Genomic DNA, 144179 nt, shown 5'->3' with positions numbered 1-144179 from the left:
ATTGAATTTCAAACACAGTTTCAACTACAAAGACCAGAGAGCTTTTTTGAAAGCCTTGTGAAGAAGGGTAGTGATTGTTAGATGGGTAACAATAACAAATCAGACATTGAATATCTCTTTAAGCATGGTCAAGTTAATCATAACGCTGTGGATTATGTATTAAACCCATAGACACATCAAAGAAATCTGAATTGAGCTGTAGGACAGGAATGAAACCATGAGGCCATTGGTGATTTTAAAACAGCTAGAGTTCAATGGCCGTGATGGGAGAAAACTGAGGATGGATCAACAATTTTGTAGTGACTCCACAATAATGACCTAAATGACAGAGTGAAAAGATTACGGACAAAACATATTCCAAAACATGCATCTTGTATGCAACAAGTCAGTAAAGTAATACTGCACAAAATAACACAGCAAAGAAATACACTTTTTGGCCTAAGTGCAAAGCCTTATGTTTGGGGCAAATCCGACACAACACATCACAAAGTAACTGCTTCCTTATTTTCAAGCATGGTGGTGGCAGCATCATGGTATGGTTATGCTTGACATCGGCAAATACTGGGATGTTTTTCAGGATAAAAAGAAACGGGATAGAGCTAAGTACAAGTAAAATCCTAGAGGAAAACCTGCTTCAGTCTGCTTTACACCAGAGACTACCTGCAACAAAAAGCCAAATCTACACTGTAGTTGCTTACCAAGAAGACAGTGAATATTCCTGAGTGGCCAAGTTACAGTTTTTACTTAAATCTGCTTGAAAATCTATGGCAAGACTTGAAAAATGCTGTCTAGCCATGATCCCCAAAATCTTGACAGAGCTTGAAGAATATTGAAAATAATGGAGGTCTGCAAAGCTCTTATAGACTCAAAGCTGTAATCTATTCCGAAGGTGTTTGGAACATGTATTGACTCAGGGAGCGGAATACTTATGCAACGACTATATTTTAGTTATTACATTTTTATTAATCTTTTTTAAAATATATAATTTTTCTTCCACTTTGACAGATTATTTTGTGTAGATTGTTGACAAAAAAAAGACAATTAAAAACATTTTAATCCCACTTTGTAACACAATAAAATGTGAAGAAATCCAAGGGGTCTGAATACTTTAGCACGGGACTGTACATATATTCCTTGGTCAAATTATATGTAACCTATACATAATTGACTATGAAATGTGGATCTGCTTACCCTGGATACTGCAGGTTTACTGTGCGTGTGAGTAAAATGTACATCTTTAAAAAAAAACATAATATAAATTATAATTCTATACACATCAAGGACATTTTACATACCATTTGAGGTGTTTCTCTACATTAATGGTGTACGTTCACCTGCAACTACATGTGACAGATTCATTTGCAGTCACACATCACATATAATGACACCAGCACCAAACCAACCAATCCGCCCAACCAACCACTCTACACTAAAATCAAACTATACACATTCAATCTTCACATTATATATGTGACGAAGTGTGAAAGAAGGAGTCAGGCGCAGGAGGTAAAATACCGAAGTCCAGAGTTTAATCAGTTTGCATAAATCAAACGCCCCAAGCGTCAAACGAAACTATACAAGGGAAAACATCCACCTTGGCAATAACACAGTGGAATGTAGCTCAACCGAACTACACGCTCTCACAAAAAACAATCACTCACAAAGACAAGGCAAAGAGAGGGAATACTTATACACATACTAATTAGGAGAATGAGCACCAGGTGTGTGTGATTGACAAGACATGACAAGTGGAGTGATGAGAAAGTAAATCGGCAGTAGCTAGTACTCCGGTGACGACGAACGCCGAAGCCTGCCCGAACCAGGAGGGGGGGCAGCCTCGGCGGAAGTCGTGACAGTACCACCCCCCTGACGCACGGCTCCAGCAGTGCGTCGACCCCGGCCTCGGGGACGGCCAGGAGGACGCGGAGCAGGGCGAGTCATATGGTGACGGTGGAAATCCCTCAACAGGGAGGGATCGAGGATGTCCCGCCTTGGGACCCAGCACCGTTCCTCCGGACCGTACCCCTCCCACTCCACGAGATACTGAAGGCCACCCCGACGCCTCGAATCCAGGATGGAACGGACCGAGTACGCCGGGGCCCCCTCAATGTCCAGAGGAGGTGGAGGACCCTCCCGTACCTCAGACTCCTGGAGCGGACCAGCTACCACCGGCCTGAGGAGAGACACATGAAACGAGGGGTTAATACGGTAATCAGGGAGTGTAACAACCTGAATGTCACCTCGTTTATTCTCCTCAGGACTTTAAATGGCCCCACAAACCGCAGGCTCAGCTTCCGGCAGGGCAGGCAGAGGGGCAGATTCCGGGTCGAGAGCCAGACCCGATCCCCCGGTACGAACACCGGGGCCTCCCTGCGGTGGAAGTCAGCGTTGGCCTTCTGACGACGCACGGCACGCTGGAGGCGAACGTGGGCAGCGTCCCAAGTCTCCTACGCGCGCCGAAACAAGTCATCCACCGCGGGAGCCTCGGTCTGGCTCTGGTGCCACGGTGCCATGACCGGTTGGTAACCCAAAACACATTGGAAGGGTGTTAGGTTAGTGGAGGAGTGGCGGAGAGAGTCCTGAGCATATTCTGCCCATGGCAGGAACACCGACCACTCCCCCGGCCGGTCCTGACAGTAGGTCCGCAGGAACCTACCCACATCTTGATTCACCCTTTCCACCTGCCCATTGCTCTCGGGGTGAAAACCAGTGGTCAGGCTGACTGAGACCCCCAGACATTCCATGAATGCCTTCCAGACTCTAGACGTGAACTGGGGACCTCGTCGGACACTATATCCGTGGGGAGACCGGGCAGAGGAAGGAGGCAGAAGGACTTTGAAAAGCGGTCCACAACGACCAGGATAGTCGTGTTACCTTAGGAGGGGGGAAGATCAGTGAGAAAATCAATACTCAGGTGAGACCATGGTTGTTGTGGAACTGGTAAAGGTTGTAGCTTACCCGCTGGGAGGTGCCTAGGTGCCTTACTCTGGGCGCACACTGAGCATGAGGAAACATACACCCTCACGTCCTTAGCCAAGGTAGGCCACCAATACTTCTCGGTCAGGCAGCGCATTGTACGACCGATACCTGGATGACCAGAGGAGGGTGACGTGTGTGCCCAGTAGATCAGATGATCACGGATAAGCGCAGGCACGTACTGCAGCCCAGCTGGACACTGCGGTGGAGATGGATCTGTGCATAATGCCTGCACTATATCTGCGTCCATCGCCCATACTACCAGCGCCACAATGCATGTGGCCGGGAGTATGGGGGTGTTGTCTCTGGGCCTCTCCTCTGTGTCATACAGCCGAGACAGTGCGCCTGCCTTCACGTTCTTCGTACTTGGAATGTATGAGAGTGTGAAATCAAACCGGGTGTAGAAGAGGGCCCACCTGGCCTGGCGAGGATTCAGCCTCCTCGCTGCCCGAATGTACTCCAGGTTACGGTGGTCTGTCCAGACGAGGAAAGAGTGTTTCGCCCCTTCCAGCCAATGTCTCCACACCGTCAAAGCTCGGACAACAGCCAGCAGCTCCCGATCACCAACGCCATAGTTCTGCTCCTAGGGTGGCGTGCCTGAGCGTTGGAATAAGACAGCTCCTATCCCTACCTCGGACGCATCCACCTCCACTACGAATGGTAGTGATGGATTGGGGTGAGCCAGTACCGGGGCTAAGGTGAACAGACCCCACAATCTACTGAAGGTCAAATCAGCGTCAGCAGACCAGCGGAGCCGGGACGGCCCACCCTTCAACAAGGAGGTAACAGGAGCTGCGACCTTGCCAAAGCCCCAAATAAACCTTTGATAGTAGTTGGCAAAGCCAAGGAAGCGCTGCACCTCCTTTACCGTGGTTGGAGTTGGCCAATTACGTACGGCTGAAATGCGGTCTCCCTCCATCTCCACACCTGTGGTGGTAATGCGATATCCGAGGAAGGAGATTGACTGCTGGAAAAACTCACACTTCTCTGCCTTGGCATAAAGATCATATTCCAGCAGTCGGACCAGTACTTGGCAAACCAGGGACACATGCTCGGCGCGCGTAGCGGAATACACCAGGATGTCATCGATGTAGACCACCACAGCGCGACCAAGCATGTCCCGAAACACCTCGTTCACAAAGGACTGGAAAACGGATGGAGCATTCATCAAACCGTAGGGCATCACCAGGTATTCATAATGCCCCGAGGTTGTGCATGAATGCTGTTTTCCACTCATCCCCTTCCCAAATACGCACCAGGTTGTAGGCACTCCTGAGGTCTAATTTGGTGAAAAAACGGGCCCCATGCATTGACTCAATCACTGAAGGAATGAGGGGAAGATGATAACTAAATCGTACCATCATATTATTCAGTGGTCGATAATCAATGCACGGGCGTAAACTGCCATTTTTCTTCTTCACAAAGAAGAAACTTGAGGAGGCAGGTGAAGTGGAGGGACGTATAAACACCTGGCGCAGGGACTCGGTGACGTATATTTCAATAGCCTCCGTTTCAGCCTGCGACGGGGATACACATGACTCCTGGGAGGTACAGCGTCTACCCGAAGGTTTATCGCGCAATCCCCCTCCTGATGAGGTGGTAATTTAGTCGCTTGCGTCTTGGAAAACGTGAGCGCCAGATCATGGTATTCGGGGGGAATGCGCACGGTGGGGGTACTTTCCACCGTGGTCGCACCAACGGAAACACCTAGACACCTACCCGGACACTCACGCAACCACCCCGTAAGAACCCTCTGCGGCCATGAGAAACTGGGGTTGTGAAGGGCAAACCACGGGATACCCAAAACAGGGGTAAGCAGGAGACTCAATAATCATAAAGGTGATCTGCTCAGCATGCGTCTCCTGCGTAACCATGGTGACTGGTACCGTAACTTCCTTAACCAACCTGGACCCTAATGGTCGACTATCAAGTGCTCTGATGGGGAGTGGAATGGTTAGGTGAACCAATGAAATGCCTTGACGGTGTGCAAATGCCCTGTCCATAAAATTCCCAGCTGCACCTGAATCGACTAGCGCCTTACACTGGGAACCTACCAAGTGATTGGGAAAGTAGATAGATAAAGTACAATGGTGCCGCAAAGGGCTCTGAAAACGTTTGGGGGTTCGTTACCTGGGGTGATGCGTGAGTACCCTGCCTACCGCCTCCAGACCAAAAAGTATGTTGACTGCGACGTGAGGTGGATTGTCCCTTCATACCACCAGAGTGGCACTGTCCTCCTGCGCTCTCTCGACCGGCGGCTTCCCCAGCTCCATCTGCTTGGGGTCAGAGTCTTCCAGATTGGGAACGGGCAGACCCCTACCAGGACGTCCTCTGGCTGCTAGCAGATTGTCCAGCCGGATGGCCATGTCCACCAGTTGGGAGAACGATAGCATGGCATCCCGGCAGGCTAGCTCCCGTTGGACGTCCTCCCTTAGGTGGCACCGGAAATGGTCGATCAGGGCCCGCTCGTTCCATTCAGACCCCGCTGCCAGCATCCGGAACTCCAGCGCGTAGTCCTGAGCGGTCCTCGTCCCCTGCCTCAGATGAACCAGTCGTTCGCCCGCCTCTCGACCCTAAAGGCGGGTGATCAAAAACGGCCCGAAAGAGGCGAGCAAACTCCCCATAGTTCTCCAACGCGGTACCTCCCTCGTTCCACAACGCATTGGCCCAGTCCAGGGCACTCCCACAAAGGCAGGAAACAAGGACGGATACCTTCTCCCGCTCCCGGGGCTCCGGCCTGATGGTGGAGAAATACAAGTTTGAGTAGGAATACTCCAGTTGGAGTAGGAATCCCTTACATCGCGCTGCCGTCCCATCAAACGCCGGTGGCCGGAATATCTGGATCCCTCCAGGGGCTGGGGTGTAGGTGGCTGGATCCGGTTGACCAGCTGGTCTCAATAGATCGGATCCTCTCCTCTCCAGGCGTTCTACCACCTGAAGAACCCGATCCATCGCTTCCCCCAAGCTGGCCAACATTGAGGAATGCTCCTGGACCCTTGTCACAACTCCAGGTATGCGGTCTTCTCCTGCTGACTCCATATCAGATCAGGTGAGTGATTCTGTGACGAGGTGTGAAAGAAGGATTCAGGCGTAGGAGTAAAATACTGAAGTCCAGAGTTTAATCCGTTTGCATAAATCAAACGCCCTAAGCGTCAAACAAATCTATACAAGGGAAAACATCCACCTTGGCAATAACACAGTGGAATGTAGCTCAACCAAACTACACGCTCTCACAACAAACAATCACTCACAAAGACAAGGGGAACAGAGGGAACACTTATACACATACTAATTAGGGGAATGAGCACCAGGTGTGTGTGATTGACAAGACATGACAAGTGGAGTGATGAGAATGGAATCGGCAGTAGCTAGTACTCCGGTGACGACGAACGCCGAAACCTGCCCGAACCAGGAGGGGGGGCAACCTCGGCGGAAGTCGTGACAATATACCTGTTTAACTACTTTTCTTGCAAAAAATACTTGTCCAACATGACATCTGTATGTGTGTGTTAGTGTGAATTTGAGTGAGACAAAAATAGCACAACACTTTAAAGACAGACTAATAAATTAACATTGTGTGTGTTAACAACTGGATATGTTATGGCATTACTTTCGATTGCAAAGATTTTTGTGTTTCTCATGAGGGCATAATGCATTGCATGTTGAAAAGTGCTGATATAGTCTCACGACAAATTACACAACACCCTCTCACACTTAGAATGTCTGTTCTCAAACTGAGCTTCATTCCATCTCTCTTCGTCTGTTAATGTCCACTGAAAAATAGCTGGTTAAAGTTTTCTCCAGGAAAACAGGCAAGTGTCCACATAAATATCCTGCTATTCATTGATTTCGTTGTCCATTTATTTTTGTTTATGTTCTTAAAACTGCATTGTCTTCCTAATTTAACACAATGTGTTAAATTCGCAATTTATGATGATTCTGTTGGGTCCCGCATTTTTTTGGCAGGTTTCAGAAATAACACATTTTGGTGAGGCATCTCAACTCATAAAACATCTACTGTAGGTGTTTACATATCCTGAACAAGTGTGAAGATATGAGGACAAAACTAAAATACATTTTCAAATATTACATCATCTAGATGTGTAAGACAAGGATGCCCTTTGTCACTATATCTAGTATAGCGATTGAAATACTTGCTGGGTCATCCTTCAATTGCGGTGGCATTTGCATCCTTCACCTTTGCAAGCATGAAGAACACTTTAATATTATAAATAGTTACACATCATACATGTATTTGTTAATATTGACCTGCTATCAATGATAAAACATAAGTCCTTTATACTGCAAAATGGTGTCACGACTTCCTCCGAAGCTGCCTCCTCTCCTCGTCGGGCAGGCTTCGGCGTTCGTCGTCACCGGCCTTCTAGCCACTGCCGCTCCTCTTCTCATCATTCCATTGGTTTTGTCTTGTTTTTTACACACACCTGGTTCATATCCCCTCATCAGTCCCTGTATAAGTATTCCCTCTGCCCCCCATGTCTTTGTGTGTGATTGTTTCCATGTGGAGGTGTCGATAGCTCGGTGGAGCATTATGTACTTTATCGCCGGGATATTCACCCGTGTGTTTTGTTTTTCCCAGTGCGCCGTTAAGTCGCACTGTAGTTGTTTTACGAATTGCTGCGAACTGCTGTATTGGCTGAATAAACCATTATTCTGTGATTTACACCACCTGCGCATGACTCAGTCCAAATCACCCGCTACAAAATGGTATGTTTATATATTGTTGTAGTGATATGTTTTGGGGATTTAGAGATCTATTATTTTGAATGCTAGGAAGTAAACAAGTATTTAATATATTGTAAAGATTTTTTTTAAATCTTAAAAACCTTATTTGTTTTATATAATGTTTCCCTAAGTTTTATGTCATTGGTGCTACTGCCTTGAAAATCACTCATTACAAAGATATACAAGGACCTTGAGCATTTTCTCCATTGGCAAACTGTCATCAGGGGAGGGGTCTATATTGAAGAAAATGATTAGCTGATCACACCCTTTTAGTATGTCATAAATTTCAGGATTCCATTGATAATGTGGTGTGTCATTTGTGTTACTACATTTAAATGAAGGGAAATTACTTTGTGAGCTAAATTATTAATCATATCATTTGAGTTCTTTTTTAAAGGGTTACTGACCTTAGATTTGAGAATTTGTGGCCTCCATTTAAGAAAATCCTCAATTATCTAGAATGTGTCGTTTGTGGTACCGACACTGGTGATACTACTCCTACTGTTGGCACAATGTTATTATGGTAAAAATGATTTGAAGTCATTAAGATGCCATATTAGTTGATTTATAATGGGAAATACGAAATACATTTAAATGAAAAAAAGAATTCCAAAATGCCATGCCCAAATGCCACCACAATTCAAAAATGACCCTGCTATAAAGGTAACATCACATTTTACCATCAAATGGGAAGCTAACCAAAAACATAGGGGCTTTATATAATTCCCTTTTTAAACTGTACCTTTACAGTACATGTATTTCAATAATGACCGGGTACACATGTTTCTCACTGTTAGAATACAGTGACCTGTTGTATTGGGTTTGTCCCAAACACAGCACTTTGTATTCAGGACAAAAAGTTAATTGCTTTTCCAATTTCTTTGCAGTATTACTTTAGTGCCTTGTTGCAAACAGATTACATATTTTGGAATATGTTTATTCTGTACAGGCTTCCTTCTTTTCACTCTGTCAATGGGGTTAGTATTGTGGAGTAACTACAATGTTGTTGATCCATCCTCAGTTTTCTCCTATCACAGCCATTAAACTCTAACTATTTTAAAGCCCTGAGCGGTTTCCTTCCTCTCTGGCAACTGAGTTAGGAAGGACGCCTATATCATTGTAGTGACTGGGTGTATTGATACACCATCCAAAGTGTAAATAATAACTTCCCCATGCTCAAAATGATATTCAATATCTGTTTTTGTCTTTTTACCAATAGGTGCCCTTCTTTGCGAGGCATTGGAAAACCTCCCTGGTCTTTGTGGTTGAATCTGTGTTTGAAATGCACTGCTCGACTGAGGGACCTTACCGATAATTGTATGTGCGGGGTACAGAGATGAGGTAGTCATTCAAAAATCATGTTAACACTTTTATTGCAAACAGAGTGAATCCATGCAACTTATGTGACTTGTTTCCTCCTGAACTTATTTAGGCTTGCCATAAAAAAGGGGTTGAATACTTATTGACTTAAGACATTTCAGCATTTAATGTTTTATATTTATATTTTGTTAAAAAAAAAAACTAATTCCACTGATATTATGTGGTATTGTGTGTAGGCCAGTGACAAAAAAATCTAAATGCAATAAATGTTCAATTTAGGCTGTAACAACAAAATGTGGATAAAGTCAAGGGGTGTGAATACTTTCTGAAGGCACTGTATGTTTTTTTTTTAGATGAATTCAAATAGCCCTGTTTAAATACAACAATGATTAACAGTTATGGAAATGCACTGAGAAATGTTGTAGAATTCCCCTCTTAGCAAATTCACAGACATATGGTGTTTGTAGCACTAGTAATAAATGATGGAAATAACCATCTGGATCAAGCAAAATCCAATTGGACAATCACATCAGCATTTGCCTCTTCCCCACTGAAAAAGTAAATATAGAAAAATGAATGTCAGATTATTTTAATATATATATATATTCACGTGTGGATACAGTTATGTACATATTCAATATTCACCATTTCCCTAACAAGCAATCATTTGCAGGAGCTAGCTAGTTAAATCTAGCAAGCTTGTATGGGTTCCTAGATTGACATTGCAGCCTATAGAAGCCTCATAGAGGCACTTTCAATATTTGTCAGTTTGTTCTAAGTGTGTTCTATTGAGCACAACAATATGATATAAGCCTTCATTCTCTACTGAAACAAAGTTTATACATTCTCATACTTTAGACACATTACAATTATGAACAGGTAGTAGTTTACAAATGGAGAACGAAAATGCTAGTAAAATGTGACTATGTAAATAGAACAACTTTTTCTACCCACAATTGATCATAAACTACAGACAATCAATCATAATAAAAATAAAACATTCCACTGTAGAGAAACGGGAGGCCATTTCCTTTGCCTTCAAACAATTCATTTACATAAAATCTGTTTTCTTCAGATTAGCACACCAATTGCCTTCAAACATTATTTGAATAGCACTTACTGTAGTGGTGTTACATACTCTACATGTTTTCCTCTATAGACCATGTGTAGGTGTGTAAAAAGATGGACACATCACAACATGAGATCTCATAACACAAGATCTGAATGTGGAATATAAACAATAACGTAAATCATTGACTGACATCAATGGAGGCTTTGTTAAAAAACAAAGGCACATGCGTATCTCAAACTGAGATATGGCCTTACTTCAGGATTCTGGAAACTCAAATATATGGAAGCTCTTGGATTTTCAGGAAAAATAAATAATTTCAGTCATACAATAAGCTGCTACACAAAAAGTCCTGTGAGAACAGACTAAAACATGTGATACTGTAGATCTACAATATCCCATTATTCAATAAGTATTGGTCGGCAGGATATACTGATAGGCAGGATGTTGCTAAGTCCAGATTCAAATATTTATTGAATCATATAGGGCCGAATCCAAACATGAGATCGGCGTGCATAACTTGCGCTATCATGTAAATCATGCGTTGATAGCAATAGGATCTTAAGTTTGGATTTGGTTCTTAATTTTCTTCTTTTCACAAATGCGTCTGTCATATGTGAGGCGGCCTACGATAACCCGTCGGATGTCGCAGCAATTCATTGTTGTGAAAAATAAAAAATGCAACAAATCTGTATTGTGGGAATATTGATTGTTGTTTTGGATATTTTAAACACTTTACTTTATTGTAATATAAAACTATTATATAATTACTTAAGGAAAATAGTTAATTTCCTAGTAAAAAAAAAAATAACGTTAGCTAGCATGCCCAATGTGAAAACGCTAGCTCAAACTTTCCGGACCTGAAAGTGTCGCAGCTGACTTGGTCCATTCAAGATAACGTGCTACAGACCAATGAAATCAGACTTGTTTAGACACTGAATAATTAGCTATCTAGTTAGTAATCTAGTAATATAAATTTGTCATTTACAATCAATGTTAGTTATCATTTTGTCTACAAGTAGACGTCCGCCGGAGCTAATGTTATCCTATCCTAAACTTGTGAGGCACCTTGCTGTCATTCGTTAAAGCTAAGTAATTTCTTGCTAGCCCTGGCCACTCACCTTCACTCCCCTCAAAATTGTAAAAGCATTGGATAGGTGTAGATTAATTTTTCAACCAATACAGTTACACTAATCCACTATTTTCTATCTTTGAGGCGGTGTGAAGAAGTGCTAAGGCGAGAAGGGGTGTGATTGGGATAGGGCTCCTGTCATCCTAGTACTAGCACATGCACTCAGTCTTCCTGTTTTCTAGCTAGTCATCAATCATTGTTGAAGCTGACAGCTCAGATAAATAGCGATGTTGCTTGTTTGATTTAGCTAGTTAGTTGTCATTCCTTTGAGCAAAGCTGCCAGTATGCTCTGAATTCCTAGTAATCAAGGATTATATTACAAGTGGTCCCCATGATCGTCTGTGAACACATCATGGATGGAGAGATGAGAGCATCTTCAACGAGGAGCAAGCAAGGTATGTTATGCTAGCTAGCTAGCTCGCTCGCTAGCTGGTAAAGTACAGAATGCATTAGCTAGACTTTATAAACTTTCAGGCTTTCACTACCTGCATATGCTTTGTATTTATTCAAGGTAGACTAGCTATAGCCATTGTTGTTGGAATGACAAGTTTGAAGACAAGCTGCTATAGCTAACAATAGCCTAAATGTTTCGCTGACTATTTCACCAGCCATGTTTTTTTTTCATCCCTGTATTCCACAAAACAAGTTTGCTAGCTAACAAGTTAATGTTAATTCACGGAGAGAGGGGGAGAAAGAGAGAGCCTTCTTTGTGTGTGTGTGTGTGTGTGTGTGTGTGTGTGTGTGTGTGTGTGTGTGTTTAAACATTTGGGTCTTCATGACGATTTACTTTATTGTGGACCCAAATAAATATGACTGATAAAGCACTGAAACATGTTTTCCCCTCATGGTGAACGGAATGGGCAGGCTTATGGATCTGGCGGCCAGCACTGGAGCTAAGGTGGCCGTCACCATGGAGCACTCAGCTAAGGTAAGAATGATGACCTAGTAGTTTGCATTTTTGTGTGTTAGAGATCTCGTTGTGTTTGTTTGTCAGAGAGATATTGATATTAATGAATTTGACTATGAATGAACTACTTCCTGCCCATTGCCATCCGGGCCTTCAACAACACCAGGTCGCAGTGAACACATTTGTATTTGTATTTATTTTGGATCCCTATTAGCGGCTGCCAAGGAAGCAGCTACTCTTCCTGGGGTCCAACCACAATTGACATACAATAAAACAATATATACAACACAACAACAACAACACATGACACTATCCAGTCAGTTTATTTGCTTTTGCACACTAGTACTATACTATTATACTTGCCTCTATACAGTAATGATGAAGCGGATGCTAAGCTGCAGGACTGTTTAGCTAGCACAAACTGGAATATGTTCTAGGATTCATCCGATGGCATTGAAGAGTATACCACATCAGTCACCGGCTTCATTAATAAGTGCATCGACGACATCGTCCCCCCATTGCGACCGTACGTACATATCCCAACCAGAAGCCATGGATTACTGGCAACAACCGCACTGAGCTAAAGGCTAGAGCTGCCGCGTTCAAGGAGCGGGACACTAATCCGGACGCCTACAATAAATCTCGCTACACCCTCCGGCAGACCATTAAACAGGCAAAGCGTCAATACGGTGAAGGTAGGCAACAACACATCTGCCACACTGACCCTCAACATGGGGGCCCCTCAGGGGTGCGTGCTTAGTCCCCTCCTGTACTCCCTGTTCACCCACGACTGCGTGGTCATGCACGAATCCAACACCATCATTAAGTTTGCCGATGACACAACAGTTGTAGGCCTGTAGGGAGGTCGTCAGAGACCTTGCAGTGTGGTGCCAGGACAACAAACTCTCTCTCTCAACGTGAGCAAGACAAAGGAGCTTATCGTGGACTACAGGGGACTGAAGAGGGCACAACAATGCCTATTTCCCCTCAGGAGGTTGAAAAGGTTTGGCAGTGGACCTCAGATCCTCAAAAAGTTCTACAGCATCCTGAATGGTTGCATCACCGCTTGGTATGGCAACTGCTCCGCATCCGACCGCAAGGCACTACAGAGGGACCTCTATACCAGGCGGTGTCAGAGGAAGACTCCAGTCACCCAAGTCAGACTGTTCTCTCTGGTACTGCATGGCAAGCAGTACCGGAGCGCCAAGTCTGGGACCAAAAGGCTCCTCAACAGCTTCTACCCCCAAGCCATAAGACTGCTGAACAATTAATCAAATGGCTAACCGGACTATTTGCATTGACCCCCTTATTTTATTCTTAATTGTTGCACTGACTCTCTTGCACAGGCGCGATGTACACTCACTGGACTCTAACCACACACACTCACACATACTACAGTGACACTCCGACACACACACAAACACATTCCTTCACACTCTTCACATACCCTGTTGCTACACTGTTTATTATCTATGCACAGTCACTTTATCCCTACCTACATATTACCTCAATTACCTCGACTAACCCATACCCCTGCACATTGACTCGGCAACGGTACCCCTTGCATATAGCCTCATTATTGTTATTTTATTGTGTTACTAATTTACCTTTAGTTTACATAGCAAATGTTTCTTACTTTTTAAAACTCTGCATTGTTGGTTAAGGGCTCATAAGTAAGCATTTCACAGTAAGTTCTACACCTGTTGTATTTGGAGCACGTGACAAATACCATTTAATTTAATTTCATATTTATATTTCAGGTGATTGTCTTGTAGTGTGAGTATATTGATTTTACTTTGCCTGTATGACAAACTTATTTCTCTCAGCAGATGAGAATGTTCTTCCTGGCCATGGAGACATCAGGAACTCGTTCCAGTATCCGTTCCTGCAAGCTGAATTTCAATTATCATTCCATTTTGCCATCTTTCATGCAATCCAGTGTTGTATATATTGTAGTGAAATCAAACAGATCTTTTATGTTTTTCTTTAAGAATTTGTTGTCGACGGTTCATAATCACACTGAAATTTACATTATTTTGGCTCCAATTCAAATATACAGTGCATTTGGAAAGTATTCAGACCTTTTCACTTTTCCCACATTTTGTTACGTTACAGCCTAATTCCAGAAATGGATTTAATAAAAACATTTCCTCATCAATCTACACAAAATACCCCCTTAATGACAAAGTGAAAACAGGTTTAGACATTTTTGCAAATATATTAGAAATAGAAACTGAAATACCTTATTTACATACAGTGAGGGAAGAAAATATTTGATCCCCTGCTGATTTTGTACGTTTGCCCACTGACAAAGAAATGATCAGTCTATAATTTTAATGGTAGGTTTATTTGAACAGTGAGAGACAGAATAACAACCAAAAAATCCAGAAAAACGCATGTCAAAAATGTTATAAATTGATTTTTTACATTTTAATGAGGGAAATAAGTATGTGACCCCCTCTCAATCAGAAAGATTTCTGGCTCCCAGGTGTCTTTTATACAGGTAACGAGCTGAGATTAGGAGCACACTCTTAAAGGGAGTGCTCCTAATCTCAGCTTGTTACCTGTATAAAAGACACCTGTCCACAGAAGCAATCAGTCAATCAGATTCCAAACTCTCCACCATGGCCAAGACCAAAGAGCTCTCCAAGGATGTCAGGGACAAGATTGTAGACCTACACAAGGCTGGAATGGGCTACAAGACCATCGCCAAGCAGCTTGGTGAGAAGGTGACAACAGTTGGTGCGATTATTCTCAAATGGAAGAAACACAAAATAACTGTCAATCTACCTCGGCCTGGGGCTCCATGCAAGATCTCACCTCGTGGAGTTGCAAATGATCATGAGAACGGTGAGGATTCAGCCCAGAACTACACGGGAGGATCTTGTCAATGATCTGAAGGCAGCTGGGACCATAGTCACCAAGAAAACAATTGGTAACACACTACGCCGTGAAGGACTGAAATCCTGCAGCACCCGCAAGGTCCCCCTGCTCAAGAAAGCACATATACAGTGGGGAGAACAAGTATTTGATACACTGCCGATTTTGCAGGTTTTCCTACATACAAAGCATGTAGAGGTCTGTAATTTTTATCATAGGTACACTTCAACTGTGAGAGACTGAATCTAAAAAAATCCAAAAAATCCAGAAAATCACATTGTATGATTTTAAAGTAATTAATTTGCACTTTATTGCATGACATAAGTATTTGATCACCTACCAACCAGTAAGAATTCCGGCTCTCACAGACCTGTTAGTTTTTCTTTAAGAAGCGCTCCTGTTCTCTACTCATTACCTGTATTAACTGCACCTGTTTGAACTCGTTACCTGTATAAAAGACACCTGTCCACACACTCAATCAAACAGACTCCAACCTCAACATAATGTCCAAGACCAGAGAGCTGTGTAAGGACATCAGGGATAAAATTGTAGACCTGCACAAGGCTGGGATGGGCTACAGGAAAATAGGCAAGCAGCTTGGTGAGAAGGCAACAACTGTTGGCGCAATTATTAGAAAATGGAAGAAGTTCAAGATGACGGTCAATCATCCTCGGTCTGGGGCTCCATGCAAGATCTCACCTCGTGGGACATCAATTATCATGAGGAAGGTGAGGGATCAGCCCAGAACTACACAGCAGGACCTGGTCAATGACCTGAAGAGAGCTGGGACCACAGTCTCAAAGAAAACCATTAGTAACACACTACGCCGTCATGGATTAAAATCCTGCAGCGCACGCAAGGTCCCCCTGCTCAAGCCAGCGCATGTCCAGGCCCGTCTGAAGTTTGCCAATGACCATCTGGATGATCCAGAGGAGGAATGGGAGAAGGTAATGTGGTCTGATGAGACAAAAATAGAGCTTTTTGGTCTAAACTCCACTCGCCGTGTTTGGAGGAAGAAGAAGGATGAGTACAACCCCAAGAACACCATCTGAACCGTGAAGCATGGAGGTGGAAACATCATTATTTGGGGATGCTTTTCTGCAAAGGGGACAGGACGACTGCACCGTATTGAGGGGAGGATGGATAGGGCCATGTATAGCGAGATCTTGGCCAACAACCTCCTTCCCTCAGTAAGAGCATTGAAGATGGGTCGTGGCTGGGTCTTCCAGCATGACAACGACCTGAAACACACAGCCAGGGCAACTAAGGAGTGGCTCTGTAAGAAGCATCTCAAGGTCCTGGAGTGGCCTAGCCAGTCTCCAGACCTGAACCCAATAGAAAATCTTTGGAGGGAGCTGGAAGTCCGTATTGCCCAGCGACAGCCCCGAAACCTGAAGGATCTGGAGAAGGTCTGTATGGAGGAGTGGGCCAAAATCCCTGCTGCAGTGTGTGCAAACCTGGTCAAGACCTACAGGAAACGTGTGATCTCTGTAATTGCAAACAAAGGTTTCTGTACCAAATATTAAGTTCTGCTTTTCTGATGTATCAAATACTTATGTCATGCAATAAAATGCAAATGAATTACTTAAAAATCATACAATGTTATTTTCTGGATTTTTGTTTTAGATTCCATCTCTCACAGTTGAAGTGTACCTATGATAAAAATTACAGACCTCTACATGCTTTGTAAGTAGGAAAACCTGCAAAATCGGCAGTGTATCAAATACTTGTTCTCCCCACTGTGCATGCCCGTCTGAAGTTTGCCAACGAACATCTGAATGATTCAGAGGAGAACTGGGTGAAAGTGTTGTGGTCAGATGAGACCAAAATCGAGCTCTTTGGCATCAACTCAACTCGCCGTGTTTGGAGGAGGAGGAATGCTGCCTATGACCCCAAGAACACCATCCCCACCGTCAAACATGGAGGTGGAAACATTATGCTTTGGGGGTGTTTTTCTGCTAAGGGGACAGGACAACTTCACCGCATCAAAGGGACGATAGACGGGGACATGTACCGTCAAATCTTGGGTGAGAACCTCCTTCCCTCAGCCAGGGCATTGAAAATGGGTCGTGGATGGGTATTCCAGCATGACAATGACCCAAAACACACGGCCAAGGCAACAAAGGAGTGGTTCAAGAAGAAGCACATTAATGTCCTGGAGTGGCCTAGCCATTCTCCAGACCTTAATCCCGTAGAAAATCTGTGGAGGGAGCTGAAGGTTCGAGTTGCCAAATGTCAGCCTCGAAACCTTAATGAATTGGAGAAGATCTGCAAAGAGGAGTGGGACAAAATCCCTCCTGATGTGTGTGCAAACTTGGTGGCCAACTACAAGAAACGTCTGACCTCTGATTGCCAACAAGGGTTTTGCCACCAAGTGCTAAATCATGTTTTGCAGAGGGGTCAAATACTTATTTCCCTCATTAAAGTTTTTCTCGATTTTTTTGTTGTTAGTCTGTCTCTCGCTGTTCAAATAAACCTACCATTAAAATTATAGACTGATCATGTCTTTGTCAGTGGGCAAACGTACAAAATCAGCAGGCACTCCCTCAGAAATGGTTTGGGAAAAATATCCTTTCTATTTTATTTCAGCTTTGTTCAATTGTATTCTTCATACTATAAAATAATGCCACAGGAATTATAAGCTAAATTAACTTGTGTATCCCCCAGCCATATGGTATAGCCAGATCACGGCCGAACATAAGGATGACTCTTCTGAAATAGGTTACATTTTCTTCATATCATAATGTTTCTTTACACCCGCCTAAAATAAATGGATTTATTGTGATGGTGTAGGCTATTTTAAATGGATTCATTAGAATGTAGATGTTCCAAAGGTCCGTATTAGTGGCTTGTAGGTTATGCGTGGAAGTCCAGAGATGCTAAACATGTTTAGTTGGAAGGCAACTCTGAAATATTGAAGAGGACATTTTCACTGGACTTGTCCAGTGCTACACACACACACACATAACCCTGTCTAGAGCAGTAGCAGGGTATGTAAAGACTGTTGTTGCTCCAGCCATAGTTTAACTCAAGCTGACATTGATCCAAATTTCAGATGGAGAATCAGCTTATCCTAACTGTGTAGTGTGTAGTGCATAGTGTTGGGAAAGGTACTCTGAAAATATAGTTTACCAAGCTATTAATTACTTCACACGGGAAGAAGTTAAGCTACACTAAAGCTACCCTTAAGAAAAATATGGTTTACTTAACTAAAGTTCACTACATCCAAACTACTTTGTGATAAATTATATTTAAATCTGAAAAGTCATAGACCACAAATTGCAAGAACAGTTTACTCTGGAGTCCCAATGAATTCAAAATTATTGTTTTCATGTGTTTTGTATCATATTGTACAACAGCTGATGAAACTTCACTCTAAAAGTGTAAAAAAATATAGTTGCTGGTTGAAAATACAATCTACACAGGACCTTCTAATCAGCAGGTTTGCATGGGCGGGAGTTACGGCTTTCCATGGCGACATCACCATGCATTAAATTGGTTAATAGACCATTATACAACGAGTGGGTCAAATCCTGGACACTGTTTGGTTAAAACCGCATTGTCTATCCCACAAGTTACCACCAGCTAAAGCTATGACGTTGAAATGCCTAGTTACTCTGTTCCAGCTCACTGTGCAATCCACGGTCTCATCAGCCCAGCCAGACAATATACACTGCTCAAAAAAATAAAGGGAACACTAAATTAACACATCCTAGATCTGAATGAATGAAATAATCTTATTAAATACTTTTTTCTTTACATAGTTGAATGTGCTGACAACAAAATCACACAAAAATTATCAATGGAAATCAAATTTATCAACCCATGGAGGTCTGGATTTGGAGTCACCCTCAAAATTAAAGTGGAAAACCACATTACAGGCTGATCCAACTTTGATGTAATGTCCTTAAAACAAGTCAAAATGAGGCTCAGTAGTGTGTGTGGCCTCCACGTGCCTGTATGACCTCCCTACAACGCCTGGGCATGCTCCTGATGAGGTGGCGGATGGTCTCCTGAGGGATCTCCTCCCAGACCTGGACTAAAGCATCCGCCAACTCCTGGACAGTCTGTGGTGCAACGTGGCGTTGGTGGATGGAGCGAGACATGATGTCCCAGATGTGCTCAATTGGATTCAGGTCTGGAGAACGGGCGGGCCAGTCCATAGCATCAATGCCTTCCTCTTGCAGGAACTGCTGACACACTCCAGCCACATGAGGTCTAGCATTGTCTTACATTAGGAGGAACCCAGGGCCAACCGCACCAGCATATGATCTTACAAGGGGTCTGAGGATCTCATCTCTGTATCTAATGGCAGTCAGGCTACCTCTGGCGAGCACATGGAGGGCTGTGCGGCCCCCCAAAGAAATGCCACCCCACACCATGACTGACCCACCGCCAAACCGGTCATGCTGGAGGATGTTGCAGGCAGCAGAACGTTCTCCACGGCGTCTCCAGACTCTGTCACGTCTATCACGTGCTCAGTGTGAACCTGCTTTCATCTGTGAAGAGCACAGGGTGCCAGTGGCGAATTTGCCAATCTTGGTGTTCTCTGGCAAATGCCAAACGTCCTGCACGGTGTTGGGCTGTAAGCACAACCCCCACCTGTGGACGTCGGGCCCTCATACCACCCTCATGGAGTCTGTTTCTGACCGTTTGAGCAGACACATGCACATTTGTGGCCTGCTGGAGGTCATTTTAAAGGGCTCTGGCAGTGCTCCTCCTGCTCCTCCTTGCACAAAGGCGAAGGTAGCGGTCCTGATGCTGGGTTGTTGCCCTCCTACGGCCTCCTCCACGTCTCCTGATGTACTGGCCTGACTCCTGGTTGTGCCTCCATGCTCTGGACACTACACTGACAGACACAGCAAACCTTCTTGCCACAGCTCGCATTGATGTGCCATCTTGGATGAGCTGCACTACCTGAGCCACTTGTGTGGGTTGTAGACTCCATCTCATGCTACCACTAGAGTGAAAGCACCGCCAGCATTCAAAAGTGACCAAAACATCAGCCAGGAAGCATAGGAACTGAGAAGTGGTCTGTGGTCACCACCTGCAAAACCAGTCCTTTATTGGGGGTGTCTTGCTAATTGCCTATAATTTCCACCTGTTGTCTATTCCATTTGCACAATGGCATGTGAAATGTAATGTCAATCAGTGTTGCTTCCTAAGTGGACAGTTTGATTTCACAGAAGTGTGATTGACTTGGAGTTACATTGTGTTGTTTAAGTGTTCCCTATATTTTTTTGAGCAGTGTATAAACTTGAGTTCCACTGTAAAAAAAAAAAAAAACTTTTAGACTAGCAATTGGTTTTCAATAGCGGAGATTTGTATAAACCTTGCCTTGTGGTCTGTCGCTCTGACATTTGCAACATTGTTTCAATATTGAAATTCGATCTCCAGCTTTCCCATAGTAATGAACGTGAAGGGGTCGGGAGTCAGGACGAGATAGACAGGCAGCTTTTCTCAGCCAGTCGAAGTCATGAATCAGCATCATTTTTGGGGATATATACAAATATGTGTCAATATATAACAGGTAAATGAAATGAAATGCAGCTAGTTTGCAGTCTTTCCGGCTTCAATTTTAAGTGATTGTTATAGCTGTGTTGTTGGCTAGCTCCTCTGAACAACAATGTTCTGAGGAGAGAGCACATTTTCTATGCCAGGTGAAATTGCGCATCATTAGCTCATTGTTATGGATGTACCCAAATAAATGTCCAGAGAAAACAGCTTAAACAAATGCTGTACTGTTTGACGTGACTAAGTTAACCGTAGTTGTCTAGCTAGCAAGCAAGGGATAAGAACGTTGCCAGCCAGTATGGCAATAGAACATTTAAAATGAAAGACTGGGCTCTGTAGGCCTACAATAGCAGTTCAGGAGGAGAGTCAAAGGCTTCTTCCGAAAATCATTATTGATTAGGCCTAGTCCAAAAATGCACTCTCTTGCACGCGGACTAGCTTATAGCCTATGTTCATAGATACAGAAAAAAATACTTAACGACTGGGTTGCATCTCTGGCAACCGAACCGATAGAACGAACAACCAGCCAGCTTGGGTAGCAACCCTAGATTTGTGTCGGGACACTATCTTGTGGAAGGATGAAATAGTATGAATGAATGCATTTATTTTATATTTTTTAATGAAAATATGTCAATCATTATTTGAATATGTTGGTAACATGTTGTATAAAAGTGATAATGCCCTCGACTTCGTCTTGGTCCTAAAAACACCCGTGCCAATATATCCTCCAAACATTGGCTTCTCTGGCATTATCACTTAAATAAAAAAGAAAGTTCCAAACCTCTCTGACAATAACAGCTAGTTTTCAGATTTCCCCTCCACACTCAGACCACTCTCAGATAGTTCTAGCCAAATTCTTGCTTGAGAAAGTTTTTTGCTAGAAAGCCATTTTTTAAAACAATTTTAATGGAAATCTATTATAGTAATGTACTTCGATGTTACCAGAAATGATTTGATATTGATATATAAAAAAGGCTGCATTCGGCCTTTAATAACAGAATTTGTCATTTGGCCTATTAAACACAAAAGATATGTTTCACGTGAGAATTAGGCAGGTCTGATTCATCAAAATAATTATTGTCTACTTCACCCATATTTTATTTTTGCAAAAAAAAAGTGTGTAGCGACAGTAATTAGCTACACGGCAAAAAAAAAGTTTACTGAAAACACTACCAAGATTTGAATTTAGTTTAACTACCACCAAGCTACTACAAAATGTGTCAAATTACTAGTTGAACTATATGTAGTGCACTACTCCAACACTGGCCGTTCAACTTTCAGTTTCCCTTATGTTCCTACATGTGCATGTGTTGGCTGCATGTGTGTTCTAAAACTGTTAAAGTGCCTTCAGAAAGTATTAATACCCCTTTACTTATTCCACATTTTGTTGTGTTACAGCCTGAATTCAAAATGAATTAAATAGATGTTGTTTCTCTCACCCATTTACACACAATACCCGATAATGACAAAGTGAAAACATGTTTTTAGAAATGTTTGCTAATTTATTGAAAATAAAATACAGAAATATCAAATTTACATAAGGGATGGTCGAAATTTACAGAATGGTTACCTGGAGGAAAATGGGGGCATTAAATGTGGCAATGGATATTCCAACCCTGAGCCTCGGCCCGCTCTCTTGTTGAAAACTTTTTGGTGTGCTGACTAACCAATGATGTGCTCTGTAGGCCTACAATAGCAGTTCAGGAGGAGAGTCAAAGGCTTCTTCCGAAAATAATTTTTGATTAGGCCTAGTCCAAAAATGGACTATCTTGCACGCGGACTAGCTTATAGCCTATGTTCTGATCAGTTTGAGAAGGAGAGCGCGAAGATGAGAAGGAAAACTTTGATAGCTTACTAATACTATAATTGAGGGACCTTACAGATAATTGTATGTGTGGGGTACAAAGATGAGGTAGTCATAATAAAATCATGTTAAACAATATTATTACACACAGAGTGAGTCCAGGAAACTTATTATGTGACTTAAGAAATGTTTTACTCATGAACTTATTTAGGCTTGCCATAACAAAAGGGTTGAATACTTATTGACTCAAGACATTTCGGGTTCCATTTTCGGCTGACATTAAGGCGTCACTAGTGTCAAACGCACGTTAGTTTGCAATTTCATCACGTAAAAACTTGCGCACTGGCATTTTCCTGCCCTAACTCCAGGTTTGACTATTTACCTGTCTTATATCAGCGTGTCCTTAAAGGTGTGTCCTTAAAAACATGATCCAAAGTGCTAATTTCAGGCAGCGCTGATAGGGATATTTGGTTATGGCATGAATTCAGCCTATCCAGCTGACACACACTGCCCATATGCGCATGGAACAAGAGTAGCGCAATGTGCTTTTGGTGCCTGTATACTTTGTATTTAGTAACATTTAAAAAAAACATGTTTCCCCCCACCCCCCACCCGCCCCAAGCATAGCCTCCCCTCCTCTCAATTAAGGCTTTTTTTGGGGGTCTGCCCAATGCAATCGCAAAGTAGTCAAGGACTGTCGATAAAGGGTTTGGCTCCTGAGACCGCTTGGAAATAAATCTTAATCACCAAAGCTTTATTAAAATATTAAGTTTGAGAGGAGTAAAACAGTGAGCTGACATTCCGTTTTTATCTATGCATTGTAGGCAGGCCCACATTATTTTTGCCATGCAGGTCCTGTTTTGGATCTGCATAAAACCCTTCACAGTCTGCGTTTTAATATTATATGCCCATGGGGGGAAATTATGGTACCGGTAAGTGTGACATAGCCTATTTAAATCAATTTGTTTTGTTTAGAATTTGATTAGAATTATTAGTTCTCTTTTTAGGCCTTATCAATAATGAATTTAATCTTGCTTAAGCCATTTAGCAAACTATAACGGACTAACATTGGAATTGGAGTTGACTCCAAGGCAATACATAAAAGACCGTAAATACACACCCTGAAGCAACCACATATTTCGCCATGGAGCACGTTCTAATTGGCCAGTGAGGGGCCAAGCCTCTACACACTCACAACTTGTTTATTAATCAAAACCCAGCCCTTTCATGCCAACGCCACCAAGTGCGCCTGTGCTTAGATTGACCATTGCGTTAGGTTTGTTAAAATAGAGCCCTTCAGCTTTTAATGTTTTATTAATTTGTAAAAACTTTGACATTATGGGCTATTGTGTGTAGGCCAGCGACCCAAAAATATTAATTGAATCCATTTTAAATTCCGGCTGTAACCCACATTTTTTTGGAAAAAGTAAAGGGGTGTGAACACTTTCTGAAGGCATTGTATATCACGTTCTGAACTGTATTATCACATTCTAAAAGTACAAATTAATAACTTATGTCATGAATCATATGGCAAGGGTTCAATTGGGTTTACACTGTGGCATAAAAAAATTAAAACCTGTTAAACTAATGTCCTGACAGCTCATTTGAGAGTTTTGTAACCAGTTGATGGCTTACAATATTCCAGTCGAGAGTTACAACATTTTCTCTGTTGATGGATTGGAATCGATACAGTCCTGGAATGGATTCATTGCAATCAATGTTGTTTGCAAACGTCAAGTTTCTTTAAATGCTGAAACTAATGAGCATTTGTTTTTACCAGTGTGCACTACTTATGACTAACGATGACAAATATACTGTAAGTTCATGCATCAGTCGTTGATATTCTATGTTTGCTACTGTGGAAGTATAGAGACCTATTATAGCGAGGCACAGTGATCAAACCCCTTCCCTTTTTCCACATTTTGTTACGTTACAGCCTTATTCAAAAATTTATTAAATTTATTATTTTCCTTACCAACCTACACACAATACCCCATAATGACAAAGCAAAAACACTTAATTTTAGCAAATGTATACCTTATTTACATAAGTATTCAGACCCTTTGCTATGAGACTCGAAATTGAGCTCAGGTGCATCCTGTTTCCATTTATCATCATTGAGATGCTTCTACAACTTGATTGGAGTCTGCCTGTGGTAAATTCAATTGATTGGGCATAATTTGGAAAGGCACACACCTGTCTATATAAGGTCCCACAGTTGACAGTGCATGTCAGAGCAAAAACCAAGCCATGAGGTCGAAGGAATTGTCCGTAGAGCTCCGAGACAGGATTGTGTCAAGGCACAGATCTGAGGAAGGCTACCAAAAAAAGTCTGCAGCATTTAAGGTCCCCAAGAAAACCGTGGCCTCCATCATTCTTAAATGGAAGAAGTTTGGAACCACCAAGAAGGTGATTGTTTCAATATCTGTGTTTTTGCATGCACATTGATTGATTGATCTTATGCTACGCAATGATAAATAACATACATTTTTCTAAACTAATCCAATCTGTTAGTAGTTGGACTCAATGCACCCGTTATTGAGATGGTTTAGGTAGTCTCATTTATAAATGTTGCCTACCATGGCAGTCATTCTAAATGCAGATTGCGGGTGATTTGCTAGCCAGCATAATGTGACTGGCCTGATTTGGCCTGCAAACCACTGTGTTGAGGTAAAATTAGGCTGTCAAAGTATTGTCATTAAGAGTTCAATTTCAATGATAAAATATTAACTTAGGTACTCACTTGTTGAAGGCTACAGAACTGAAAGCTATTGAATGCAACAACCATGTCTCTGTCACTAGCACACACAGTCATAGGTGGTACTGGTAACTAAAAAATTCACTTGAAAGGCAACCTGGGAAATAAGCAAATACGTCTTTATACCCTACAGTGTTACAACACCCACATTTTTGCCAATTAAAAGGAACAAATGGCTTTGTCACTAGGGTGATACCCTAAAAAGGCAAATTTGCACCTTTTCTAAGGGTGCGCTTTTGTACCAGTGGACTACATGTAAAAAAAAGTACCATCTCATCCCCTAAAGTGCACTATTGGCTCCTTTAAGCTACGAACTGCAAGGGTACAATTATGTTCCTATAACTTAAGGTACAATGGGAAGACCTTACAGGGTACCACTACAGTGACCACTGATTGCCCCCCATCTATCCTCAGAGTTCGTACTGCTTGGTGACCTAAACTGGGATATGCTTAACACCCCGGCCAACCTACAATCTAAACTAGATGCCCACAATCTCACACAAATTATCAACGAACCTACCAGGTACAACCCTAAATCTGGAAACATGGGCACCCTCATAGATATCATCCTGACAAATGTACCCTCTAAATATACCTCCGCTGTCTTCAACCAGGATCTCAGCGATCACTGCCTTATTGCCTGCTTCCGTAATGGGTCCGCGGTCAAACGACCACCCCTCATCACTGTCAAACACTCCCTAAAACACTTTAGCAAGCAGGCCTTTCTAATTGACCTGGCCCGGGTATCCTGGATGGATATTGACCTCATTCCGTCAGTAGAGGATGCCTGGTTGTTCTTTAAAAGTGATTTCCTCTCAATCTTAAATAAGCATGCCCCATTCACAAAATTCAGAACTAAGATCAGATATAGCCCCTGGTTCTCCTCAGACTTGACTGCCCTTGACCAGCACAAAAACATCCTGTGGCGTACTGCATTAGCATCGAACAGCCCTCGCGATATGCAACTTTTCAGGGAAGTCAGGAACCAATATACACAATCAGTTAGGAAAGCAAAGGCTAGCTTTTTCAAACAGAAATTTGCATCCTGTAGCACTAACTCAAAAAGGTTTTGGGACACTAAAGTCCATGGAAAATATGAGCACCTCCTCCCAACTGCCCACTGCACTGAGGCTAGGAAACACTGTCACCACCGATAAATCTACAATAATCGAGAATTTCAACAAGCATTTTGCTACGGCTAGCCTGCTTTCCACCTGGCTACCACAACCCCGGCCACCAGCTCTGCACCCTCCGCTGCAACTTGCCCATGCCCCACCCCCGCTTCTCCTTCACACAAATTCAGACAGCTGATGTTCTGAAAGAGCTGACAAATCTGGACCCCTACAAATCAGCTGGGCTAGACAATCTGGACCCTTTCTTTCTAAAATTAGCCGCCGAAATTGTCGCAACCCCTATTACTCGCCTGTTCAACCTCTCTTTCGTAACGTCTGAGATCCCCAGAGATTGGAAAGCTGCCACGGTCATCCCCCTCTTCAAAGGGGGGTGACACTCTAGATACAAACTGTTACAGACCTATATCCATCCTGCCCTGCCTTTTGAAAGTATTTGAAAGCCAAGTTAACAAACAGATCACTGACCATTTCGAATCCCACCGCACCTTCTCCGCTATGCAATCCAGTTTACGGCTGGTCATGGGTGCACCTCAGCCACGCTCAAGGTCCTAAATTATATTATAACCGCGATCGATAAAAGACAGTACTGCGCAGCCAGCTTCATCGACCTGGCCAAGGCTTTCGACTCTGTCAACCACCGCATTCTTATTGGCAGACTAAATAGCCTTGGTTTCTCTAATGACTGCCTCACCTGGTTCACCAACTACTTCTCAGATAGAGTTCAATGTGTCAAATCGGAGGGCCTGTTGTCTGGACCTATGGCCTCTCTATGGGGGTGCCACAGGGTTCAATTCTCGGGCCGACTCTTTTCTCTGTGTAAATTAATGATGTCGCTCTTGCTGCTGGTGACGCTCGGATCCACCTCTATGAGGACGACACCATTTTGTATACATCTGGCCCTTCATTGGACACTGTGTTAACAAACCTCCAAACAAGCTTCAACGCCATACAACACTCCTTCCGTAGCCTCCAACTGCTCTTAAACACTAGTAAAACGAAATGCATGCTCTTCAACCGAATGCTGCTTACACCCGCCCACCCGACTAGAATCACTACTCTCGGCAGGTCTGACCTAGAGTATGTGGACAACTACAAATACCTAGGTGTTTGGTTAGACCGTAAACTCTCCTTCCAGACTCACATTAAGCAAGGCACTTAACCCTAATTGCTCCTGTAAGTCGCTCTGGATAAGAGCATCTGCTAAATGACCCCAACAACAAAAGTTAGAGCCTGTAATTTTCATCATAGGTACACGTCAACTATGACAGACAAATTGAGAAGAAAAAAAAATCCAGAAAATCACATTGTAGGATTTTTAATGAAGTTATTTGCAAATTATGGTGGAAAATAAGTATTTGGTCACCTACAAACAAGCAAGATTTCTGGCTCTCACAGACCTGTAACTTCTTCTTTAAGAGGCTCCTCTGTCCTCCACTCGTTACCTGTATTAATGGCACCTGTTTGAACTTGTTATCAGTATAAAAGACACCTGTCCACAACCTCAAACAATCACACTCCAAACTCCACTATGGCCAAGACCAAAGAGCTGTCAAAGGACACCAGAAACAAAATTGTAGACCTGCACCAGGCTGGGAAGACTGAATCTGCAATAGGTAAGCAGCTTGATTTGAAGAAATCAACTGTGGGAGCAATTATTAGGAAATGGAAGACATACAAGACCACTGATAATCTCCCTCGATCTGGGGCTCCACGCAAGATCTCACCCCGTGGGGTCAAAATGATCACAAGAACGGTGAGCAAAAATCCCAGAACCACACGGGGGGACCTAGTGAATGACCTGCAGAGAGCTGGGACCAAAGTAACAAAGCCTACCATCAGTAACACACTACGCCACCAGGGACTCAAATCCTGCAGTGCCAGACGTGTCCCCCTGCTTAAGCCAGTACATGTCCAGGCCCGTCTGAAGTTTGCTAGAGTGCATTTGGATGATCCAGAAGAGGATTGGGAGAATGTCATATGGTCAGATGAAACCAAAATAGAACTTTTTGGTAAAAACTCAACTCGTTGTGTTTGGAGGACAAAGAATGCTGAGTTGCATCCAAAGAACACCATACCTACTGTGAAGCATTGGGGTGGAAACATCATGCTTTGGGGCTGTTTTTCTGCAAAGGGACCAGGACGACTGATCCGTGTAAAGGAAAGAATGAATGGGGCCATGTATCGTGAGATTTTGAGTGAAAACCTCCTTCCATCAGCAAGGGCATTGAAGATGAAATGTGGCTGGGTCTTTCAGCATGACAATGATCCCAAACACACCGCCCGGGCAACGAAGGAGTGGCTTCGTAAGAAGCATTTCAAGGTCCTGGAGTGGCCTAGCCAGTCTCCAGATCTCAACCCCATAGAAAATCTTTGGAGGGAGTTGAAAGTCCGTGTTGCCCAGCGACAGCCCCAAAACATCACTGCTCTAGAGGAGATCTGCATGGAGGAATGGGCCAAAATACCAGCAACAGTGTGTGAAAACCTTGTGAAGACTTACAGAAAACGTTTGACCTGTGTCATTGCCAACAAAGGGTATATAACAAAGTATTGAGAAACTTTTGTTATTGACCAATTACTTATTTCCCAACAAAATTTTTTTCTCATTTTGTCTGTCATAGTTGACTTGTACCTATAATGAAAATGACAGGCCTCTCATCTTTTTAAGTGGGAGAACTTGCACAATTGGTGGCTGACTAAATACTTTTTTTCCCCACTGTACTTTCAGTCACTGTTTCACGGTATTAGGACTATAATACTGACCTAATTGACACTAGATGAGAGGGGACGTACCTACCTAGTCAGACTTTAGTTACACTTGCACTGCACTGCCGGCCTGGGAATGGGATGGAGAATGAGTGTTAATCACAGAGGGAGAGGTGGATGAGGGAACATTGAGAACAGAGAAGTGCAAATATTCAGACCAGATTTTTACCCAAAAATAATGTTTATTTTTTTCTGGCAAGTCTATACTGCGTTATACTTCTTTGCAACTGAAAACGCCTATGGACCCTGACACTAAATAGTCATCTTTTTTTTTTTTTCAAACCTGCATTGCATGGCACCTCTTAAAGTTGTCTTGGGCATTTCAGGATCACATGTCCTTGGCGTTATGCATATCAATATTCATAAAAAGTTATCTACAGTATGTTAAGGTGTCCAATCAAAAATACATATTTTGACTAATGGGTAAAATATGTTAATTGTGTAGATAATCCTAGAAGAAAACCAATGGTCTAAACCATGTGTCTATCATAATCCATTCAAAGGTTATTGGAGTTTTTACCCTTGTAGGATAGCCAGAATTAGGGTGACTAAATCAAGGCCAGGGAAAAGTGGTCAGGAATCTGGAAAATTGCATCGCTTCAGCTACAGTGAGGGAAAAAAGTATTTGATCCCCTGCTGATTTTGTATGTTTGCCCACTGACAAAGATATGATCAGTCTATAATTTTAATGGTAGGTTTATTTGAACAGTGAGAGACAGAATAACAACAAAAAAAAACATAAAAACGCATGTAAAAAATGTTATAAATTGATTTGCATTTTAATGAGGGAAATAAGTATTTGACCCCTCTGCAAAACATGACTTAGTACTTGGTGGCAAAACCCTTGTTGGCAATCACAGAGGTCAGACGTTTCTTGTAGTTGGCCACCAGGTTTGCACACATCTCAGGAGGGAGTTTGTCCCACTCCTCTTTGCAGATCTTCTCTAAGTCATTAAGTTTTCGAGGCTGACGTTTGGCAACTCGTACCTTCAGCTCCCTCCACAGATTTTCTATGGTATTAAGGTCTGGAGACTGCTAGGCCACTCCAGGACCTTAATGTGCTTCTTCTTGAGCCACTCCTTTGTTGCCTTGGCCGTGTGTTTTGGGTCATTGTCATGCTGGAATAACCATCCACGACCCATGTTCAATGCCCTGGCTGAGGGAAGGAGGTTCTCACCCAAGATTTGACGGTACATGACCCCGTCGATTGTCCCTTTGATGCAATGAAGTTGTCCTATCCCCTTAGCAGAAAAACACCCCCAAAGCATAATGTTTTGACCTCCACGTTTGACGGTGGGGATAGTGTTCTTGGGGTCACAGGCAGCGTTCATCCTCCTCCAAACACGGCGAGTTGAGTTGATGCCAAAGAGCTCGATTTTGGTCTCATCTGACCACAACACTTTCACCCAGTTCTCCTCTGAATCATTCAGATGTTCATTGGCAAACTTCAGACGGGCCTGTATATGTGCTTTCTGAGCAGGGGGACCTTGCGGGCGCTGCAGGATTTCAGTCCTTCACTGCGTAGTGTGTTACCAATTGTTTTCTTGGTGACTATGGTCCCAGCTGCCTTGAGATCATTGACAAGATCCTCCCGTGTAGTTCTGGGCTAATTCCTCACCGTTCTCATGATCATTGCAACTCCACGAGGTGAGATCTTGCATGGAGCCCCAGGCTGAGGGAGATTGACAGTTCTTTTGTGTTTCTTCCATTTGCGAATAATCGCACCAACTGTTGTCACCTTCTCACCAAGCTGCTTGGCGATGGTCTTGTAGCCCATTCCAGCCTTGTGTAGGTCTGCAATCCTGTCCCTGACATCCTTGGAGAGCTCTTTGGTCTTGGCCATGGTGGAGAGTTTGGAATCTGATTGATTGATTGCTTCTGTGGACAGGTGTCTTTTATACAGGTAACAAGCTGAGATTAGGAGCACTCCCTTTAAGAGTGTGCTCCTAATCTCAGCTCGTTACCTGTATAAAAGACACCTGAGAGCCAGAAATCTTTCTGATTGAGAGGGGGTCAAATACTTATTTCCCTCATTCAATTGCAAATCAATTTATAACATTTTTGACATGCGTTTTTCTGGATTTTGTTGTTGTTATTCTTTCTCTCACTGTTCAAATAAACCTACCATTAAAATGATAGACTGATAATTTCTTTGTCAGTGGGCAAACGTACAAAATCAGCAGGGGATCAAATACTTTTTTCCCTCACTGTAGGCTGGATTCTGTGCAAGAATTAAGGCTACTTGCTACCTGACAGGCTCACTTGAATTCGTCATCTTTCTTCTCGAATCGGCAGGACATAGAACAATATTAAGGTAAGATGATATCGATTGAGACATTACATGTAGTATTTCCATATTTTAGTATACGCTTTTCATATTATTTTTGAAATTCCTGTTCTTTTTCGAACATTTCTCACAAAAACAAGTGTATCTCTGAAATGTCGACAGAGCGTATACCAAGCGTTTTATTTTCAAAGCCTTTTACATTTAATTCAGCTTGTGTCATGGAAATGTTGCTATTTGTGACCTGCAGAAACAAGACGACGACCACAAAATGTAAAATCCTCAAAAGTTGTTATGAAAAACCTGCACCGCTGTGTCAACAGAGCTCAGTGCTTATTATCGGCTGTATTAGGTTACGAAATCCGACTTTTTGGATATAATGTTAATGATATGTTAGAGAAAGACCCCACAGTGATTCAGAACATGAATCATCATATTTGTCTTGGCAGAGTGGGTGGACACCCTAAGTATGTATGCTTGTATTGTGTAGAACTATAAGGACCGTAGGTACTGTACATGTCTCATAGATCCTAAATACCAAGTCTGTTAGGCATGGCCTCATATTCTTACAAGCGATCAATGGGTTGTTAAAGACGGTGTGGGTTCGTATTACCCATAATTAGATCTATTGATCTGTTCTTCCACCATAACACGAGCCACAACGTGCTCAGCATTTGCCTGGGAAAAACACAATATATTATGCTGGCAGTTCCTTGTTAACCATATTTAGGTCATATTGTATGTGCGTCAGCTATCCTCTTCCTACTCTCCAAGGAGATACATATTTTTACAATAATATGCATGTCTAATATTAGATTTGGTAAAAAGCTGTCATTTGTGAAAACATTTGCAGTGTTGTTATGGAGAGATTATTGTGAGTAACAGTGATGTTTGACGGAGAATTAGATGCAGGTAAATGTATGAAATGCAACGACGAACAATACATTTTTCATACATTCACATCTGAAAAATATTTTGAGAGAACAATGAATTAGGACAGGATGAAATTGACAGGTGCAGATAAAAAAAAAAGATCTGGACTATTAGTCATGGCTTCAAATTTAGGAGATCCTCATTAAATGTTCCATCCAAAAGACAATGACTAATGGAAACCATTTGTCAGTGCAATAATTGTACAATACTTTCTGTTAGAAACTGTAGTGACGTGCTGTTTACACAGTACACAGATATAAAAACAGAACTGCCCAGCCTTAATTAGAATATGCTGAATATTTCACCAGCTCAAAGTTTAAACTATCATCAAAATGTTCCACTACACTACGATGGTACCTTATTATAACCTAATTATAAAGGTAAAAGTTGTTTTTATTACTTAATTTCAAACTAAATTAAGGCTGTAATACAATTAAATCCACACTGTGGATTTAACTTGTATTAAAATATTGTTGTATTATCTATTGTACCATCTGAGTTTCTTAAATAAAAATACAATTACATATATTTATGTATTTAATTAAATGAACCGAATTCTTAAAGAAAGAAAAAAAGAATTGAGGAGATGAGGGAATGATTGAGAATGAGCAATCAGAGGTAATTGACCTTATTGAACCATGCATATTGCATTTTGGGGCGAAGGAGGTCAAATGGACAAGTATTATATAGAGAGACTTAAAATGCTACTAAAATAACTTAAGCAAGGACTGCATATGCAAAGATCTAAGAAAGAAACCGTGGACAAAACACACAATCCCAGTTTGAGAGCACAATAGGGAATCCCACTTTAAATCAAAAAAGGGAACAAATCGTTAAGCCATTATTATTTTCAGCTGGGGCAATTATGGCCATCCAACCTCCAAGCTGATTTTGAATACTCATACTAACCGCACTAACCATACTATTTGTGATGTAAATTGAGTATGTAGTATGCTTATTGGTCATAGTATGGATATAGTTAGTATGGCAAAAGTTCCCGGATGTCGTACTACATTTTTCAAAATACGAAGAATACAAGCAGTGGACACTATTTCCATGCTTTTAAGGGCCCATAATGTAATTCTTCAGAAAATGGGCGTGGCTTCACAACGTTTTCAGATTTGAAGAAAATGGCTGAAAATATGCAGCCGAAGTCCGAAGAGAACGGATACAAAATCATTGCTTTAACTAATTATGACAAATGTTAAGAAAATGTTGAGCAATGTAATAAAGTAAGGACTTTTCAAATAAGTTACGTTACACGTTATGTTGGCTGACAATTTGTTAGCTAGGCTATCCTTACGAACCCCATAGCATTACAGCAGTATGTACCGGTATGTTAGCTAGTTACCTAATGTTAGTTGTCAACTAATACATCAAACTTGCCAGGCAGTATATTAACTATAATCTAACTAACTACCCAACGTTTATTGACATCATTCTTAGCTAAGTGGTATAGTTGTTGTGCGTTCTCAATGGACATTGTTAATTCTGTCTATCCACTCCAATTTCAGAGTACTCTCGTCTGAGTGTGCCAGAATTTACGAACGCTCAACACCCGTCGAATATATGGCGGTGTCAGTAAACGTTGGCAATAAAAAGCATAAGTAAATTGTTGCCAGCAGCACAGTTACAGTCACCAACGCTCTGGATAACATGAAAACAGCCTAACCAGCTCTGCTAGGGCAAGTAAAATGGTCAGAGAGAGGTGTTCTCTCATTTGTTTCTGGAAATAGCTAGCAAGCTAGCCAACGTTAGCCAGTTAGCTTGGGTGCTTGACTGCCGTTGTGGGGTCAGAACTCTCGGATCAACCCTACTCCTCGGTCAGAGCTTCCAGTGTGCGCTCCGAACGCTCCGAGAGCAAAACGCTCTGAATTTACAAACGGACAATCTGACAACACTCTCAATTTACGAAAAGCCCAGAGCGCACTCTGAGCGCACTCTGGCACTCCAGATTGAATTTACTGTCACGCCCTGGCTCTGGGGACTCTAATATGTTGAGCCAGGGTGTGTAAAGTCTATGTGTTTGTTCTAGGTTTCACATTCTAGTATTGTTGTTCTATGTTGGCCAGTGTGGTTCTCAATCAGAGGCAACGTGATTCAGCTGTTGCTTGTTGTCTCTGATTGAGAACCATACTTTAGCAGCCTGTTTCCCCACAGAGTTTGTGGGATCTTGTTTCTAGTCGGTTGTGTTAGACCGTGAACTGTCACGTTATCGTTTTTTTTTTTTTTTGATCGTGTCTCTAATAAAGAGTATGTTTGCCTGCAACGCTGCGCCTTGGTCCTCATCTCTGTTAGACGATCGTGACAGAAGATCCCACCAGAACTGGACCAAGTAGCCTAGTGAGGAGCAGAGAGGGTGGACTTGGGAACAGTGGAGGAAGAGCTTCGACTGGGTCAAGCCGAATGAGGAGCTGAATGGCGGGAATTGGAAGCAGAAGAGCGAGAGTTGGGCAAGAACTATAGAGGCCTGGCCCACGGGGAAGAGAGACTTACAGAAAATTTTTAGGGGGGGGCTCACGACGTCGGGGCAGCAGGAGGCCGCGATAGAGCGGCCCAGCGGGTTGGCAGAGGAGGCCGCCAGGTTACGGGGGCCACTGGTCGAAGAGGGGATGGAGGATGTAGAGGCACGGCGAGAGGTACTGGGGTGTGTTGCCAGTCCGGTCCGGCCTGTTCCTGATCCCCACGTAGGGCCAGTGGTGTGTGTTCCCAGTACGGTCCGGCCTGTTCCTGCCACTCGCACCAAGTCTACGGTGCGCGTCGCCAGCTCGGCCCGGCCCATTCCTGCTCCCCGCACCAAGTCAGTGGTGCGTTTCGTCAGCCCAGCTCGGCCCGTTCCTATTCCCCGCACCAAGTCAGTGGTGCGCTTCGTCAGCCCGGCTCGGCCCGTTCCTGCTCCCCGCACCAAGTCAGTGGTGCGCTTCGTCAGCCCGGCACGGCCCGTTCCTGCTCCCCACACCAAGTCAGTGGTGCACTTCGTCAGCCCGGCACGGCCCGTTCCTGCTCCCCGCACCAAGTCAGTGGTGCGCTTCGTCAGCCCGGTCCAGCCCGCTCCTGCTCCCCGCACCAAGTCAGTGGTGCGTTTCGTCAGCCCGGCTCGGCCCGCTCCTGCTCCCCACACCAAGCCAGTGGTGTGCGTCGTCAGTCCGGCACGGCCCGTGCCTGTTCCACCGGTGGCTGGTCCGGCACCGGTCAGATGCTTCACGCCGGAGCTAGAGCAATCCGCTCCACCAGTGTGCAGTCCAGCTCCGGCCAGCGGGGCCAGACCGGACCAGGGGTACTTTGGGGGGTTGGAGCGGGGATCAGGCCCGGAGCCGGATCCGCCGCCTAAGCGGAGTGCCCACCCGGTCCCTCCCCTGTGGTATTTGGTGGGCGCGGTCGGAGTCCGCGCCTTTAGGGGGGGGTACCGTCACGCCCTGGCTCTGGGGACTCTAATATGTTGAGCCAGGGTGTGTAAAGTCTGTGTTTGTTCTAGGTTTCACATTCTAGTATTGTTGTTCTATGTTGGCCAGTGTGGTTCTCAATCAGAGGCAACGTGATTCAGCTGTTGCTTGTTGTCTCTGATTGAGAACCATACTTTAGCAGCCTGTTTCCCCACAGAGTTTGTGGGATCTTGTTTCTAGTCTGTTGTGTTAGACCGTGAACTGTCACTTTATCGTTTTTTGATCGTGTCTCTAATAAAGAGTATGTTTGCCTGCAACGCTGCGCCTTGGTCCTCATCTCTGTTAGACGATCGTGACATTTACGAACACACCCCAGATTGAATTTACGAATACACCCGAAATCATAAAATCTAGCTAGTCATTTGTTATGCTAACAAGCTAGCAAGAGGTTGCATAGCAACAGCATCAACTTCCGGTCGACAGGTGAAGCACTAGTACGCTCAACTGAAAGGATACCGTAAGTTTACAGTATACTAAAATGAACTAATAGTATATACTCATTAAGTATGTAGTATACAGTATGTTAGCATGGGTATTCAAACAGAGCTCCAGTGATTTAATAGTGTTCTCTTTGGGTTTGTTCACCTCCTTCCTAGCCATTTGGCATTCAATTAGATTTTTGGTTCAACTTCACATGGATGCAATGATGTTCCATTACTATTAAATGTTCCACATTTCAGGTTACAGAGGGAGGTCAAGGCTCTGTGGTCCTTGAGTCACCCTACAGATATAAATATTTTATGCAATTTTGAGAGCTGAAGGTTGGCGTATAGAATTGGCACAAAAATCGTAAAGGGGAAAGACTAACTCCTAAAATGTTCTTGATGCTAAAGTGTAATAGCCTGCTCTCAAACCAAACCCTTGTACCATGATAATAAGAGGATTCATTCAGTAAACATTGAATGTCATCCTAACACCCTCTAGTGCTTCTGGCTTCCTGCTTAAAATTGCGTCCTTTTTGGTTTTAAAGAGGGATTTGCGGCATTAAATTGAGGTTTTATACAAAGAAAGAACCATTAAAAATATATCACCAAAGCAGTCAGGGTCTTCCAAGAGAGGAGTTCAACAGCTCAAGGCTTGCTTACCTTAGATCAGTGTTTCCCAACCCTGGTCCTTGAGTACCCCCAGCAGTACACATTTTTATTGTAACCCTGGACAAGCACACCTGATTCAACTTGTAAACTAATCATCAAGCCCTCAATGAGCTGAATGAGGTGTGTTTGTCCAGGGCTACAACAAAAATGTGTACTGTTGGGGGTACTCGAGGACCAGGGTTGGGAAACACTGCCTTAGATAGCAAGTAGCCAGTTGTCAGTCAATCGGACTGTCATAGTGTCTGTCTGGCAGTGTGATGTCAGAATCAGTCAGTGTTTCAGTCACCAAGTGCAGCTTACTGTATTGCTTTTGAACTACTCAGGGCACTACAGTACAGACAAGAAGTCCTGCCTGACCTTTTTAACTACACTAGGCACTGAAAGCACACAGTTGGAGGTCCAAGGAATAGTGTTTTTGAAACACGACACACTTTAAAACACAACATTCTGTCAAATCAGCATTGCAATGATGTTAGTTTGTCACATTTGACTATCAATGTGTGACATTTGACTACAATGCTGAGAAGAGCCATATGAAAATATGGCTGAAAATGTTGTTCTAGTCCTGTGACCTCGGAGGCTGCTGACCCACTGACCTTTGACCCTTGAAAGTACACCATCGTATTCAAAAGCATCCATTATGCATGCCCTAAGTATAGCTAGAATATGTACATATATCATGATAGAAATCTTTGAGACTGAACATTTCGGCCAGTGCAAAAGGGCAATTTCTCCAAAGAGCGATATGTCTTTTGTTATCTGTCAGGGTGAATGTCAGCTGGGTAGAGAGGGCACCAGTGGCACAAAGAAATAACACAGTAAAAGCCACACACAACAGCAACATAAACACAAACCCAACACTCAGATGGCATTGGGAGTAGGACAGAGACACAGTGTAAAGTGTAAGAATGAATAAGCCCACATACAAACGCGTGATATGACACAACCTGAAGAGAGAGACAACAACACAGAGCACATCAGACAACACGTGACCCGCTGTTCCTGATACCCTTCAACTGTTATTGGGGTACTTCAATGCAGCTGCCCCACGCTGCACACGTTGCCACACACACATCCATATGTACGCGCACACACACTGACCACAGTCTCTCAAATACACTGCCTGGTTCACACACACACACACACACAACCACATCTTACACAACCATTAAATATGGAAAACACAATGTATATCCTTGTTTCATAATATGACTTTTGTTACTCTTTGTACATGTATGGACAAATATTTGGTGTGTGTACAGTACATGACCAGTTATTATAAGAATGTCATTGAGTTTATACTTAATATGATGTAATTGTGGTGCATCAGGCAGAGATTAGGTTAACAAAAAAAAGATAAGGTTATTCTGAATAATATTCTGAGCAATAGAATGCAATTGGGCCTTGATATTCGAATGACAGTTTTACTCACCCTTAGCTCAATAGCTTGGTGATATTGTTTCCCTACCTATCTATTGATTCCACTAGTCAAACTCACTTACATTAACACATAAGGGCAATTCATGGGTGATATTTAAACCGCTACCAAACATACTGTACAGACACAACACAGTGAACAAAGTGGGTAATAATTGTGATTTGCTGTCATCTATAGTGTATGTGTGAGTGTGTTCAGTGTCCAAGTTTCTGTGGGTGGTATGTTGGAGTGTCAACCGCCAACATGCAATGTCATGTAGCTGCGAGAACCTGAAATGTTTGGCTGACGGATTAGGCAAAACAAAAAGCTAACAGGGTTCCATTTTGGATACCTGTGATTTTAAAGCGTTACCTCTTGGCCTATAGTTTTTGAGGTCCTGCTGTAGCAGAGACCCTTCCAGCTTATCCCATTCCTCAGCCAAAGGGGAGTCTGGGCTGGCTGCCAGGGCTGCTGCCTCTAGTTTAGTGTCAGCAGGGGTGTGGAGAGTTTGGGAGGAGTGTAAAGGAGAAGTGTTTGATGCAGGTTTGGTGGTGGTGGTTGTGGGTGGTAAAAAAACAGTTTGTTGCAGCGGTAAAGAAATGGATTGCGGTATTGGGTTTCAGAATCAGCACAAGAGTATACATGGGGTAAACAGGGGTAAATAAGGTGTGTTTTGGAGTGGAAAGGAAAGGAGGGGGAAATAATGGTGGGGGAGGAGCATGACGACGGAGTCAAAGTCAAACAAGAAGGCGGAGGGGAGACGAGAGAGAGAGAGAGAGAGAGAGAGAGGGATGGAGAGGGAGAGGGAGAGAAAGAAACAGAAGTGACGAGAGGTAAATGAATGCATGGTCGTCTGAGTCCAAGAGACAGAGAAAGAGAGAAGCAATGAGAGTGATAGATGGCGAGGAGACAGAAATAAATACAAAGACAAAATGGAGGATGACAATTTGAGGCAGTGAAAGAAAGAGAGAGGGACAGAAAATACAGACAGGAAGAAAGAAAAGATGATACCAAGCAGTGGCGGTTCTAGACCATTTCAACTGGAGGGGCCAGGCTGGGACCATTTGTACTGTTAGAGGGGCCAGTTACATCAGACATTATTGTTGTCATGTCGTTTTCATCACTGCATTGCAGGCATTAATAGGCAAAAGACCATGTTTATAATCATTCAACTATTTATTATTGGCACTTACATTACAGTTTTACATTGCATTACATATTCAGAATCAGTTACATCAACTGTATTCTACAGTTTTTGTGGTTTCTTGCAAAAAGATCAGCAAATTCATCTAGATTCAAGGCCTTTGCCCTCCTTGACTCAATACTTAATACACCTAAATTGCTTAATCTCTCATCTGACATTGTGGACCTAAGATACATTTCCACCAGCTTTAGTGTAGAAAAACGCAGTTCACAAGAAGCGGTACTAAGAGGGATTGAAACAGCTATTTTGCACAGTTTAAAGAGCTCAAAGAAAACGTATTCATAAGGCTCAATGAATAACGCTAGCTCTACTACACTGGAGGGTCTCTGCATGCCACTCTGTATTTTCCATTGTAAAATTCTTCTGAACTGATGTAGTTCATGCCCCAAGTCCTCAATATTTGAATCATACATTCTAGCAAATGAAAACAGGGACTTCTCTTTGAGAAATGCATCACTTTTGGGGTGTAGAGTTTGGATGCCATTCATTATGTCACAGTGTTTGCTAGAGAACCGTCTGTTAAGCTCATTGAGCATCTGATCTAAGACAGGGTAGAAAAAGGTTGAACGAAAACTGTCTTTATCTATTTCTGAATCTGACCTACTGTACTGAGTTCACAGTCTCCATTGACTTGAGAGTTTGCATATTCTGCTTGTGGAAACATCTGGAAAGCATTACTATAGGGGCCCCCTAAAACAGAGGAGAGTCTGTTATGTGAAGGCCAGGGATTGGCCTATGAAAAAACACCCATATTATGTTACATATTATAAATACCATGGTTGGAACAAAGGACGGGGAGAAATAACATATTAGAGATTGGGTCTGTTGTTCTCCAGATGTCTGCAGGAGTCTGTAAATTGATACTGTTATCTTAGATGTAATAAACCATTATAATCAAGGACAGTATCAGCGGATTTCTTGTCATCACAGCATGTCAGCATCGTTATCTCGACACTACATTAATGGTGACGAGGAATTTGGGCCGTGTTGCGTCTTTTCTCAGCGTTCCATTCATGGGCGCCGAGCTGACTCTCGCTCCAGAGTCCGGCAGATAAGGGTGAGTTTTCTCACCACTTTGGGCACTGGTCAGTTCGTGTGCTTGTGTGTGTGTGTGCGTTGAAGGACTGCACCGTCAAAGGACTTGTGTGTGCGCTTTGCTGTTATTTGCTGTGTGATGAGAATCCGTTCTAAATTTCTAAATTTGTTTGCGTTGAAAACAACGCAAACAGGGGGGAGTGTCTATAGGAATTGTTAACACTGGGCACAGGGATATTTGGCTTGAATAAAATTTAAAGGAGTGTCCAGGAATAGCATGAAGGAATAAGGCCAGGAAAAAAGGAAACATTTATACAAATTAGGACGTCGCTGATCTACGGAAGCCCTCAAAAGAGGCGATCATTAGGATGGGCCGAAAATCCTGAAAACTCACTAGGTTGATTTTTAAGGTCAGTTCTGGGAACTGGAGTTTGTGGTAGATACATTCCATTGCATGTTACCCCTCGACATATAGTTGACGAGGTATATGTTCGAAGTAACCTCTCATTGAATTTCTGCAACTCGAGGTAGCAGAAATTTAGGAAGGAACGATGAGAAATAAGGAGCAACGGTAGCATGCTTTAGAGTATCGTATGAATGAATGCATTCTTGTTGATTGAATTATTTTAATGTGTGCGTGTTAGGAAAGAGAGTGTGTGTGTGTGAAAAAATAATTAAAAATAAAGACGTCTCTGTTGTGTTTCAGCTGTGTGTCGACTCATGTTATGATAAGATTTATGTTAGAGATATATACATATGTATGTTTTGGTTGAGAACAGGGGTTTTAGTTTTTTGTAAGGAAATATGTTAGTTAAGGTTAAAATCTAATGAGTCTCTATAAAAGAGAACGTTTAATAATTGTTAAAAAAAACTATGAGCCCGTGGGAGGATGATTATGGGTAATGGATAAGAAAATAGATTGTGGTAAACTTAAGTAACTTTGAAGTAGGATTTGTGTTCTATGTTCTGTGTTGGTTTGTGAGTTTTGTTTGTCTGTGTTGGAAATAACGGAGGGACAGCTGGTCTGTCTGCTTTCTGTTGTTTAGCTTGGAGAGAGCTGCTTGGGAGAGCTCCTTTCACTCTGAAATCGCATTGGTGAATGAGCTACGCATGCGTGGGATTTTATGAGTTTAGAGTTACGTAGAGCAAACATGCCACTCCCCTGCCTGCACTGAGCTGCTGTGACATGCAGACAGAGAAGAAAGGGGGAGACTTACACACAAATAATGTATTCTGTTTGATAAGTGTCTGTTGCTTAATTATTAAACTATTTGATTGAGATCCATTGAATTTATAAATGAGAGATATGTTGACGGATAAAAAAATAATAATAAAAAAAATGTTATTGGGCTATTTATAATATTCCTGAGTTAAGCTGTTTGCTTATTTCTTAGCACGAATGTGAACATAGGTATGTCTAAAAGGGTATTGTATGGTTGAAATAACCCAGTGAGTGCATAAAAGACTAAATTCTTGTCTGTTCCTTTTGTTCTTCTGTCATGTGCGAGACGAGAAGGAGGAGACAGAGACAGAGAGAGAGAGGAGGTGCTGACCAATGCGTCACGCGACAGTGTGTGCTGCCCCGGATCCAGTCCAATCAAGGCCAGTACTGCTCTGTTCACAAAACTTACTTTCCCATATATGATATTGTGTGTGCCTAGCATATTTCATGTTGTGACAATTTAACAGGGACTTGGCAACAGACTGATCAATTGATGTAATTAAGAATTGCACATTGGATTTTTTTGTGAATGGGTTGGTTTGATTAGAGTTGTGTTGGAAATCCAGCACTGACATTATTCTGTAAAATTAAGGTAATTGGGTGCTTATTAAGCAATTGGTTTGTGAGTGCTGTAGTGTTGCTGGATTACAGGTCTTTCTTTTTTGGATTGCTCTGAAGTTGACTACTTTCCTTTACTTTTCCTGATTGGATGTGGTAAGATTGCCACTAATCAATAATCTGGTAAAATTAAATTAAATAAAAATGAATTAGTTAATTAATAAAAATAAATAAATATATTGATTAATTAATTAATTAATTTAATTTAAAATGAAAAAATAAAAAAGGAGGGAAACAAGCTACATAGTCTAAAGTATTTTTTTGTTTACAAATTAATTGGTTTAAAATAATAATAATAATAATAATAATAATAATAATAATAATAATAAAATAATTCACAATAAAGGAATATAAAAGAGTTGTTACATTGGGGAAAAAGGACAAGCAGAACAACAAAAAGACCCCCACCTTACGAGGAAGAAGTAGAGTTTAAGGACGGCTTCCAATGATCATTCAGGAGGGTGATTATTGCATCAGAGATGAAGATGAACGAATAATAGAGAGAGGACAAGCAGAAATGACCATAAAGATGAATCCAAACTCCAAAAGTAAGAAGAAAACGAGATGTCTGGAAACTAAGGGTGGAGTGAGGTTCAGGAGGATGGAACTTGAAGATGATGATGATGATGATGATCAGAGTGATTCAGAAGAAATCATGGGTGGATATGACCCTGTGATCAGACGGAGGTTGGCCAGAGCGGAAAGAAGGGGTGATGGAAGTTGGAAGAAGAAGAATACAAGAGATTCGATCTCTGATGAAAGTGAAGATGGAGACAGCGATAAAGATTTGGAGATTAAAGGTGCTTCATGTTCAAGAGGATTTTATCCTACAAGAAAAGAGAGCACAAGTAAGAAGATGATGCCAGTGATAATTCGAGGACAGAACCTGGAGTATAAGCCTTTGAAGAATACCGATATGTCAGATATACTTGAGAAGCTGCCTACTCTTCAAGATGGAGCATATCCTTGGATTTCAAAATTGGAAGAAATTATGGTGGGAACACAGTCTGCCATAGGAGACATTAAGAGACTTTTGGCTAATCTCCTTGGGATTCCAGGTATGGAATACATTTTTCAGAGAGCTGGACTTAATCGATATGTGGGGACTGCAGTGAATGATCCTGAATTGTTGGCTGCAAGTAGAAATCGGCTGTGGAGAGGACTGAAAGATACGTTTCCAACAAATGTGCATCCTGACAACATTCTGATTGACCCACTAGGACAACAAGAAAATCCGAGAGCCTATGTGTCAAGAGTTCATCAAGTGTGAAGAAATATTACCGGAAATGATCCAGATGTGAGTCAAATTGAGCAGTCAATTTTGAGAGCTAAACTGCAGATGGGACTGCCCTCACCAGTAAGGAGCAAACTGGCAGAGGTGGTTGGACTTGGAAGCATGACAAAAGGTGTCTATAAAGATCATATAGCCCATCAAGTGGATCTGTACCGGAAAAAGGAACACAACCAGAAAGAACAGGATCAAGAAACTCTCAGAAAACTCAATCAAATACAACTGGTGGAGAATAAGAAGGAGAAGAAACAAGCTTTGGTTATGCAGAATCAGTGTGCACCAAATCAACAATCACTGCCACAGCTTCAACCGAACCAGTTCCAAACGCAATTGTACCAGCCACCAATAGCGGTACCAGTTGTTTCATATCCATAGACAGTTTCTGGACAGACACATAATTGGAGAGGAAGAGGACGAGAAGGCTTAGGAAGAGGAAGAGGAGGAAGATTTAAGCCATACTTCCAGCAATCTTCAGAAGTGTGTTATAATTGTGGACAGGTTGGTCACTTTGCTGTGAGTGTAATGGGCCAGGAGGAAACACCAGAGGGAATTTCAGAGGAAGATACAGGGGCCAGTCAATATCATCTGGAGGACAGGTGAACCCTTATAGGGGCCCGGAGCAAGGATTTGAGGGAGTGAAACAGCTGATTCCTCTTACGGAACCAATTGAGCTCTGCTATGAAAATCAGAAAATTACAATACCCATACTGGTATCAGAACATACACCTATTGCATTGTTGGGAAGAGATGTATTGTGTAAATTGACTGTACAATAAAATGTACACCAGACGGCTGTCTGGTAGAAGTGCCAAAGGAAAAGGTTTACCAATTGTTGATGATGACAGAGATGGATTCTTCTTCAGTATTCTGGATTGGAAATCTCAGTGAAGATTTTTTGAAGCAGGCTAAGATATGGGAGAAATTCATTGTGGCAAATATGCCAGATGCGAGGCTTCCGGTATATCCATTTCATTGTAAGCTCAAGTATTTCAAGAATGTTGCCCAATCGAACTCAGAGGAATGGTTGAGTCATCAACCAAAGAAAGTTCAACTCAGCTCATGTTGCATAATTTTAGGACCACAAGGAGCAGCTATGAAGATAAACACAAACGATTATCTGGATAAAGAAGTTGAGATTGAGAAGAGTGTGCCACATGTGACCTTGTTGGTTTCTGAAGGCTATGAGCAGAAGCAAATAGGAGAAATTATGACAGAAGCAGAGAAAGCTGTTTTTGTACCGATGAAAGAGTATTTGGGGATTTGGAGGAGTGAAGATCAGTGATTTCTCAAAATCATGATTTCGGCTCAAGGACTAGGAGAGCCACAAGCTGTATGGATGACACATGAATCTATTTGCAGTGCGAAGATGGATTCAGACCCTATGAAAGAGGAGATGTTGCAACAAGTTCCAGAATGTTTGTTGTCTTTGGAGAAACGATGAGGGGTTGATAGTAGTGCCTCTAGACCTATTAGGTCTGATGATTCAGGAAGCACATGGGTTAGCTCATGTTGCAAGGGCGGAGGTTAGGAGAAAAATCACAAAGGAGTACGGTTTTTGGGAACCATATTTGCTTGAACAGGTTGACTATGTCATAGGTAGGTGCACAATCTGTCTGAAAAATAATGTTTGCAGGGGTGTGACTGTTATTCTTGGTTACATTCCTACACCAAGAGGTGAATAAGATGTCCAACTAGTGTAAAGAAGTCATAAGCAGGTGGGGACTTCCCGATCAAATATCCTCAAATTAGTGGGAGAGAGTTTTGTGGATAAATCAGTGAAATGGTTTTTGGTAAAATTGGGAAAAAAGTCAGACTAAAAAGTTATGAAAACTAGTGTTGAAGTAACTCTAGGAAATGTTGAATACCCGATCATTTTTCACATGTCTTTACATATTGTTGTGATATTTAGTATTTTCTTATGAATCAAAGGGGGGAAATGGAATGTGATTCATTTTATATATCATTTTATATATCATTTTTATATTATTGTTGATATTGATGTTTTAATTTGCATGTGTTGTTTTGAAAAAGATACTGGTTGGTGTTTTCTTTTCTTCCAGAAGCATATGGGGGAATGTGTAGAGGGGGTTCAAATACTCAAACATGGACAATATGAATGGACTGGAGGAAGTGGAACAAGGAAGGTGTGGAAATGTTCAGATTCCATCATCAACGTTGCATTGAAAGTCGACACTGCTGAGGAGATGCAGTGTAGTGGACTACATTCCAGTGTCTGCAATGATATATAGACATATTTGCATGTGTAATACATAATTTGTGTCATATTCTTTCTGTATTAATTTTTGAAGAATGATGTTTTCTGTTGTTGGGTACATGTGGGGACCTCAGATGTTTTAGTTTTTTCGTGGATGCTTAGGGATATTGGGTCTAGGCAGGGACAGAGAGAATCCACAGGAGGGTCCAATGGGTCGACCAGCCTGAATGTGGACATTTTTGATTGTATTTTGTTTTCTGAGGCTTTCATGTGTATTCAATTGCATCATAGTTTAAAATGCATTGATAAAGATGTATGAATTGATCTGGAGTACTTAGGTGGTCGCCTGGGGCAGAGGGGCCGTGAGAGAACTTTACTGTCTTGATTGATTGATGGATATTTGGAAAGAAAGCTGCCAGACAGGTTTTTCGCTCTTACACTCCATAACGATTTCTTTACACTTCATAAAAATTTGTTCACACTACATACATTTTGTTTTATTGTTAAAGTTACACAAGATTTGTCATAATCCAATTCTTTTTGTTTTCGAGACTTAATTAGTCTCGAAGGGGGGAAATATGTAGTATCTGAAGATTCTATGACTTTGGCTGAGGTTTGCATATTCTGCTTGCGGAAACATCTGGAAAGCATTACTATAGGGGCCCTCTAAAACAGAGGAGAGTCTGTTATGTGAAGGCCAGGGATTGGCCTATGAAAAAAACACCCATATTATGTTACATATTATAAATACCATGGTTGGAACAAAGGAAGGGGAGAAATAACATATTAGAGATTGGGTCAGTTGTTCTCCAGATGTCTGCAGGAGTCTGTAAATTGATGCTGTTATCTTAGATGTAATAAACCATTATAATCAAGGACAGTATCAGCGGATTTCTTGTCATCACAGCATGTCAGCACCGTTATCTCGACACTACAGACGCCTCCATTAAAGAACACCCTCTGTGTTCTGTTAGACAAGTACCTCTTTATCCACATTATAGCAGGGGGTGTAAAGCCATTACACATACATTTTTCCAGCACCAGACTATGATCGATAATGTCAAAAGCCGCACTGAAGTCTAACAAAACAGCCCCCACAATCTTATTATCATCAATTTCTCTCAGCCAATCATTAGTCATTTGTGGAAGTGCTGTGCTTGTTGAATGTCCTTTTCTATATAAATGCAGAACGTTTGTTTTCAATTTGTTTACAGCAAAATATCATTGTATCTGGTCAAAAACACTTTTTTCCAATAGTTTACTAAGGATTGGTAACAGGCTAATTGGTCGGCTGTTTGAGCCAGTAAAGGGGGCTTTACTATTCTTTGCCTCATCCCTCTCAACTATAAAATTGTTCAATTCCTCATCAATCCACAGGGATTTAAACGTTTTTACAGTCATTTTCTTAATGGTGCATGCTTATTAGTAACTGGAATAAGCTATTTCAAAAATGTGTCAAGTGCAGTGTCTGTTTGCTCCTCATTACACACCACGGACCAACATACAGTTGAAGTCGGAAGTTAGATTATTTCACTTATTATTCACTGTATCATAATTCCAGTGGGTCAGAAGTTTACATACACTAAGTTGACTGTGCCTTTAAACAGCTTGGAAAATTCCAGAAAATGATGTCATGGCTTTAGAAGCTTCTGATAGGCTAATTGACATAATTTTTGTCAATTGGAGGTGTACCTGTGGATTTATTTCAGGGCCTACCTTCAAACTCAGTGCCTCTTTGCTTGACATCATGGGAAAATCAAAAGAAATCAGCCAAGACCTCAGAAAAAAAAATGTAGACCTCCACAAGTCTGGTTCATCCTTGGGAGCAATTTCCAAATGCCTGAAGGTATCATGTTCATCTGTACAAACAATAGTACGCAAGTATAAACACCATGGGACCACGCAGCCGTCATACCGCTCAGGAAGGAGACGCATTCTGTCTCCTAGAGATGAACGTACTTTGGTACGAAAAGTGCAAATCAATCCCAGAACAACAGCAAAGGACCTTGTGAAGATGCTGGAGGAAACAGGTACAAAAGTATCTATATCCACAGTAAAACGAGTACTACAGTGGGGAGAACAAGTATTTGATACACTGACGATATTGCAGGTTTTCCTACTTACAAAGCATGTAGAGGTCTGTAATTTTTATCATAGGTACACTTCAACTGTGAGAGACGGAATCTAAAACAAAAATCCAGAAAATCACATTGTATGATTTTTTAAAGTAATTAATTTGCATTTTATTGCATGACATACATATTTGATCACCTACCAACCAGTAAGAATTCCGGCTCTCACAGACCTGTTAGTTTTTCTTTAAGAAGCCCTCCTGTTCTCCTCTCATTACCTGTATTAACTGCACCTGTTTGAACTCGTTACCTGTATAAAAGACACCTGTCCACACACTCAATCAAACAGACTCCAACCTCTCCACAATGGCCAAGACCAGAGCGCTGTGTAAGGACATCAGGGTTAAAATTGTAGACCTGCACAAGGCTGGGATGGGCTACAGGACAATAGGCAAGCAGCTTGGTGAGAAGGCAACAACTGTTGGCGCAATTATTAGAAAATGGAAGAAGTTCAAGATGACGGTCAATCACTCTCGGTCTCGGGCTCCATGCAAGATCTCACCTCGTGGGGCATCAATGATCATGAGGAAGGTGAGGGATCAGCCCAGAACTACACGGCAGGACCTGGTCAATGACCTGAAGAGAGCTGGGACCACAGTCTCAAAGAAAACCATTAGTAACACACTACACCGTCATGGATTAAAATCCTGCAGCACACGCAAGGTCCCCCTGCTCAAGCCAGCGCATGTCCAGGCCCGTCTGAAGTTTGCCAATGACCATCTGGATGATCCAGAGGAGGAATGGGAGAAGGTCATGTGGTCTGATGAGACAAAAATATAGCTTTTTGTTCTAAACTCCACTCGCCGTGTTTGGAGGAAGAAGAAGGATGAGTACAACCCCAAGAACACCATCCCAACCGTGAAGCATGGAGGTGGAAAAATCATTCTTTGGGGATGCTTTTCTGCAAAGGGGACAGGACGACTGCACCGTATTGAGGGGAGGATGGAAGGGGCCATGTATCGCGAGATCTTGGCCAACAACCTCCTTCCCTCAGTAAGAGCATTGAAGATGGGTTGTGGCTGGGTCTTCCAGCATGACAACGACCCGAAACACACAGCCAGGGCAACTAAGGAGTGGCTCCGTAAGAAGCATCTCAAGGTCCTGGAGTGGCCTAGCCAGTCTCCAGTCCTGAACCCAATAGAAAATCTTTGAGGGAGCTGAAAGTCCGTATTGCCCAGCGACAGCCCCGAAACCTGAAGGATCTGGAGAAGGTCTGTATGGAGGAGTGGGCCAAAATCCCTGCTGCAGTGTGTGCAAACCTGGTCAAGACCTACAGGAAACGTATGATCTCTGTAATTGCAAACAAAGGTTTCTGTACCAAATATTAAGTTCTGCTTTTCTGATGTATCAAATACTTATGTCATGCAATAAAAAGCAAATGAATTACTTAAAAATCATACAATGTGATAAAAATTACAGACCTCTACATGCTTTGTAAGTAGGAAAACCTGCAAAATCGGCAGTGTATCAAATACTTGTTCTCCCCACTGTATATCGACATAACCTGAAGGGACGCTCAGCAAGGAAGAAGCCACTGCTCCAAAAGCCAGACTACGGTTTGCAACTGCACATGGGGACAAAGATCGTACTTTTTTGAGAAATGTCCTCTGGTCTGATGAAACAAAAATAGAACTGTTTGGCCATAATGACCATCGTTATGTTTGGAGGAAAAAGGGGGTTGCTTGCAAGCCAAAGAACACCATCCCAACCGTGAAGCACAGGGGTGGTAGCATCATGCTGTGGGGGTGCTTTGCTGCAGGAGGGACTGGTGCACTTCACAAAATAGACGGCATCATGAGGAAGGAAAATGATGTGGATATATTGAAGCAACATCTCAAGACATCAGTCAGGAAGTGAAAGCTTGGTCGCAAATGGGTCTTCCAAATGGACAATGACCCCAAGCATACTTCCAAAGTTGTGGCAAAATGGCTTAAGGACAACAAAGTCAAGGTATTGGAGTGGCCATCACAAAGCCCTGACCACAATCCTATAGAAAATGTGTGGGCAGAACTGAAAAAGTGTGTGCGAGCAAGGAGGCCTACAAACCTGACTCAGTTACACCAGCTCTTTCAGGAGGAATGGGCCAAAATTCACCCAACTTATTGTGGGAAGCTTGTGGAACGCTACCCGAAACGTTTGACCCAAGTTAAACAATTTAAAGGCAAAGCTACCAAATACTAATTGAGTGTATGTAAACTTCTGACCCACTGGGAATGTGATGAAATAAATAAAAGCTTAAATAAATCATTCTCTCTACTATTATTCTGACATTTACATTCTTAAAATAAAGTGGTGATCCTAACTGACCTAAAACAGGGAATTTTTACTAGGATTAAATGTTAGGAATTGTGAAAAACTGAGTTTAAATGTATTTGGCTACGGTGTATGTAAACTTCTGACTTCAACTGTATATTATTTACATCAACAACATAGGAATCACTAGAAAACTTATTGTATGACCTCTTATACACAATATTAGGCCTTTGAAACTTTGGTTTTCCTAGATATGGCTACTATATTGTGATCACTACATCCAATGGATTTGGATACTGCTTTCAAACAAATATCTGCAGCATTAGTAAGGATATGATCAATACATGTTGATGATTTAATTCCTGTACTGTTTGTAACCACCCTGGTAGGTTGACAACCTGAACCAGGTTGCAGGCACTGGTTACAGTTTGAAACTTTCTCTTGAGTGGGCAGCCTGATGAAAGTATTTAAAATCACCCAGAAAGTATACCTCTCTATTGATATCACATACATTATCAAGCATTTCACACGTCATCCATAACCTGAATAATCTGTCTGTAAACAATTGTTGTAAAAATTACTTGTGTCATGCACAAAGTAGATGTCCTAACCGACTTGCCAAAACACAAGAAATTTGTGGAGTGGTTGAAAAACGAGTTTTAATGACTCCAACCTAAGTGTATGTAAACCTCCAACTTCAACTGTATGTAGAGCCATATACTGTATCGACATGCCCAGAGAGTGTCACTTAGTCTCTGAAGCTCTCTAGGTGCACCTGGGTACATCTCTCTTTGTACGCTAAGCCATTTTGTATGCACATATGACCCAGATGTGAAGACATACAATCTTTCTAGTGAGGAGAAGAACAGTCCTACCTCAGCGACAGCTTTGACTGTATCCACTAAAACTAAGTTTAGACAGTGCTCATTGCAGTGTATGTTAAAGGCATGCTTTGCTTGTTCTTTAATGCGTGACTGGACGCCTGAATGCTTGCCACTCATAACTGAAGCACCGTCATATGCTTGGCCTACTAGGTTGTTTTTGTATTCAAGACCATGACTTTCTAATATGTGTATGATTTTGTCAGTAAGCCCTGCTGCATCTAGTCGATCAGCCGATTCAAAGTGGAGAAAGCTCTCATGGACAGCTCCACTGAAATTGTACCTGAGTACTAGAGATAACTGCTCCTTTTTTTACATATTTTGTGTCGTCTGCCATTATGCTAAAGACCTCACTGTCTTTCACTTCTTCTATAATTTTTGTTCGAACCATGTCTGCCAAACAACTCAGAACCTCATTCTGAATATCTTTGCTTGGGTATTTTGCATTATGAATGGAAGTTAACCTTTTTTTTCACTGTTGTGTCATGCTTAGCTATTGTTTCTAGGATTGCCATGAAGTTCCCGTTATTATCAGACTCTGCAGACTCATTGTGTCCTCTTTGTGCAATGTTTTGTGTGGCTGTAAGTAGTAGTACGTCTATTGTTTTGATATAGTCCCGATTTTCTTGAACCTGTTTGTTGTGTTCCTTGTTTAGTGCATTTACCAGTGTTGCATTACTTTTTACAGCTTTCTGATAGTCTCTCCATGTAATCATTGCTTGTTTGTGCTGCTCAGACCTTGCATGAATTGCAAATTCCCCCTCTTTGTAAGTTGCCTTCTTCCAGTTGTTAAAACCCAATTTTGAATCAAATACAGTCTGAGACTTTGGGAAGGCTAAAATGCCTGCAGGCGTAACAAAAGACAGAGTCTGATTTTTTTGAATATTCAAGCCAGGGGTGGATGTGGTACCAGGCCGCCTTGAAGCTCCTCCTCCTGTCCCCCACCAGAGTTCTTGGGTACATGTTCATCACTGGCTGCACCGGTGGGTCCTCCCGGGATTTGCTGACATCTGTCGAAGAAAGAAAACTATAATTAAAAGTATCTATTTGGGTAATTTTAGACACATACCATAGCCATCAGACAACTTCTGAAATCCATCTGATATCTATATCACAAGCCCAATAGCATGTTAAATGAGAATTAATTTCAATCATAAACCGACATTTCTATACACCATATAAACTGACTAATTGCACTGCTTTACAAGTAACCACAGATTTATTCAACATCCCAAACCTGATTGTCCACTGCCTGTGGATGCACATGGGTCCTCTGTTGGTGTCTCACTCTCAGCCTCTACGTCCCCCTCAGCCTCAGTCTCTCCATCTGTCTCACTTTCCTGCTCTACTATGCCTTCACTCTCAGTCTCTCCAATGGACAAGTCTTCCTGCTCTCTCTCTGCAGGCTCTCTGCTCTCTCTTGCTCTCTCCACACTTGAACCCTCTGGCTCTGTCTGACTTTCTGCCTTGTCTTTTCTTTGGAAGAAGGACATTATGTCCTTTTTTCTCTTTATGTTGGTGAGAACTATAGAGCAAAAGCAATGGGGACCAAGCTTATTAATTCATTTACTGAAAATAACTGACTTGCTAGGTAGCTAGCTTTCATGTCTAACCTTTTAACGTTACAATGTGTGGTTTAAGTAAAAGCACCATGTGTTTTTGATTAAATATGATATCCTTTTTCATATTGCCATACATTTTTCGATGCCTGACTGTTAGAATTAGCTACAAAACTAAACCAAAAACAATGCAAACGAATACATAGCCCAGGATTCAAGCCAATTCATTAATTAATTCACAAAGAAAGTAACAAACGGCCAGGTTAACATTAGCTGATCTAACATTACACTTCTGTAATGCATTTAATAGTTAACTATGTTACAAATACAACATATCAAACATTTTTGCTCACCTCTCTTCATTTCCTTCTTCTTGCTTGAACAATATTATTTGCGCCAAATTTCTTTCAACTTCTGAATCGAAAAAAACTTGCAGATCCATGTGGTACGATACAGTTGTGTTCCGCCTAAAGGAGTCCCACTAGAAAATGTGTTGGGTTACTTTAGTGTTTCGCTTTGTCACTGTCTAATAACGGATGTAAAAAAATAAGATAAAAAGAACATGATCGCAAAAATTAATTCTGTGATAATTATTTCAGACTCCGCATTTAGGGAGGCCACAAGGGGGTCCAAGCTTGTTGTCACAGGGGCACTGGTCCCCCCCCGAAACCGCTAGTGATACCAAGTGTGATGGATGACAACAAGGACAGTATAGACCAGAGCAGAGCAGAAGAGTAAAGGTGTTGGTGTAGGTGGGTGTTGTTGCGTCCTGTCAGAACTTAATGTTTGGAACCTCCCTGTCACACAAACACAGTCATGTCTCTTCCCATGATGCTGTTGGCCATTGCTTGTGTTTGCCTGTGTGTTCTCTCTAACTAACCACAAATCAGTTCCCATATATGCTGTATTTGATCATGTATACATAATTAGTGTATTTGTGTCTTGCACACCTTCCCTGTTGGCATCTTCTATATAGGGAGAATCTGTATCTTTCTCAGTGCTTGTGTCTTATGGAATCTTGTGCCTTATGGAATCTTGTGCCTTATGGAATCTTGTGCCTTATGGAATCTTGTGTGTAGCTCTGTTGACTACGTAGTGTGTGTTTACAGTCCCGTCCCCTGCGGGAACGACATACCTTTCCGCACATTCCCATCTGTGGCGCGGAATTCCCTGGTGTTGAGCAGGAAGCAAGCACGGTCCTGCTGGTAGCGTTCCCGTGTTACTCTGGCGCCCTCTCGCTCCGGACTCAGCACCTGGTCAATGGTGGGGCAGTCCTCGTTCGCCAGGGCCGCAGTGGCCGCGTCGCCGTTCTGCTTGGAATCTTTTGGAAAAGAAGGAGAGATGGGGAAAGGGGGGATGGAAGGAGAGCAAGGGAGAAGGAGAGAGTAAAGGAGAAGGAAGGAATAGGAGGGTAGGAGATAAGTGAGGTACCTGGATAGTAGAGGAGGAAGGTCGTGATGGGAGACTGAGGCCAAACCGGGCTGTGTTTCCATATCCACACTAGCATACCACTTAGGATGCATGGCCATTACATTGCTTCACTCTACATAGTATGTTGGTATGGGTATTGGAACATAGCCGGAGGAGAGGAGTTGCTTACTTGATGATTCAATTGACCCAATCAGAGAGCTTGCTGTTGTGAGCTTAGGGGCTTTGATTGGCTGCTATATCTGAGGTTTTGGCATGGCACCTTGGCCCACCGATACAGTCTCCCATCACTGGAGAAAAGTGTGTAAGAAAATAGTCAAAGGGATAGGGGGAGGAGGTGTTACTACAAGCTACTGATCACAATTGAATACTGCAGATGAGATACATAATCAGAGACAGAGACAGATTCAGTAAAATAGCTTAAAAATGGGCCGAATCTAATCCCAAACTATGGTGTCCTACTGAACAAAAATACAATGCAATAGAGTATTTTATTAGGACTCACAAAAATGGTATTTTTCACTGTGTATGATAAAGTAAATAGCATTAATGAAGAGCAGTCGTTTCAAATGAAGGCTAAATGCACAGGAAGCTGCTGAGGGGAGGACGGCTCATAATAATGGCTGGAATGGAGCAAATGGAATGGCATTTTACCAGACGCTCTTATCCAGAACGACTTACAATTAGTGAGTGAATACATTTTCATACTGGCCCCCCGTGGGAAACGAACCCACAACACTGGCGTTGCAAGCGCCATGCTCTACCAACTGAGCTACAGGGGACTGTTGGCATCAAACATGGAAATCATGTTGTTGATGTATTCGATACCATTCCACCTATTCCGCTCCAGCAATTACCACGAGACCGTCCTCCACAATTAAGGTGCCACCAATCTCCTGTGGCTATATGTAGTCTAGAGCTCAGGGCTAAATACCATCTTAAGCTACTGTGTTTTCTAAAACACCCAAATATACACTCTACTATGATATGTAATTGATAATTGCCAATGTGTCAAAGTTCATGTCCATCCTGGCTTAGCTAGACAGCATGGTAAACTAAACACTGGATGTAGTGATTTAAGCTCACGGCAGGCTCTGTCGTAGCCGGCCGTGACCGGGAGACCCTTGGGGCGGTGCACAATTGGCCCAGCGTCGTCCAGGGTAGGGGAGGGAATGGCCGGCAGGGATATTGGTAGAGCATGGTGTTTGCAACGCCAGAGTTGTGGGTTCGATTCCCGCGGGGGGCCAGTATGAAAAATAAATACAAATATGTATGTACTCACTAACTGTAAGTCGCTCTGGATAAGAGCGTCTGCTAAATGACTAAAATGTAAATGTAAGCGGTGGTTCGGGGTGCGAGTTGATGCTGCAGGGTGGCTGGTGCTCATATGCTCAGACACAGCTGTCAAATCTTATCTCACATGAGTTCCTGCTCATCAACTTACTGACAACCTACAGCAAAACCCTTATAAAAGAGAGTGTGAAAGATAGCGAGAAAGTGGTGGGATACTATAGATGCTGATGCAATAAAATACTATAATTGCAGACTCACTGATGATTTCTCCAGGGCTACAAAATACACAACATGTGCAGTATTGTCATGTGTGGATCTTGGGTTCATAGGTAATACACAATCATGCCAAATGATATAGGAATTACTGTATGTATTACGTACTAAATATTACACTAGAGTTTTCAAAAAAAAATTGTCTGACATTTGAACCAAACTATTGAACCAAACGTATGTATATTAGGCTGTTATGAAGAGATCCAAATTAGGTTTTAAAGTACTGTGTTTGTTCTACGCAGACAGATGGAGGCCTATCGGAAAATGTGGACTCGCCAGTTGATCCTAAATTACCCATGAGTTCTGATGGGTTAGCTATCTCTCAAGGGCAGATTCAGAATCAGCCCACCCCCCCCCCCCCCCCATCCCTATCAGGGATAGAGGCACTCTAAACCCACACCCCATGGATCTGCAGGACTGTACTATTGCTGAGATTACTGAGTCCCTGTAACTAGCTGTCAGATAACATTCTGATTCCTAAGTCTTATACAACCCAGAGTCACCCACTTACTGTGCAAATCCCTGTCCCAAGTTTGATTTCAATGGATATCTGTTGATGCTAAACTGTACAGTTTGACAACCTCTTTGCCAAGAATATAATATTTTGCCAGGGTAATTTGTGTTCTACGACCTTGTGGAGGCCAGTGGTGGTGTGCCCAGATGCTCAGCGAAGCTCCATGTTGTGTTTACAAACTCATGCCAATCTTACGATTCAAGGTCGAAGCCAGTTTGTTAACTTGCAGTCTGTGTCTTAAAATAGGGGGCTGAGGATTAAAAATAGAAATGTCTCACCTCGGTTGATTTCAATGATCTCCTCTTGAGCGAGGGGGCAGTCAAGGCCTCCGGACCCGATCACCTCGCCGAGTACATTACCCAGGATCCTATGGGGCGAGGCGGTGGCCATGGCGAGGGCGTCGGGCTTGCAGTAGTTGGGCGAGCCAGGCATGGTGGGCCGGGGGATGTGCTTGCCCTTTTTCTTGGGCAGCTTCTGCTTAGCCATGGCCAGTGAGTAGTACATGCCAAAGTTGTTGACGATGACAGGCACAGGCATGGCGATGGTCAGTACCCCCGACAGGGCGCACAGCGCGCCCACCAGCATCCCCGACCACGTCTCGGGGTACATGTCCCCGTAGCCCAGAGTGGTCATAGTGACCACAGCCCACCAGAAGCCAATTGGGATGTTCTTGAAGTTTGTGTGTTTGGCAGCCGTAGGGTCATCAGGGTCTGCGCCTATTCGCTCGGCATAGTAGATCATGGTGGCGAAGATGAGCACTCCGAGAGCAAGGAAGATGATGAGCAGGAGGAACTCGTTGGTGCTAGCGCGGAGCGTGTGGCCCAGGACACGAAGCCCCACGAAGTGGCGGGTCAGCTTGAAGATACGCAGGATACGGACAAAGCGGACCACACGCAGGAAGCCCAACACGTCCTTGGCAGCTTTGGAGGACAGGCCGCTCAGCCCCACCTCCAGGTAGAAGGGCATGATGGCAATGAAGTCGATGATGTTGAGGGTGCTCCTGAAGAACTCGACCTTGTCCGGGCAGAAGACCACACGCGCCATCACCTCAATGGTGAACCAGATGACGCACATGCCCTCCACGTACATAAGCCAGCTGTCGGTCACCACCTCGTAGACGATCACCTCGCGCGTCACGTTTCCCTCCGTCACGTTCTCCGTCTTGTTGTAGATGGTATTGAAGGCCTCGTGCGTCTCCATGCAGAATGTGGAGATGGAGATGAGGATGAACAAAAGGGAGAGGAATGCGCAGTACTGGAAGAGAGGAACAGAAAGAACCAGAGAGTGGAGGGACAGAGAGAGCAGGGGAAAGGCAAAAAGACAGAAGGCAAAGAGAAAGTTGAAGATAGAGGGACAGTAAAGGAGAAAAGAAAGAGGAAGGAGAGAAGGGTTACAGTCATATACAAACAACAGAGCTAGAAAAACAGATGGTGTGTTGCTCAACAGTTAGTCAGCCCGTACAGGACACTGCAGGGCATTACTCGGTCAGATGAGATGAGCCCAGGTTATTAACCTCTACAGGATCGGTGTCCCGTATACGGGACGGTTGAGCTAACGTGCGCTAATGTGATTAGCATGACTGTTGTAAGTAACAGCAAACTTTCCAGGACATAGACATGTCTTATATGGGGAGAAAGCTTAAATTCTTGTTAATCTAACTGCACTGTCTAATTTACAGTAGCTATTACAGTGAAAAAATACCATGCTATTGTTTGAGGAGAGTGCACAACAACAATAAACGTATCACAGCAACTGGTTTGATACATTCACCTCTGAAGGTAAATAATGTACTTACATTCAGTAATCTTGCTCTGATTTGTCATCCTAAGGGTCCCATAGATAAAATGTAGCATAGTTTTGTTTGATAAAATCCATTTTTGTATTCAAATGTAGGAACTGGGTTTTACAGTTTGAACCCCTGCTGTCTCTGGCTCCACACCCACCCCGCCCGGCCATCTAGATAGTTAGAGTATAAGCCAATGATCCATCATGTATGACATTCTTGGGAGTGTGTAAACTTACATTTTGTATTACCATATAATTTTTGTATGTTCTCTATAGTTATGTACTTGAAAATGTATCAATTGACCAATTCGGCACATTTAGGCAGACTTGATACAAAATAGTCCAGTATTGCAATGCTTCACTGGATCAATCTGATACTTTGCACACCTACTGCTGCCAAAATCTAAATTGCGCCTAAACTGCAATATTATATTGTGGCCTTTCTCTTGCTCAGCTGGTAGAGCACGGCGCTTGTAACGCCAAGGTAGTGGGTTCGATCACCCATACACAAAAATGTATGCACGCATGACTGTAAGTCGCTTTGGATAAAAGCGTCTGCTAAATGGCATATTAAAATTAATTTATTTAATTTATTAATTAATGTAACAAAACAAAAAAATAGACAACGCATGTTTTTTTGTTTGTATTATCTTTTACCAGATCTAATGTGTTATATTCTCCTACATTAATTTCACATTTCAACAAACTTCAAAGTGCTTCCTTTCAAATGGTATCAAGAATATGCATATCCTTGCTTCAGGTCCTGAGCAACAGGCAGTTATATTTGGGTATGTCCTTTTTTGGCATGACAGCCTAAGGAGAAGCGGTGGAAAAAGTTGAAAACTGGGATCCACGCATCATAAACCTGCAGAATGGAGAAAAGGGAGAGTGGACCTGGCTGGAATGAGAATACAGACTACTGTTTCATTGGCGCAGAACGGACACAGAGAAAGGGGGAGTGAAAGAAAGATGGAGAGGACACAAAAGAAAGGGATGTGGAAACAGAACATATAGTCATTAAAGGATAAAGCTGATGAATTATAAATATCTATGTATCTCAGAGTGCACTGAATGGGTTTCAAAATCAGGATGGGGCACGTGCTCACCCCCTCATATTGAATGTTCAACATAAAGGGCCTGAAACGTGTGTCATTGAGCCTGTTTGCGGCACAGCGTGATTAAATGTGGTCCCAATTTATGTTCCAATAACTAGCCAGATTATTTGAAAATATGTCATGTTGAAATAACAATTCACGCATAAATCAAAGTATTATACACAAAGTAAAATGACTGACAGCCCTATTGTACATTATGTATTGACCAACTTTTGGACCCTTACAACTACTATATTAATCATACAGTGGAAATCCCTAAAGCCCAAAGTGCTTGAGATAGCACTCTATTTTAACATAATCATCTACATGATCCATTACACATCATTGCAATGTAACAGTAGTGGGGAGCCAATACTCCCCATTCAGTCATGTTATTAACCCCCTACTTTTAAAAAGTTCTGCAAATGCAAAAATTGCTAAAACACCCTCCAATCACCCTCCAATTAGCCATATAGGTACTCCTTATACTCCCACTACTGCTATTATGGTGCTACTGTATAAAGCACTGTATGATTGGTACCTGAGTAAATATCAATACTTCCTATGAGATCCTCTTCATAATAACTATAAGTACATTTATTATGCCATTTGAGCTATGCATAATGCATTATAATGCACGACATGGGTGCTAAAAACTGGTACTTATTTATTAACCATTGATCAAATCCGACAGTACAACAGGAGTACAATCAGTCAGAGACATCATATCAATCAACCCCCATACACAAAAATGTATGCACGCATGACTGTAAGTCGCTTTGGATAAAAGCGTCTGCTAAATGGCATATTATTATTATTATTTAAGACCTCAAGCTGAATATTATCCTGTCAAAGGGTTCATTTGAGATATCCAAAAAGGCAGGCTTAATTTCAAACTGTAGGTTGCCCTATATGTACTAAAACTAAACGACAACATCCAGTCTATAACAATATATGGGTACAGTGGTCCTGTGTAGCTAGCAATGCCAAGGCAATTTGTTCAATTCCCAAAGTGATCACATTTTTCTATTTTACCTTTATTTAACTAGGCAAGTCACTTAAGAACGACGCTGGGCCAATTGTGTGCCGCCCTATGGGACTCCCAATCACGGCCGGATTGTGATACAGCCTGGAATCAAACCAGGGTCTGTAGTGACGCCCTAGCACTGAGATGCAGTGCTTAGACCGCTGTGCCACTTGGGAGCCCCACATACACTTACTAAAAATGTATGCACTCACTGTAATGTTATTCGCGTTGGATAAAAGCATCTGGTAAATGTCATATATTATTATTATATTATTATAACATACAGTGCCTTCAGAAAGTGTGGGATGTAATTAATCAACTTAAGTACACAGTATCTGAGGTGATGTGGTGTGCAGATACTGTCTTTCAACTTGGGGATGGAAGTTAAACATTAGCCGACAGCCTAAATAAGCTGCCATCTCTGGACCATTTTGACGAAATGACATCCTACACGGCCAAGAAAGCAATGGGATATGCTAAAATCACACTGAGTGTCATTAGTACACTTCAATTGCTGTTTGGACACTGCTTCCCTTTCTCTCTGCCTCTGGAGAATACCCCCATCTTCAAACAGCATCATTTACATATACTACAATGTCTTGCATCTCTGAGCCTAGCTCATTCCTTTCCAAAACTCTCTCTCTCCTCCGGGCGAATTTCTTGGATAGAGAGCAAAAAAACAAAAACAGAAAACGAGCAAAGTTAGAAGAGCGTCCCGGCGCTGAGATATGCAATCTGCCCAGACCGTTTCCCGTAAAGAGATGGTGACTCAGTTTAGAAAAAGGGAGTTGCTTTATTTCCACTTTGATGTTCATCCTTCGCCGCGCTCCCATTTTCCTCACTCACTCACTGAGGCGATTTGTTTTGCTGGCATTTGCTGTCTGTGCAGTCTGTAAGTGGCCTGACTGTCTGTACTGTGTGTAGTGGAGCTCATTACGCTGGACCATTCAAATGTTCCTGAGTCAATTACACTGGAGTGATAATATTTGTGCATGGCTACTAGCGTCATCTTTTCCCTGACATTCTTACAGTTACATGACCTACAGTTTACTTATAGATCCAGTATAGATACTTTGTGCATTATCATATAAATAATAAAACACATATATGACCGGAATACATTTTATGGGGATAAATTCATACTTGAGTAGAGCCCATATACTGTATGTCAAATGCCTGAGTGCCCTCACTGTATTGTGTGTCTCCTATGTGTATATTCTCTGTTGTTCACATACATTCTTATAAATAAAGGTGCAAGCTGGAACCAAATAAGTTTATTGAGAGCGATGCCATAGGGGAACCATTTTAGGGCCTCTGAAGAACCATAAATGGGATGGTTCTTTGAACCACACATGTTTCGTCCCTCCAGGACTGGAATTGTATAGCCCTGCTGTAGGGTTTTAAGCCTTATTTGCATATTTCCCAGGGCGCCTTTTGAGTGAATTTTAGTACCACCCATGACTGTGTTTGCTAGTGACGGAGACATGGTAGCTGCACTCATTCATTTTCAGTCCTGTGGCCTTCACCAAATGAGATCCTAAGTGAATATGTTGTCATTCAAATTACATTCTTTAAGACAATACATATTTCATAAGGCCTTCTTTTGACGGCCTAATTTTCCCCAAATACAGTGGCCTGAAACTCATAGTTTATAGGCTATATTAGCCTGCAAGTCACATTATGCTGACTCGCAAAGTGATGTGTAATTCCTATTGGAATCCAGCCAGAGTGGGGATATCAAACATTTTGCATTTTTATTCACCCGCAAGTTGCATTCAGAATGACTGCCAGCGTTGGGAAGACTAAGATATGCGACTACCTTGAACATCTAAACTGGAACAAACATTTCAGTAACGAGTGCAATAAGTAACAGATTAAAATAGTTTAGAAAAATGTATGTTATATATTTTTGAGTAGCACAAGGTTAATGAATCAATCAATGTACATGCAAAAACATAGATATTGAAGCAAACAATTTTAAAAAATCTACCCGCAATAGAGCATGCTGGGAACTATGATAAAAATAGGTGTGGTTTTGGTTCAACTCTGGTTATTAACACCAACACTGGAGTTATTTTACACCACTGAGTGTTAATGCAACTCTTTACAGTGTATATTTAACTCTTGAGTCAACACTAGAAATGTTACACTGACAAAAGTTAACACTAGCCAATTTGCTATGTGCTATGAAAGGGACATCTGCAGGCTTCCATACATTTCAAGAATCTTTAAGAATTCTGAAGAACCGTAGATGCCACGTCAAGAACCCCACACTTAACTCAAAGGTTCTTCATCTGGCAAGAATTCTCCAAGGAACCTTAAGAGCTGAGGAAGAACCATTTAAAAACTTTTTTTTTTTTTTCGATGTTTATAATATATATTTAGAACAACATACAGTATATAGAAAGCAGCTCATGAAACATACCAAAATGGAGGGGAAGGGCCATGTGTTTTCTTGGGTAAATGTTTCATTACCCAACGCATATTACGACAGCCCTCTCTCCTTCTCTTTCTCTTTTAAAAGAAGAAAACGAATTTGAGTTATGTACTGTATAGTCAAGATTAGCTGAAAGGCAGTAGTCTCTCACAGTACAGAGTGACCTAAATCATAAAACATAAAGACATAAATACTCTTAAAAGACATGCCAGTATCGAGGCATTTGATTGGCCAAGCTGTGGTAATGGATTACCATATAGGCAGACAATATGGATGGGACACATCTGCATATTGTTTATATGTCCAAATGGGGATCTGAAATTCAGGCTTCCTGGTATTCTTGAACCTTACAAAACCTGTGTAAGAGCAGTCTGGCATACACTACTGGTCAAAAGTTTTAGAACACCTACTCATTCAAGGGTTTTTCTTTATTTTTAGTATTTTCTACATTGTAGAATAATAGTGAAGACATCAAAACTATGAAAGAACACGTTTGGAATCATGTAGTAATCAGAAAAGTGTTAAACAAATCAAAATATATTGAAATTTGAGATTTTTTAAATAGCCGCCCTTTGCCTTTGTCAAGAATGCTGTAGGTGGGTGTAGTGGTGGAATCAAGCGCAGGACACCGAAGTATAGTCCAAAAGACTTTAGTTCAAATTCCAACAAGGAAAATACGAACAAACTTTGCCCGAAGGCGAAACTACGCACGAAGGCGACACAAACAAAAGGCGCACTAAACATGTGCGTAAACGCTCCAACACAGTGGAGTGAGGCTCAACCGAGCGAAAGCAAAACAAGCACAACACACGACAGAAATAATCACACACAAACACAGACACACCCAACGAGACTTAAATAGAACACTAATGAGGACTAACTAGACACAGGTGTACAACATCAAGACCAAACCAAACGAACATGAAACATAGATCGGTGGCAGCTAGTACTCCGGGGACGACGACCGCCGATGCCTGCCCGAACCAGGAGGAGGAGCAGCCTCGGCCGAAACCGTGACAGTACCCCCCCCTTGACGCGCGGCTCCAGCCGTGCGCCGACCCCGGCCTCGGGGACGACCAGGAGGACGCGGAGCAGGGCGCGCGGGATGGTCCCGGTGGAACTCCGACAGGAGAGATGGGTCTAGGATGTCCCTCCGCGGCACGCAGCACCGCTCCTCCGGGCCGTACCCCTCCCACTCCACGAGATACTGGAGACCCCCCATCCGGCGTCTGGAGTCCAAGATGGACCGAACGGTGTACGCCGGAGCCCCCTCGATGTCCAATGGGGGCGGAGGAGTCTCTCCTATCTCATTGTCCTGGAGTGGACCAGCTACCACCGGCCTGAGAAGAGACACATGGAACGAGGGGTTAATATTCTTATATTCAACAGGTAGATGTAACTTATAACACACCTCGTTCAATCTTCTCAGGACTTTAAAGGGCCCCACAAACCGCCGACCCAGCTTCCGGCAGGGCAGGCGGAGGGGTAGGTTTCTGGTAGAGAGCCAGACTCGATCTCCGGGTGCGTACACCGGCCCCTCACTGCGGTGGAGATCGGCGCTCGCCTTGTGACGACGGACGGCCCGCTGCAGGTGGACGTGGGCAGCGTTCCACGTCTCTTCCGAGCGCCTCATCCAATCATCCACCGCAGGGGCCTCGATCTGGCTCTGCTGCCATGGTGCCAGAACCGGCTGGTAACCTAATACACATTGGAAAGGGGTTAGGTTGGTAGAGGAGTGGCGGAGAGAATTCTGGGCCATCTCGGCCCAGGGAATGTAACGCGCCCACTCCTCAGGCCGGTCCTGGCAATACGACCTCAGAAACCTACCCACATCCTGGTTAACACGTTCTACCTGCCCGTTACTCTCCGGGTGGTACCCCGAAGTAAGGCTAACCGAGACCCCCAAACGCTCCATAAACGCTCTCCACACCCGGGAGGTAAACTGGGGTCCTCGATCAGACACTATATCCTCGGGGATCCCGTAATGCCGGAAGACGTGGGTAAATAGGGCCTCAGCAGTCTGTAGGGCAGTAGGAAGACCCGACATAGGGAGAAGACGACAGGCCTTAGAGAACCGGTCCACAACGACCAGGATGGTGGTATTCCCCTGAGAGAGGGGAAGGTCTGTTACAAAATCCACCGAGAGGTGGGACCATGGTCGTTGTGGAACGGGTAGGGGCTGTAACTTACCCCTGGGCAGATGTCGGGGCGCCTTACACTGGGCGCACACCGAGCAGGAGGAGACGTAAACCCTCACATCCCTAGCCAAAGTAGGCCACCAGTATTTAGTGCTAAGGCAATGCACTGTCCGGCCAATACCCGGATGTCCAGAGGAGGGTGACGTGTGAGCCCAGTAGATGAGTCGATCCCGAATCTCGAGCGGAACGTACCTCCGACCCTCAGGACATTGTGGAGGGCTGGGGTCTGTACGCAACGCTCGCTCGATCTCGGCATCGACCTCCCACACCACCGGTGCCACAAGGCAAGACTCCGGTAGTATGGGAGTAGGCTCAACGGACCTCTCCTCCGTGTCATACCGCCGGGACAGTGCATCTGCCTTACCATTCTGGGACCCAGGGATGTACGTGATTTTAAATACGAACCTGGTGAGAAACATACTCCATCGAGCCTGGCGAGGGTTCAGTCTCCTCGCTGCCCGGATGTACTCCAGGTTCCGATGGTCAGTCAAAATGAGGAAAGGGTGTTGAGCCCCCTCAAGCCAATGCCTCCACACCTTAAGGGCTTGAACTACAGCTAACAGCTCCCTGTCCCCAACGTCATAGTTACGCTCCGCCGGGCTGAGCTTTTTGGAGTAAAAAGCACAGGGGCGGAGTTTAGGTGGCGAGCCGGACCGTTGAGAGAGAACGGCCCCTATACCAGCCTCAGACGCGTCCACCTCAACCTGAAACGGGATTGTGGGATCCGGATGCGCCAGCACCGGAGCCGACGTAAACAGGTCCTTCAGTCTCCCAAAGGCCCTGTCCGCATCAGCTGACCACTGCAGGCGCACCGGACCCCCCTTCAGAAGGGACGTGATGGGAGCTGCCACCTGTCCAAAACCCCGGATAAACCTCCGGTAGTAATTCGCAAAGCCCAAGAACTGCTGCACCTCTTTTACAGTGGTTGGAGTTTGCCAATTACGCACAGCGGACACATTCCACCCTGCATCTGCCGCTAGAGTACGGAATTCTAGGGCGAACTCCTGGGCACTCCTCCTCCCCTGCCGGAGGAAGACCAGACGCTCCCCCGCCGCTTTCCCCTCCGGGGGATGGTCAAACACCGCCCTGAAGCGGCGGGAGAACTCGTCGTAGGTGATGGTATCCGCGTCGATCCTCCTCCACTCCGCGTTGGCCCATTCCAACGCCTTCCCGGAAAGGCAGGAGATCAGGGCGGACACGCTCTCATGTCCCGAGGGCGCCGGGTGCACGGTGGCCAGGTACAGCTCCACCTGGAGAAGGAATCCCTGACACCCGGCCGCGGTCCCATCGTAGGCCCTCGGTAGCGAGAGTCGAACTCCTCGGGGTTCCGGAACGGGAATGGGCTGACTGGCCGATGGTGCTGGCAGGGAGGATGGCGGTGGAGGAGTCCCCCAGCCTCGGATGGTGGTGATCACCTCCTGCAGTGCGGACCCCATCTGCAGGATCTGGTCACTTTGTTCACGGACCTTGTCCTCCAGCGTCGCCTGGGCTGCTGTGGTTCCTGCTGATTCCATTCTTTATGGTGTGTGATTCTGTCAAGAATGCTGTAGGTGGGTGTAGTGGTGGAATCAAGCGCAGGACACCGAAGTATAGTCCAAAAGACTTTAGTTCAAATTCCAACAAGGAAAATACGAACAAACTTTGCCCGAAGGCGAAACTACGCACGAAGGCGACACAAACAAAAGGCGCACTAAACATGTGCGTAAACGCTCCAACACAGTGGAGTGAGGCTCAACCGAGCGAAAGCAAAACAAGCACAACACACGACAGAAATAATCACACACAAACACAGACACACCCAACGAGACTTAAATAGAACACTAATGAGGACTAACTAGACACAGGTGTACAACATCAAGACCAAACCAAACGAACATGAAACATAGATCGGTGGCAGCTAGTACTCCGGGGACGACGACCGCCGATGCCTGCCCGAACCAGGAGGAGGAGCAGCCTCGGCCGAAACCGTGACAGCCTTGATGACAGCTTTGCACACTCTTGGCATTCTCTAAACCAGCTTCATGAGGTAGTCACCTGGAATGCATTTCAATTAACAGGTGTGCCTTCTTAAAAGTTAATTTGTGGAATGTATTTCTTTCTTAACGTGTTTGAGCCAATCAGTTGTGTTGTGACAAGGTAGGGGGGTATGTAAGGGTGCGGTGCGGTGCAGGATAGACAGTAGGCAGTAGGCAGAGATGGTGAAACAAGGATCTTTACTGGTGGTCCCGAAGCCAGGATACAAAACAACGGACGTAACATGTTAAAGAAAGGTGGAGCAAATAAGTCTCCAAAAACAGGCTGACAGCCAAAATACGAAATAGTAACTACGACTGAAATAATAAAGAAACAGGGAGAACGCTTGTACATACTTCTTCGATCAGACACTGATTAGTACTGCTGAGTATAGAGAAACTAGCAGAGAAAACTGAGCAAGGGAACACTGGGAAGTGAGGGCATAAATACACAGGTGAACAGGTAGACACAGGTGACACCAATACAATGATGATTAGTCCAACCTGTGAGTAAGGAGGTGCCTAAGGTTGTCAGAGGATGACACCTAGTGGGTCGCTCCGGAACTGCGACGCCCTCCTGTAACAGGGGTACACATAAGATAGGCCTATTTGGTAAAAGACCAAGTCCATATTATGCCAAGAACAGCTCAAATAAGCAAAAGGAAATGACAGTCCATAATTACTTTAAGACATGAATGTCAGTCAATATGGAAAATGTCAAGAACTTTGAAAGTTTCTTCAACTGCAGTCGCAAAAACCATCAAACGAAATGATGAAACTGGCTCTCATGAGGACCGCCACAGGAATGGAAGACCCAGAGTTACCTATGCTGCAGAGGATAAGTTCATTAGAGTTACCAGCCTCAGAAATTGCAGCCCAAATAAATGCTTCACAGAGTTCAAGTAACAGACACATCTAACAAAAACATATGGAAATGTCTGCTCTACCCAAAATTACAACCAAATAATTGCAGCATTACTGCAAAAATGGAAGAGGAAAGTGGAAGGGGGAAAAAGTAAGGAACTTGTCTGTCGGCCCTGCATTAAAGAACATAATTGGTTAAAGAAAATTGTGATAAATAAAAAAGTATACCAGTTTAATTTAAGGATCAAAGGATTGACAGCCATCCCATATAGATTGCAAAATATAGATTTTTGACGTACCGATTCCATGGCATAGTGTTTATGAACTGATAAGCAAAACGACGCCGGATTCAAAACTTAGAATTTTTCAATTTAAATTATTATACAAAATTCTTGCTACCAATATAATGTTATTTATATGGGGGATACAATCTTCCCACCTCTGCAGATTTTGCTGCGAAGAGACAGAATCCTTAGATCATTTGTTTTGGTATTGTCCATTTGTAGCTTGTTTTTGGACACAGGTCCAGGAATGGCTAAAGGATTGCAATATTTACCTGGAGCTAACCCTGCAGATAGCACTACTGCGTGATCTAAAAAGTCATAGCAATCGATCAATAATATAATAATACTTTTAGCAAAAACAATTTCTGTAGAAACAATGAGAATAGAAAGGTTCAGAACTTTTGTAAAACATCACAGTACAGTTGAAAAATATATGGCAAATAGAAATCCAATATGGATGGTGTTAAGAGATAGATGGGAGGTGTTGAATGGAGCTGAAGGATGGGACTAATGACAACAACTAATAACAACAAGATAACAAATGTAAAGCATACTGTGTCCATAATAAGTATATAGGTTATAGGTTGAAAGCTTTTGTGAAAGAGCACAGTTGGCATATAGAAGCAAACCAGATGGACATCATGAAATGATCGGAAGAAGTTCAGGAGTTAAAACAAACAAAATATAATTATTGTAGAATTTGACTGTGTCCATAAATTATATATAGTATGGGCTGGAAGTAGAGGCCTAAGCGTTGTTGTTCACTAGTTTACTCCAATTGGGGAAGGGGTGGTGGGGTTGGAAAGTAATGAAGGGAAATATTTTTTTTTTAAAGGATATGTGTGTGTGTATGGATGTATGTATATATATATGTATGTATGTATGTATGTATGTATGTATGTATGTATGTATGTATGTATATATATATATATATATGTGTGTATGTATGTGTATATGTGTATGTATATATATATATATATATATATATATATATATATATATATATATATATATATATATATATATATATATATATATATGTATGTGTGTGTGTATATATATATATATATATACAGTGGGGAAAAAATGTATTTAGTCAGCCACCAATTGTGCAAGTTCTCCCACTTAAAAAGATGAGAGAGGCCTGTAATTTTCATCATAGGTACACGTCAACTATGACAGACAAAATGAGAAAAATCCAGAAAATCACATTGTAGGATTTTTAATGAATTTATTTGCAAATAATGGTGGAAAATAAGTATTTGGTCAATAACAAAAGTTTCTCAATACTTTGTTATATACCCTTTGTTGGCAATGACACAGGTCAAACGTTTTCTGTAAGTCTTCACAGGGTTTTCACACACTGTTGCTGGCATTTTGGCCCATTCCTCCATGCAGATCTCCTCTAGAGCAATGATGTTTTGGGGCTACACGGACTTTCAACTCCCTCCAAAGATTGTCTATGGGGTTGAGATCTGGAGACTGGCTAGGCCACTCCAGGACCTTGAAATGCTTCTTACGAAGCCACTCCTTCGTTGCCCGGGCGGTGTGTTTGGGATCATTGTCATGCTGAAAGACCCAGCCACGTCTCATCTTCAATGCCCTTGCTGATGGAAGGAGGTTTTCACTCAAAATCTCACGATACATGGCCCCATTCATTCTTTCCTTTACACGGATCAGTCGTCCTGGTCCCTTTGCAGAAAAACAGCCCCAAAGCATGATGTTTCCACCCCCATGCTTCACAGTAGGTATGGTGTTCTTTGGATGCAACTCAGCATTCTTTGTCCTCCAAACACGACGAGTTGAGTTTTTACCAAAAAGTTCTATTTTGGTTTCATCTGACCATATGACATTCTCCCAATCCTCTTCTGGATCATCCAAATGCACTCTAGCAAACTTCAGACGGGCCTGGACATGTACTGGCTTAAGCAGGGGGACACGTGTGGCACTGCAGGATTTGAGTCCCTGGCGGCGTAGTGTGTTACTGATGGTAGGCTTTGTTACTTTGGTCCCAGCTCTCTGCAGGTCATTCACTAGGTCCCCCCGTGTGGTTCTGGGATTTTTGCTCACCGTTCTTGTGATCATTTTGACCCCACGGGGTGAGATCTTGCGTGGAGCCCCAGATCGAGGGAGATTATCAGTGGTCTTGTATGTCTTCCATTTCCTAATAATTGCTCCCACAGTTGATTTCTTCAAACCAAGCTGCTTACCTATTGCAGATTCAGTCTTCCCAGCCTGGTGCAGGTCTACAATTTTGTTTCTGGTGTCCTTTGACAGCTCTTTGGTCTTGGCCATAGTGGAGTTTGGAGTGTGACTGTTTGAGGTTGTGGACAGGTGTCTTTTATACTGATAACAAGTTCAAACAGGTGCCATTAATACAGGTAACGAGTGGAGGACAGAGGAGCCTCTTAAAGAAGAAGTTACAGGTCTGTGAGAGCCAAAATCTTGCTTGTTTGTAGGTGACCAAATACTTATTTTCCGCCATAATTTGCAAATAAATTCATAAGAAATCCTATAATGTGATTTTCTGGAGAAAAAAAATCTCAATTTGTCTGTCATAGTTGACGTGTACCTATGATGAAAATTACAGGCCTCTCTCATCTTTTTAAGTGGGAGAACTTGCACAATTGGTGGCTGACTAAATACTTTTTTCCCCCACTGTACATATATATATATATATGCGAGAAAAAAAACATATGGGGGATTGGAAATGATGCAATGATTACATTGCTGGAAGTTACAATCTATCTGAAATATTAAAGCTGATCTACCCCCTAAAAAAATAAAAATATTCTTCATCACCACTAAAGTAAGTGTTTAACGTACATTTTAGATTGGTCTTTCTATTTCAACCAGAGGTTGGAACCAAAATCATTTTTAAATTGTTACGTTCCGAACAGAACTCACATTTTTTTTTGGTCCATTCCAGTGTTCTGACCAGCATACTAAAGTTCTGAACCAGTTCGAACCAAAAAAGGTACCCTCTCTTCATAAAGCTATTTTTGAGAAAAAAACCTTTGAAATCAACACCGTTTTTACATTTAGCTCATTCATTTACTCCAACTATTACTGAAGATGGAGCAGCTTGCTATGAAACAGTCATGGGTGGGTATCTCTCACATTCACTTGAAAGGCATGCTGGGAAATCTGAAAATACAGCCTTACACCCTACAGTGTAAAAAAAAAAAAAAAAACAGTGATTAGATTAAGCTAATTATTTGTATGTTTGATTGGTAAGATAAGTGCAGGTGCAAGATGCGTCTGAAATTTCACGGGTGGGGAGAGAGTGAGTGAGAGGGTGGACATGGAGGGAGCTTGGCTTGAAGCGCTGAACATCATTACATGACGTGAATTGGAACGTGTTTAGGCTATTACTAGCATCATCATTTTACTGACTTACAGAATTATATACTAAACATTAGGAATCTTTTTTTAACAAAAAACAACATTATTAACCGGTTCTCAAGATTAGAAAATACCGGTTCTGTTTTGGAACACCAGAGCTCACTTCCGTTCCCGATTCTGTTTCCGGTCCTCAAAGTAAAAAAATATGGATTTCGTTTCTGTTTCCTGAATGGGTTCCTTGATTTCAACTATGTACAATTAAGGTATAATCTTACAAATCTTCTCATTTATTTTCTGCTGAATAATGGACTGATGAGACTAGCACACGGTGAGTGTGAGAAAGCAGCACCCTATGGGGAGGTAGTGTGTGAAATGGGCAGACACTGAAAGTGGGACAAAGAGAGAAGAGAGAGAGAAAGAGTTGTCATTTTTTATGCTATGCTTGCTTCAGTGTGACTAATTTATTACTTGTTCTACATTTAGCAATTACCGAAAAGCTTGTAAAAGATACTGTATTATTAGTGTGCACTTTTCTCAATACCACAACGAAAGCAAACTTTCAAGCGCATTTATACATTTGAATAGTAAAATAGCAAGAATGAAGAAGTACCATAGCTCCACAATACGAAGACACGGGAATCCATAGCTAGGGAGACACAACGTCCGTACTAGACACATTTTTACATTTTAGTCATTTAGCAGACGCTCTTATCCAGAGCAACTTACAGTTAGCGAGTGCATACATTATTTTTTTATTTTTTTCATACTGGCCCCCCGTGGGAATCGAACCCACAACCCTGGCGTTGCAAGCGCCATGCACTACCAACTGAGCTACACGGGGCCCTACCTCATAGAATGCATGCCCAATACATGCATTAACTGGAAGGCACACATTTGTTGTGTTGGTAAAACACTGTAGTAAGCACAAAAACAATTCCCATTGGGTTTCATTCTAAGTGGTATGCTTGCTAGTATGGATATTAGAACGTAGCCAGAGACCCCTCTGCCGCCAGCCACTCCTCTGCTGCCAGTCACACCCCCACCACCCCTGCCTCTCACCTTGGTGCTAAGGGGGATCTGGTGACAGCTACCTGGGGAGAAGTAAGGGAAAACGCAGGGCAAAGCAGCAGGGGTCACTCAACAAGGGGTGTGATTGAGATGCATGTGTGTGTGTGTGGCGACTTGCATACGCACGTGAGATTGTGTGTGTTTCATAAGATTGGGTTTGGGTTTAAGAATACGTGTGTGTGTGTGTGCGTGCGTGTGTTACGTGTGTGTGTATTTACACGCGCGTGTAACCTACACAAGTGTGTGTGCACATTTACTGTATATGTACTGTACACTGGAGACACACACCAAGAACGTGAGTAGAGAGAGAGAAGTATGTTACTAATAACTCAGTCCTCTCACATGCTACCCTCTGCTATATTGTCAAATGACTGAATCCTAAAGCACACTACTCTGTACGCCAGAAAGTTGAATTACAAGCTACTGTGACGCCCTGTATAACTTACAGAAACTCTGTGACATACTATTGTCGAATCAGTGAGCTCACACACAAACACACACACACACTCACACACAAATCGAACTCTATGATAAACACGTCATATGTCCATTTCATTTTTCACTGTGGAGTCCAACATTTCTGAAGACAAGCAAATGGGTTTGGAGCGTACTATGTGTAGTTTATCCTTACGACACAGCCCTCTTCATCCCTTCATCCTCCCCCTCGCTTGTACCAACCCACCCCGTCTCTCCCCCCGTCCTCCTGCTTACATTGTCTGAAAGCCTGAGAGCTAGTTTGGCAAAGCTGTCCCTGTTCTATTAGCTGTGATGACCGAGTGCCAGCCTGCCTGCCTCTCACTCTCTCTCTCCAGCTTTCTCTCTCCATCCCCCCTTCTCGCTCTCTCTCTCTCTCTCTCTCTCTCTCTCGGTCTTTCTCTCTCTCTCTCTCTCTCGCTCTCTCTCTCTCTCTCTCCTTATTAATCTAACTGAGAGCATTGTGATGAAAAAAGCTGCTTTGTAAAAGAAACAGAAAAGACATTAGGCACACAGATGGACTGCAGATTCCCGCGGTTTACGAGCCACCAAGGACATTTCAGAGATCTAACCAGCATCAGCCCACTCACTCGTCACCCCCACCTTCACCGGCCAAAAGCCAATGAAGAGTTAAAAATAGCAAATCTCTGGGTGAATAAAAATGTCCTCGTAATCCTAGCTCCTACATTGTGAGAACACTCAGATTTGTGTATTGTGAGGACCTTGAACCATGTAGCCTTTTTCCTGCAGTCAATGACCAAAAGTGCCATCTTTGGCCTCATATGTGGAATGTTATTAATATTTTTCACAATTTCATCATTAACAGTTTGTTTTTTTATGACAAAAATCCAGTGTTTCTATGTCAAACAGATTTGTTATATTTCCGTCTTATGTGATGTATATAAAGCTTAATATTGGGATGCAAACTCAAAATTGAAGACATTTCAACTCTATATCTGACATCGTACAGGTGTCTTCTTTCTTTGAAGCCCATAACCATGAGTGTGAGGTGTATACTTTTGTTTCAAAGTTGATTTGTTTAAAACTACCAAGAATCACTCTGTGTGACCCTGATTTAGCCCACTGCAGTAAAAGGTTAAAAGGTGGTCCATCTGAGACCGTTCAATTCAAAACCTTCCTGGAACATTTTAATAACCCTTCAATATGATACGATATGACATATTCTCTTAAACCGGTCATTCACTGGTGCATTTGTTCGTTCTCTTGCTCGCTCTAACCTATTCCCTCTACAGCGACTTACGGGGTGGAACCATCGTGAGCTAGCAGATGGTCACACAGGAATTGTTCTAGTGTCGCACCCTCCCCACTATTTCCATTGGAATGAGCAGGGCTCCAGCTTGACTCTTTTAGTGCCACAGGCCACAGGGAGCTACAGTGGAACAGAATGTCACACGCAGTCAAACCATGCATACTCACTCACAAACCTTATACCAGATGTACATAACCCTGCAGCACGGAAATCATAACAACTCACGGGTTGCTCTAGGACTAGTGTTTTAGAGCAGTCTGTTTTAAAACAATCTATTTTCAAATAAACAGAAACCGTAGGCTATGTAATACTTAAAGGTACAATCTGCAATATTTACCGCTGTTCAATTGTCATTTTAATTAATGACATACCATCATAAACTCACTCCCACTATCAGTCCTTGCATCCATAGCCCTATGTATGAATTTGAGAGTGGTTACATTCCTCCAGCCCCATACCTCAGCTTTATGGCAAACCAAGGTGACATGGGGATGGGGTACAGATGAGTATGTGTGATATATTGGATGGATGTGTGTCTGTATTTGTATTTATGGGTGTGTGTGTGTTTGCAGTGTGTCTTTTCAGTGTATGGATGTAACACAATTAATATTGAATCGAGCTTAGTGAAGACTAGGCTCAGAGTGGCAGATAATTGCAAAGATTTAATAGTCTAATGAACACCAACAGTTTTTAGTTTTTAGGCAATTAGGCTAGTTATTACATTCTTCTTAATACAGAGCATTCTTCTGCAACCAAATTGCAGGTCCAGTGTAATGGTTCATGTGCACCCTGCTACACATGGTACTAGTTTATGTGCAAAGCAGTGAAAAAAAGTAGAGTGCTTTGTATAATGTTCTGATTTATGTGTGTTTAACAATGTACTGGTTAACGTGCGATGCTGTGAAAAGTGTAATGGTTTATGTGCAGTGCTATGCGTTGTACTGGTTTATGTTTATAGGTGAGTACAGTCTTAAAAACAATAATATGAAGTGCTGTGTACAATGTAGCGTACTGATTTATTATGTACTGTATAGAGTGTAGGTGTGTAGCTTCATTGTACAGGTGTATGTGCATAGCTGAGTACCGTGTAAAAAGGTTAATGTGGAATCTGGTGCACTGTGTACAATGTACCGAGTGATTGATGTCTATGTTCTAGGTGTGTAGCTACACTGTGCCGGTTAATGTGCACGGACATTTACAGTGTAGAGGTTTATGGGCAGTGGTTTGTACTGTCATGATTTACAGTGGGGGAAAAAAGTATTTAGTCAGCCACCAATTGTGCAAGTTCTCCCACTTAAAAAGATGAGAGAGGCCTGTAATTTTCATCATAGGTACACGTCAACTATGACAGACAAAATGAGGAAAAAAAATCCTGAAAATCACATTGTAGGATTTTTTATGAATTTATTTGCAAATTATGGTGGAAAATAAGTATTTGGTCAATAACAAAAGTTTCTCAATACTTTGTTATATACCCTTTGTTGGCAATGACACAGGTCAAACGTTTTCTGTAAGTCTTCACAAGGTTTTCACACACGGTATTTTGGCCCTTTCTCCATGCAGATCTCCTCTAGAGCGTGATGTTTTGGAGCTGTCGCTGGGCAACACGGACTTTCAACTCCCTCCAAAGATTTTCTATGGGGTTGAGATCTGGAGACTGGCTAGGCCATTCCAGGACCTTGAAATGCTTCTTACGAAGCCACTCCTTCGTTGCCCGGGCGGTGTGTTTGGGATCATTGTCATACTGAAAGTCCCAGCCACGTTTCATCTTCAATGCCCTTGCTGATGGAAGGAGGTTTTCACTCAAAATCTCACGATACATGGCCCCATTCATTCTTTCCTTTACACGGATCAGTCGTCCTGGTCCCTTTGCAGAAAAACAGCCCCAAAGCATGATGTTTCCACCCCCATGCTTCACAGTAGGTATGGTGTTCTTTGGATGCAACTCAGCATTCTTTGTCCTCCAAACACGACAAGTTGAGTTTTGACCAAAAAGTTCTATTTTGGTTTCATCTGACCATATGACATTCTCCCAATCCTCTTCTGGATCATCCAAATGCACTCTAGCTCGGGCCTGGACATGTACTGGCTTAAGCTGGGGGACACGTCTGGCACTGCAGGATTTAAGTCCCTGGCGGCGTAGTGTGTTACTGATGGTAGGCTTTGTTACTTTGGTCCCAGCTCTCTGCAGGTCATTCACTAGGTCCCCCCGTGTGGTTCTGGGATTTTTGCTCACCGGTCTTGTGATCATTTTGACCCCACGGGGTGAGATCTTGCGTGGAGCCCCAGATCGAGGGAGATTATCAGTGGTCTTGTATGCCTTCCATTTCCTAATAATTGCTCCCACAGTTGATTTCTTCAAACTAAGCTGCTTACCTATTGCAGATTCAGTCTTCCCAGCCTGGTGCAGGTCTACAATTTTGTTTCTGGTGTCCTTTGACAGCTCTTTGGTCTTGGCCATAGTGGAGTTTGGAGTGTGACTGTTTGAGGTTGTGGACAGGTGTCTTTTATACTGATAACAAGTTCAAACAGGTGCCATTAATACAGGTAACGAGTGGAGGACAGAGGAGCCTCTTAAAGAAGAAGTTACAGGTCTGTGAGAGCCAGAAATCTTGCTTGTTTGTAGGTGACCAAATACTTATTTTCCACCATAATTTGCAAATAAATTCCTTAAAAATCCTACAATGTGATTTTCTGGAATTTTTTTCCTCAATTTGTCTCTCATATTTGACGTGTACCTATGATGAAAATTACAGGCCTCTCTCATCTTTTTAACTGGGAGAACTTGCACAATTGGTGGCTGACTAAATACTTTTTTTCCCCACTGTATGTGTACTTCATACTGCTGGCGTGTACAGGGTAACGGAAGAGGAAGAGGTGTACAGGTCATGTTTTATGTGAACAGTTGAATGCATTGTAAAGGTGAATGTGCAGTAGGAAGCTGTGGGCACAGTGTTAAGGTTAACGTGTTGAAATGTGTGCAGATTAAAAAAAAGTTGTGTGTATACAGGTGTGTACAGTGTTCAGGTATATATTCTACATCTATTCCACTTAAGGTGAGCTGTGTAAAGAGGTAAGCACTGCATCTATATCTGTATGTTCTGTCAAGTGTTTCCCCTACCATTGTATAAGCGGGGCAGGTCATCCAGCCTGGCTCTTCTGTCCCCAATCTAAGATACAGTGAGGGAAAAAAGTATTGGATCCCCTGCTGATTTTGTACGTTTGCCCACTGACAAAGACATGATCAGTCTATAATTTTAATGGTAGGTTTATTTGAACAGTGAGTGACAGAATAACAACAAAAAAATCCAAAAAAACGCATGTCAAAAATGTTATGAATTGATTTGCATTTTAATGAGGGAAATAAGTTTTTGACCCCTCTGCAAAACATGACTTAGTACTTGGTGGTAAAACCCTTGTTGGCAATCACAGAGGTCAGACGTTTCTTGTAGTTGGCCACCAGGTTTGCACACATCTCAGGAAGGATTTTGTTCCACTCCTCTTTGCAGATCTTCTCCAAGTCATTAAGGTTTCGAGGCTGACGTTTGGCAACTCGAACCTTCAGCTCCCTCCACAGATTTTCTATGGGATTAAGGTCTGGAGACTGGCTGAGGGAAGGAGGTTCTCACCCAAGATTTGACGGTACATGGCCCCGTCCATCGTCCCTTTGATGCGGTGAAGTTGTCCTGTCCCCTTAGCAGAAAAACACCCCCAAAGCATAATGTTTCCACCGCCATGTTTGACGGTGGGGATGGTGTTCTTGGGGTCATAGGCAGCATTCCTCCTCCAAACACGGCGAGTTGAGTTGATGCCAAAGAGCTCGATTTTGGTCTCATCTGACCACAACACTTTCACCCAGTTCTCCTCTGAATCATTCAGATGTTCATTGGCAAACTTCAGACGGGCCTGTATATGTCCTTTCTTGAGCAGGGGGACCTTGCGGGCGCTGCAGGATTTCATTCCCTCACTTTCACGGCGTAGTGTGTTACCAATTGTTTTCTTGGTGACTATGGTTCCAGCTGCCTTGAGATCATTGACAAGATCCTCCCGTGTAGTTCTGGGCTGATTCCTCACCGTTCTCATGATCATTGCAACTCCACGAGGTGAGATCTTGCATGGAGCCCCAAGGCCGAGGGAGATTGACAGTTCTTTTGTGTTTCTTCCATTTGCGAATAATCGCACCAACTGTTTTCACCTTCTCACCAAGCTTCTTGGCGATGGTCTTGTAGCCCATTCCAGCTTTGTGTAGGTCTACAATCTTGTCCCTGACATCATTGGAGAGCTCTTTGGTCTTGGCCATGGTGGAGAGTTTGGAATCTGATTGATTGCTTGCTTCTGTGGACAGGTGTCTTTTATACAGGTAACAAACTGAGATTAGGAGCACTCCCTTTAAGAGTGTGCTCCTTATCTCAGCTCGTTACCTGTATAAAAGACACCTGGGAGCCAGAAATCTTTCTGATTGAGAGGGGGTCAAATACTTATTTCTCTAATTAAAATGCAAATCAATTTCTTTGACATTTTTGACATGCGTAATTCTGGATTTTTTTGTTGTTATTCTGTCTCTCACTGTTCAAATATACCTACCATTAAAATTATAGACTGATAATTTCTTTGTCAGTGGGCAAACATACAAAATCAGCAGGGGATCAAATACTTTTTTCCCTCACTAATATGGTTTAGGTCCTTGAGGTTGATTTGAGGGTTGTGTGCCCTATCTAGAAAATTATCTAGGGCGGTGACAGACTGATTCTGCCCCAAACACAACAGCACGTACTGTTCTCTCTCTCTCTCTCTCTCTCTCTCTCTCTCTCTCTCTCTCTCTCTCTCTCTCTCTCTCTCTCTCTCTCTCTCTCTCTCTCTCTCTCTCTCTCTCTCTCTTCTCTCTTCTCTCTTCTCTCTTCTCTCTCCTCTCTAATGTTTTGACTGGATGGTGCCCCATTTAATGGGTTCAGCTTGGCACCGCTTTAACCGTTTCTGGCACCACCCGAGCTCTCCAACCACGACGGTGTCCAAACAGATTTTTCAGTTTAAAAGTGCGATGGCGGAAAAAAGGGTCAGCACTATGCCCCAACTAATTGACTGGCTGCACATAGTGATGTGCTGAAAGGCTGAGTCATTGCAACAAAGGAAGGGAGGAGGAGGAAGGAGGGGGGAGGAAAGAGGTTGTGAGGAAGGAAGGGAGGAGGTTGTAAGGGTGGATGATGAAGTTTGGGAGGGATAGGGAGAGGGAGGGACGGAGGTAGGTAGGGAGGTTGTGAGGGAGGGAGGAGGTTGTGAGGAAGGGGGGAGAGAACGAGGGAGAGGAAGGAGATTGGGAGGGAGCGAGGGAGTGGGGGGTACAAGGTATTGTCATCAAAATGTTATATCCAGTATTTTGTTAAACATAATACTTACAGTGGCTTGCGAAAGTATTCACCCCCCTTGGCATTTTTCCTATTTTGTTGCCTTACAACCTGGAATTAAAATTGATTTTTGGAGGGTTTGTATGATTTGATTTACACAATATGCCTACCACTTTGAAGATGCAAAATATTTTTTATTATGAAACAAACAAGAAATAAGACAAAAAAATGAAAATTTGAGCGTGCATAACTATTCACCCCCCCCAAAGTCAATACATTGTAGAGCCACCTGTTGCAGCAATTACAGCAGCAAGTCTCTTGGGGTATGTCTCTATAAGCTTGGCACATCTAGCCACTGGGATTTTTGTCCATTCTTCAAGGCAAAACTGTTCCAGCTCCTTCAAGTTGGATGGGTTCCGCTGGTGTACAGCAATCTTTAAGTCATACCACAGAGGTCTGGGCTTTGACTAGGCCATTCCAAGACATTTAAATGTTTCCCCTTAAGCCACTTGAGTGTTGCTTTAGCAGTATGCTTAGGGTCATTGTCCTGCTGGAAGGTGAACCTCTGTCCCAGTCTCAAATCTCTGGAAGACTGAGGCAGGTTTCCCTCAAGAATTTCCCTGTATTTAGCGCCATCCATCATTCCTTCAATTCTGACCAGTTTCCCAGTCCCTGCCGATGAAAAACATCCCCACAGCATGATGCTGCCACCACTATACTTCACTGTGGGGATGGCATTCTCAGGGTGATGAGAGGTGTTGGGTTTGCGCCAGACAAGCGTTTTCCTTGATGGCCAAAAAGCTCAATTTTAGTCTCATCTGACCAGAGTACCTTCTTCCATATGTTTGGGGAGTCCCACATGCCTTTTGGCGAACACCAAACGTGTTTGCTTATTTTTTTCTTTAAGCAATGGCTTTTTTCTGGCCACTCTTCCGTAAAGCCTAGTTCTGTGAAGTGTACAGCTTAAAGTGGTCCTACGGACAGATACTGCAATCTCCGCTGTGGAGCTTTGCAGCTCCTTCAGGGTTATCTTTGGTCTCTTTGTTGCCTCTCTGATTAATGCCCTCCTTGCCTGGTCTGTGAGTTTTGGTATGCAGCCCTCTCTTGGCAGGTTTGTTGTGGTGCCATATTAAAATGTTTTATAATGGATTTAATGGTGCTCCGTGGGATGTTCAAAGTTACTGATATTTTTTTATAACCCAACCCTGATCTGTATTTCTCCACATCTTTGCCCCTGACCTGTTTGGAGAGCTCCTTGGTCTTCGTGGTGCCGCTTGCTTGGTGGTGCCCCTTGCTTAGTGGTGTTGCAGACTATGGGGCCTTTCAGAACAGGTGTACATATACTGAGATCATGTGATAGATCAGTTGACACTTAGATTGCACAGAGGTGGACTTTATTTAACTAATTATGTGACTTCTGAAGGTAATTGGTTGCACCAGATCTTATTTAGGGGTTTCATAGCAAAGGGGGTGAATACATATGCACGCACCACTTTTCCGGTATAACTTCAGAACAAAGTTGACTACAAATACAAAGTTGCCAATGTCTTTGCAATTGATACAAACAAGTGACGCATAAAAATATGCTTCAAATGAAAACCGAAATGACTGCATAAAAAAATAAGCAGTAGACTGTAGGTGTTTTCAATCATATTGAAATACATTTCATGTGTTCTATTTTGCTACTTGTAAGCTTATGTCTGTAATTTGTGTCAATATATTTCATGATGTGTAGCCTAACATGTGCAATGATGTGCCAAATCTTTGATTTAGTGCATTTGTTATTGGGTTTAGCATTAGAATAAGCCGCCTCAATATTTGCAGCCGTAGATGGTAATATCTCTCTAGGAGATGATCGCCATCAATATTGTGAAAAAATTCAAATGTTAAGGAAAGATTTTAATGGAAAAAGCTGATCCGAGAGCAGCACTTGGCCATTGTAGGAAAGATGCCTCAATATTAAAACACTTGTATAAACACTCGTAAGACTAAGTTCCATCGTTATCGGGAAACCGAGCCCAGATCATATTCTGACAGAAACAGAGGGATAGGCCTGCCAAGAGAGAATGGGATTAAAGACTTGTCTCTTTGCAACTCTCATTCTATTTTTAGAGGGATTCCATAGGGAAAGAAACGTGAGTGAGAAAGAAAGAAAGTGAGAGGCCTTCATTACAATCAGGTTTTGAATGAACACACTGGAGTATCAATCATAGTGTAGTGGAAGGTTAAAGATACTTATTTTATATTTTAAGACACGTAAAGTAAGTTTCCTGGACACAGATTAAGGCTAGTCCAAGACTAAAAAACGTTATCACTGGAGATTCTCTATTGATTGAAAGAGCTTTTTAGTCCAGGACTAAAAGATAGAATTTGTGGCCCCCCAGTTTTGTTTCTCCACTAAACATAACAAATGGTATATGAATTACCATGCCCGGTTTAGCCAATTTTTATCCACTGGGCCTGCCAGTAGCATAGACCGGGACAGAGGCTATATGTCGGTGTGCACTCATGATCTGAGGAGGGGAGAGGGAAAAGGGATGTAATAATGTAATATTTGCTTCTACATCTGCATTGCTTGCTCTCTGTGATTTTAGGCTCGGTTTCTGTATAAGCACTTTGTGACAACTGCTGATGTAAAAAGGGCTTTATAAATACATTTGATTTGATTTGATTAGTAGTTCAAATCCAAAAATGTATTCTGATTGGGCACCTAGCCATGCAATGTCATAAGGTACCGCCTTCATTAACTTGTTTAGGAAGCTCATTGGATCCCAGGGCGGGGTCAAATTGGCCGGGGGGGTTTTCTCACAGAGAAGGAAAAAGGTTCACTTTTGCAGACAGCTACAGCTAGCTTCGTTAAGTTTTGGTAGTGGCACACTGAATAATTATAGCTAGTTGGCTAAGCTTTGTTCAGCATGGATATCCGCAATGCCGAGGGCCAAAAGACTGAGGACCACCATGTTGAGATCGATGCCAAGCTCACCGAGCAGCCTGCTAACCCGACCGCCGAGGTTGAGGAGCCTAGCAGCAAATGCAATACCCGCCAATCCCCCATGACGCCTGCTGACCAACAAGAGCAGCACGAGGGTAACATCCCAACAAGCACCTGCACCTCCGTTACCCCAGCCACTAACCTGACGATCTCGAATCGAACCCGGGTCTGTAGTGATGCCTCAAGCACTGCGATGCAGTGCCTTAGACTGCTGCGCCACTCGGGAGGCCCTATTTATTTATTTACTAAAATAAATAAAAAATCACATCACTTCCTGAATTGACTGCCTTCAATTCTAAATTAGCCCAACCCTGGTTCAAAATATATACACTACCAGTCAAAAGTTTGGACACACCTTCTCATTCAAGGGTTTTTCTTTCTTTTTACAATTTTTTACATTGTAGAATAATAGTGAAGACATCAAAACTATGAAATAACACATATGGAATCATGTAGTAACCAAATTTATTTTAAACAAATCAAAATATATTTTATATTTGAGATTCTTCAAATAGCCACCCTTTGCCTTGATGACAGCTTTGCACACTCTTGGCATTCTCTCAACCAGCTTCATGAGGTAGTCACCTGGAATGCATTTCAATTAACAGGTGTGCCTTCTTAAAAGGTAATTTGTGGAATTTCTTTCCTTTTTAATGCATTTGAGCCAATCAATTGTGTTGTGACAAGGTAGGGGGGGGGGGGGGGTATACAGAAGATAGCCCTATTTGGTAAAAGACCAAGTCCATATTATTATGGCAAGAACAGCTCAAATAAGCAAAGAGAAACAACAGTCCATCATTACTTTAAGACATGAAGGTCAGTCAATATGGAACATTTCAAGAACTTTGAAAGTTTCTTCAAGTGCAGTCGCAAAAACCATCAAACGCTATGATGAAACTGGCTCTCATGAGGACCGCCACAGCAATGGAAGACCCAGCCTCAGAAATTGCAGCCCAAATAGACACATCTCAACATCAACTGTTCAGAGGGGACTGTGTGAATCAGGCCTTCATGGTCGAATTGCTGCAAAGAAACCACTGCTAAAGGACACCAATAAGAAGAAGAGACTTGCTTGGTCCAAAAAACACGAGCAATGGACATTAGACCGGTGGAAATGTGTCCTTTAGTGTAACTAAGAGCCATATACACTGCTCAAAAAAATAAAGGGAACACTTAAACAACACAATGTAACTCCAAGTCAATCACACTTCTGTGAAATCAAACTGTCCACTTAGGAAGCAACACTTATTGACAATAAATGTCACATGCTGTTGTGCAAATGGAATAGACAACAGGTGGAAATTATAGGAAATTAGCAATACACCCCCAATAAAGGACTAGTTTTGCAGGTGGTGACCACAGACCACTTCTCAGTTCCTATGCTTCCTGGCTGATGATTTGGTCACTTTTGAATGCTGGCGGTGCTTTCACTCTATGGTAGCATGAGACGGAGTCTACAACCCACACAAGTGGCTCAGGTAGTGCAGCTCATCCAGGATGGCACATCAATGCGAGCTGTGGCAAGAAGGTTTGCTGTGTCTGTCAGCGTAGTGTCCAGAGCATGGAGGCGCTACCAGGAAACAGGCCAGTACATCAGGAGACGTGGAGGAGGCCGTAGGAGGGCAACAACCCAGCAGCAGGACTGCTACCTCCGCCTTTGTGCAAGGAGGAGCAGGAGGAGCACTGCCAGAGCAATGCAAAATGACCTCCAGCAGGCCACAAATGTGCATGTCTCTGCTCAAATGGTCAGAAACAGACTCCATGAGGGTGGTAAGAGGGCCCGACGTCCACAGGTGGGGGTTGTGCTTACAGCCCAACACCGTGCAGGACGTTTGGCATTTGCCAGAGAACACCAAGATTGGCAAATTCGCCACTGGCGCCCTGTGCTCTTCACAGATGAAAGCAGGTTCACACTGAGCACGTGACAGACGTGACAGAGTCTGGAGACACCGTGGAGAACGTTCTGCTGCCTGCAACATCCTCCAGCATGACCGGTTTGGTGGTGGGTCAGTCATGGTGTGGGGTGGCATTTCTTTGGGGGGCCGTACAGCCCTCCATGTGCTCGCCAGAGGTAGCCTGACTGCCATTAGGTACCGAGATGAGATCCTCAGACCCCTTGTGAGACCATATGCTGGTGCGGTTGGCCCTGGGTTCCTCCTAATGCAAGACAATGCTAGACTTCATGTGGCTGGAGTGTGTCAGCAGTTCCTGCAAGAGGAAGACATTGATGCTATGGACTGGCCCACCCGTTCCCCAGACCTGAATCCAATTGAGCACATCTGGGACATCATGTCTCGCTCCATCCACCAACGCCACGTTGCACCACAGACTGTCCAGGAGTTGCCGGATGCTTTAGTCCAGGTCTGGGAGGAGATCCCTCAGGAGACCATCCGCCACCTCATCAGGAGCATGTCCAGGCATTGTAGGGAGGTCATACAGGCACGTGGAGGCCACACACACTATTGAGCCTCATTTTGACTTGTTTAAGGACATTACATCAAAGTTGGATCAGCCAGTAGTGTGGTTTTCCACTTTAATTTTGAGGGTGACTCCAAATCCAGACCTCCATGGGTTGATACATTTGATTTCCATTGATCATTTTTATGTGATTTTGTTGTCAGCACATTCAACTATGTAAAGAAAAAAGTATTTAATAAGATTATTTCATTCATTCAGATCTAGGATGTGTTATTTTAGTGTTCCCTTTATTTTTTTGAGCAGTGTATATAGAGAGTTCGGCCAATGCGGTTTCTGTCTGAATATTCAGAGAGCGCCACTTTCTCCTCCATAGCCGTTGCTAAGTGATAATTGACACTTCCACGCTGTGCTGTTTATTTCTGATTGTTTTTCAAAACCTATGAAGATGTCCAGTGAAAGCAGATATGCAATCTGTTGACACAACAACACAGTACAGACTTCGATACACATTATCCCGAATGCTTATCAATGAATAGTCTGTTAAATTCGCTGCTCTGTTTTGCTTTTTTACAGCGGGTCATTTCACAGGGAATTGTCGAAGGCACTCTCGTATTGTTACATCACACCAAAATCTTGAGAATAAAGGCATTAACATGGCAGCCGTTCTAAAACCTGGCCGAGCTCTAGACTGAGTGTCTTTCCATGACATAGACTGACGAAGTGAATCTAGGTGAAAGCTATGATCCCTTATTGATGTCACTTGTTAAATCCACTTCAGTCCATGTAGATGAAGGGGAGGAGACAGGCTAAATAATTATTTTTAAGCCTTGAGATAATTGAGACATGGATTGTGTATTTGTGCCATTCGGAGGGTGAATGGGCAAGGCCAAAGATTGAACTGCCTTTGAAAGGGGTATGGTAGTAGGTGCCAGGCGCACCTGTTTGAGTGTGTCAAAAACTGCAACGCTGCTGAGTTTTTCACGCGCATTAGTTTTCTGTGTGTATCAAGAATGGTGCACCACCCGAAGGACCTCCAGCCAACTTGACACAACTGTGGGAAGCATTGGAGTCAACATGGGCCAGCATCCCTGTGGAACACTTTCGACACCTTGTAGAGTCCATGCCCCGACGAATTGACGCTGTTCTGAGGGCAAAAGGGGGTGCAACTCAATATTAGGAAGGTGTTCCTAATGTTTTCTACACTCAGTGTGTACTGTGTGACTCTGGTGTAACCTATATTCTTGTCTCAGTAGAGCAGGAAAAATATAAATTAGATTATATTCTATTTTTTTCTATATTCTTGTCTCAGAAGAGCAGGCAAAAAAGTGTGCCATTGTGATAAAAGTCTAATACCATATCTACAAACACTGCATTCCGTACAAATCTATTGTTTACATGTACATTACCACTACTCTATTGACCAACTTTATTGACAAGCAATATAATCTAATTAGGTTCATAAACATATCAACATTAATTCAATCTCCATTACAATTTATTGTTTAAAATGAGGTAACGGGACATATTGACATTAACAAAATTATATTGAGATTACATTGAGCAAGGAATGTAAAATATGTAATGGCACTGTGACAGATGTACAGTATGTACTCCATCCTCTACTCTCTTCCACTTCTTAATTGCACTGTGAAATTCAATCTCGCGCCATTAGGGATCAATAGAAAAATAAGATGCAAAGTAGAATAACATATACCACATCTAAACAGAACCATATGCCCTCACAATTCAAATTATTGGGAAAATATTAATATAATATAACTTTAAAACAAAGCCTTATTTCTTATTTAAACATCCTTACATTTTAGAGGGTGAGAAAAAATACTGAAAAGAGAAGATATTCAATAAAATATCAATCAGTGTGGAGCCTGGGCGAAGAGGGGAGGAAGATCGGATTGCTAGAGCCAAATTGCTGATCGAAGACGAATCCAGCATACACAGACACACACACACACACAAACACCCCTCCCAATGTCTCTCTCTCTCTCTAATGCTTCCCCGTCTCTGTCTCTGCCCCCCTCCCACTATATCTTTCCTACCTCTATCTCTCTGTACCCATCTCTTCCTCGCCCTTTCTCTATCCCTGTCCCTAGCTCTTCCTCCTGCTTTCTCCACTTGCTCTTTCTTCTATTCCCTCTCCATCTCTCTCTCTACCTTTCCCTCTCTCTCATCACCCCCCTCTCTCTCCCTCCAGTTCTCCCCCTCCTTTCTCTCCCCATGTCTACTGCAGCAGAAAAGGCAGCAGACACCAGCATGTGTGTGTGTGTGCGTTTGGCGCTACGGTATATCCATGCGCCACATGCACTCATGCGCAATAAAAAGCCCGCATGTTGAATGGTACTCTGAATAATGGCTATGATCACAACATTGATCGCTGATGCGCTACATCACAATGATGCAAACCAAGCCCCCCTCAATCTCTGTAGTAATCACCTCCCTTCACTCTGTACCCCATCTCCCTCTTTCCCTACCCCTCTCTCTCTATTTCTCCCTCGCTCTATCCCCTCTGTCTCTCCATCTCCATCTTTCGCCCTCTCTCTACTTTCTCTCCAAATCTCTTTACTGTCGCACGTTCGTCCAATTGCAGCGTCTGCTTATGCCCACACATATTGTCTCAAGAACATTTTTGATTTTTAATACCCTCTAACACTAAGTTAGGCATACATTATTTCAAAATAGGCCATCATCACTGTTTTACCGGTGAAATGTCCAAACTGTATGCCAATCATTTGATCTCAATCAGTTTCATGGGAATATGGTGTTAACAAACTATTAGCCTTTCTTGTACGCATATTTTGTTGCAGTCAATGCATATATCCTGAATAGTAGCGTGCTGTTGAGTTTTGGCTGCATGAGGAAAAAAATTTGACTATTCATCTTCAGATAAGAAATGACTGAGGATGTGTTTTGGTGTAACATACATTACTATGCTGCAGTATATGCTATTATCTTCGGTTTTGTTATCTCAAATACTAATGAATCATTGTGATCTTGTGAGACATTGATTCAGCTTTGATTTAACTTTACTAAACAAGCACCATTGTGAGAAGTGATAATCTTCTATTTGTAATGATAATATATCAAAATCAAATCAATGAAAATAGTCTGGGTAGCCATTTGATTAGATGTTCAGGAGTCTTATGGCTTGGGGGTAGTAGCTGTTTAGAAGTCTCTTAGACCTAGACTTGGCGCTCCGGTACCGCTTGCCGTGCGGTAGCAGAGAGAACCGTCTATGTGTCACGACTTCCGCAGAGGCTGCCTCCCCTCCTTGTTCGGGCAGACTTCGGCGTTCGTCGTCACCGGCTTACTAGCCACTGCCGCTCCATATCTCATAATTCCATTTGTCTTGTCTTGTCAATTACACACACCTGGTTCAAATCCCCTCATTAGTCCGTGTATAAGTGTTCCCTCTGCCCCCTTGTCCTTATGGGTGATTGTTTTATGTGAGTTGAGTGTAGCTCGGTGGAGCTACTCGTACCTTTTATTGCCGGGGTAGATTATTCCCCTGTGCCTGTATTTTGTTGGAGCTACCCGTACCTTGTATTGCCGGGGTAGATTGTTCCCCTGTGCCTGTATTTTGTTGTCGCTATCCAGAGACAACTGTGTACAACGGAATAAACTCTGTATTCGGTGATTTACCCTCCTGCGCCTGACTCCTTCTAATCACACTTATCACAGAATCACCCACCCGCTATGGAGTCAGCGGGAGAGGAGTGCATGCCTGGAGTCGTGGCACGGGTCCAGGAGCATTCCACGATGCTGGCCAGATTGGGGGAAGCGATGGATCGAGACCAGCTGGCCAACCGGATCCAGCCACCCACACCCCATTATCCGGAGGGATCCAGATATCCCGACCATGGGAGTTCGACGGGACGGCGGCGCTCTGCCAAGGATTCCTCCTCCAACTGGAGCTCTACTTCTCCAGCATCAGGCCGGCCCCATCGGAGCGGAAGAAGGTGTCTGTCCTCGTTTCCTGCCTCTTGGGGAAAGCCCTGGAGTGGGCCAACACGGGGAGTTCGCTCACCTCTTTCGGGATGTCTTCGATCACCCGCCCAAAGGTCGAGAGGCAGGCGAGCGGCTGGTCCACCTGAGGCAGTGGACGAGGACCGCGCAGGAATTTGCTTTGGAGTTTTGGACTCTTGCAGCGGGGTCCGGGTGGAACGAGCGGGCCCTGATCGACCATTTCCGGTGCCATCTGCGGGAGGACGTCCGACGGGAGCTAGCCTGCCGGGACACCATGTTGTCCTTCACGCAACTGGTGGACATGGCCATCCGTTTGGACAACCTGCTGGCAGCCAGAGGACGTCCTGGAAGGGGTCTGCCCGTTCCCACCCTGGCCGACTCGGATCCCGAGCTGATGGAGCTGGGTGGAGCAGCCATCCGAGAGAGCGGAGGATGACAGCGACAGTGCCACTCTGGTGGCACGAAGGGACAGTACACCACACATTGTCGTCAATGCTCTTTTGGGTCTGGAGGCGGCAGGCAGGGCACTCTCGCATCACCCCAGGTATCGAACACCCACACTCGTTCAGAGCCCTCTGCTGCGCAAGTCGATTCAGGCGCAGCTGGGAACTTTATGGACAGGGCATTCTCATGCCGTCTAGGCATTTCATTGGTTCGCATATCCATTCCACTCCCCATCAGAGCACTTGATATTCGACCATTAGGGTCCGGGTTTGTTAAGGAGGTTACTGCACCAGTCAACATGATTACCCAGGAGACTCATTGTGAGCAGGTCACTTTTTATATTATTGAGTCTCCTGCTTTCCCAGTGGTATTAGGTCTCCCTTGGTTAGCACTCCACAACCCCACCTTCTCATGGCCGCAGAGGGTTCTCACGGGGTGGTCGCGAGAGTGTCAGGGTAGGTGTCTAGGTGTTTCCGTTGGTGTAACCACAGTACCTCCACCATGCGCATTCCCCCCGAATAGCTCGATTTGGCTCACGCGTTTTCAAAAACGCAGGCTAACAAGTTACCACCTCATCGGGCGGGGGATTGCGCTATAAACCTCCGGGTAGAAGCTGTACCTCCCAGGAGTCATGTGTACCCCCTGTCGCAGGCTGAAATGGCGGCTATAGAAACATACGTCACCGAGTCACTACGCCAGGGGTATATACGTCCCTCCACTTCACCCGCCTCCTCGAGTTTCTTCTTTGTGAAGAAGAAAGACGGCGGTCTGCGCCCGTGCATTGATTATCGACCACTGAACAAGGAGACGATCAGATTTAGTTATCCTCTCCCTCTCATTCCGTCAGTCATCGAGTCAATGCATGGGGCGCGCTTCTTCACCAAATTAGATCTCAGGAGTGTGTACAACCTGGTGCGTATCCGAGAGGGGGATGAGTGGAAGACAGCATTCAGCACAAGCATTATGAATACCTGGTGATGCCCTACGGTTTGATGAATGCTCCAGCCGTCTTCCAGTCCTTTGTGAACAAGGTGTTTCGGGACATGCTTGATCGCGGTGTAGTGGTCTACATCGATGACATTCTGGTGTATTCCGCTACGCGCGCCGAGCATGTGTCCCTGGTTCGCAAAGTGCTGGCCCGACTGTTGGAGAATGACCTTTATGCCAAGGCAGAGAAGTGTATGTTTTTCCAGCAGTCCGTCTCCTTCCTCGGATACCGCATTACCAACTCAGGTGTGGATATGGAGGGAGATTGCATTTTAACTGTGCGTAATTGGCCGACTCCAACCACGATTAAGGAAGTGCAGCACTTCCTTGGCTTCGCCAACTACTATCGGAGGTTTATCCGCGGCTTTGGCAAGGTCGCAGCTCCCATTACATCCCTGTTGAAGGGTGGGTCATCCTGGCTCCACTAGTCTGCTGAGGCTGACCTGGCCTTCAGCAGACTGTGGGGTCTGTTCACCTCAGCCCCGGTACAGGCCCACCCCGATCCATCACTACCGTTTGTAGTGGAGGTGGATGCGTCCGAGGTAGGGATAGGCGCTGTCCTGTCTCAACGCTCGGGCATGCCACCCAAGCTCCGCCCCTGTGCCTTCTTCTCTAAGAAGCTGAGCCCGGCAGAGCAGAACTACGACGTTGGTGATCGGGAGCTGTTGGCTGTTGTCCGAGCCTTCACCGTGTGGAGGCATTGGCTCAAAGGGGCGAAACACCCTTTCCTCGTCTGGACGGACCACCGTAACCTGGAGTACATCCGGGCAGCGAGGAGGCTGAATCTTCGCCAGGCCAGGTTGGCCCTATACTTCACCGGTTCGATTTTACACTGTCATACATCCCGGGTACGAAGAACGTGAAGGCAGACGCATTGTCACGGGGCCCTGTGTAGCTCAGTTGGTAGAGCATGGCACTTGCAATGCCAGGGTTGTGGGTTCGATTCCCACGGGGGGCCAGTATGAAGAAAAATATGTATGCACTCACTAACTGTAAGTCGCTCTGGATAAGAGCGTCTGCTAAATAACTAAAAATGTAAAATGTATGACACAGAGGAGAGGCCCAGAGACAACACCCCCATACTCCCGGCCTCCTGCATTGTGGCGCCAGTAGTATTGGCGATGGACGCGGATATAGAGCAGGCATTACGCACAGATCCATCTCCACCTCAGTGTCCAGCTGGGCTGCGGTACGTGCCTGCACTTATCCGTGATCGGCTGATCTACTGGGCACACACGTCATCCTCCTCTGGTCACCCAGGTATCGGTCATACAGTGCGCTGCCTGACCGGAAAGTACTGGTGGCCTACCTTGGCTAAAGATGTGAGGGTGAATATCCCCTCCTGCTCGGTGTGTGCCCAGAGTAAGGCACCTAGGCACCTCCCAGCGGATAAGTTACAACCTTTACCAGTTCCACATTGACCATGGTCTCACCTAAGTGTTGATTTCCTGACTGATCTTCCCCTCTCCCAAGGTAACACCACCATCCTGGTCGTTGTGGACCGCTTTTCCAAGGCCTGCCGCCGCCTTCCTCTGCCCGGTCTCCCCACGGCTCTGCAAACTGTGGAGGGCCTGTTTACACACGTCTTCCGGCACTACGGGGTACCAGAGGATATAGTGTCTGACCGACCGGTCTCGGTCAGCCTGACCTCTGGGTTCCACCTCGATTCTAATGGGCAGGTCGAACGGGTAAATCAGGATGTGGGTAGGTTCCTGCGGTCCTACTGCCAGGACCAGCTGGGGGAGTGGTCAGTGTTCTTGCCATGGGCAGAATATGCCCAGAACTCTCTCCGCCACTCCTCTACTAACCTAACACCATTCCAATGTGTTTTAGGTTACCAACCGGTTCTGGCACCATGGTACCAGAGCCAGACCGAGGCTCCTGCGGTGGATGACTGGTTTCGGCGCGCGGAGGAGACGTGGGACACTGCCCGCGTTCACCTCTAACGCGCCATGCGTCGTCAGAAGGCCAACGCTGACCGCCACCGCAGTGAGGCCCCGGTCTTCATACCGGGGGAACGGGTCTGGCTCTCGACCCGGAATCTGCCCCTCTGCCTGCCCTGCCGGAAGCTGAGCCCGCGGTTTGTGGGGCCGTTCAAAGTCCTGAGGAGAATCAACGAGGTCACCTATAGGTTATTACTTCCCCCTGATTACCATATTAACCCCTCGTTTCATGTGTCCCGCCACCTCCTCTGGACATCGAGGGGGCCCCGGCGTACTCTGTCCGTTCCATCCTGGATTTCGAGTTGTCGGGTGGGGGTCTTCAGTACCTCGTGGAGTGGGAGGGGTACGGTCCGGAGGAACAGTGGTGGGTCCCGGTGAGGGATATCCTCGATCCCTCCCTGTTGCAGGATTTCCACCATCGCCATCCGGCTCGCCCTGCTCCGCGTCCTCCTGGCCGTCCCCGAGGCCGGGGTTGGTGCGCTGCTGGAGCTGCACGTCAAGGGGGGGATACTGTCACGACTTCCGCCGAGGCTGCCTCCCCTCCTTATTCGGGCAGGCTTCAGCGTTCGTCGTCACCGGCTTAATAGCCACTGCCGCTCCATATCTCATCATTCCATTTGTCTTGTCTTGTCAATTACACACACCTGGTTCATATCCCCTCATTAGTCAGTGTATAAGTGTTCCCTCTGTCCCCTTTTCCTTGTGGGTGATTGTTTTATGTCAGTTGAGTGTAGCTCGGTGGAGCTACCCGTACCTTGTATTGCCGAGGTAGATTGTTCCCCTGTGCCTGTATTTTGTTGTCGCTATCCAGCGCAACTGTGTACGACGGAATAAACTCTGTATTCTGTGATTTACCCTCCTGCGCCTGCCTCCTTCTAATCACACTTATCACACTATGACTAGGGTGACTGGAGTCTTTGACAATGTTTAGGGCCTTCCTCTGACACCGCCTGGTATAGAGGTCCTGGATGGCAGGAAGCTTGGCCACAGTGATGTACTGGGCCATACGCACTAACCTCTGTAGTGCCTTGTGGTCGGAGGCCGAGCAGTTGCCATACCAGGCAGTGATGCAACCAGTCAGGATGCTCTCAATGGTGCAGCTGTAGAACCTTTTGAGGATCTGAGGACCCATGCCAAATCTTTTCAGTCTCCTGAGGGGAAATAGGTTTTGTCGTACCCTCTTCACGACTGTCTTGGTGTGCTTGGACCATGTTAGTTTGTTGGTGATGTGGACACCAAGGAACTTGAAGCTCTCAACCTGCTCCACTACAGCCCCGTCGATGAGAATGGGGTCGTGCTCGTTCCTCTTCTTTTTCCTGTAGTCCACAATCATCTCCTTTGTCTTGATCATGTTGAGGGAGAGGTTGTTGTCCTGGCACCACACGGCCAGGTCTCTGACCTCCTCCCTATAGGCTGTCTCGTCGTTGTCGGTGATCAGGTCTACCACTGTTGTGTCATCGGCAAACTTAATGATGGTGTTGTAGTCGTACCTGGCCATGCAGTCATGAGTGAACAGGGAGTACAGGAGGGGGCTGAGCATACACCACTGAGGGGCCCCCGTGTTGAGAATCAGCGTGGCAGATGTGTTGTTACCTACCCTTACCACCTGGTGGCGGCCTGTCAGGAAGTCCAGGATCCAGTTGCAGAGGGAGGTGTTTAGTCCCAGGGTCCTTAGCTTGGTGATGAGCTTTGAGGTCACTATGGTGTTGAACGCTAAGCTGTAATCAATGCATAGCATTCTCACATAGGTGTTCCCTTTGTCCAGGTGTGAAAGGGCAGTGTGGAGTGCAATATAGATTTCATCATCTGTGGATCTGTTGGGGCGGTATGCAAATTGGAGTGGTTCTGGGATAATGGTGTGATGTGAGCCATGACCAGCCTTTCAAAGCACTTCATGGCTACAGACGTGAGTGCTACGGGTCGGTAGTCATTTAGGCAGGTTACCTTAGTGTTCTTGGGCACACGGACTATGCTGGTCTGCTTGAAACATGTTGGTATTACAGACTCAGACAGAGAGAGGTTGAAAATGTCAGTGAAGACACTTGCCAGTTGGTCAGCACATGCTTGGAGTACATGTCCTGGTAATCCGTCTGGCCCTGCGGCCTTGTGAATGTTGACCTGTTTAAAGGTCTTACTCACATCGGCTATGGAGAGCGTAATCACACAGTCATCCGGAACAGCTGATGCTCTCATGCATGTTTCAGTGTTACTTGGCACGAAGCGAGCATAGAAGTAATTTAGCTCATCTGGTAGGCTCGTGTCACTGGGCAGCTCGCGGCTGTGCTTCCCTTTGTAGTCTGTAATAGTTTGTAAGCCCTGCCACATCCGACGAGCGTCGGAGCCGGTGTAGTACAATTCGATCTTAGTCCTGTATTGACGCTTTGCCTGTTTGATGGTTCGTCGGAGGACATAGCGGGATTTCTATAAGCTTCCGGGTTAGTGTCCTGCTCCTTGAAAGCGGCAGCTCTAACCTTCAGCTCAGTGTGGATGTTGCCTGTAATCCATGGCTTCTGGTTGGGGTATGCACATACATTCATTATGGGGACGACGTCAATGATGCACTTATTGTTCAAGCCTTGACTGATGTGGTGTACTCCTCAATGCCATCGGAAGAATCCCAGAACATATTCCAGTCTGTGATAGCAAAACAGTCCTGTAGCTTAGCATCTGCTTAATCTGATAATAAGTGATGAATAGGACATAACTTGATGAAGATTATTTTAAGCGATTTGAGCACCCTTTGAATCGTGGTGCTGAAGGGATCCGTTGTGCAAGAGGGGGTCCGTGGAGTTTTATGAACATCATGGCAGACGTGGTGAATTTGGATCCTAGATCTCATTGGTATGATGATAAGGTTAATGCTGTGGATCATTTTGTCTGCATATGCAATACAGATGGTACATTTCTGGAAGCTAAGAACTCGGACAGTAGGGCGAGTACATGAGCCCCAAGTCTATAACAAACTGTTTTGAGGACAGATGTTTTAGCAACTGTTTTAGCAACAAGTTTTCTGTCTGTGGCTGTTCTTGTAACATTGGATTTGGCCCGCTCAATGTGGTCACGCCTCTGACCGACGGACCTCTGTACCCATGCCTACAGTTATTCATCATTCGCGCCACCGCCATAGAGAGAGAAGACATGGAAGAAACCACTATTTACCTACTTATAGGCTGCTATAGCCTACATATTTATTTAGTTTGTTATTTTATCATTTTCATGGAATTTTAGTAGCAATTAAAAAAAAAAAAAAAAATTTATCAGAATACATTTTCCTGAAATATTTTGACCAGCTCTGTGTATTCTGCACCGCTCCCCCGCGCTACGGCAGCACTATATCCTGGCTGAAACTATCTCATGGGAGAAAGCATCCGTGCGACCTGTCTTACTATATGTATCCCATGTATCTGATGCTGTCTGGACAAAAAGAGTATGCCATACTCTTTTTGTCCAGACAGCATCAGATACATGGGATTCACATACTGAGACAGATGGGTGCTGTTTCGCTCGCTCAGATGCTTTATCTGAGATTGATGCGTCTTTCTGTCGTCGCGCGTCTTGGTCAAATATATTATCAATATTTAAATATTTTATTTGGATTGGCAAGGAGGTACAGTAGGGCGGGCCAGGCCCCCTAAGGCCCGCCATAACGCCGGCCTTTGGTGGGGCTGCGTTCATGCCCACCAATAGATCTTGGCTGGCCTTGCCTACCTCCCCTCACAACTAACCGGTAACCACCATGATGAATAAAGTCAACAAGCTGCTCTCTGATTTATATAACACAGATTAACATTACCACAGAGAGACCTTCATCATTAAAAGCCTTCTAGACAACCATGGAGGTAGGATATGGGTGGAATGATGAGATGCAGGCAGGTTAGGTTGCACACATGCACATATGAAACAAAGATGTATGGTGTTGTACAGAATAGTTCACCATACAATGTATACGTTTTAGTGACTGAAATATTATTATTACAGTATAATAACTGGATATAGTTATAATAACAGACAACTGCAACACAAGGTTAAGGTTACTGTCTATCCATTTGTCAGAAGTGCTTGGTGCCTCAGTGAAGCTCAGTCCACATATCCACTACCATATGAGTCTACCAGTGCATGATCAACAAATACACACACACACACACAAGACATATGTAGATCCATAAGTTCAAGCATGCCACCCATATCTTCCGGTTCAAGAAACCCTGGACTTCGGGGTGACAGTCAGGAAACAATCCCATTCGGGTAGTCTCCGCCATCGGCGAGAGCACCCAATAGAGAGGCACTTCCTGTTACCCTACATTAAAGCCAATGCGGCCAGTGGAAAAGATCAGGTGACCCAATCCAGATCATCTATCTATCTAACCCTGACACAGAGCTCTTCCTGTAATGAGAACAGATACTGGACGTGGACAACTGTAAAGTTTCTACAGCCAGGTTAGACTGTACTAGAGAGAGAGATGCAGTGTGTGTAGGATGGGGTGTATGTGGGGTGTGTGTGCAGGGGTGGATGTGTGTGTGTGTGTGTGTGTGTGTGCTACTTGGTTCTGTATGTTGGCATGTTTTGTTGAGCATGCATGTATGGATGTGTGTTTGTATACTTACAGTGGGGGAAAAACGTATTTAGTCAGCCACCAATTGTGCAAGTTCTCCCACTTAAAAAGATGACAGAGGCTTGTAATTTTCATCATAGGTACACGTCAACTATGACAGACAAATTGAGGAAAAAAGATCCAGAAAATCACATTGTAGGATTTTTTATGAATTTATTTGCAAATTATGGTGGAAAATAAGTATTTGGTCACCTACAAACAAGTAAGATTTCTGGCTCTCACAGACCTGTAATTTCTTCTTTAAGAGGCTCCTCTTAAAGCCAACAAAAGTTTCTCAATACTTTGTTATATACCCTTTGTTGGCAATGACACAGGTCAAACGTTTTCTGTAAGTCTTCACAAGGTTTTCACACACTGTTGCTGGTATTTTGGCCCATTCCTCCATGCCGATCTCCTCTAGAGCAATGATGTTTTGGGGCTGTCGCTGGGCAACACAGACTTTCAACTCCCTCCAAAGATTTTCTATGGGGTTGAAATCTGGAGACTAGCTAGGCCACTCCAGGACCTTGAAATGCTTCTTACGAAGCCACTCCTTCGTTGCCCGGGTGGTGTGTTTGGGATCATTGTCATGCTGAAAGACCCAGCCACGTTTCATCTTCAATGCCCTTGCTGATGGAAGGAGGTTTTCACTCAAAATCTCACGATACATGGCCCCATTCATTATTTCCTTTACACGGATCAGTCGTCCTGGTCCCTTTGCAGAAAAACAGCCCCAAAGCATGATTTTTCCACCCCCATGCTTCACAGTAGGTATGGTGTTCTTTGGATGCAACTCAGCATTCTTTGTCCTCCAAACACGACAAGTTGAGTTTTTACCAAAAAGTTATATTTTGGTTTCATCTGACCATATGACATTCTCCCAATCCTCTTCTGGATCATCCAAATGCACTCTAGCAAACTTCAGACGGGCCTGGACATGTACTGGCTTAAGCAGGGGGACACGTCTGGCACTGCAGGATTTGAGTCCCTGGCGGCGTAGTGTGTTACTGATGGTAGGCTTTGTTACTTTGGTCCCAGCTCTCTGCAAGGTCATTCACTAGGTCCCCCCGTGTGGTTCTGGGATTTTTGCTCACCGTTCTTGTGATCATTTTGACCCCACGGGGTGAGATCTTGCGTGGAGCCCCAGATCGAGGGAGATTATCAGTGGTCTTGTATGTCTTCCATTTCCTAATATTTGCTCCCACAGTTGATTTCTTCAAACCAAGCTGCTTACCTATTGCAGATTCAGTCTTCCAGCCTGGTGCAGGTCTACAATTTTGTTTCTGGTGTCCTTTGACAGCTCTTTGGTCTTGGCCATAGTGGAGTTTGGAGTGTGACTGTTTGAGGTTGTGGACAGGTGTCTTTTATACGGATAACAAGTTCAAACAGGTGCCATTAATACAGGTAACGAGTGGAGGACAGAGGAGCCTCTTAAAGAAGAAGTTACAGGTCTGTGAGAGCCAGAAATCTTGCTTGTTTGTAGGTGACCACATACTTATTTTCCACCATAATTTGCAAATAAATTCATTAAAAATCCTACAATGTGATTTTCTGGATTTTTTTCTTCTCAATTTGTCTGTCATAGTTGACGTGTACCTATGATGAAAATTACAGGCCTCTCTCTTCTTTTTAAGTGGGAGAACTTGCACAATTGGTGGCTGACTAAATACTTTTTTTCCCCACTGTAAATACCTAAATAGTTCACTAGCTAGTAGCTACCTACTAGCTTAGCTAACGCAATCGAACTAAACTGACACGAGCTAACTTGCTAGCTTGTTAACTAGTCGTTTCTGGGCACATTTTAGTCAGCTAACGTTAGTCTAGCCAAATACCTTTTCTCTAAACACCTGGTCAAGCTAGCTAGCTAACTAATGTTAGCTTTCAGGTGTTCGTGGCCATTTTATTCCTTGTGTTAGTTGATAAAGTTGTTCTTACCTAGCTAATTACTGTATACTTAAGTTATTGACGTTACCTACTAGCTAGATCAATTAACATGGTTTTTTCTCAATGTAATATTAAATGGTGGTCACAAACTCTCACTTAACTAATGTTGTTCATAGATTTAAAATTAGGATCCTATACCCTAAGTATTTGGTGATGGTAGTTATGTTGCACTTTTCTTCTTATTTCAGAGAAAGCATGTACACCATCTTAAGAGCTGACCTGACACACTGATTTCTAGTACAGTTCTATCAGTGGTGATGTCCTCATTTTCCTACAGTGAGGTTGTGTGTAGTTCTGTACATGTACTTTTGATAAGCTCATCAACATTTTTTAAAAAATGTATACACTGTAAAAAATTACAAGTTGACTGAACAAAAAATAGTAATAATACCTGGTTGTCTTAAAATGTTGATTAAGTTAAGCAAAGGCTCTCAAGTTATTTCAACACACACTTTAGTTTGTCCAAATTAAAATAAGAAGTTCAGATGACTTCCCTGACTGATGATAAACCATTGAATCAACATAGAATATTTAGTCTAATGAAGTGATGTTTATGTTGAACCAACAAAGTAGTTTCAGTTCCCTCAGCTCAAATTAAAGTTTGTCAAACTTAAAACAATTAGTTCTGCAAACTAAATATGTGTGGTCTTATCAACTATCTATTTTAGTAGTTCCAACAAAGTTATTCAATGCATTTCAACTTAGCATCTGGTTGAGTGAACTTAAAATCCTAAGGCAACAAGGTACCTTTTACAGAAAGTTGGCCCTACTAGCGATCTTAAATTTAGTCAACTTCCTTGACCGTTAACATTTGCAATGACAACAAAAGTGTTCCAACAGGATCAACTGAAAACTCTCTGAAACAAGATTTCACTATTAAAAGTGCAAATTTATTTTAACAATTGTCCAACAGACAATAATAAAATGGTTACATTATTTTGAACCATATACATTTCCAAATATGCAAAACAACAAAGTGCTGTACATAAACTGTATGCATGGAATTTACCATTGTTCTAAAAATGAAAAAATATATAAAATCAACAATTTCCCAAAACGATCAAGGCCATAAATAAACAAAACATTTCCTTGGGACAATGTTTCTGAGTGTAGATTTGGTTTTAACTATAACAGAGTTGTGACACTATAACAGTGTCACTACTACCACCTTGGAATCATAGGCCTGAAAGGTATCATACAACTTAATTACTAATGCCTATGGTCTTTAAAACCACAAAAAGGTGGGCGATATCTGAACAACAACGTTGCTATGTCCCTGTGACACAGTGTTTCTGTGTAGAGGGCTCATTGGTTTCAACTATAACAGTAGGCTGGCTGCCTTGTTGTGTTTCGCAACTTGCCTCTATAATGTGCCCTGAAGCAATTTGTTTCGTAGTCCAAGAGCACGTGCAGAGCAGGTCCCCCCATCAATGTCCATCAGAACCTTCTGGAGGACCTCAAAGGTATATTTTAATCCCTTTGGATAATCAATATTTAGACCAACCAAAACACCTAAAGCATAGGGTTCTATTATAGGATGTTTTTTCTAAAGCAAAGTGACTGTTATTGTAAGTGCGTACATTTACTGGCTATATTCCTTCATTATTAAGGCATCATTTTATTTTGTCTGTAAGAGATGTATTTTGAAGTGTTGCCAATTTCAGAATCCACATTCTTTTTTTAATCAGAGCTTTTCTTGTATCCGTAAGACTGTTACCTTTCAGAAAAGCTCAAACCAAATAAAAGGTCTGGCTGTTTTGCTTTTTGGATTTACGGTTCTTACGTTTCATGCTTTTACTTTTGATACTTAAGTGAATTTACCTTATGACTATGTAATATCAGGTACTTTAAGACTTTTACTCAAGTAGTATACTAATGGGTGACTTTCACTTTTACTTTAGTCATTTTCCAGTAAGGTATCTTTACTTTTACTCAAGTATGGCTTTTGGGCACTTTTTCCATCACTGCTTAATATAAGGAATTTGATGTATAACATTAACTTTTACTTTTTACTTTTACTCAAGTATGATGATTGAGTACTTTTTCCACCAATGTACTTAAGTACATTTAAAAACATATACTTTTAGACTGTGGTATTTTACTTGGTGACTTTCACTTTTACTTGAGTAATTTTCTATTAAGGTATCTTTACTTTTACTCAAGTATGACAATTGAGTACTTTTTCCACCACTGGAAAATAGGAGATCATTCATCTTGTTACCCTTATATTATACTATGTGTGATTTCTGCACTTTCAAGGATAATCATTCATCAAACAGTGAAAGCGTTTGTACATTCCACTCCTCTGCTCTCTTTACTATTAACTTGAGAACCGACTGATTCGAATCGAAGGCAGTTTCTAGGAAATGGGTCTGAAAAGAGTGCATAAAGGGGAATTATCATAGCCTAAGCTAGCTACAAATGAGAATACCCAAGGGCAAATGGAGAAAAACGAAAAGGGGACTTGTTTTATGTTCAAGCTTCGATGTATGAAGGCTAGGATTAAATGAGCGTTTAATAAATAACATGAAATACAGCGTGCTTAGGCGCATCATAAAACAGGCTAATGAAGAATGTTGGGTAGGTTAGGTAGGCTACGGGAGTGAGACGGAGAAAATATTGCGCATGGATGCAGGTATGGAACCTATTATAGCAGGCTAAGTTATGTAGATAATATTAATATAAAAGCATTAGTTAAAAAACATATGTGATCAATATCGATGGCAACTAATTGATTTGGCAGCACCCTCATAACGAAACAATATCAACACGTAGGCTAGCCTATAGTCTACAATCTGAAATTAAAATAGAAGCCATATAATTTTTCCTATGCTATCACAATTAATAATTCAGTATCCGTGAGTCTATATCCTGCTATTTAACACAAGCAAACTGTCAGAAAGTCATAGCCTACCTAAGTGGTCTGCTCGATTATGATAGCTTGAATGAAAATCTAGCATTCATTATTCATGACAACTATAGGCATATAGGTTGATCATGGGAAGCTCATTTTATAAACTTTCAACAAAGTATTGTGACTAAGATGTTAGTGGTCACAGTTGAAATGACAAATATGACATTTAAAGCAATCAATTAAGAAAAAAGGAGATACTCACCCGGGCATATTTTGAAGAATAGGGGTCTTCAAAAAGGGCCCACATTCTGGGTCGCCAAATTTCCCAACAAGTCTTTTTCCTTCCATCCTCATGCAAGCACAGTCTTTTCATGTCCCCATCTGCGCCTCCTGGTAGCGTTGGGTCGTCCTCTGCCAACTCCGGTTCTGGATTCTCAAAGCTGTCCAACGCCTCCTCTGCGTCCCTGTGCTGGCGGTAATTCATCCAGCAACACGCCTCCACATCCGTCTCATCGATGCCCCAGAATGCCAGCTCCTCTTCGAACAGCGGACCGCACACATCGTTTGGACAGTGCAACTTCCCTGTGCGGTAATAGTTGAGGATGAATGAAAAAACGGATGGGTGGCGATCAAAGAAGAACTCGTCGTTTTTGTGGTCGTAATCGAAGTTGCTAAAGGCGTCCGGTTCGGTAAGCCAAGATAAGCGGGTACCAGGCAACGTTTTTAGTGTGCTTCGATAGGTTTCATGCCGCACCCCCCCGCAGTTTATCACGATTTTCTCGCTTTCCGACAGACAAGTCATGTCTGCAGTGTAACATGCTTTGTTGGACGACTTGTTCCCACCCTTGCGCCCTTTGAAAGAGGAGACACAGACCGAACTGAGCATAGAGGAACGGGGGGAGCGAGAGGAGGAGAGAAAACGGAGGGAGCAGGCGGGAGCAGGCGGGAGGAGGAGTCTGCGGGGAGAGAAAGGGACTTAATTTTAGCAAAAAGGAAAGTTATCTATGGATAAAATATGAACACTCAAATTCCAATGAAGTTATAGTAATAGTCTACACTACAGTTATGCTATAATTCATAATGTAAGGTGCATAGGGTGTAGTAAATGACCTTGCAGCAGTTGCATAAGCTATACGATTTCAGTAGATAAAACAGGTTGGCTGTAAAGTTGGTTTAACAAGGCTGTTCAGAAAAGCAATATTCACCAGAAGACAGTAGAGGTGTAGGCCTAGTTTACATTCATTGACTTAACATACAGTAATAAATTAGTGAAATGTGGGGAATGTCACATGTTTGATTTAACATTGATGATATTGGTATTAGTTTACGTTTTTTTAACATTTAAAGTGGACATGTGTAGGCTGAAATATGAGAATAATAGGATGAGTTTAAAGTAATGCAAAAACGGATAGTAAGGGGCTAATGCTTAAGCATAAAAAATACATGTTGTGAATGTGCTATAAACAAAATATCTTCCATTTCATATTTCACCACCTAGTATCACTCTCATTCGACTAGTTACATGTTGTGCCTCCTGCTGCTGTTACTGTAAGATGATATGTACATGATACCAAAATGATTCAAATGTCTCCCAATTCATTGAAATAGACACCCCCCCACACACACACACACACTGCTATCTGCTTGCCTCGGTACCCAGTAGGAGAGAGCGAGAAAGGGGGGGGGGTGTGTCACTGGGGAGAGGGACACCATCTGAGGAGGAATGAGAACGAGAGAAAGAGTGAAAGCGAGAGAGAAAGGGAAGGAGGTATAGCATAACAAATCGGGGATACATAACAAATCGGGGATACATCTCACTCCTTCACTTCCTGTTTCTCTCGTCCCTAATGCTTTTCTGATGTAAGGTGGCGCAGCATTAGATATGTGTGTGTGTGTAGTCGTGTGTCTGCGTATGCATGTGTGTGTCTGTGTTTATTGCTTCCCAGGAGTGCAGTGTCCCTACTAATGTTAGATCACAGGCACCAAGCTTCCCTCTATCCCTGTATCACTCTACTCCTGTTACATTCAACTGAAGCACGGTTATGTCATGCTATTCCATAGCTTCTTCTGCATTGTATGTCTTTGTGTGCATGTGTACGTGTGTGTGTCTGTGTGTGTGTGTGTGTAAGAGAGAGAGGGAGAGAGAGAGAAAGAGAGAGGAGGGGGGAGTGAGAGACAGATGATAAATCAGCTTTTTGATGGCGTGATCAGAAAGGACAGAAATAATCTAGATTGGGGAAAACAAGTGATGCTCAACAAAGACCTGGGGACAGGACAGATAGAGCTCAGTTGGTAGAGCATGGCGCTTGCAACGCAAGGGTTGTGGGTTCGATTCCCACGGGGGGCCAGTATGAAAAATGTAGCTCTGGATAAGAGCGTCTGCTAAATTACTAAAATGTCAATTGGATCACTAAAATAAAGAGCAAGAGAGAGAGAGAGAGAGAGTGTTGGTCCCACCATTTTTGTTATATGTTTACTTTGACAATGTAAGTAATTTAACTTGCTATGTCAATAAAGTCTATTGAATTGAATTGAAAGAGAGTGTCACGACTTCCTCCGAAGCTGCCTACTCTCCTTGTTCGGGCAGGCTTCGGTGGCCTTCTAGCCACTGCTGCTCCTCATCTCATCATTCCATTGGTTTTGTCTTGTTCATTACACACACCTGGTTCATATCCCCTCATCAGTACCTGTATAAGTGTTCCCTCTGCCCCCTTGTCAATGTGTGTGATTGTTTATTATGGAGGATAGTTAAGCTCGGTGGAGCGCCGTGTATTTTGTATCGGCGGGAAATTTCCCAGTGTGCCTTGTATTCCCCAGTGCGCATGTTTTGGGCACTGGAGTGTTTTTGACGCATTTCTGCTTAACTCTGTATTTGTGGAATAAAGCCTGTTATTCTGTGATTTACTCCTGACTCCTTCGACATCACCTCATCACAGAGAGAGAGAGAAAACAGAATCCTCCTCTTTGAGGAGGAGAGGAGAAAGTGAACCCCGTATAGTTACGACCTCACCACTATAGACATTCCAGTGAACGATACTAACACCGACTGTGCACCGATAATAGAGGGGGTGGGGGGAAGAGAGAGAATGAGAGCCAGGGAGAGAAAGTGAGTGAGAGGCAGGGAGAGATAGAGAGAGAATGAGAGGCAGAGAGAGAGGAGAGAGAGAATGAGAGGCAGAGGGAGAGAGAGTGTGCTATAAAAGTGAATGAATTCCACTGCAGTAAAAAGCTAGAGTTATTTGCTTTCTCTCCTTCCCCTGGCTAGGTCAGCACATCCCCATTGCAGTACATTGTCAGGGTAGAGTCCCATTGCTTCCGAAAATGAAGCGTTCTTCAATGCAAAGCCTCTACATGCTGTCTCCTAACCTCCTTTTCTATTCTAAAGGAATGCGTCACTTTCCTCCTCCTCTTCCTTATCCAACCCCCCCCCCCCCCCCCTCGCTCACTCAATCTAATATTCCGCATAAGGGATTCACATTTCATTCAAGGGGAATATGGACTTTAGTTTCCTCCTCCTCTCACACTCTCTCTTTCCTTTCTCAGTGTCCCTCTCTCATCCCATCTCTGCACTCCTCTTATCTTTTCCTCCTTTTTACTGCATCTTACTTGTGCGTTCTCTTTTTTCCTCACTCTTATTTTCCTATCCTTTTTCCAATTTTTACTAATTTCCCCTCATTTTTTTTATTTATTTCGCAAAGTAAGCTTCTCTCACTTTGCTCTTTAATATTTTATCCCCTGTTCATTTTTGGACTTTTTCTCACCCAATTACATTTAGCTTAATGCATTTTTTTCTCTCTTCAACAACACTGTCAATTTCTTGTCTTATACGTTTACTTTCTCAACCTCACACACAGCTTTTCAGTCATTCCAAAGTCAATCTTTATCTTGGAACTTCTTTTCAATATTATTTTATATTTTTACTGTTTTCTGCTAATTTCTTTCTAGCTTTGTGTTTTATACGAAAAAAGATCTATATGAAGACTCCATAATTCAAGAGAGCCTCCACTCAGGTAAGGTTTACCAACTATCAGAGGCTGCTGCATGGGATGGACTGAATGCATATGGGACAGATAGAAGCAGATCTGAGAACAGTACTTAGAGGGCTTAGAGACCGACAGGACAGTAGATACTTAAGAGACACTGATTTGGGGACAGTTGATGTATGTTACATCAGAATCAGAGTCAGAACTATAGAAATAGTTATTCATCTAATAATAAGTAGAAGTAATAGTAGTACAGTAATAGATTAACAGAGTAGGTAAGACAGGATTCCAGTTCCTTAGTCTTGACTGCCCAAGTAAAACTTGGCAATAGTCTTCACTGCCGTACTTATTTTGCTTGCTCAACAAAAAAAATGCCAGGAGCTCTTTAAATTTAGGAACACCGCAATATTATATCAAAGTGTTTTTCTGCGTTTACTGCATTTCTTGCAGTTGGAAATTAACTATTTCAAATGACGTTGTAAAGATATAGGACATTTGAAGCAAGAAAGAAAGAGAAATTAAATAACTTCAAATACAATGGGAAAAGTAGCTTATTTTGACCAAAGGTCAGCTAAGAACTGAGGTAGATTCCAGCATAGCGCTTGTACTGTTGAGAGATCAGATTTCAGCACCATGGACAGCAGCACTGCTTATGCATGGGATGGGATGGTCTCTACTGCACCCAAACTCCTAGGGGGCAAAATAGAGAATCTTAAACTATCTGCGTGGAATAGATAGATCAATGAATGTGTTGTTGAGGGATCACATTTCAGAACCATGGACAGCAGACACTGCTCTTTTCCTATGCATGGGGCTCTAGTCAACTCCAGTGCACTCAAAGTCAAAGGGGGAAACGAAAAATGTTGAACTATCTGCATAGATCAACCAATGATTTGTTGAGAGATAGGATGGACAGTAGCACTGCTGCTGCTGGCGTATGCATGGGATGGGATAGAGGCTCTACTGCACCCAAACCCCAAGGGGGGAGTATGAATCTTGAACTATCTGCATAGATCACTGTACAGTATTGTTGAAGGATCATATTTCAGCACCATGGACATCGGCACTGTTTATGCATAGGACGGGATAGGGGTTCTAGACAACTCTAATGCACACAAAGAATCTTGAACTATCTGCATAGACCAATGTTGACTTTAAATCACTTTTTCTCAAAATGGGGCACTTTTATTAGTTATATTACTTTATGAGGCCCACTATCTTATTTAATGTCCCAGGACTCGACTACTTTATGCAGAGTTTTGGTTTATTTGGTGACTATTTGGTCATAATTAATAGCCTACATGAACAGCAACACATTTTCAACATTAAGACTGTAGCTAAATGCTAAACACTATCTAGCCAAGATGTTTCTCCGCAATGCAACCATATGGTGAGAACAATTGGATTTTATCATTGTAATTAAAGACATTTAACCATTAAAGAGATTTAATGACAGAATAGAAAGCAGAGAAGACCTCTAGACTTTTACTATCGAATCAATATACCTTTCCTATGGAAGTGATTACCTACTTTTAAACATTATACGTTAATTGCTACTTGAGATAGCTTAAAGCTCATTTCCAAAGGAAAATGTACAGTGCCTTCAGAAAGTATTCACTTAGTATTGACTTATTCCACATTTTGTTGTTACAGCATGAATTAAAAATGTATTTAAAAAATAATAATAATTACCCATCTACACACAATACCCCGTTTCTACCCACAGTACCCCATAATGAAAAAGTGAAAAAGTTTTTAGAAATTTTAGCAAATGTCTTGAAAATGAAATTGCTAATTTACATACGTATTCACACCCCTGAGTCAATACATGTTAGGATCCCCTTTGGCAGCGATTACGGCTGTGACTCTTTCTAGGTCTCTAAGAGCTTTGCACACCTGGATCGTACAATATTTGCACATTATTCTTTTTAAAATTCTTCAATGGCTGTTGATCATTGCTGGACAGCCATTTTCAAGTCTTGCCATATATTTTCAAGCCGATTTAAGTCAAAACTGTAACTCGACCACTCAGGAACATTCACTGTCTTCGTGGTAAGCAACTCCAGTGTAGATTTGGTCTTGTGTTTTAGGTTATTGTCCTGCTGAAAGGTGAATGTGTCTCCCAGTGTCTGTTGGAAAGAAGACTGAACCAGGTTTTCCTCTAGGACTTTGCCTGTGCTTAGCTCTATTCTGTTTCTATTTATCCTGAAAACCTCTCAAGTCCTTAAAGATTAGAAGCATACCCATAACATGATGCAAACACCACTATGCTTGGAAATATGGAGAGTGGTACTCAGTAATGTGTTGTATTGGATTTTCCCAAAACATAACACTTTGTATTCAGGACAAAAAGTTAATTGCTTTGCCAGTTTTCTTTGCAGAATTACTTTAGTGCCCTGTTTCACACAGGATGCATGTTTTTGAATATTTTTATTCTGTACAGGCTTCCTTCTTTTCTGTCAATTAGGTTAGTATTGTGGAGTAACTACAATGTTGTTGATCCATCCTCAGTGTTCTCCTATTACAGCCATTAAACTCTGTAACTGTTTTAAAGTCACCATTGGCCTCATGGTGAAATCCCTGAGCGGTTTCCTTCCTCTCCGGCAACTGAGTTAGGAAGGACACCTGTATCTTTGTAGTGACTGGGTGTATTGATACACCCTCCAAAGTGTAAATAATAACTTCACCATGCTCAAAGGGATATTGAATATCTGCTTTGTTATTTTTACCCATCTACCAATATGTGCCGTTCTTTGCAAGGCATTGGAAAACCTCCCTGGTCTTTGTGGTTGAGTTTGAAATTCGAATTTCGAAAAACATAATTCCACTTGGACATTATGGGGTGTTGTGTGTAGGCCAGTGACAATACATCTCAATTTAATCCATTTTAAATTCAGGCTGTAACACAACAAAATGTGGAAAAAGTCAAAGGGTGTGAATACTTTCAGGTCTTGAAAATGGTTGACTAGCAATGATCAACAACCAATTTGACAGACCTTGAAGAATTTTGAATAGAATAATGGGCAAATGTTGCACAATCCAGGTGTGTAAATCTCTTATAGGCTTACCCAGAAATACTCACTGCTGTAATCACTTCCAAAGGTGCTTCTACAAAGTATTGACTCAGGAGTGTGCATACTTATGTAAATGAGCTATTTCTGTATTTCATTTTCAATACATTTGCAAAAATGTCTAAAAACATGTTTTCACTGTCATTATGCGGTATTGTGTGTGGATGGGTGAGAATTCTTTCATATTTCATCCATTTTGAATTCAGGCTGTAACACAACAAAATGTGGAATAAGTCAAGGGGTGTGAATACTTTCTGAAGGCACTGTCAATAGAGGAAGAATAACTTGTGTTCAAACAGGGAAAGAAAAGCAAAGGAGAGAGAAGGACAGACAAAAAATTAGGGAGAAAGAGTGATAGAGAGGAAAGTGATTAAGGGACCGTTAATAAATGAGGGAGAAAGAGTGATAGAGAGGAAAGTGATTAAGGGACCGTTAATAAATGAGGGAGAAAGAGTGATAGAGAGGAAAGTGATTAAGGGACCGTTCCCCTTCTTTCTCTCTCTCAGAGCATTACCTGCCCTGACCACCATGTCCTGCGCTCCACAGCTACTGCTCCCCTCCCCTCCACACACACACACACACACACACACACACACACACACACACACACACACACACACACACACACACACACACACACACACACACACACACACACACACACACACACACACACACACACACACACACAAACAAACAACACACAGGCTCACCTGGCTTTAAAAAAATGTTTAAGGGCAAAACGCTGCTTAATCCAACACACTATCACAGTTTATTGTGAAATAGACACAAATTACTTATTCGAAATTTGTGACAGGCACATGAAAAAGTCCCCAATTCTCATCACAATGCATTTCGTGTGTATAACACCATTTTCTTTCTTCATAACTTATTTGTGTACATTATACGGATTCCAATTTGTTTTGGCTAACATTAGCTAGGATAGGGGTTAAGGTTAGGGTTAGGGGTTAAGGTTAGGGTTAGTTAACCCCTAACCCTATGCTAGCTAAGTAGTTAAATTGTTAGGTTTACGGGGTAAGGTTGAAGGATTAAGGTTAGGGTTAGGGTTAGGGGAAGGGTTAACTAACTAACATGCTAAGTAGTTGCAAAGTAGCTCAAAAGTAGTAAGTAGATGCAAAGTAGCTAATTAGCGAAAATGCTACAATTATCCATGATGAGTTTCGCATTATACACCCGACCAACCTCACTCCTAACATTTCTGTCTTAAGTAACCTACTGTCTTAATCTGTGATTGAAACGCACTGTATACAAAATTGTGTACTGTACACAAACAAAAAAAATTAAACAAGATTCTCTGGTCTGATGAAACCAAGATTGAACTATTTGGCCTGAATGCCAAGCGTCACGATCGAACATCTCTGGAGAGACCTGAAAATAGCTGTGCAGTGACGCTCCCTATCCAACGTGACAGAGCTTGAGAGGATCTGAAGCGAAGAATGGGAGAAACACCCCAAATACAGGTGTGCCAAGCTTGTAGCGTCTTACCCAAGAAGACTCGAGGCTGTAATCGCTGCCAAAGGTGCTTCAACAAAGTACTGAGTAAAGGGTCTGAATGCTTATGTACATTTGAAATTTCAGTTTTTTATTTGTTATAAATTTACAAAACATTTAAAACACCTATTTTTGCTTTGTCATTATGGGGTATTGTGTCTAGATTGATGAGATTATAATTTTTTTTAAATCCATTTTAGAGTAAGGCTGTAATGTAACAAAATGTGGAAAAGTCAATGGGGTCTGAATACTTTCCAAATGCACTGTATATTAGCAGAAACACTGCAGCAGGAGGTGGAGGGAGCACGGTATTATAGGCTGCATCGACTGTGAGGTACCAGCAGAAAGGAATGGGGGGAAGGAAAGTGAGATATAGAGAGAGAGAGAGAGCAGAGCGCAAGGGAGAGGAGAGAAGCAGGGAGGAATTTGGTAGGAGTGCTGACTGCACGGAATATACGTATTGAGGTTGGCGGAAAAGCAAAACACTTTCCCAATTCACGGAGTGAGAGTAGGAGAGAGAGAGATGGAAGAGGAGGGGGTTGGTAGAGAAAGGAATGGAAGGAGAGGAGAGGGAAAGGGAGGATAAGACAGGGGAGGGAGAGGTGACGTGAGAGCCATGTGTGTGAGAGGGCGGGATGGAATGAGGAGAGTGAGGGATGGGGGATAATGAAACAAGAAAGAGAGGCGATAAAAAGAGAGGTGATGAGGAACAAGAGGGAGAGATCTAGCAGGGGATTGGTAATGCCTGTAAAGCACCTGAATGGAAGTGCGTGAGGAAAGAGGGTGGGGGGGGGGGGGGGGGGGGGGGGGGGGGAACGAGGGAGTGGGACTACATGTAGAGGTGATATATAGCTGTGTGGGAGGAGGGGGTGACAGACTGAGTGCATCGAGAGGATGGATGGATGGATTGATGGAGGGGAGAGAGACATACATGTATGTTGGTGTTTGTGTGTGTGTGTGTTCAGACATTTTTTCCGCCACCCGTCTCCTCATCAAAGGATGTACCACAAGGTTTCTCGCTGTTCTCTCTCTACATCTTTACCCTCATTATTTCTCTGCCTCTCTCCACCCTCTCTCTCTATTCCTCTCCCTCTCCCTCACACTCCCCAGTACTGGCGAGACACCATCAGGAGAAATGGAGGCACTGCAGAAAGAGGAAAGTACTGCAGTCACCTCCCCTTTTAGTGCAATGTCACTCCGACTGTCATTGTGTTTAATGGTGGAACTCTACATTCTGCTATTTTCCTATCAGAGAAGCAAGAGAGAGGTAGTGTTTGGGGGAAACAAGAAAGCTGGAGATAGTATGAATGGATGAGGACGGACAAGAAAGCAGTGGGGGAGAAAGAGGGAGTTGGGTAGAAAGAGAGAGAGAGAGGAGAGAGAGAACAATATACACTCTTAGAAAAAAAGGGTCAAAAAGGAGTCTTCGAAAGGGACAAGGGCTATGGATGAAAGAAAGTGTTATAAAAGGGTTATTTGTTGGGTGAAAAGATAAGCCGAAGAACCCTTTATCGTTTTAGGCAGAACCTTTTTGAAAGAGTATATAATGGGCCACTGGGTTAGCATAGAAACACAAAGCCAAGGTACACAGAGACAAGGGGCGATGTAAGGAATAATACAATTTAGCTTATACCAACAACCAATTCCCTAACCAACTGTGCATTAAAAATAAAATACATTTAATGGTGCATGAGGGAAATGGACTCTGGAAAATCTCCCAGAGGCCCCAGTTTATCTATGCGAGACACCAGTGCATCCACCTCGGGTGTGTGCCTCTCATGACCAATCCCCATGTAGAACCACAGCATCAGAGGGCCCCCAAGCACCTTGGGCAGTGGTTCTAGTTTATATCTGTAAACTAAAACACCCTCCAAAAGATAAGTGCTCTATAACCCTTCAGGTTTGTTTTAGTATGAAAGACACCCTGAACAGTGATGGTTTCGGGTTCTCTCCTTTTTAACAGGCTGGAAATGAATGATTAATATATGAGCTGGATTCAGGAATAGACCCAGGGACGAATGACTGAGAAGCTGAAATAGAGGGTTGGACTTTTAGATAGGGAGCTGAGCAAAGCCCTTTGGGTGCTGAGCCAAATGTCATTCAGAAAGGGTGTGGTGACTTAGTCACGTGTGGGTGACCCGACGTAAACAAACAAGCGGTAATAGCAACAGTTAGAGATTCAGCACTATTCAAACAGACAGACGGAATCCAAATTCAGAAGTCCGAAGTCTGCATCTACATGGTGCTTACCAAATGCCCTTCAGATATAGTGCTGCCCAAAGCTAGGGGTCAAGTCTACTATGTCTAGCCCATAGAAATATAATCTAGCCTTCTGTATTGCCATAATAACTGTGTAAAAAATAATTTTGTCACTAGTTCTTCATTGTGTAGTTTGTATTGTGAAGCAGGGCTCCCTTTCAAAAGAGACATTCGTCTCAATGAATAAATAAAGGTTAAATCAAATAAATAATGGCAAAGCCTCGTGGGCGGCAGTGAGACCCCTTTAGCATCCCATAGGATGTGTGTAGAGACTACGGAGTAAGAATACTGTAGCATTCTATAAGGAGAGAGGATGTTTTAGCACCCCTTGGTGGGTAAGAAGAAAAGACAGAAGTAACAGTCCAAAGGACATTAACCCTTTACACTCGTACCTGTATACGGGTTGAAAATGGCAGATTTGGGCACTGATAAATGCCTACATTGGAATGCAGTGACTGTACGGTAACATGCTATACATTACGTCAGAGCTCTGGCTCTGCGCTTCACAGCGCTGTATGGGTTTTGACTGACAGCAGTTCCGAACTTGAGCACCTTGTGCGACAAGAGGTTCCCTGCATCCCTCCCGCTAATTTGTTGTTGTCTGAGTGAGGGAAATGCTGTAAATTACTGTATGTATTTTGAAAGATGAGACGTTGAGGATTATAAAAATGCATGTGCACTTTACATTTCCATATTATAAAACTCATGTCATATACAATATTAATATTTATGATCACTATGTTTGATGTACAATTACAAGATGACATGGCGTCATACCCTGGGTTGTAGGCCTCCTGTAGCTCAGTTGGTAGAGCATGGCGCTTCCATGCCAGGGTTGTGGGTTCGTTTCCCACGGGGGGCCAGTATGAAAATGTATGCACCCACTAACTGTAAGTCGCTCTGGATAAGAGCGTCTGCTAAATGACTAAAATGTAAAATGTTGTTCTGAACGGAATGATCCTTTTGTCTATTGTGAAGAAAATTTGCCACGGCACACACACCTGAATGCACTCACGAATCCTTTCTATGCGCACCAAAGTGATGATCTGTTTCCCTGAATTGCATTGTGAAAGTCTAACACTATAATATCATATTTTATAACTTAGCTAGTCATGTTGGCAATAGAATAGGCTTTCAAATTATACCCACCTGACCCAGATTGGGATTTATAATGGACCGTTTTGGGATTGCGTAAACAACAACAGTAATTGTGTGATGGTGGGGATGCAGGGTTGTGTTCCAAACAAATTCTACAAGTGTGCTTGCTCTAGTTCCTCAACGGCACAGCTAGGAGAGCTCAAAAAAGCACCTTGTAGTTGAAGACTCTTTTTTGAGTCATAAAAGTGCATTGACATTACTTAGGAACTGTGATCACTTTGCAGAGGTGTGTAGCCACTTGGAGACACCAGTTAGTCCTCTCACTCAAACCCTTGTAATTTCTTTATCTTACGTTGCATCTACCCCACATTTACAGGAATATTGTTATCATGTAACTGAATGAATCCAGTATTTTCAGATTTTGTTATAAACAAATGCGGCGAAAAGTACAGTAAATGTAAAATGCACATCAAATCAACAGTGTAATATTTGGATTCAGTCTTGTGTCAGGTGAACTGTTTTTCTACTCATCTTTGGTCTAACAATTTTCCCATAATCTCCTAACTGTTCCCTTTCAATTTCTACCATGGTTATGCATGTGCTTTTCATATTTCTTCTGTAAGAAACATTCAAATGCAGCCCTATCCATATAGGCCAATTCCCAGTGTAAAGGGTTAAAGGAGAATGTTCCTATTTTTCTACCTAATCTGTATTTTTTATGTAAATGGCATGTTATAGAAGGGTACAGACACTTGTTTTGTGATTTCACTTGTTTATGATAAACTTACCTCAGCCGCGATAGACTTCCACATTGCTCGTTGTGCAGTGGGATGGCGTCCAAAAAGCATGAATAAAAGCTCCAAAAACACCCAAATTCATCCTTTTAGAAACGGACAAGCTCTCAGTATAGTGATGTAGTTCTTTAGATGTTGTGCACATGAAATTGTGTCATTCTGAACTTTATCCGCAACGTTATATTCCATTTTGTACGACTCAAGCTGTTTCTTATTCCCAGCTGTGCTGCGCGGGCTACACAGAGAAGCAGCACTGCTGGTAGGGGATTCCGCTTGAGTCTAATATAACGTTGCGGATAAAGTTAGGAATAACACACTTTCACGTGTACAACATCTAAAGACCTACATCACTATACAGAGAATGTTTCCATTTCTAAAAGGATGTATTTGGGTGTTTGGGACAGCACAATGAGCAATGAGGAAGTCTATTGCGGCTGGGGTAAGTTTAAAAACAAACTAGTGAAATCACAAAAAAGTGCCTGTACCCTTCTATAAAATGCCATTTAGGCCAAAGAATACAGATTAGGTTGAAAAATAGGAACATTTTCCTTTAAGAAGATGCCAAACAGAGCCTTGGTCGTGTTCAGTAGGCTCGAAACGGAAGAAAGCGCTCTAAAACGGAGTAAAACGGGGAGGATCTGTCTTTGTTGCCCTACAGTGTGCCCTAATGAACACAACCCAGGTGTGACAGAGAGAAAAGGGGGAAACATACGGTATTGTTCCCAGCCTGAACAATAACTTTTGTCATTTCATTGCCGCTTTTATACTAAACTACTTACAGAACTGTGGACATTAACAGTGACACTTATATTCAGTATATGTGGCCCATGCTAGAATAAAACCAACAAGTGTTGCCAGCTTCATGCTCTTACTAACCCACTGATTCATTGTCTCACTAACCCACTGCCCAACAACAAGGGATAATATTGGAGGATCATGTCAGCCGGAGTCATATTCAACCAAAACATTATGACTCCCGCTTATGCTTAGAGAATTAGCATCATGACAGTAGAATTTGAACTTTGAACCCCATACCTCATCTCTCCCTCAAGTCATTAAGTCTGGTCCGTTCTTAATTAATGACACTGGCCTTCATGGCTGATTACAACCATTAGAAGTCTGAGGTGGAGTGATGGGCGACACTGTGTGTCACATATAGGGATGGAATAATGAGTAGTACATTGACGCTCGACACCTACTCAAAAAGCTTCTCAAAGTAGGAGTGCTGATCTAGGATCAGGTCCCCCGTGTCCATATAAATTGTATTCATTATGGCCTAAAAGGCCGAACTGATCCTAGATCAGCACTCATACACTGAGGCTTTTGATTAATATTGGCCCTGACCTTTGAACCGGCTGACAATTATAGGCCACTAAAGGGAGGGGAGTTGAAAAATGAGAAGTTAGATGTGGAGTTTAACCACTGAAGTCCGGGGTGGAAAAGCAGTAAAGGAGTAAAGTACTTAGAAAAAAGGGTTTAAAAAAAGTGCTCATTGCCAAAATCACTTTAATAATAATAATAAATAATATGCCATTTAGCAGACGCTTTTATGACTTACAGTCATGCGTGCATACATTTTTTGTGTATGGGTGGTCCCAGGGATCGAACCCACTACCTTGGCGTTACAAGCGCCATGCTCTACCAGCTGAGCTACAGAGGACCAATCAATCTTCCCTACCCTGGCATTCATTCTGAATGCAGGTTGCGGGTGATTAAAAGTTCTAATTGTTGGATATCCTCACTCTGGCTGGATTCCAATTGGAATTAAACACTTTGCAAGCAAGCATAATGTGACTTGCAGGCCTGATGTGGCCTGTAAACCAGGACCATTGTGTTAGGGTATAACAAAGTCCTCAAAGAAAGGCCTTATGATATATATAATGTATTGTAATACATATTAATGCTGGTGGAACTGTTCATAGAGGTTTCTAGAAAGAACCCTTCAAAGATAAAAGGGTTCTCGGTAGAATCGTTCATAGAGGTTTCTAGGATTAACCTTTAGAGGACTAAAGGGTTCTTGGTAGGACCCGTCATAGAGGGTACTAGGCAGAACCATTAACAGGGGTGTTCTATGAAGAACCTTCCATAGAGGGTTCTAGGTAGAACCCTCTGCAAAGGGTTCTACTTAGCACCAAAAAGGCTTCCCCTATAGTGACAAACAGAGGAACCCTATATGATTCTACTTAGCACCTTTTATTCTGAGTGTAGCAAGATGTTAACGGAGAGAAGAACGGGAGAGAAATGTCACATGTTAAAGGAATAGTTCACCCAAATTACAAAATTGGTTTCATATTGGTTTCCTTACCCTGTAAGCAGTCTATGGACAAAGTATGACAGCAATCCATGCTTTCATACCTTGGCCATAAATAAATGTGGATCATGTTTATTAGGCACCAAACGGTAGAAAATAACATGGATTTGTCCAATAAGAAACGGTAATTTTCAGTTGTGAATGAACACGCCTAAGTAACAAATCCCATTCAAGTCATGGTACTGATATTAGCATTTTTCGTGCATAATGTTAAAAACATCTATAAGTGACTTTGTTGAGCTTCATAATACATTTTAGATACTTTCGGATGATTTGGACATTATACGCGAGAAATGCTAATATCGGTACCATGACATGAATGGGATTTGTGCCACTAAAACGTTAGCATTTGGAAATAGTGCCAGGGAAATGAAAGCAAAGCATGGATTGCTGTCATACGTTGTCCATAGACTGCTTACAGGGTAAGGAAACCAATGTGTCATTTTGTAATTTGGGTGAACTATCCTTTTAAGAATTATGGGTGAGGAGTAAAGTTATGGTTTAATGAGAGAGATAGGTTAGAGTTAGGAGGAGAAAGATTATGGGGTTATGTGATGGTTTAGAGATTGAATTAGAGAGACATTTGAGATAAATGTGGGTCATGTTTATTAGGCACCAAATGGTAGAAAATGACATGGATTTGTCCAATAAGAAATGCTAATTTTCCGTTGAAAGTGAACACACCTAATGAACACAACCCCAGTTAGAGTTGGAGATGAGGCAGACGTAAGAGGGGTGAAGAAACGTGGCAAAGATGGAGTTCTATGGTTTGAGTCGAACATAAATAATGAAGGGAGATGAAGAGGATAGTTAGTTATAACATTGGGAGAAGTAACGACAGACTTTAACATTTAATACAATGACAGTTTGTTTATGGATTATACTTCTGCTGTGTTACTTACTGGTGGATCTATTACCTATACACCTAGTATTTTTAGAACAAATTGTATAACACAGGTATGTACAGTGCATTCAGAAAGTATTCAGACCCCTTGACCTTTTCCACATTTTGATACGCTACAGCCTTATTTTAAAATGTATTCAATTACACACAATACCCCATAATGACAAAGCAAAAACAGTTTTTTTTAATTTTTTACAAATGTATTAAAAATAATCAGAAATACCTTATTAACAGTTGGGGGAAAAAGTATTTAGTCAGCCACCAATTGTGCAAGTTCTCCCACTTAAAAAGTTGAGAGAGGCCTGTAATTTTCATCTTAGGTACACGTCAACTATGACAGACAAATTTAGATTTTTTTTCTCCAGAAAATCACATTGTAGGATTTTTAATGAATTTATTTGCAAATTATGGTGGAAAATAAGTATTTGGTCACCTACAAACAAGCAAGATTTCTGGCTCTCACAGACCTGTAACTTCTTCTTTAAGAGGCTCCTCTGTCCTCCACTCGTTACCTGTATTAATGGCACCTGTTTGAACTTGTTATCAGTATAAAAGACACCTGTCCACAACCTCAAACAGTCACACTCCAAACTCCACTATGGCCAAGACCAAAGAGCTGTCAAAAGACACCAGAAACAAAATTGTAGACCTGCACCAGGCTGGGAAGACTGAATCTGCAATAGGTAAGCAGCTTGGTTTGAAGAAATCAACTGTGGGAGCAATTATTAGGAAATGGAAGACATACAAGCCCACTGATAATCTCCCTCGATCTGGGGCTCCACGCAAGATCTCACCCCGTGGGGTCAAAATGATCACAAGAACGGTGAGCAAAAATCCCAGAACCACACGGGGGGACCTAGTGAATGACCTGCAGAGAGCTGGGACCAAAGTAACAAAGCCTACCATCAGTAACACACTACGCCGCCAGGGACTCAAATCCTGCAGTGCCAGACGTGTCCCCCTGCTTAAGCCAGTACATGTCCAGGCCCATCTGAAGTTTGCTAGAGTGCATTTGGATGATCCAGAAGAGGATTGGGAGAATGTCATATGGTCAGATGAAACCAAAATAGAACTTTTTGGTAAAAACTCAACTCGTCGTGTTTGGAGGACAAAGAATGCTGAGTTGCATCCAAAGAACACCATACCTACTGTGAAGCATGGGGGTGGAAACATCATGCTTTGGGGCTGTTTTTCTGCAAAGGGACCAGGACGACTGATCCGTGTAAAGGAAAGAATGAATGGGGCCATGTATCGTGAGATTTTGCGTGAAAACCTCCTTCCATCAGCAAGGGCATTGAAGATGAAACGTGGCTGGGTCTTTCAGCATGACAATGATCCCAAACACACCGCCCGGGCAACGAAGGAGTGGCTTCGTAAGAAGCATTTCAAGGTCCTGGAGTGGCCTAGCCAGTCTCCAGATCTCAACCCCATAGAACATCTTTGGAGGGAGTTGAAAGTCCGTGTTGCCCAGCGACAGCCCCAAAACATCACTGCTCTAGAGGAGATCTGCATGGAGGAATGGGCCAAAATACCAGCAACAGTGTGTGAAAACCTTGTGAAGACTTACAGCAAACTTTTGACCTGTGTCATTGCCAACAAAGGGTATATAACAAAGTATTGAGAAACTTTTGTTATTGACCAAATACTTATTTTCCACCATAATTTGCAAATAAATTCATTAAAAATCCTACAATGTGATTTTCTGGATTGTTTTTCCTCATTTTGTCTGTCATAGTTGACGTGTACCTATGATGAAAATTACAGGCCTCTCTCATCTTTTTAAGTGGGAGAACTTGCACAATTGGTGGCTGACTAAATACTTTTTTTTCCCCATTGTACGTAAATATTCAGTCCTTTGCTATAAGACTCGAAATTGAGCTCAGGTGCATCATGTTTCCATTGATCATCCTTGAGATGTTTCTAAAACCTGATTGGAGTCCACCTGTGGTAAATTAAATTCATTGGACATGATTTGCAAAGGCACACACCTGTCTATATAATGTCCCACAGTTGACAGTGCATGTCAGAGCAAAAACCAAGCCATGAGGTCGAAGGAATTGTCCGTAGAGCTCAGAGACAGGATTGTGTCGAGGCACAGATCTGGGGAAGGGTACCAAAAAATTTCTGAAACATTGAAGGTCCCCAAGAACACAGTGGCCTCCATCATTCTTAAATGGAAAAAGTTTGGAACCACCAAGACTCTTCCTAGAGCTGGCCGCCCGGCCAAACTGAGCAATCGGGGGAGAAGGGCCTTGGTCAGGGAGGTGACTTATAACCCGATGGTCACTCTGAAAGAGCTCCAGAGGTCCTCTGTGGAGGAGCTGTTCAGCGATGCTCCCCATCCAAACTGACAGAGCTTGAGAGGATCTGCAGAGAAGAATTGGAGAAACTCCCCAAATACATGTGTGCCAAGCTTGTAGCGTCATACCCAAGAAGACTCAAGGCTGTAATCTCTGCCAAAGTTGCTTCAACAAAGTACTGAGTAAAGGGTCTGAATACTTATGTAAATGTAATATTTCAGTTTTAAATTTTTTATAATGTGCTAAAATTTCTAAAAACCCGTTTTTGCTTTGTCATTATGGGGTGTTGTGTATAGTTTGATGAGGGGGGGGGGGGGACAATTTAATCCATTTTAAAATAAGGATGTAATGTAACAAAATGTGGAAAAAGTACTTTCCGAATGCACTGTAAATTAGGTATACCAATTTATACAGTATTGTACCAACTTGTATATATCAATGAAAATACAAATGAAAACCTTTGATGCATGTTGTCACTTTTTTTTCTAAAAGTAGAAGAAGGTGAGATTCTGGGTTACCCTCTTTCTATAAATAGATACATCTTTAGATTGATAATACAAGGGAGAAATGCAGAGAAAGCAACTGGAAAAAGGCCAGAAAGTGCTGAAGTCAGATAGTAGCCTAAGCACAAACAGAGTGCATAGCCCATCATGAATCAAATAAGTTTACTACTAGGAATAAAAAGCGATATGCAGAACGGAGGACATGAGGACAGAATTTGAACACACATATAATGGAGTAGAAATGTAGCTGGATGTTGGCTAATCAACTTGACAAAATGATCAACTATTGATTATGTGACAGGATAGGACAAAGAGTATGTAAAGAGGAGAGTGTCTTGACATCAAACTGACACTATCGACTTCCTGTACTGGGTGGTCCCTTAGACCCCATACACCTCCTTCCTGTTCCTGTTTGGCTTGGATGCCTCTTCACACAGATCTGGTGTTTTCCTCTTTCTCTCTCTTTCCCAGACTCTCCCTCTTCCCTCCCTCACACCTCCTCATCACACCATCCTCCTCCTCCTGACTGTGGATCTATGTCACCTACCTGTCTGAATACCCCCCCCCCATTTCAGGCCTTGACACTTCCCATGTGCTACCCGTTTACACACAGAAAGAGACACACACACTCAAACACACTAGCAGACAACAGAAAGACAGACAGACAGACAGACAGACAGACAGACAGACAGACAGACAGACAGACAGACAGACAGACAGACAGACAGACAGACAGACACACACTCACACAAACACACATCCCTTTAAGAGACATGGAACTATGAAGATCTACTGGTCTGGGTGGGGAAACACCCACCCCATATGTGGTATGTTAGGTTTTATAATATATGGCATATTTGGCATCATACCAGGAGACAATATAACCCAAATATCAAGAGTGTGGGTTATATAACACTATCATCAAGATAGCTGAATATGATAACCCAATAGATAGCTTCATGTTTATCTATTTTAACACATAGTACTAATTTACTGATTGCTCAACTTATTATTGAATAAAAACACCCATTGAGAAAACTATACTTGTTGAATGTAGACGCTTTGCCTTTATTTTTACCTGTAAGGTTAGATTATTTGCTAATAAATAGTGTTTAATACATGACATCAATTGACAAATACACACACACACGATTAATACTCACTTGCTTTTGGTTCAGGTTCGTTTCGTGCGTGCAAAAACACGTACATTACCCAACAATATGAATCAAAATGTAGTTTTCTTAGTTAGATTGTTTTTTATAGGATTTCAGAGAAAATATCCATGCAGTGGCTTGTCGGCTTTCAGATGTTAGCGTCTCTTTCCAATAATAATAATGAGACAAAAAGAGCGCCTGTTGAAAACGACGTTTAGTTATCGGTATTGCGCTTATTACTTCTACCTAAAATAATGCTGTTGACAATATATTATTCTCTCGAATTCAACGAATCAGAATTTCCACTGAAAACTGTCTTAGGCATTTTTTTCTCGATTTCAATGCCCTCTCCCACCTCTTTGTTATTGCCAAAAAATAATTGCCAGTCTTTCCTATAGTGACTTTACGCTTCCAGGCGCAGGGTGTAGCTACCATTCAATTATTTCTATATCTCCCCCTCCCAATGTCACAATGGAGAGATTGTATAGCCTGTAGACACCTCCTCTCCCTGTTTCTTCGCGCGCAGGTTCCCTCTCTCCGTGTCTCTATGTACCCTTGGAGGAGCGTCACCTTTCTAGATGATATATGTGGGCGGTTTAGAGAATAAGAGAGAGGGTGGGAGGACCCGAGTGAATATAGAGGTTAATTTGTGATATGATGGCTGACCTTTCTTTCTTTGAAAAAAATAAAATCAACAAGAAACCAATGGGCCCACGCCTCTGAATGCTTTTGTGTAAATAGGCCTATAGCCTTTACGTTTCCATATGTATTTCATATTTTTTAATTCACACACAAACATACATGCTCGCTGGCACGCACGAACACACACCATTTATTTATTGTTTATTTAACCTTTATTTAACTAGGCAAGTCAATTAAGAAGAAATTATAATTTACAATGACCGCCTGGCAAGAGGCAAAAGGCCTCCTGTAGTGACCGCGGCTTGGTGAGGAATACATTTTGACTACAGGTCAAAGCAGCACACAGACCTAAGAGAAAGAAGGAGAGGTAAGGGGGAGCAGAATTAGCCTGGCTGACGCGACACACGTGACCACACAGCGTCTGGTATCAGCCAGACTAGAACAGAGGAAGATGTCAAAAACAGTATATTTTTACCTAACAGCACCATGACACTGAATGTCTCTGATTGGAATTGAATATATTCTATTTTAATTATCGTATAGGTTTAGTCAATACTGTAAATTCACCCTTGAATTGCTTTTGAAAATGTTTAAATCAATTATTTCTTAATAAATAAAACTTGTTTTACTCCCTATCTTTGATTAGTACCCAGTGTCATAACATGTTATTACATGGTAATAACCATGTCAGAATATGTCATAACAGTTTAAATAACTTATCATAACCTGTCATCATATGGTCATAACACTGTCATGACCCATATATTTAAACCTGTTGTGACATACAGTGCCTTCAGAAAGTATTGACACCCCTTAAATGTTCCACATTTTGTTGTATGACAGCCTGAATTTAAAATAGATTAAATTGAAATGTTTTGTCACTGGCCTATGCACAATAATACCCCATAATGTCAAAGGGGAGTTCTTTTTTTTGTATTCTTTTTTTTTCAAATTAAATATGAAAAGCTGAAAGCTCTTGAGTCAATAAGTATTGAACCCCTTTGTTTTGGAAAACCTAAATAAGTTCAGGAGTAAAAAATTGCTTAACAAGTCACATAATAAGTTGCATTGAATCACTCTGTGTGCAATAATGGTGTCTAACATGATTTTTGAATGACTACCTCATCTCTGTAACCCACACATACAAGTAATCATCTGTAAGGCCCCTCAGTCGAGCAGTGAATTTCGCAAAGACCAGGGAGGTTTTCCAATAAAGTACCACAGTATGAGTCATAATACCCATAAAACCTAGCGGTCATCAGGGAAATGGTTCCAATAGTTTTTCCACCATTTATTTTTCCCATAGGGGATTTTAGAAACACTTCAAATAAGGGCTTTGTTTCATGTAGGCTTACACTGGCGTGACGTTTTGATTACTGTGTAAATCTCTCTAGGACAAGGTGACTTTTATCAATACATTCACCTGTATTTACCCCCAAAAATGAAATGCTAACTAGCTGCTAATGTGGCTATCATAAAGAACTACAAATGCCATGATGATCTGGACGAGACTTCCGAATCAAGAGCAAGAATCTCTATCTCTGGATTAATTATCTAATATTAGCTAAATGTATTAATGAAAAAATTGGCAACATTTCTTTAAATAGACAATTCTGTGAACTCTCTTGTGCATGTTTTAAATTTACAAAATAGCTGTTAGCAAAGGTATCAGCCAAGGACATCACTAGACTTTTGAATTTTATCCAAAAGTTTGGACACACCTACTCATTCCAGGGGTTTTCTTTATTTGTACAATTTTCTACATTGTAGAATAATAGTGAAGACTTCAAAACTATGAAATAACACATATGGAATCATGTAGTAACCAAAAAAGTCTTAAACAAATCAAAATATATTTTATATTTGAGATTCTTCAATGTAGCCACACTTTGCCTTGATGACAGCTTTGCACACTCTTGGCATTCTCTCAACCAGCTTCAGGAGATAGTCACCTGGAATGCATTTCAATTAACAGGTGTGCCTTGTTAAAAGTTAGTTTCTTTCCTTCTTAATTTGTTTGAGCCCATCAGTTGTGTTGTGACAAGGTAGGGGTGGTATACAGAAGATAGCCCTCTTTGCAAGAACAGTTCAAATAAGCAAAGAGAAACGACAGTCCATCATTACTTTGAACGTTTCTTCAAGTGCAGTCGCAAAAACCATCAAGCGCTATGATGAAACTGGTTCTCATGAGGACCGCCACAGGAAAGGAAGACCCAGAGTTACCTCTGCTGCAGAGGAGAAGTTCATTAGAGTTACCAGCCTCAGAAATTGCAGCCCAAATAAATTCTTCACAGAGTTCAAGTCACAGACACATCTCAACATCAACTGTTCAGAGGGGACTGTGTGAATCAGGCATTCATGGTCGAATTGCTGCAAAGGAACCACTACTAAAGAACACCAATAAGAAGAAGAGACTTGCTTGGGCCAAGAAACACGAGCAATGGACATTAGACCGGTGGAAATCTGTCCTTTGGTCTGACTGATCAAAATTTGAGATTTTTGGTTACAACCGCCGTGTCTTTGTGAGACGCAGAGTAGATTAACGGATGATCTCGGCATATGTGTTTCCCACCGTGAAGCATGGGGGAGGAGGTGTGATGGCGTGGGGGTGCTTTGCTGGTGACCCTGTCTGTGATTTATTTAGAATTCAAGGCACACTTGACCAGCATGGCTAATGCAGCATTCTGCAGCGATATGCCATCCCATCTGGTTTGCGCTTAGTGGGACTATCATTTGTTTTTCAACAGGACAATGACCCAAAACACACCTCCTGGCTGTGTAAGGACTATTTGACCAAGATGGAGAGTGATGGAGTGCTGCATCAGATGACCTGGCCTCCACAATCACCCGACCTCAACCCAATTGAGATGGTTTGGGATGAGTTGGACCGCAGATTGAAGGAAAAGCAGCCAACAATTGCTCAGTATATGTGGGAACTCCTTCAAGACTGTTGGAAAAGCATTCCTCATGAAGCTGGTTGAGAGAATGCCAAGAGTGTGCAAAGCTGTCATCAAGGCAAATGGTGGCTATTGACTAATCTCAAATATAAAATATATACTTTTCTGGTTAGTACATGATTCCATATGTGTTATTTCATAGTTTTGATGTCTTCACTATTATTCTACAATGTAGAAAATAGTAAAAATAAAGTAAAACCCTTGAATGAGTAGGTGTGTCCAAACTTTTGACTGGTAATGTAGTGTTAATAATACTTATGAAAATCTATTATAAAGTACAAATTACAAGTGCATAACTATATCCTTTTCCATATAGAATTTCGGGAAAAAGTACGTATCATTACTTTGTTGAAATGTTTTCATAAACAATGTCCAATAAACAATGCAATTCCAAAACAATCCAACGGGTGGAAGCCTAGACCACAAATTAATGTTTTGCATGAAATAATGTTCTAGTTATGTGCAATATAGCAGAATTGGGATTTTAGGCTGCTATCCTTTGGATTATGTTGTAACTGCGTAAACTCACATTAGCAGTAGGCTTGTATTATAAATGTAGTGGGGGGGGGACACACACACACAACCTTTGCAGATAATATGTACAAACACGCTTGAAAATCATGATATTATCATATTTGTGGTAATAAATCAGATTCCAAGGTCAATTAGCTACAGGACAATATTTCTACCTATTTAATTAAACAAAAACACCCCCCTGTAGTAACAACAGTAACAACCATTCTGTGAGCTTGTATGACCCACCACTTCGCAGCTAAGCCGTTGTTGCTCCTAGACGTTTCCACTTCACAATAACAGCACTTACAGTTGACCGGGGCAGCTCTAGCAGGGCAGAAATTTGACGAACTGACTTGTTGGAAAGGTGGCATCCTATGATGGTGCCACGTTGAAAGTCACTGAGCTCTTAAGTAAGGCCATTCTACTGCCAATGTTTGTCTATGGAGATTGCATGGCTTTGCACTCGATTTTATACAACAGGTGGGTCTAATACGGAATGCTGATTGGTTAAAACCGCATTCCAGCCGGTGTCTATTCCACAAATTACCACCGGCTAAATCTACGATGTTAAAATGCCTATTTACTCTGTTCCATCTGACTGCGCAATCCACTGTCTCATCAGCCCAGCCAGGCACTTTATAAACTTGATCTCCACTATAAAAAGCATCTAGATATTATCTCACATTTCTTTTAGACTAACATTTAAATGCAGCTACTTTTCTGTTATTCTGGCTGCACTGTTTGACATGACTGTCAGTTGGCCGTAGTTGGCTAGCTAGCAAGCAAGGTATAAGAACGTTGCCAGCCAGTATGGCAATGGAACATTTAGAAAGAACGACTGGGTCACATCCATAGATACAGAACAAGAAGACTGAACGACTGGGTCGCGTCTCTGGCAACGGAATCAAAAGAACAAACGACCAGCCGGCTTGGGTAGCAACCCTAGATTTGTGTCTGGACTATATCTTGTGGAAGGATGAAATAGTATGAATAAATGAATAAATTCATCAAAATTCACCCGTGCCAATATATCCTCCAAACACCGGCTTCTCGGGCATTATCACTAAATTATACACCTTTCAGCAACGGGTGTGGCTGAAGTAGCCGAATCCACTAATTTGAAGGGTGTCCATGTACTTTTGTATATACAAATTTATTAAAAATGAAAAGCTGATATGTCTTGAGTCAAAATAAGTATTCAACTCCTTTGTTTTGGCAAGCCTAAATAAGTTCAGGAGTAAAAAAAAGTATACAACTCTGCCTGTAATATTGCCACAACTGGACATTGACTTTATGAAGCACCTGAGTCGCGTGGTGAACTATCATAATATTGAAGTCGAAACCAGCCTTCCTCATCTGCTCGATGATGGTGTCAATCCTAATGTATCCCAGCAACGTGGATCCACCGCCCGAGTATGTACCCCACACATACAATTATCTGTAAGGTCCCTCAGTTGAGCAGTGAATTTCAAACACAAAATCAACCACAAAGACCAGGGAGGTTTTCCAATGTCTCACAAAGGGCACCTATTAGTAGATGGGTACACATTTAAAAAGACATTGAATATCCCTTTGAGCATGTTGAAGTTATTAATTACACTTTGGAAGGTGTATCAATACACCCAGTCACTACAAAGATACAGGCACCCTTCCTTACTCAGTTGCCGGAGAGGAAGGAAAACGCTCAGGGATTTCACCATGAGGGCAATGGTGACTTCAAAACAGTTGTAGAGTTTAATGGCTGTGACAGGAGAAAACTGAGGATGGATTAAAATTGCAGTTACTCCACAATACTAACCTAATTGACAGAGTGAAAAGAAGGAAGCCTGTATAGAATACAAATATTCCAAAACATGCATCCTGTTTGCAACAATTCACTAAAGTAATTCTGCAAAAAATGTGGCAAAGCAAATAGCCTTTTGTCCTGTATACAAAGTGTTATGCTTGGGGAAAATCCAATATATTACGGAATACCACTCTCCATATTTTCAAGCATAATGGTGGCTGCATCATGTTATGGGTATGCTTGTAATCAGTAAGGACTGGGGAGTTTTTCAGGATAAAAAAAGAAACAGAATGGAGCAAAGCACAGGCAAAATCCTACAGGAAAATCTGGTTCAGTCTGCTTTCCACCAGAAACTGGGAAAAGAATTCACCTATCATCAGGACAACCTAAAACACAAGGTCAAATCTACACTGGAATTGCTTACCAAGAAGACAGTGAATATTCCTGAGTGGCTGAGTAACAGATTTGACTTAAATCTGCTTGGAAATCTATGGCAAGACCTAGAAATGGTTGTCTGGCAATGATCAACAACACATTTGACAGAGCTTTAAGAATTTTGAAAGCATAATGGGAATGTGTTGCGCAATGCAGATGTGGAAAGCTTAGAGACTTACCCAGAAAGACTGACAGCTGTAATCACTGTCAAATGGTGCTTCTACAAAGTATTGACTCAGGGGTGTGAATACTTATGTAAATTAGATATTTCTGTATTTCATTTTCAAAAATTTCTAAAAACATGCTTTCACTTTGTCACTATGGGGTATTGCGTGTAGATGGGTGAGATTTTTTTGAATATTTAATCAATTTTCAGGCTGTAACACAACAAGATGTGGAATAAGTCAAGGGGTATGAATACTTTCTGAAGGCACTATAGTGTATCAGGGTCTAACAGTTTATACACACAGGACATGCCAGAAGTGGCATCTTTCTTTTTTTGAGAGGTCATGTTTAGCAAGAACTACTTCCTGTGGCTTGAGAGGAACATGATGCGTGTTTGTCTTGTGTGGGCCCTCTCTATGTTCTCCTGTGTTCTCTCTCTGTCCTGTCTGCTCCTCTCTCTCGTTCCCCTCTCTTCCTTGCTGTCTGAAGTTCTGCTTTCCTGGATCTACTATATTATTACAGAGACGGAATAGTATCAGCGCCATAGCAATATGGAGTATTCTAAACAGACAAACACACAGAAGCAATATACACACACACACACACACACACACACAGAGAGAGAAGCAATATCAACAGGCAAATAATGTTTACCTGAATTGAGCTAAAGGTATAATCTGGGATCATTTATGTTCCTTAATGATATTAGCAGTTCACTTAATCTTAAACCTGATTAACATTCAACTGACTTAACCCATCACTAACAACAATACCTGTGTTCTCTGTCACTCTAGCAACAAAATCGACACATGTGCAACCATGGGACAAAACAGATGAGGTTGGCTTATATTGTTGACAACATGTAAACTATATTTAGTCTCCATTGTTTATTGAAAACATAAATAAATGTGCACAATGACCACTTGTTGTATCAAATACATCGTTGGAGTTCTTGGTTACTAGTAGCTAGCAAATGTTTGCCATATTTGCATTGACATGAAATCAGTCAAAACACCATAAAACAAGACACAGTATCCATAACAAGATTAAACATGCTGAAATGAGCCACTTACGATCCCCCACATGGCAGTCTTGTCATTCTTGCTAGCAATCTGGCCATCAAGAATCACAACAGGCTGACTTCTGCCCCATGGAAGCGCGCACATCGTTTTCGTGACGTTGTCAGCCAACCCATCTATGTAAATAATTGTGTTGCAAACACACACACACACACACACACACACACACACACACATTCTATTCACTTACTCCGGCAAATACAACAACCATCTCTGTGTTTGCTGAGCTGAATCGCTCGCCCTCTTTCTCAAGAAGAAATTCCATATTTCCATCTTCTATAAGTTGGAAAACAATGTTAACTCAGTTATCCAGCTTTGTTTTCTCAACAGATAGCAAGTTAATTGAGCTCACGTTACCAAAAGTAGCTAATGTCATGTTAGCTATGTTAGCTATGTTAGCCTTAAGTTAGCTATCTAGCTTTATTAGCATTTTAAAGTATATTTGGACAGTAATTGATTAAATTAGAACAAAACAAATCACATTTTATTGGTCACATGCGCCGAATACAACAGGTGTAGACCTTACAGTGAAATGCATACTTACAAGCCCTTACCAACGATGCAGTTATAAGAAAAAAAATTTTTTTTAAGTGTTAAGTTAAAAATAGATAAGGAAAAAATATAAAATTATTAGCCATTTGATTAGCTGTTCAGGAGTCTTATGGCTTGGGGTTAGAAGCTGTTAAGAAGCCCTTTGGACCTAGACTTGGCGCTCCGGTACCGCTTGCTGTGCGGTAGCAGAGAGAACAGTCTATAACTAGGGTGGCTGGAGTCTTTGACAATTTTTAGGGCCTTCATCTGACACCGCCTAGCATAGAGGTCCTGGATGGCAGGAAACTTGGCCCCATTGATGTACTGGGCCGTACGCACTACCCTCTGTAGTGCCTTGCGGTCGGAGGCCGAGCAGTTGCCATACCAGGCAGTGATGAAACCAGTCAGGATGCTCTCGATGGTGCAGCTGTAGAACTTTTTGAGGATCTGAGGACCCAGGCCAAATCTTTTTAGTCTCCTGAGGGGGAATAGGCATTGTCGTGCCCTCTTCATGACTGTCTTGGTGTGTTTGGACCATGATAGTTTGTTGGTGATGTGGACACCAAGGAACTTGAAGCTCTCAAACTGCTCCACTACAGCCCCGTCGATGAGAATGGCGTCGTGCTCGGTCCTCTTCTTTTCCTGTAGTCCACAATCATCTCCTTTGTTATCCTGGCACCACACGGCCAGGTCTCTGACCTCCTCCCTATAGGCTGTCTCGTCATTGTCGGTGATCAGGCCTACCACTGTTGTGTCGTCGGCAAACTTAATGATGGTGTTGGAGTCGTGCCTGGACATGCAGTCATGGGTGAACAGGGAGTACAGAAGGGGACTGAGCACGCACCCCTGAGGGGCCCCCGTGTTGAGGATCAGCGTGGCAGATGTGTTGTTACCTACCCTTACCACCTGGGGGCGGCTCGTCAGGAAGTCCAGGATCCAGTTGCAGAGGGAGGTGTTTAGTCCCATGGTCCTTAGCTTAGTGGTGAGCTTTGTGGGCACTATGGTGTTGAACGCTGAGCTGTAGTCAATGAATAGCATTCTCACGTAGGTGTTCCTTTTGTCCAGGTGTGAAAGGGCAGTGTGGAGTGCAATAGAGATTGCATCATCTGTGGATCTGTTGGGGCAGTATGCAAATTGGAGTGGGTCTAGAGTTTCTGGGATAATGGTGTTGATGTGAGCCATGACCAGCCTTTCAAAGCACTTCATGGCTACAGACGTAAGTGCCATGGGTCGATAGTCATTTAGGCAGGTTACCTTAGTGTTCTTGGGCACAGCGACTATGGTGGTCTGCTTGAAACATGTTGGGATTACAGACTCAGGGACATGCTGGAGTTTCTTACCAAGAAGACAGTGAATGTTCCTGAGTGGCCAACTTAAAGTTTTGACTTAAATCTACTGGAAAATGATAAGACCTGAAAATGGTTGTCTAGCAATGATCAACAACTAATTTGACAGAACTTGAAGAATTTTGAAAATAATAATGGGCAAATGTTGCATAATCCAGGTGTGGAAAGTTCTTAGAGACTTACCCCGAAAGTCTCACAGCTGTTATTGCCGCCATAGGTGCTTCTACAAAGTATTGACTCAGGGGTGTGAATACTTATGTGAATTAGATATTTATGTATTTAATTTTCAATAAATGTGGGGGAAAAAAATCTAAAAACATCTTTGTCTTCATGCAGTATTGTGTGTAGGTGGGTGAGGAAAAAAAGATATTTAAACCATTTTGAATTTAGGCTGTACCACAACAAACTGTGGAATGAGTCAAGGGGTGTGAATACTTTCTGAAGGCACTGTATATTGCGTCATTTTATGGCTGGTTATGACACCTACGTAAGAGTGTCAAAACCCACATTTATTCCAATGTATTTTTTTCCCTGCCAAGAAGTTTCCTTTTGTTTGAACTGTTGTTTCTTAAATCCTTTGTTGTTGTTGTAATTAATTACTTTTCATCATAATTTAAATAACTTGTAGAAAATACACTTAATTACACTGTCTCGAAGCATTATGAACATCCTGTGTCACATTACTTGGACTAAGAAAATACACTTAATGACACTGTCAAGAAGCATTATGACCATCATAATCATATAATCTTATAGTCCTATCATTCTTATGTAGGTGTCATAACCAGACGTAAAATAACGTAATATATGTCACAACAGGTCTAAATATATGTCATTACAGGGTTATGACCATATTATGACAGACTGTGACACTGGGTGTCATCTGTTATGACATTATGACATGGTTATGGCCGTGTCATAACGTGTTATGACACTGGGTGTCAAGTAAAGTGTTACCATATATAGTTCCTGACATAGTATGTGACTAATTCAAAGTTGTGTTATACAATTTTGGTACAGTACATACTTGACTTCTTGGCATAAGTTGACTGAATGTAAAATATAAGTATGCAATTTATGACACATCCTGCCCATTGACACACCTCTGATTTCTGCATCGAATATCTCATCTGGTTGCATTTAATTACAGTTAAATTAGTTTAACAATTTACATAAACATTGAAGGAACTATCTACCACATTGGTTATGATTTGTTATTGGTGGAGAATACACTTGTTTATCTCTGTGTCAGTATCACAAAGTTATGCTAACTGGAACTGGATAAATATTATACAAAAAATGAAGATGTGGACAGAAGCCACACGTTTGTCACTTAATGGATGATACATATGTGGATGATACTTCATACTTCAGAGGGACCTCATGGCCTCATACAGGAGGACCATAACTTGGGTGGTGAAGACCTCAAGTAAGCCAGCACAGTGTATTTGGTCTGTAGAATAATATAATAGAATTATATAATTTATATTCTATACATCTATTCTATTCCATTTTATTATATTCTTATATATTCTGTTCTGTTATATTATATTTGATTCAATTATTTTCTATTCTAGTCTAGCATAATGTTCCAAAGTGTAAATAACAGGCATCACATACAGTATCATGTATAAAGCAATTATTTGGGCTACATTCTCTTTGATAGTGTAACATTTTTGGGAGGACCAACAAGCTGATGAAGAAAGCTGTGAAGTATTACTCTTATTAAAGACAAAAATAACTATGGCAGTGCCTATCATAAGTATTATCCCCACATGGACTTCTTGACATGTTATTGTGATACAGTTATAAAGTGGGATTTAAATGGGATATTTTGTCACTGATCTACACAGAAGTCTATGTAATGGCAAAGTGGAGGGTGGGAATCTAAAAATACAAAATGCATGAAAAATGAAACACTAATATACTGTATCTTGATTAGATATATATTCACCCCCCTGAGTTAAAACATGTTAGAAACATATTTGGCAGTGATTACAGCTCTGAAAGTCTCTAATAGATTTACACACCTGTATTGTGCAATATTTACCCATTATTCCTGGCCCAAAAAAACCCAGCTCTGTCAAATTGATTAGGGACTAATGCTAGACAGTAATTTTCAAGTCGTGCCATAGATTTTCAAGCAGATTGATGTCAAAGTAACTAGTCTTTTCAGGAACATTTACTGTCATCTTGGAGCTCCATGCAAGATCTCACCTCGTGGAGTTGCAATGATCATGAGAACGGTGAGGCATCAGCCCAGAACTACACGGGAGGATCTTGTCAATGATCTCGAGGCAGCTGGGACCATAGTCACCAAGAAAACAATTGGTAACACACTACGCCGTGAAGGACTGAAATCCTGCAGCACCTGCAAGGTCCCCCTGCTCAAGAAAGCACATATACAGGCCCATCTGAAGTTTGCCAATGAACATCTAAATGATTCAGAGGAGAACTGGGTGAAAGTGTTGTGGTCAGATGAGAACAAAATCGAGCTCTTTGGCATCAACTCAACTCACCGTGTTTGGAGGAGGAGGAATGCTGCCTATGACCCCAAGAACACCATCCCCACCGTCAAACATGGAGGTGGAAACATTATGCTTTGGGGGTGTTTTTCTGCTAAGGGGACAGGACAACTTCATCGCATCAAAGGGACAATGGACAGGGCCATGTACCGTCAAATCTTGGGTGAAAACCTCCTTCCCTCAGCCAGGGCATTGAAAATGGGTCGTGGATGGGTATTCCAGCATGACAATGACCCAAAACACACGGCCAAGGCAACAAAGGAGTGGCTCAAGAAGAAGCACATTAAGTTCCTGGAGTGGCCTAGCCAGTCTCCAGACCTTAATCCCATAGAAAATCTGTGGAGGGAGCTGAAGGTTCGAGTTGCCAAACGTCAGCCTCGAAACCTTAATGACTTGGAGAAGATCTAAAAAGAGGAGTGGGACAAAATCCCTCCTGAGATGTGTGCAAACCTGGTGGCCAACTACAAGAAACCTCTGACCTCTGTGATTGCCAACAAGGGTTTTGCCACCAAGTACTAAGTCATGTTTTGCAGAGGGGTCAAATACTTATTTCCCTCATTAAAATGCAAATAAATGTATAACGTTTTTGACATGCGTTTTTCTGGATTTTCTTGTTGTTATTCTGTCTCTCACTGTTCAAATAAACCTACCATTAAAATTATAGACTGATCATGTCTTTGTCAGTGGGCAAACTTACAAAATCAGCAGGGGATCAAATACTTTTCATAATGCAGCCACCACCATGCTTGAAATTGTGGATGGTGTTATTCCATGATGTGTTGTTATGGATTTTCCCCCAAACATAATGTTTTGTTTTTAGGCCAAAAGGCTCATTCCTTTGCCACATTTTTTTCAGTATTACTTTAGTATCTTGAAACCAATATATTTGAGTTTTTCATTTTTTATTAATTTGTAGAAATTAATACGGATTTATACTGTAGAATTCCATTTATTCTTATGGACGACTGCTCCTACTGGGGACTGCTGATATAGCCGACTGGCCAATACTGTGCATAGCATTAGCAGCCCAGGGTTTATATACACTACCAGTCAAAAGTTTGGACACATCTACTCATTCAAGGCTTTTTCTTTTTTGCATTGTAGAATAATAGTGAAGACATCAAAACTATGAAATAACACATATGGAATCATATAGTAACCAAAAAAGTGTTATACAAATCAAAATATATTTTATATTAGAGATTCTTCAAATAGCCACCCTTTGCCTTGATGACAGCTTTGCACACTCTTGGCATTCCCTCAAGACTGTACTCAGAGGACCGTTATTAGCATGTTTTAACCACTCCTATGTATATGGTAGATTATCAGACACTCAACAAGAAGGTCTGATTTCATTATTACTGAAACAGGATACAAGTGGGAAATATAAAGATCCAGTCCATAAGAAAAATTGGAGGCCCCTTACACTTCAGTGTTGTGATGCAAAAATTCTAGCAAAATGTATAGTGCATAGAATTTAAAAAGGTATTGTCGGATATTATTGATCTTAATCAGACAGGTTTTTTTTACATGGACTATACATTGGAGATAATATAAGGCAAGTACTGGAAACAATAGAACAGGCCTGCTATTCACAGCTTACTTTGAAAAGGCTTTTGATAAAGTACAACTGCAGTTTATATATACATTTCTGGAACCTTTCAATTTTGGACAATCTCATATAAAATTGGTTAGAATCAGTTTCAGTATACAGTTTAAGTCTGAGATTTACTTACACCTTAGCCAAATACATTTAAACTTAGTTTTTCACAATTCCTGACATTTAATCCTAGTAAAAATTCCCTGTTTTAGGTCAGTTAGGATCACCACTTTATTTTAAGAATGTGAAATTATCTGAATATTAGTAAAGGCAATGATTTATTTCAGCTTTTATTTCTTTCATCACATTCCCAGTGGGTACATACAGCCATTTTGCCACAACTTTGGAAGTATGCTTGGGGTCATTGTCCATTTGGAAGACCAATTTGTGACCAAGCTTTAACTTCCTGACTGATGTCTTGAGATGTTGCTTCAATATATCCACATACTTTTCCTTCCTCATGATGACATCTATTTTGTGAAGTGCACCAGTCCCTCCTGCAGCAAAGCACCCCCACAGCATGATGCTGCCACCCCGTGCTTCACGGTTGGGATGGTGTTCTTCGGCTTGCAAGCCCCCCCCCTTTTCATCAAAACATAACGATGGTCATTATGGCCAAACAGTTCTATTTTTGTTTCATCAGACCAAGTCTGTGGTCCTCTGTAGCTCAGCTGGTAGAGCACGGCGCTTGTAACGCCAAGGTAGTGGGTTCGATCCCCGGGACCACCCATACACAAAAATGTATGCACGCACGACTGTAAGTCGCTTTGGATAAAAGCGTCTGCTAAATGGCATGTAATTATTATTATAAGTCTGGCTTTTTTATGGCGATTTTGGAGCAGTGGATTCTTCCTTGCTGAGCGGCCTTTCAGGTTATGTCGATATAGGACTCGTTTTACTGTGGATATAGATACTTTTGTACCTGTTTCCTCTAGCATCTTCACAAGGTCCTTTGCTGTTGTTCTGGGATTGATTTGCCCCAAAGTACGTTCATCTCTAGGAAACAGAACGCGTCTCCTTCCTGAGCGGTATGACAGCTGCGTGGTCCCATGTTGTTTATACTTGCGTACTATTGTTTGTTCAGATGAACGTGGTACCTTGAGGCGTTTGGAAATTGCTCCCAAGGATGAACCAGACTTGTAGAGATCTACAATTTTGGCTGATTTCTTTTGATTTTCCCATGATGTCAAGCAAAGAGGCACTGAGTTTGAACTTAGGCCTTGAAATACATCCACAGGTACACCTCCAATTGACTCAAATGATGTCAATTAGCCTATCAGAAACTTCTAAAGCCATTACATAATATCCTGGAATCTTCCAAGCTGTTTAAAGGCACAGTCAACTTAGTGTATATAAACGTCTGACCCAATGGAATTGTGATACAGTGAATTATAAGTGAAATAATATGTCTGTAAACAGTTGTTTGAAAAATTACTTGTGTCATGCACAAAGTAGATGTCCTAACCGACTTGCCAAAACTATAGTTTGTTAACAAGAAATTTGTGGAGTGGTTGAAAAACAAGTTTTAATGACTCCAACCTAAGTGTATGTAAACTTCCGACTTCAACTGTAGTAACCCTAGGTTTAAAAAAGTAAATAATGGCTGTATCTCAGAAAGTTTTAAACTGTCAAGAGGAGTAAAACAAGGTTGTCCACTATCGGCATATCTGATTGCATATGTGTTATTTCATAGTTGTGATGTCTTCACTATTATTCTACAAAGTAGAAAATATTACGAATTAAGAAATATCCTTGAATGAGTAGGTGGGTCCAAACTTTTGACTGGTACTGTACATCATTGATATCAACCCATTTGTAAATACAATGACAAATTATGCATTATTTAAAGGTTACATATTGCCAATTCAACAATGGTCACATATTTTCATAGCCCTATAAAGGAAGCCGCGAAAATGATTAGGGGGGTACTTCTTTCCCCAAATCATGTTACTGAAGGCTAATCTATAATCCGTAACTCCTTGTACGTAGGTCCGGATTGTATAATGTGTGGATATCTGCAGTGGCGGCTCCTGAAAAAATTCTCAGGAGGGGCAATTTTTCTGATGATTTAGGTGACCTACACACATTTAAAAAAAGATATGTCCAGCAACAACATGAAGACAGGGGCAGCATATAAGTCAATACCAGAAGCATTTATTGACTGATCTGGGGAGATGGATTCCAGTTTCTGTGACAGATTATAAATAATCTCTGATGCCTTTGTTATATTAGCTTTTGGTTGAATGTACTGTCGTAGTAAATATATAATGTTATAGCTTGGTCTGACTAAAATCTTGTGCATGACCCATTTTGTGTTGGGCGTTTGTTTTCAATCAATGCTGTTCCTATCCTATAACAATGGACAAAAGAGTCCTATCTTGTCAGCCTTGTCAGCAGGTGGCCAAGGACAACACCCACGCCATAGGTCTCTCAGTTCTTCCAACTCATGAGTTCTTGCTCTGAGGACACACACACACACACACACACACATCATCACTGATAACACACACACACACACACACATCATCACTGTTAAACACACACACACACACACACACACATCATCACTGTTAAACACACACACACACACACACAAAAATCCCCTCTCTTTAGGCTGAACATTTGAAGACAGAGAACCCGACTCAGAGCCAATGCAACAGTGGAGGGGACCTCGCCCAACTCATCAGGACCAATCAGAAGATCAGAACTACTAGATTCAACCTACATCATTTATTGTATAAAATGTCAGCACACAATGTTTTCGGGGCTCTCTTCAGATAGCTCCCTAAGAGTTTGACGAACGAGTCCGTGCACGCGATTCCAGATATCTTTACCTCTGAATAAACTGCCTTTATTATACCATATCCACCCTGTCCAAAGTCTCTACTTGGTCTCAGTTCTCCAGTAAACTTGTGATTATCAACAGTACACAACGGTAACAAACAATTGGGGGAACTCACGGGGCAGATAGTAAGGTCACAGTGACACAGAAAGCAGTTCAATGTCGGGGCTCGGGGGTACAGAGTCGCTCTCTTACCAGGATCGATTTTCCCTGTGACTGTCAGATCGAGGTCCGCTCCGACCAGGGTGAAGCCGGCCGGCTCCACTTCTCTGTCCGGGACTCTGTCATCCAGCCAAGTCTCCCAGCTGTATTGGATTCCGCTGCCAGCAACGTTTTCATTATTTAGTCCGTTCGTAGCGGGTATGTACACGATCAACAAGATCAGTCCAAAACCCACCACTCGAAATCCATGGTTGGCAGAATGTTTGTAAACTAAGTGTACAAATTAAAAACATAAAATAACGCCACTAAGTGTACAAATTAAAAACATAAAATAACGCCACACTGCAGGTCGCAAAGAGACGCTGCTAGCCGCTATTTGCTTAGTTACGTTCATGGTTACGTCACGTATGACGAAAGCGCGTAAGTGCAAGCCCACAGACACCCATAGAGAATGTATTGAAAGCTTTGAAATTTGAAAAAAATAGATTTTACATGACAGGCTATGAGAGACTTCTGGGCGATTTTCAACCTGACTGAAATCGCCCAAAAACGGGCGGGGCCATTTGAAGCACGACTTTAGCCTGATTTGACATTTAGTGGCAGTCAGATCAGATTACAACACTGATAACTACTGTTGCCGTGATATAATTGATTAGAAAAAAAATCCCTTCCTTTTCCCGTTTGGCAGTGCGTCGCCCATATCGCCCTATTGAACAGGCCGTCCCTGGATATCTGTATAGAAACTGTATGAACCAAACTTTTCTCCAAACCGGCACCTATAACTCGGCTGCGATAGAAAGGGAAAAGGAAGGGAAAGGGGATAACTAGTCAGTTGCACAACTGAATACATTCAACCAAAATGTGTCAGAGTTAAAGGTTATAGGACTGCTCAAATGTAACAGTGCGTTTACAGTAGGAAGCGCCATAGCGCACTGAAACATCGGAAGCCATTCATTTTCAATGGAAGGAAAGTGAGAGAAGCGGAATGGACGAGGGGGCGAGGGAGCTGAACAAGGCTGGACTAAAGTTGGGGAAAGCGATATCGCAACGCAAGTGACGACTCGAAGCTCATAGCGTCCAACCCCTACTGGATTGGCTGACAATGGCTGTTGATACATAGCACTACTTTTTTTAAAGAGGGTAGATCAGCTTTAATATTGCAGATAGATTGCAGATAGATTATAGCTTCCACAAATGTAATTGTCTGCATCACTTCCAATATTTTTTTAAAATTATACAGTACCAGTCAAAGGTTTGGACACACATTCAAGGGTTTTTCTTTATTTTTACAATTTTCTGCATTGTAGAATAATAGTGAAGAATTCAAAACTCATATGGAATAATGTAGTAAACAGTGTTAAACAAACATACATACACACATATGCATACACATATAAATACATTTACATCATTTAGCAGACGCTCTTATCCAGAGCAACTTACAAATTGGTGCATTCAACTTATGATAGCCAGTGGGACAACCACTTTATACTATTCCAGGTATTCCTTAAAGTGGTAGGGTTTCAAGTGTCTCCGGAAGGTGGTCAGTGACTCCGTTGTCCTGGCGTCGTGGGGGAGCTTGTTCCACCATTGGGGTGCCAGAGCAGCAAATAGCTTTGACTGGGCTGAGCGGGAACTGTGCTTCCGTAGAGGTAGGGGAGCTAGAGGTGGAGGAACGTAGTGACCTCGTTTGGGTGTAGGGTCTGATCAGAGCCTGAAGGTAAGGAGGTGCCGTTCCCCTCACAGCTCCGTAGGCAAGCACCATGGTCTTGTAATAGATGCGAGCCTCAACTGGAAGCCAGTGGAGTGTGCGGAGGAGCGGGGTGACATGAGAGAACTTGGGAAGGTTGAACACGGGCTGCGGCGTTCTGGATAAGTTGTATGGGTTTAATGGCACAGGCAGGGAGCCCAGCCAACAGCGAGTTGCAGTAATCCAGAAAGGAGATGACAAGTGCCTGCATTAGGACCTGTGCCGCTTTCTGTGTAAGGTAGGGTCGTACTCTGCGAATGTTGTAGAGCAAAATACAAAATACATACAAAAAATGGAATACATATACGTACATATACAGTGGGGAAAAAAAGTATTTAGTCAGCCACCAATTGTGCAAGTTCTCCCACTTAAAAAGATGAGAGAGGCCTGTAATTTTCATCATAGGTACACGTCAACTATGACAGACAAAATGAGAAAAAAAAATCCAGAAAATCACATTGTAGGATTTTTAATGAATTTATTTGCAAATTATGGTGGAAAATATGTATTTGGTCAATAACAAAAGTTTCTCAATACTTTGTTATATACTCTTTGTTGGCAATGACACAGGTCAAACGTTTTCTGTAAGTCTTCACAAGGTTTTCACACACTGTTGCTGGTATTTTGGCCCATTCCTCCATGCAGATCTCCTCTAGAGCAGTGATGTTTTGGGGCTGTCGCTGGGCAACATGGACTTTCAACTCCCTCCAAAGATTTTCTATGGGGTTGAGATCTGGAGACTGGCTAGGCCACTCCAGGACCTTGAAATGCTTCTTAAGAAGGCACTCCTTCGTTGCCCGGGCGGTGTGTTTGGGATCATTGTCATGCTGAAAGACCCAGCCACGTTTCATCTTCAATGCCCTTGCTGATGGAAGGAGGTTTTCACTCAAAATCACACGATACATGGCCCCATTCATTCTTTCCTTTACACGGATCAGTCGTCCTGGTCCCTTTACAGAAAGACAGCCCCAAAGCATGATGTTTCCACCCCCATGCTTCACAGTAGGTATGGTGTTCTTTGGATGCAACTCAGCATTCTTTGTCCTCCAAACACGACAAGTTCTATTTTGGTTTCATCTGACCATATGACATATGACATTCTCCCAATCCTCTTCTGGATCATCCAAATGCACTCTAGCAAACTTCAGACGGGCCTGGACATGTACTGGCTTAAGCAGGGGGACACGTCTTGCACTGCAGGATTTGAGTCCCTGGCGGCGTAGTGTGTTACTGATGGTAGGCTTTGTTACTTTGGTCCCAGCTCTCTGCAGGTCATTCACTAGGTCCCCCGTGTGGTTCTGGGATTTTTGCTCACCGTTCTTGTGATCATTTTGACCCCACGGGGTGAGATCTTGCGTGGAGCCCCAGATCGAGGGAGATTATCAGTGGTCTTGTATGTCTTCCATTTCCTAATAATTGCTCCCACAGTTGATTTCTTCAAACCAAGCTGCTTACCTATTGCAGATTCAGTCTTCCCAGCCTGGTGCAGGTCTACAATTTTGTTTCTGGTGTCCTTTGACAGCTCTTTGGTCTTGGCCATAGTGGAGTTTGGAGTGTGACTGTTTGAGGTTGTGGACAGGTGTCTTTTATACTGATGACAAGTTCAAACAGGTGCCATTAATACAGGTAACGAGTGGAGGACAGAGGAGCCTCTTAAAGAAGAAGTTACAGGTCTGTGAGAGCCAAAATCTTGCTTGTTTGTAGGTGACCAAATACTTATTTTCCACCATAATTTGCAAATAAATTCATAAAAAATCCTACAATGTGATTTTCTGGAGGAAAAAAATCTCAATTTGTCTGTCATAGTTGACGTGTTCCTATGATGAAAATTACAGGCCTCTCTCATCTTTTTAAGTGGGAGAACTTGCACAATTGGTGGCTGACTAAATACTTTTTTTCCCCACTGTATATACATATCCTTTAAAAAATATATATTTCCTTTATTACTTTCTAACCCTACCACCCCTCCCCTAATTAGAGTAAACTAGTGAACAACAATTATTAGGCCTCTACTTCCAGCTTATACATACTATATACATTTTAATGACACAGTCTATTTTACAATAGTTCTATTTTGTTTGTTTTTACTCCTGTCCTTCCTCTACCCTCAACATCTATTTCTGATGTCCATCCGGTTTGATTTCTATTTGCCATATCTTTCAAACTGTGCTCTTTCACAACAGTTCATAACGTATAACCTATATACGTTTTACGGACACAGTATGTTTTACATTAGTTATCTTGTTGTTATTAGTTGTTATTATTCAAAACCTTCAGCTCCATTCAACCCCTCCCATCTATCTCTTACCACCATCCATATTGGATTTCTATTTGCCATATATTGTTACACTGTGCTGTGATGTTTCACAAAAGTTCTGAACCTTTCTATTCTCATTGTTTCTACAGATTGTAAATTGAAAATAAACATTTTGCTAAAAGTGTTGTTGTAAACTCAGCAAAAAAAAGTATTTCAAAGATAATTCGCAAAAATCCAAATAACTTCACAGATCTTCATTGTAAAGGGTTTAAACACTGTTTCCCATGCTTTTTCAATGAACCATAAACAATTAATGAACATGCATCTGTGGAACAGTCGTTAAGACACTAACAGCTTACAGACGGTAGGCAATTAAGGTCACAGTTATGAAAACCTAGGACACTAAAGAGGCCTTTCTACTGACTCTGAAAAACACCAAAAGAAAGATGACCAGGGTCCCTGCTCATCTGCGTGAACGTGCCTTAGGCATGCTGCAAGGAGGCATGAGGACTGTAGATGTGGCCAGGGCAATAAATTGCAATGTCCGTACTGTGAGACGCCTAAGACAGCTCTGCAGGGAGACAGGACGGACAGCTGATTGTCCTCGCAGTGGCAGACCACGTGTAACAACACCTGCACAGGATCGGTACATCTGAAAATCACACCTGCGAGATAGGTACAGGATGGCAACAAAAACTGCCCAAGTTACAACAGGAATGTACAATCCCTCCATCAGTGCTCAGACTGTCCGAAATAGGCTGAGAGAGGCTGGACTGAGGGCTTGTAGGCCTGTTGTAAGGCAGGTCCTCACCAGACATCACCGGCAACAACGTTGCCTATGGGCACAAACCCACAGTCGCTGGACCAGACAGGACTGGCAAAAAGTGCTCTTCACTGACGAGTCGCGGTTTTGTCCCACCAGGGGTGATGGTCGGAAAAGCGGTTATCGTCGAAGGAATGAGCGTTACATCGAGGCCTGTACTCTGGAGCGGGATCGATTTGGAGGTGGAGGGTCCGTCATAGTCTGGGGCAGTGTGTCACAGCATCATCGGACTGAGCTTGTTGTCTGTAGCTCAGTGTGGTCCTCTGTAGCTCAATTGGTAGAGCATGGCGCTTGTAACGCCAGGGTAGTGGGTTCGATCCCCGGGACCACCCATACGTAAAAATGTATGCACACATGACTGAAAGTCGCTTTGGATAAAAGCGTCTGCTAAGTGGCTTATTATCATTATATTATTGTCATTGCAGGCAATCTCAACGCTGTGTGTTACAGGGAAGACATCCTCCTCCCTCATGTGGTACCCTTCCTGCAGGCTCATCCTGAAATGACCCTCCAGCATGACAATGCCACAATCCATACTGCTCATTCTGTGCGTGATTTCCTGCAAGACAGGAATGTCAGTGTTCTGCCATTGCCAGCGAAGAGCCCGGATCTCAATCCCATTGAGCACGTCTGGGACCTGTTGGATCGGAGGGTGAGGGCTAGGGCCATTCCCCCCAGAAATGTCCGGGAACTTGCAGGTGCCTTGGTTGAAGAGTGGGGTAACATCTCATGGCAAGAACTGGCAAATCTGGTGCAGTCCATGAGGTGGAGATGCACTGCAGTACTTAATGCAGCTGGTGGCCACACCAGATACTGACTGTTACTTGATTTTGACCCCCCCTTTGTTCAGGGACACATTTGTCAATTTCTGTTAGTCACATGTCTGTGGAACTTGTTCAGTTTATGTCTCAGTTGTTGAATCTTGTTATGTTCATACACATATTTACACATGTTAAGTTTGCTGAAAATAAACGCAGTTGACAGTGAGAGGACGTTTCTTTTTTTGCTGAGTTTATTATTGATCGATTGACTATGACTTTTCAGATCACCCAGTAGTGCTATCTGTAGGGTTAGCTCCAGGTAAATATTGCAATCCTTTAGCCATTCCTGGACCTGTGAGCAAAAACAAGCTACATATGGACATTACCAAAACAAATGATTTAATGATTCTGTCTCTTCACAGCAAAATCTGCAGAGCTGGGAAGGTTGTATCCCCGATATAAAGAACATTCTATTGGTTGCAAGAATTTTGTATAATAATTTAAATAGAAAAATTATTTTGAATCCGGCATCATTTTGCGTATCAGTTCATCAACCATGTGCCATGAAACCTGTATGTCAAAAATCTCTTCCCAAATATTTAGTAATCTATATGGCACGGCTGTCAATTTTTGGGTCCTTAAATGAAACTGGTACACTTTTTTATTC

General features: G+C 42.6%; 1 protein-coding gene across 1 annotated transcript; it reads right to left on the bottom strand.

The window, feature by feature from the left end:
• Window positions 1-37617: 37617 nt before the first annotated feature.
• On the bottom strand, window positions 37618-102395 carry LOC311101092 (voltage-gated potassium channel KCNC1-like; the record flags this gene model as incomplete). Its single annotated transcript, XM_084142148.1, has 4 exons — window positions 101709-102395; window positions 56370-57345; window positions 53719-53904; window positions 37618-37703 (listed from the first exon to the last, which is right to left on the bottom strand). Exons 1-4 carry the CDS (start codon window positions 102330-102332, stop codon window positions 37618-37620), a joined length of 1872 nt encoding a protein of 623 aa, XP_083998274.1. The 5' UTR covers window positions 102333-102395.
• Between the last annotated feature and the right edge of the window lie 41784 nt (window positions 102396-144179).

The sequence above is a fragment of the Coregonus lavaretus genome (genome assembly GCF_964263955.1).
Source record: "Coregonus lavaretus genome assembly, chromosome: 25".
Lineage (NCBI taxonomy): Eukaryota > Metazoa > Chordata > Actinopteri > Salmoniformes > Salmonidae > Coregonus > Coregonus lavaretus.
Note: the sequence above shows the minus strand (reverse complement) of the source record. Positions and strands in the feature narration are given on the sequence as shown.